This window comes from Hyperolius riggenbachi, chromosome 3 (genome assembly GCF_040937935.1).
Source record: "Hyperolius riggenbachi isolate aHypRig1 chromosome 3, aHypRig1.pri, whole genome shotgun sequence".
Taxonomy (NCBI): domain Eukaryota; kingdom Metazoa; phylum Chordata; class Amphibia; order Anura; family Hyperoliidae; genus Hyperolius; species Hyperolius riggenbachi.
Genome location: NC_090648.1, coordinates 262,101,396 through 262,245,574, shown reverse-complemented (window position 1 = coordinate 262,245,574; position 144,179 = coordinate 262,101,396). Strand labels below are relative to the sequence as shown.

Below are 144,179 nucleotides of genomic sequence, written 5' to 3'. Positions count from 1 at the left end.
TGGACTTTGGACCCCTTAGCGCAGTTAGGCTGCAAAAAAGTGCCACACATGTGGTATTGCCGTACTCAGGAGAAGTAGTATAATGTGTTTTGGGGTGTATTTTTACACATACCCATGCTGGGTGGGAGAAATATCTCTGTAAATGACAATTTGTTAATTTTTTTTACACACAATTGTCCATTTACAGAGATCTTTCTCCCACTCAGCATGGGTATGTGTAAAAATACACCCCAAAACACATTATACTACTTCTCCTGAGTACGGCGATACCACATGTGTGGCACTTTTTTGCACCCTAACTGCGCTAAAGGGCCCAAAGTCCAATGAGTACCTTTAGGATTTCACAGGTCATTTTGAGTAATTTCGTTTCAAGACTACTCCTCACGGTTTAGGGCCCCTAAAATGCCAGGGCACTATAGGAACCCCACAAATGACCCCATTTTAGAAAGAAGACACTCCAAGGTATTCCGTTAGGAGTATGGTGAGTTCATAGAAGATTTTATTTTTTGTCAAAAGTTAGCGGAACTTGGCACTTTGTGAAAAAACACAATTAAAATCAATTTCCGCTAACTTGTGACAAAAAATAAAATCTTCTATGAACTCGCCATACTCCTAACGGAATACCTTGGGGTGTCTTCTTTCTAAAATGGGGTCATTTGTGGGGTTCCTATACTGCCCTGGCATTTTAGGGGCCCTAAACCGTGAGGAGTAGTCTTGAAACGAAATTTCTCAAAATGACCTGTGAAATCCTAAAGGTACTCATTGGACTTTGGGCCCTTTAGCGCAGTTAGGGTGCAAAAAAAGTGCCACACATGTGGTATCGCCATACTCGGGAGAAGTAGTACAACGTGTTTTGGGGTGTATTTTTACACATACCCATGCTGGGTGGGAGAAATACCTCTGTAAATGACAATCTTTTGATTTTTTTACACACAATTGTCCATTTACAGCGGTATTTCTCCCACCCAGCATGGGTATGTGTAAAAATACACCCCAAAACAAATTGTACTACTTCTTCCGAGTACGGCGATACCACATGTGTGGCACTTTTTTGCACCCTAACTGCGCTAAGGGGCCCAAAGTCCAATGAGTACCTTTAGGATTTCACAGGTCATTTTTGTTTCAAGACTACTCCTCACGGTTTAGGGCCCCTAAAATGCCAGGGCAGTATAGGAACCCCACTAATGACCCCATTTTAGAAAGAAGACACCCCAAGGTATTCCGTTGGGAGTATGGTGAGTTCATAGAAGTTTTTATTTTTTTGTCACAAGTTAGCGGAAATTGATATTAATTGTTTTTTTTCACAAAGTGTCATTTTCCGCTAACTTGGGACAAAAAATAAAATCTTCTATGAACTCACCATACTCCTAACGGAATACCTTTGGGTGTCTTCTTTCTAGAATAGAGTCATTTGTGGGGTTCCTATACTGCCCTGGCATTTTAGGGGCCCTAAACCGTGAGGAGTAGTCTTGAAACCAAATGTTGCAAAATGACCTGTGAAATCCTAAAGGTACTCATTGGACTTTGGGCCCCTTAGCGTACTTAGGGTGTAAAAAAGTGCCACACATGTGGTACCGCCGTACTCAGGAGAAGTAGTATAATGTGTTTTGGGGTGTATTTTTACACATACCCATGCTAAGTGGGAGAAATATCTCTGTAAATGACAATTGTTTGATGTTTTTTACACACAATTGTCCATTTACATAGAAATTTCTCCCACCCAGCATGGGTATGTGTAAAAATACACCCCAAAACACATTATACTACTTTTCCTGAGTACGGCGGTACCACATGTGTGACACTTTTTTGCAGCCTAGGTGCGCTAAGGGGCCCAACGTCCTATTGTTAGGTCATTTTGAGGCATTTGTTTTCTAGACTACTCCTCGCGGTTTAGGGCCCCTAAAATGCCAGGGCAGTATAGGAACCCCACAAGTGACCCCATTTTAGAAAGAAGACACCCCAAGGTATTCCGTTAGGTGTATGGCGAGTTCATAGAAGATTTTATTTTTTTTCACAAGTTAGTGAAAAATGACACTTTGTGAAAAAAAAACAATAAAAATCAAGTTCCGCTAACTTTTGACAAAAAATAAAATCTTCTATGAACTCGTCATACACCTAACAGAATACCTTGGGGTGTCTTTTTTTCTAAAATGGGGTCGCTTGTGGGGTTCCTATACCGCCCTGGCATTTTACGGGCCCAAAACCGTGAGTAGTCTGGAAACCAAATGTCTCAAAATGACTGTTCAGGGGTATAAGCATCTGCAAATTTTGATGACAGGTGGTCTATGAGGGGGCGAATTTTGTGGAACCGGTCATAAGCAGGGTGGCCTTTTAGATGACAGGTTGTATTGGGCCTGATCTGATGGATAGGAGTGCTAGGGGGGTGACAGGAGGTGATTGATGGGTGTCTCAGGGGGTGGTTAGAGGGGAATCAATGCACTGGGGAGGTGATCGGAAGGGGGTCTGAGGGGGATCTAAAGGGTTTGGCCGAGTGATCAGGAGCCCACACGGGGCAAATTAGGGCCTGATCTGATGGGTAGGTGTGTTAGGGGGTGACAGGAGGTGATTGATGGGTGTCTCAAGGTGTGATTAGAGGGTGGAATAGATGCAAGCAATGCACTGGCGAGGTGATCAGGGCTGGGGTCTGAGAGCATTCTGAGGGTGTGGGCGGGTGATTGAGTGCCCTAGGGGCAGATAGGGGGTCTAATCTGATAGGTAGCAGTGACAGGGGGTGATTGATGGGTAATTAGTGGGTGTTTAGGGTAGAGAACAGATGTAAACACTGCACTTGGGAGGTGATCGGACGTCGGATCTGCGGGCGATCTATTGGTGTGGGTGGGTGATCAGATTGCCCGCAAGGGGCAGGTTAGGGGCTGATTGATGGGTGGCAGTGACAGCGGGTGATTGATGGGTGGCAGTGACGGGGTGATTGATGGGTGGCAGTGACAGGGGGTGATTGATGGGTGGCAGTGACAGGGGGTGATTAATAGGTGATTGACAGGTAATCAGTGGGTTATTACAGGGGAGAACAGATGTAAATATTGCACTGGCGAATTGATAAGGGGGGGTCTGAGGGCAATCTGAGCGTGTAGGTGGGTGATTGGGTGCTCGCAAGGGGCAGATTAGGGTCTGATCTGATGGGTAACAGTGACAGGTGGTGATAGGGGGTGATTGATGGGTGATTGATGGGTAATTAGTGGGTGTTTAGAGGAGAGAATAGATGTAAACGCTGCGCTTGGGTGGTGATCTGATGTCGGATCTGCGGGCAAACTATTGGTGTGGGTGGGTGATCAGATTGCCCGCAAGGGGCAGGTTAGGGGCTGATTGATGAGTGGCAGTGACAGGGGGTGATTGATGGGTGGCAGTGACAGGGGGTGATTGACAGGTGATCAGTGGGTTATTACAGGGAAGGACAGATGTAAATAATGCCCTGGCGAATTGATAAGGGGGGGTCTGAGGGCAATCTGAGCGTGTAGGCGGGTGATTGGGTGCCCGCAAGGGGCAGATTAGGGTCTGATCTGATGGGTAACAGTGACAGGTGGTGATAGGGGGTGATTGATGGGTAATTAGTGGGTGTTTAGAGGAGAGAATAGATGTAAACGCTGCGCTTGGGTGGTGATCTGATGTCGGATCTGCGGGCGATCTATTGGTGTGGGTGGGTGATCAGATTGCCCGCAAGGGGCAGGTTAGGGGCTGATTGATGGGTGGCAGTGACAGGGGGTGATTGATGGGTGATTGACAGGTGATTGACAGGTGATCAGGGGAATAGATGCATACAGTACATGGGGTGGGGGGGGGGTCTGGGGAGAATCTGAGGGGTGGGGGGGTGATCAGGAGGGAGCAGGGGGCAGGGGGGGGATAAAAAAAAATAGCGTTGACAGATAGTGACAGGGAGTGATTGATGGGTGATTAGGGGGGTGATTGGGTGCAAACAGGGGTCTGGGGGGTGGGCAGGGGGGGGGGTCTGAGGGGTGCTGTGGGCGATCTAGGGCAGGGGGGGGAGAAATCAGTGTGCTTGGGTGCAGACTAGGGTGGCTGCAGCCTGCCCTGGTGGTCCCTCGGACACTGGGACCACCAGGGCAGGAGGCAGCCTGTATAATACACTTTGTAAACATTACAAAGTGTATTATACACTTTGTATGCGGCGATCGTCGGGTTAACATCCCGCCGGCGCTTCCGTATGGCCGGCGGGATGTTGCGGCGGGTGAGCGGCGCCAGGCGGAGGCGGAGGATCGCGTCACTGATGACGCGATCGCTCCGCCCATGCCCCTACAAGGACCGCCGCCAATTGTCAATACGGCGGTCCTTGCAGGGTCCACTTCCCGGCCGCCAATTGTATATACGGCGGTTGGGAAGTGGTTAACCGGCCAGGCACTTGTTAGCGTCCGGTGGTGCGCTGTACAGGCAGCCCCCCCACAGAGTGCGATCTGAGTGTTACCGCAATCAGACTTTACATGCTGTGTTCCTCCACCCCTCAGTAATGCCACAGCGTGTCAACGCTTGACTCACATGGTGTTACAACCGTTGCAATTTGGCTGAATTTAAATTGCACAGGCGGGCGGCAAAAATGCAGTTCAGCCACCTGTCTGAAAGGGGCAGTTCAGCCACCTGTCAGACAAGTGCAATGTTCTTTTTTTTTTTTCACAATTGAATTTTTTATTTGCCAAATGTAGATAAAGAACATACAATACAGTTTTGTAGGTCAAGCAAAAGAACACTGATCAGTCTTGGAAGATACATGACTAGATTAAGACCTTTTAACAGCAGAAAAATTGTATCAAAACAGATCATGAACAGCAGAAACATATCTATATTGAAGCGTATAGGTTTTTAACATTGCGAGGCTGCTTTGTTAATCCAGAACCTTCAAACAATGTTAAAAGTGATATAAATTGCAATCTAGGGCCCTCCCACAAGGCCACCTGAGGGGGAGGGAAAGAGAAGAATAAAAGAAGACAGGAAGAGAAAAGAGTTTGGTTCTTTGGGCTTCAGGTCTGCATAATGTCTTTATATGTCTGAGAACATTGGAATTCATTCCATAGGGACCAAGTAATGGTATACTGCTCACTACGATCTTGTGCCAACAGTATAATATGTTCCATAGTCTCAATTGCCTCGACCCGCCTGACCCAGGCTTTGATTGTAGGAGCAGTTGCTGCTTTCCAATTCAATGGGACAAGGGCCCTTGCCGCATTGATTAGATGGATTTTCAGGGATTTTTTATATGATTTGACTGGGTCAGACGTGTCATGAAGCAAAAAGAGGCCCGGAGAGAAAACAACGCTCTCACCCAGAATATGTTCCATCAGCCTATGTATATCCAACCAGTATGATTCAATTAAGGAACAAGAATAAAAGATGTGAAAAAGAGTGCCCACATCTGTATTACATCTCCAACAGTCAGCAGAGGTAGATGGAAACACCCTCTGAATAGTGTAAGGGGTTTTATACCAGCGTGTTAGAATTTTGTATCCCAGTTCTTGTGTATTGGTATTGAGGGACCCCTTGTGGTTTAACAAACAGATTTTTGACCATTGGTCATTGGCAATCTCCCTACCCAAATCAGTTTCCCATTGAGTCTGGAACTTAAGTTTGAATTCCTCAGTGCCAGTTGTTAACATCTTATAAATCATAGAGATCAGGTGATTCGGTTTAATAGCATTAGAGATAAGGTTCTCAAGGTCCGTAGGCGTTTTAGTCCAGTCTGTGGATCTGCGTCTAACATTGAGGAAATGCCTGATCTGAAAGTATTGCCATTGTGTTAGCTTGACGTCCTCTCTTAAAGCTGTCATCTGTGGAAATGATAGTATTGCACCTCTACTGAGAAAGTCTTGGACTCTAGGGCAGCAAGCACCTGGCCAGTTCCTCAGGAAAGGGATGTCTGAGGCCACAGAAAAGTCTGGGTTATCTGTAAGAGATTCCAGTCTACTAGGACATGAGACTTGTTTTAACGATGGGAGGATTTTCCTTAAGGTTTTAATGGTTGCCGTCATGAGGGGGTTACCCCATTGGGATTGGATCTTGGCTGGGCAGGTAGACCAACCCAGGGTTTGAATCTTGCATTCGGCCGAGGCCTGTTCTATTTTAACCCAGTTTTTAGGTGATATATTATTGGCCCATTCGACCACTCGACAGGCTTGGGCCGCTATGTGGTATTTGTATAGATCTGGAAGAGCCATGCCACCCTCTTCTTTTTGCAGGAATAAAGTGGATCTTTTTAAACGTGGGGGTTTGTGTCCCCAGATGAATTTAGAAATTTGGCTTTGAAGGTCTTTGATGAATTTAGGTGGTAAGGAGATAGGGATGCATTGACTAATATATAGGAAGCGTGGTAATAAGTTCATTTTAACTGAAGCCATGCGGCCAAACCATGAAAGGCTTTTTTGTTGGCCCCATCTCAGTAAGTCATCTCTCAAGGCAATCCCCAAAGTAGTATAGTTCAAGGAGTAAAGGTCACTTAGGTTTGTTGGAATATTAATCCCTAAATATCTGAGGGAGTCTCTGGCCCACTTGAAAGCAAAGGATCGCTTACAGTGTTGGATAAGGGGATTTTCCAGGGAGATGTTCAGAGCTTGGGATTTATGAAAGTTTATTTTAAGATTTGAAATGACGCCAAACTCCCTGAATTTATTGATTAGGACAGGCAGAGACACCAGCGGGTCCTGGAGATAAAACAAAAGGTCATCCGCAAATCCCGAGACCACATGTATGGTGTCATCCGCTAGTATCCCCCTAATGTCTCTGTCTGCCCTCACAGCGTTAAGGAATGGTTCCAGAGTGAGAATATATATGAGGGGGGACAGGGGACACCCTTGCCTTGTTCCATTTGAAATGAGCACTGGCTCAGACAAAACACCATTAGCCTTCACCCTGGCCGAGGGGTTGGTGTATAGAAGCCCAATCCATTGTAACATGGGGGTGCCCAGGCCCAGGCTCGACAGGGTGGCATGCATATAATCCCACGCCACCCTGTCGAAAGCTTTTTCGGCATCAGTGGAAAGGAGGAACGCGCTGATCTTGTGAGCCTTTGCGTAAGCCATTACACCTATCGTACGCATTACATTGTCTTTAGCTTCTCTGCCTGGGACAAAACCTGACTGATCTAGTTCAATGTGGTTCGGTATAAAGGGTAGTATCCTGTTTGCCAGGATTTTAGCAAGTAACTTTGCGTCTAGGTTCAGTAGTGAAATTGGTCTATAATTAGAGCAACATTGGGTATCTTTTTCTGGCTTAGGGATAACTGAGATATGCGCCTCAAGAAATTGCCTAGAGGGGACCGTGGAGGACGAGATCCCGTTGAAAGCCTCCACAAAAAGTGGGCCTAGGATCTGTTTAAATGATTTGTAGTATTGAGCTGTCAGTCCATCCGGACCCGGTGTTTTGCCTGGTTTAAGGGCTTTTACTGCAATTAGGAATTCATCCACTGCCAGCGGAGCCTCCAGGTCCTCCCTGTCCCCCTCAGACAGCCCAAGAGGTTTAGCAAACTGTTTAAGAAATTCCTTGATTTTGGCCTTTCTTAGTTCTGGGTTCATGTTAGGTGAATCTGAGCTCAAGTTATAGAGGGAGTTGTAATACACTCTAAATTCTTCCGCTATCTCATCAGATTTTACCATTTTCTTTTGTGTTTTGGGATTTATCAGGCAGGGAATGTTAGATTGGAGAGACTGTTTTCGTAAGGCCCTGGCCAGGTACCTGCCACTCTTATTGCCAGTTTCATAGAAAATACGTTTCCCCATTAGAATCTTTCTTTTGGCATCTGAGAACAGTAGTTTATTTAGTTTGTCACGACATTCAGTCAATTCTGTAAGGGTACTAACTGCCAAGGATTGTTTGTGTATTTTTTCTAGTCTGGCAATATTGATCAATAGAGTTTGAATGCCCTCATTGCGTTCTTTTTTCAATTTAGAGCCTAGTTGGATAAATCTGCCTCTGATCACCGTCTTATGTGCCTCCCACACTGTCAGCTTAGAAACGTCAGGAGTGTCGTTCTGTTCAATGTAAGAAGATAGTGCAAGAGAGAGCTCTTGTATTCTAGATTTGTCTGCTAGGATATTTGGATTGAGTCTCCAACACCATGATTTAGATATGTTCTGTACAGATTTCATGGTAAGGAAGATTGGAGCATGGTCTGAGATAGATTTGCTTCCGATCTTAGAATCCAACACTAGGGACAAGTCTCTTTGAGCAATAAAGAAATAGTCTATCCTAGAGTATTTATTATGTAGCGGGGAAAAAAAAGTAAAGTCTCTTTCCGTTGGATGAGAGATGCGCCATTGGTCCATTAAGGTTAGTTGTTGTAGTTTTTGCCTAATGAATTTAATTGCTCTGTACGATAGGACAGATGAGCCATTTGAACAATCTAGCAGGGGCTGCAAGGGTACATTAAAATCCCCACCTAAGATCAGAACGCCTTGAGTGAAGTTTGCAAGTTTTGACAGCGTGGAGGCAACAAAAGAGGGCTGGTTTCTATTAGGAGCATAAAGTGTAGCAAAGGTCATTACCTGGGAACTGATAGTCCCTTTGACAAACAATGCACGTCCCTCTGGGTCTGATTCCACCTCATCCACCACAAAAGGAAAATCCCTATGCATGAAGATGGACACTCCTTTGGTCCTGGATGTAGGGGAGGCAGGGTGGAAAGATAGTGGAAATCTGTTATCACACTTAGCTGGAACATGGTTCATTCGAAAATGTGTCTCCTGCAAAAAGGCAACCTGAACCTTTTCTTTCTGTAAGAAATTAAAAACAGTCGATCGTTTCTCTGGGATATTGAGACCGTTAACATTCAAGCTAACAAGTTTCCATGAGGATAGGTGTCTATTCTCACTATTCACCCTGTTTGAGAGCACGGTAGTACATGATCTGGGCGGCCTTCCAGACCCAGAAGGAGAATGAGTAGACATTATGACAAGACAGTAGTATTGAGGTACTAAAGCAAAAAAAAAAGAAAAAAAAAGGGAGAGACTAAACAAGAAAAAGAAAAGTAAGTAGAGTGAATGGTGACCCGTGGGAGGGGGGCTCATATAACAGCTTTTATGCACCTTTAGTAAGGAGCAGGAATTAACCCACGCGGGCGCACCAGGGGAGGGTGCGTCCACAACTAATGTGGGATGAGAAACCAGTGTATCTGAGACACTGTTTTGGGGTAAGTGTATGACGTGCGGATGGCTCTTACCTCTGGAGGCAATAGTAAGAATTAGTACACGTATAAGCCTGTCTAAGCAACAGTGCGCATACGTATTAAACTAGGGAAGTAGTTGTAAATACACCAGGTGTAAAATCCATCCACGCCGTCCTTGTATTGATTTATTATGTGTACATCCCCTCAGCTATCCACTTATGACTGCCCTAGACAGCTAGACAATACAGCTTTTAACAGCAAAGTGAAAATGAAATATAAAAGATAAGAACAGGAAGGCAATTCTTGGGTATATAAACCTGTAAAACGACATATATAACTCACATATTACTTTAATTATAAGCTAACTATCCCAGTACCCCCAGAAAGATGTACAGCTTATTTCTCCATGCAGGTTTACCTCGGATCATGGGCCTATGCCTGCCATCTCTTCAGCTTTCTAATCTGGCACCCCCAACCTCCCTCCCCTTGACTCCCATCGAGTCCCCACTTTAGAGGGCCACACCAAACCAGCTATACATAAGCATAATCCCCCGGGGAAGGCGCTCCCCGCCCCGCCCTCCCGGGAAGGGCCCCCCCAAAACGGAGGGCCCGACCAGGGAGGGCACGACAGCCGAGTCCACCCCCGTCCAAACAACCATAATTTGCTCAGATTCTCCCAAGTCTCATGCATGGTGCCATCAGAAGTTTCAGCAGAGTCCCAGCGTTCCAGGCCAAAAGGCAACGTGCCCACTCCACCAAGCCAAGTCAATCATTGCTTGCCATCACATCAGATATGTCTATGAAATGGCCCCCATAAAGGCACACCCCGCATCAGCCCGCACTGACATGGGAGACTCAAGTGATTCAGCAGATGTGCACCCCGGCCAAGATAGGCCCAGCATAAACTTCGCTACATACGATGGGTCTTGAGAAGAGAGGTAGGTATAACATCACCAGTTCAAAAAGAGTAGGTCGGAGAAATTAGGCAGTTCCCAGCTAAATAACCTAGCATGCAAGCATTGTGAGGGTAATTAAAGAGATAAACAACTCATCTGGATCCTTTAGTCTCCATCCGAAAGCGTGTGGTCAGGGCTGCAGTGTTGCGCGCCCTCTTGGATTTCTTGTTCCTCTGTGGTGTCTTGTTCCACCTCCTCTGAGGCCTCTTGATCACGATCAATCTTGGAGCGTTTGTTGGTGGAGGTTTCTAAAGTAGCCGGATCGGTGTCCCAGTCAGGAATGGAAATGTGCTGGAGACCAAGATCTTTACAGAAGCTTGTAATTTCTGAAGTATGTCTAATGATGAAAAATTTACTTCCCTGCTGGACTGCAAGTGCAAAGGGGAAGCGCCATTTATAACTTAGACCCTTGTTTTTTAATGCAGTTAGCAAGGGTTTGAGAGCTCTCCTTTTCGCAAGCGTAAGAGGTGAAAGGTCCTGATATAGTTGGATCGGGCTACCATTAAAGAGTATCTCCTCCTGTTCTCTCGCTGCTCGCATGATCTCTTCCTTCAATGGGAAAGATTCCATACAGCAAATTATATCACGCGGCTTATCACCCTCAAGGGCTCTCGGTTTCAGCGCGCGGTGTGCTCTGACAAAGCCTATCTGGGTATCTGCAGGTCTCTCCAGTAAATCATTAAAGATGGCTGACAGGGCCTTAGTAATGTCTGAAGAGGCCACGTTTTCCTGTACCCCTCGCACCCGTATGTTCGCTCTGCGTCCTCTATTATCGAGGTCTTCCAGCCTTCTAGCGTGATCCGTAAGTCTCTCATTGTGTGAGACAGAGGTTTTCTGAAGGGAGGCTATCTGAGAGTCCCTTTTGGCGCCTGCGGCCTCTATTGTACATATACGTACTCCGATTGCAGCCACATCCTGGCGTACTTCCGCAATCGCTGAATGAAAGGAGGCTTTTATGTCATCCGCAAAGGCTTTCATATCTGCCAGCGTGGGTGCTTTTTTCAGCTTATCACCCACCTTATTAGATGTGGAGGCTGGCGGAGAGGAATCCGGCGAGGTTGTTGGAGCCACCGTCTCCTTTACTGGCGCCATCTTGGGGGTCTGGGATCTGAGGCTGTGTGAGCGGAATAGATCGGGAACCGTTCTGCCGATTGGAGCCGGAGTGGATTTTTCCTGTGGTGCGGTGGATTGCTGTCTTCGGGCGCTCCTCATAGCCACGTAAGGACAGCTGAGTGGATTGTGGGGTGAAGCTTTAGGCGGACAGCGTGCCGGAGCTCTGAGTTAAGCGGCCATCTTGAGACAGCGTCAAGCCACGCCCCCCAAGTGCAATGTTCTTGTGCTTACCTCACCTGCTGGAATCCACTCTCCTCCTTTTAATAGTACACACCGTTCAGCTATAGCTTAGCAATGTGTCAGTGAAGAAGTTGTTCCCTGCAGTGTCTCCCAAATGATCGTAATTACAATCTACATACCTGCCTCCATGCAAGCATTAATAAGACTTTAAATAAGTTATTAATTAAAGCAGAATCGTGTGTGGTGACGTAAAAACTGCCATAGCAGCTGTAGTAACTGTTATACGGCCCAGCAGAGGAGGGTATCAGCCAGTGGCACTTCTAAAGAGTGTGACGTTGCCCATGCTTACCCTTCCTCACTCCTACGTACGTTATGTTTCCAACTCCTGGTCCAAAAGTCCATCTATCTCTTCCCTCTCCTGAAGCTCACCTCTCCTCCCTCATCAAGCATTGGTCACCATTGTTGTTGCTGTATAGTGTGCTACCGTGCAACTTCTGACTGGTTGTCGGTAAGGAAGGCTGTGCTGTATACTACAACCTGTAGTCAGAGCCAGGTAAAGTAGAATGTGGCTATGCTACTATTGCTTAAAGAGAAATCGTATCTATGAATTGAACTTCATCCCAATCAGTAGCTGATTTCCCCTTTCCCATGAGCCTTTTCTCAAATAGGTCATCAGGGGGCTCTGTATAGCTGGTATTGTGGTGAAACCCCTCCCACAGTGTGATGTCAGGACCATGGTTCTGACATCATACTGTAGGAGCCTTGTTGCATTGTGGGAAATAGCAGCTCCTTACAGCTGTTTCCAACTGCTAAAAGAGCAAGCAGCATCTCCTTCAACTGACATCACCTGCCAGCAGTAAAAATGTCAGAATGTAAATCAGGGAAAGGAAAGATTTTACAATGGGCAAACACTGACTAAATCATTTATACATAATTATTTTAAAAATGAAGGACTTTTTTTAATTGCATTATTTTCACTGGAGTTCCTCTTTAACAATAGCCAGAGGTCAGAGAACAAAGGGGAGCTGTCACTACCACCTATTTAGAAGGAGATTGTTCATACTAATGGTACCCATAAGTGGTACCATTTTTTTCTATCCAACCTTACCATTTCTATGTAGTATACGGGTAAATTTAAGTGACTATACTGAAAGGATAATTTAGGCAGTTCCCTTATATTACATGGAAATGGTAAGATTGGATGAAAAAAATCGTACCGTGTATGGGCACCATAAGAGTGGCTAGGTTATGGATTATCTTACCACAGGAAGTAGTACTTGCATCTAAAGGGGTATGGATGCTCACTTTGACTGACACCCACAGCTATGACTGTATGGCTGCTAAGTGTGAGAAGAGAATGTCTTATTTCAGTCTTCTCATTTGAGGTGCACTGAGAACAATGGTAACTATGCAAGTATGCACTTGGGGCCGTCTGAGATATAGAGAGATGACAGACAAGAAGCCAAGAACAAAGTATGGGGAGGTTAAAGGTCAACCAAGGGCCCCAGACAGCTTCACATCCCCTAGAAGTAGCTCTGGCAAATGATGCACACACACACCCTGGGGAATAATGGGGATACATTGTGTGAGTGGGATCTGGCTGCAGGAGTAGAAAGGTGTGTAGTGTGAGTAGTAGGTGCACTGAGGATATGTATTACAGTATGCAAATGGGTTCTGGATTGGTGAGAAGTAGGAGAGATGTAAAATTGAAGAGGGGGAGGGGGGGGGGGGGTAAGGAATGTGTAGGTAGGGTTCTGGGGGCAAGTAAGGGATGTCAAGAGGGAGTTCAGGATTATTTTACTGAAAGGGTTAATATCATATCAGAGTTATAAATGTGTGAAGGTTAAAGTAACCATCAGGGTTATCTTAAAGGGAATCTGAAGTGAAAATAAACTTATGATATAATGAATTGTATGTATAGTACAGCTAAGAAATAGTACATTAGTGGCAAAGATATGAGTCTCATATTGTTTCCAGTACAGGAAGGGTTAAGAAACTTCACTTATCTATGCAAAAGAACTCTCCAACCAAACATTGGTCAGCTCCAGTGCTGTTTTCTGAAGCACTTATACATCAAAGAAACAGTGAAAGACAACTTCAGATAAGATTTTACTGCAGGCAAGTTCAAAGAGTCATTCGCTCTGCTCTGTTTCATTGTTTTAAATGTTTTTTTCTGCTTCAGTGTCACTTTAAGCTAAGGTGTTTTAAGGGTAGAGGATAAAATCGGGGTCCCACCTACAAGAGAAAAATGCAGCATGAATGGGGGAAGGTTGGGGGTAGTATCAAATAGTGTTGTGCTGTGCTATTAGATCCTGCGATCAGTGGTTACATCCATGACGATGCCTACTTCACATGTATCTAGCTCAATTATGGGGAGGCAGGATGATATTGTTCTGCTGATCTAACAATACAACCATCTTTGCAAAACAGAAAAACTGAGATGTAAACCAGGATTATCCTGCTCGGATCAGCAAAAATAGGCGTCTGCTGCATTTGGAAATTTGGGCCCCACCTCAGACCACAATGTTAAATATGGCTATAGTAGCGCCCATTGGACAATTTGGGTGACAGAATAGCCAAAGCATTGGAAATAGCGGCGAGGGTACAAATAGTTGCAAAAAGGAAGGAAGCGGAGGGACAGATAGCGGCGGTGGTGGTAAGTGATAGGGGCATGGGCTTTGGCTATCATATAGCTGAACTATACATCATTACTAAAGTGTTAGCCGTAGATGGGGGAGGGGTAGTGTTAGGCGTAAATAGGTTTAGGTAGGATAGCATTAATATGTTGAATTATTCAGATTCCTTTTAACTCTATGTGAGTATAAGATTATTTGAAATTTACTTGCCGGTATTTTCTTAGTAATTTAATTATTGAGCAATTTACTTATATCTTTCTCACTAGTCTATGGCAAGAATCAACATAAAGTTTACTGAACAAAACACAATGGAGAACTGATCTGGAAAAATAACACTGGCTTGCTTCGGTCTGTATGACCTGTCATTATTATTTAGCAATTTTCAGTTCCAGACCATTTAGAGATAAGTATTCATGCCTAATTACAAAGCACAGAATGTGAGCAGTGTTCAAGCATGTCCACTCATGTAAGTGGCTGATCTGCACGTGGCTTAGCAGCAGGAAGTCATTTTTGCGCAATACAATAGTCTAAGATAAAGTGTAAGTCATAAATCAAAAAGGTGTCTATTTCTTTTCCATGGAGTACAGGACTGTACTGCTTTTAACCCAGCAAACAAAGGTTGGTCAGTTACGTCATGCTGTGAATGGTAACATGGTTACTATCAAAGCATCATGTCAGCAAGGCAACCAAACTGGTGTGTGGAGAACAGATTACACGTGAAGGCAAATTCTTAGGCAATGTTTTATTTTAACATTATTATGGCCACTCTGATTCAATATTGTACTTTTGTATAAATACTTGTGTACAGTTGTTGCTGGACCTCCTAAAGGCGTACATTCGATAAAAGCGCCCATTGAAAAGGGCGCAGAAAATAGCCAGTAGTAGTATATCGGTAAATTTACCAATATTCTACTATTTCATTAATATAGTAAATACCGGAAGGCTGCAAAAGATTGGAAAGCTATGTAACAGGAGCCTTAAAGTGGAAAAATACAAGATTTCAGAAATAAAATCTATTTTCTAAATTATGATAATAAATAGCAGCCTTTTTTCAGCTGCATAGTGACAAATATAAAATATTTTACATTTATTGGAGTAACCCCTCCCTTCCTTTCAAATTGCCTGGAAAAAAATCAGGCAAACTGGTGGAGTAAATGGTGTCCGGCAATGGAGGAATTGCTAATGGCTGCCCCCAGTATAACCCTCGTTATGAAAAGTGAAGGGTGAAAAGCATGCACTGAAATGATCATAGGCTTGAAGCAGTGTTTATTTATTTGTATGTGTCAGAGTGGTGCAACTAAATACTTTTAATAAAAAAAATGTTTGGTTTGGGTCCGCTTTAACCCTTTGACTGCCAGCTATATGCCAGTGGCAGTTATGTTTGTAGTGTGTTTATTAAATTTCTTGCCCAAATCTGCATGTACCAAAGTCCATATAAGTCAGTAGAGATTGTCATTGATGTACAAATGAATTTGAAATGATTGAGAATTATGCTAATTGTTATGATACAGAGTTATGCAAAATTATTATGGAAATATATTGTGTAATGGACTTATCGACAGTGATGATCATAATCTGCTAATTACAATTCCGCAAAATTTAACATAAATGCTCTTAATAACAGCCATACATAATTACGATTTGGGAATTCAACTGATTTTGTGCTATCCATTCATACTTTCATGTAATTACTTTATATGCCGACTTTAGTGCTTAATAGTAAAGCCATCATCTATGCTATCCTCACCAAAATTGCTACGTATGTTAAGGGGAATGGTGGGAACAAGGCAAAAAAAGTCCTTGTAGTTTATGAAAAAATTGATGTTAAAAATGCAAAGGAAAAATGTTTTTTAAATTTGAAAAATTAATAGTTTAAAAACTTTTCCTTGCATTTTTAAATCGATTTCTTCACAAAAACTATAAGGTTTTTTTGAAAAATTATTTTTTGCCTTGTTCCCACTATTCCCCTTAACCACTTGACAACCACAGTAGTAACCTCCCTAACGACCAAGCTGTTTATTGCTAAGCTGGGCTGTGCAGGCTTTTCAGCCTCCTGCACAGCCCAGCTATGGAGCCCAGCGATCGGACTCACCTCCTTTTTTTGTCCCTAAGGGGACATGTCGCCAGAGGTGTCCGATCGCTGTGGCAGTGTTTTGTTTTTTGATTTCCCTCCCTCCCTCCCCTTTTCTTCTCCCCTTGGTGCTCAGAATTGGAACAGGACGGCGATCCGTCCTGTTCTGCCTCTCAAAGGCATCAGCCAATCAGAGGCCAGGGATCGCCGACCCCGTACAGCGCTGCAGCTGTACAGATGTAAACAAAGGGGATTTATTTCCCCTTTCGTTTACAAACAGCCTGCTAGCCGCGAGTGGCAAGGAACGATCGCGCATGTGTGCGGCCGTTCCCTGGGAAACTGCAGCCCCAGGACTTTGACGCTAATCGGCGTTAGGCGGTCCTGGGCCTGCCACCGTGGCCACGCCCATCGGCGCTAGGCGGTCCCCAGGTAGTTAAAGTGAACCAGAGACTAAGCACCCTCATGTATTTTACCATATATATCAGTGGGAACATTAGAGAAAACACCTACCCTGCTCTTTGTTTCATCCTTTACTGCTCAGTCTGCTTGTTATCAACCCTGATTAAATCCCTGACTGAGCATTCAGTCTGGCTTTGCTCAGGAATCATTATAGCTGAGTCTGTCTTCTCTGATGTCTTTTCAAGCCCAAGCCTGCCCCCTTCTGGCTCTGCTATAATGACTCGGCTATAATGATTCCTGAGCAAAGCCAGACTGAATGCTCAGTCAGGGATTTTATCAGAGCTGTAAACAAGCCGGCTGAGCAGTGAAGGATGAAACGGAGCTGGGTAGGTTTTTTCTCTAATGTTCCCACTGATATTTATGGTAAAATACATGAGGGTGCTTCGTCTCTGGTTCACTTTAACATACGTTGCAATTTTGGTGATGATAGCATGTGCGGGGGTTTTGTTATTCCCTGATAAAGTTGGCACAAACATTACATGAAATTGCAAAAATTGTGGTTCCTGATTACATGCGAATTACAATTACAATGTAAAATTATGTTTATGTGACATATGTGAAATTTGCACTCATCACTACTAATCAAATATTGAAGTGACAGCATTTGATTGGTCCATTTTCAAGCGTCATAGATTTACAGTAACATTTCCATAGTTCTGCATCAACTTAGAATGATTTGCATATTTCAAGTTAAGTAAGAAGTTGGCTCTAAGCCGAAGTTTTGCAAAAAATGCCTTTTAGATGTTCATGACAAAGGAATTTAGGGAAACAAAAAACACCTAGAGATGTCTGGCAGTATATTGTACTAAAATACCTACAGTATACATGTGGCGTATGGATGCAAAAACATAGAACACCTACAGATGTCTGCAGCAGTCTAAGGGTTAAATGCATATTTTAGTAAAATAAAATACTTAAAGGGAACCAGAGACGAACGATCTCTGAAAAATGAAAAAAGATGTTATACATACCTGGGGCTTCCTCCAGCCACATAAGCCTGGATCGCTTCCAAGCCGCCATCCTCCGCTGCCTCTATCGCCGGTACCGGGTCCCATCACTTCCGCCGGACGCGACCAGTTGTACGTATGCACAGGGGTGCCCTCCGGCTTTGTACGCATGCGCCTGCGCAGTACGGAGGGAGCGCACTGCACTTGCGTCGACTGGCTAGACTGGCCCGAAAAGACGTGACCCGGTACCGGCCGACAGAGGCAGCGAAGGACGGCGACGTGGGAGCGATCCAGGCTGATGGGGCTGGAGGAAGCCCCAGGTATGTATAAAACTGGTAAGTAGTTCATCTCTGGGTCTCTTTAAGTAATGGCTAAGAGATTGCATGAGACTGTCCCATTAGTACTCTGTAGGTTGTGCAAATGCAGCATTCTGTACAGTAAGTACAAGTGCCACCCTCATAATTTAACGTAGCCTCAAGTGAACCTTAGGTGAAAATAAACTGATGAGATAAATAATTGTATTTGTCCACCAACTCCTTTTTTTTTTTTTTTTTTTTTTTGATATCCAATAGTTTGTTTGTTTTTGTTTTTTTATATATTTAAACATTCACAAAGTAGATTGAATGTTTTATAGTCTGTGCTCAATAGCAGCCTATTAGGAGTCCCAGAGTTAAAATACATGAACTATTGACCTTTATCTCTCTCTTCCCCTCTCTCAGAAGTTGTATTCTCCAGGAAAACTTGTATGGCTGTAATTTGCTTATCAGTGATGTTTACTATATTCCCAACAAGGTACCGACAAGACAGAAGATGTTGCTTGCATGCTTGAAAAAATTAACTCTTTCAGACAGCAAAATAAAACAAGTTAAACGGGCTAGTTATTATTAACAGGTGGCTGGATTGTGTCAGTACCTATTCAGTATGGAGTTCAAGGCAAGACTCCCTAACACTTCAGGGTGGCCTCTTGAGCGTGTCCCAGTGGCTGCAGCTCTTGATCGCTTTGAGTCCAACAGAAGAAAACCGGTATACAAAAGTTTGGATTATTACTTTTAATAAGTTTTTCACAATACATACACGTTTATCGCATGCCACATGTCGCCTTCGGGTACACTTTCAGGTTACCGCTGTTTCTCCTCTAAATAGCACAATGTACAATAGAGGGCGGGTAATCCCTGCCCCATAATTGGTTCCTTAAAGTGTAACTTTCGGGGATGAAATCAAAAATTAATTCTTTATTTTTATCTGGTAAACAAGTAGTAAGGATGCTAACCAGGCAATCCAAAAGTTAGAAATCACTATTACTTTTCTTGTTGATAAATGATTATTCCCCAATGTACCTGACTCTTATTTGGTACATTGCTGCACAAAGGAAGTGGCAGGGCATGCTGGGTTTTCTTTTTTTTGCTTCTTTACTTTCCCCTCAGACTTAACTAATGCAGCCTGATTGGCTGAAGCCTCTTTCGCTCCTGTTTTCGCCTCCTACACCTCTGTTCCTCTCTGATTGGCCAATATTTCTCAGACAATGCACTTTCTATTGCAGAGCTGGGTGTGAGTGCATGAAGACTGGGAAGAGGGCGGGCAATGCTTACGCAATCAGGCAGAGGAGAGGAAGGGAGGAAATAACAACAGGATTGGCTTCAAGATAGATACAGTTAGGGCCCATTCACACTAGAGATCAAACGCTAGCGCTTTTAATAAAACCCTATGTGCCCGTTCTTGGGTGATCTGCGCTAATCGCTGCAAATCGCCCAAAATCGCAAAACAATTTTGGTGCAGGCGATTTCCCGGCGATCGCGTTTCAGTGCTATAGAAGTGCTAAACCCGATAGCGGAAAAATCGCCGCAGTGTTCAGTGATTTTTCTGTGTGAAATCTCGGAAAAATCACTCCTGTAAAACGCCGGCAAAAATTGCCAGCGTTTTGCAAACGCAAGTGTAAATGGGCCCTTAAAATAGAGAATCCTAAGAAGGATTTTCACTATAGAAAAATCACTAAAACCAAAATGTGGACAGTGCAAAACATATGTAAGTAGAGAAAGTATTTATCTACTTATATATGTGTTTTTTTTCTGAAATAGTATGTGTTATAAACTGTTCTAAATCATCTTTTCCTCCGGCACCAGCAAACTCATCAGCGAGAGTTGCACACACGGCCGGCCTTTGACCTGAGCGACCGGAGCGGTCGCTCAGGGCGCCTGCTTTCAGGGGGGCGCACGCTTCCCTCCCTAAGATAAAAGTATCTTCCCCGCCGGCCGCCGCACAGCTTCCCTCTTTCCCTATGCACCCGCTCTGAGCACCTCTTATTTCCCTTCCTTCCCTCCCTCCTAGAGAACGGTGCAGGCAGTGGCTCTGACTCACCGTCTATCTCGCAAACAAACAGCAGCTTTGCTCAGCTGAGCTCCCGGGACATTCTTCTGCATTGTGGCTTTAAGGGTCCTCGCTTGATGAGGTCATCAAGCAAAGCCCTTATGTCCCGGGAGCTGAGCAGAGCTGCTGTCTGCGAGATGGATGGTGAGAGACACTGCCTGCACCATTCTCTATGAGGGAGGGAGGGAGGGAAGGAAGGGTAATGACAGGTGCTCAGAGCGGGGTGCATTAATCAAAGGGAAGGAGGGAAGCTGTGTGCCGGGGAAAGATACTTTTATTGGAGGGAGGGAAGCTGAGTGCCAGGGGGCCTCTTATTTGACTCCATGGGGACGGTGTGTGTGTGTGTGTGTGTGTGTGCGCGTGCGTGCGTGCGTGCGTGCGCACGTGTGTGATCTGCGTGTGTGATCTGCATATGTGATCTGCGTATGTGCGATCTGCTTGTATGTGATCTGCGTGTGTGTGTGTGTGTGTGTGCTGCTTGTATGTGATCTGCGTATGTGCGATCTGCTTGTATGTGATCTGCATGTATTAGTGTGTATATGTGTATGTGTGAGATCTGCTTGTATGTGATCAGCATGTGTGAGTGTGTGTGTGTGTGTATATATATATAATATATATATATATATATGTGTGTGTGTGTGTGTGTGTATATATATATATATATATATATATATATATATATATATATATATATATATATATATATATGTGAGTGTGTATATATATGTGTGTGTGTGTGTGTGTGTGTGTGTGTGTGTGTGTGTGTGTGTGTGTGTGTGTGTGTGTGTGTGTGTGTGTGTGTGTGTGTGTGAGATCTGCATGTGTGTGTGTGATCTGCTTGTATGTGATCAGTGTGTGTGTGTGTGTGTGTGTGTGTGTGTGTGTGTGTGTGTGTGTGTGTGTGTGTGTGTGTGTGTGTGTGTGTGTGTGTGTGTGTATGTGATCTGCTTGTATGTGATCTGTGTGTGTGTGTGTGTGTGTGTGTGCACGCGCACGCGAGAGAGCGAGATCTGCGTGTGTGTGTGTGATCTGCTTGTATGAGATCTGCATTTGTGAGTGTGTGTGTATGTGTGTGTGCGAGATCTGCATGTGTCTGTGTGATCTGCATGTGTGCAATCTGTGTCTGCGTGCGTGAAGAGGATGAATGGGGGGGCACCAAAATCTGGTTCGCTCAGGGCGCTGTGAAACCTAAGGCTGGCCCTGGTTGCCCACACGACTCATCACAGCAAGCAGGAGATAGACTTTCTCAGGCTTCTTCAAAGTTTGATGGAGTTTATTAAGTACACAGCTATATAGATATAGTTCATAATATCCTAGCCAAGCAAATCCTCATGTTGCGTTACATGTTGCGTTACAGCAGCGTGATTATCTTCCTGCTGAAGATAATCAGGTCCTCTTATGTCTATTCTAAGTTACATCTTCTAGACTACCTATGTACAGCATATATTATATCAGATTACATAAAGAAGGAAATTATTAGGTGTTCCAGTCAGCAGATAGAAGAGCATGAAAGTAGGAATCAGAGTGAGCTCCGTCAGCCCCTCCGGCCCTTTAATACTGACTAGGAAAGAGTTAAATGTGACCTCATCTTAGCCATCCCCCAGACCCATTTATTGGCTTAGACCCCTCGTGGTTTCCTAATACACACCTACTCGATTAATATTTAATGACCACTTTTCTCTTACTTACAAGAATGTGGTATTTTGTAAATATGGCCTATGTTGATTGTTCTCGTAGTCCATTTGTCTGGGGCAGTGTAGGCCTGTGGCCTTCCTTCAGGAACATGTTCTCAGTATCTGCTTGTTTTTCATCTGCTTCAAGCAGACACTGAGATGCTTCTGCCTGCATCACAAGAAACTCTATTTATTTTAAAGGTATACTCTGCGGACAAGCCTTTTACCTAAACTCAGTGCAAATAACTGAGGCCTACTTAAATTATAACAATCCCCCCTCAAATGGCTTGATCCACAGGGCCGGATTTCTGGCAAGGCCAGCCTAGGCCAGGGACTAGGGCGACAGAAATTATGCCTTTTGGGGGGCGGCTGAGGGTCAGTAAAGTGTTTGCAAACTGAAGAGCAGAGAGTAAATGTCTAGCGTCTGTATAATCTTGCCGCCCGCGGCAGTTTGCATTCACCCCTGAGTCCTCGCTGCTCTCCTCCTTCACACTCCGGCCGCCCTGCATTCAGCATGAATTGGCTAGCACTAGTAGCAGGCGGCCGTGCGCAGGCCGGACGGGCAGAGGGGCTCTCTCGCACTTGGCTGAAAAAAAAACTGCTGCTCCGCTCTCCCCTTGGCTGCGATACGCACAGCAGCAAAGCTGGTGACACAGCTTGATTGTGTGCGCCCTGGCTGTCAGCAGCCAATCGCAGCCCTTACATCCTCCAGGAGTCCAATAGGGCGGCTTGGGGGAGTGGCTTTGCCTGTACTGCTATACACTGGCTGGTGCTGGGTGGGCGTCATGTGACATGACTCATGTGGCTGTGGCAGCAATGGGGAACCTTTCGAAGACGGATGGCCAGGCTTTGATGACTGAGAGGCAGCGAGAAGCAACAACGGACACAGCCAGCCAGGCAACGCACATAATTTTGCCTGGCTGCAGCTCCCAGTCCCGGGGGGCCATAGATCACTTGTTCTGTGCTAAGGAGCCAGGCTGCCAGCGGTACAAGATCAAAAGCTCCAAAGGGGTAATTACAATATAGATAAGATCTTTAACACTGACTTGTACCGCCGTTAGATTAGGTAGCTTTAGTATACGGAAGATAAGATGATTGCCAGTTACTGCTGAATGTTTCTCAGCCTATGTCCAGCTGCCTGATTTATTGCCCATTCTGACACAAGTCCACATGTAACGGATCCTTCCCTTCTCATCACGTTCTCTCACTTGCTCTCTTATTGCTGTCCTTTTTAGTTAAAGTGAACCTAAAGTCACTTAAAAAAAACGAGATTAACTCACCTGGGGCTTCCCTCAGCCCCCTGCAGACGATCGGTGCCCTCGCAGCTCCGCTCCGATGTCCCAGGACCCGCCGGCGAGCACTTCCGGTTTGGCCGTCACCGGCCGACAGGGATGGGAACGCGAGTAATTGTTCGCGTTCCCAGCCTGTATATCGCCCCCTATGCTGCTATTGCGACCTCCTGGCCGCAATAGCAGCATAGGGGGCGATATACAGGCTGGGAACGCGAACAATCACTCGCGTTCCCATCCCTGTCGGCCGGTGACGGCCAAACCGGAAGTGCTCGCCGGCGGGTCCTGGGACATCGGAGCGGAGCTGCGAGGGCACCGATCGTCTGCAGGGGGCTGAGGGAAGCCCCAGGTGAGTTAATCTCGTTTTTTTTAAGTGACTTTAGGTTCACTTTAATCTCTTCCTCATTTTGTTCCCTCTGTTTTAATCTCCCATCTTGTGCTCTCTCTCTTGTCCTTCCTTCCTCTCTCCCCTTTCCTCTTTCTCTCTTGCATTTGACTGTCCTCAGAGGAGCTCACAATCTAATCCTACCATAGCCATAGTCTAATGTCCTACCATATTATTATTATGTATTTATATAGCACTGACATCTTCTGCAGCACATTACAGACTACATAGTCATGTCACTGACTGTCCTCAGAAGAGCTCACAATCTAATCCTACCATAGTCATAGTCTAATGTCCTACCATATTAGTATTATGTATTTATCTAGCACTGACATCTTCTGCACCACTTTACAGAGTGCATAGTCATGTCACTGACTGTCCTCAGAGGAGCTCACAATCTAATCCTACCATAGTCATAGTCTAATGTCCTACCATATTATTATTATTATGTATTTATCTAGCACTGACATCTCTGCAGCACATTACAGAGTACATAGTCATGTCACTGACTGTCCTCAGAGGAGCTCACAATCTAATCCTACCATAGTCATAGTCTAATGTCCTACCATATTATTATTATGTATTTATCTAGCACTGACATCTTCTGCACCACTTTACAGAGTGCATAGTCATGTCACTGACTGTCCTCAGAGGAGCTCACAATCTAATCCTACCATAGTCATAGTCTAATGTCCTACCATATTATTATTATGTATTTATCTAGCACTGACATCTTCTGCACCACTTTACAGAGTGCATAGTCATGTCACTGACTGTCCTCAGAGGAGCTCACAATCTAATCCTACCATAGTCATAGTCTAATGTCCTACCATATTATTATTATGTATTTATCTAGCACTGACATCTTCTGCAGCACATTACAGAGTACATAGTCATGTCACTGACTGTCCACAGAGGAGCTCACAATCTAATCCTACCATAGTCATAGTGTAATGTCCTACCATATTATTATGTATTTATATAGCACGGTTATCTTCTGAGACACATAACAGACATGTCACTGACTGTCCTCAGTGCAGCTCACAATTGGTGATATGATATTGTGTGCTTGAAGGAAGGGGGGGGGGGGGGAGCTTTGCTGATTGCTGGCCTAGGGCGATAAAAAGTACAAATCCGGCCCTTTTGATCCGCAGATCACAGCTTCTGAACTCAACAGTACCTGGTTTCTTTTCTTTATGTTTCACTTTTCGATGTTCATGCTCACACAACTTCTCTGCTCTAGGCGGTTATCCCTGGGAGAGAGGGTAAGACCTCTTGGTCTTCCTGTAACCAGGCTCTCTGGGGAGGCCCTACTTCTAAGTCCCTCTATACCACACTCTCAGCATTTGCGTCACTTGCGTATCACTCACAAACTTGCATGATCACAGAAAAGTGAAACTCGTTTGTCTGTTACACAACGGAGCAGTGCCAGGTGCCTTCTAAAAGAGCGCCTTTATACAATCAGCTCCATCACCAGTACTACTAAACCTATACCCATAACCCTGTATATCCCTTAATTTGGAAATATTGGTTCATGAGATTGTTTATGAGGCACCAATCTCTTGACCAGGCTAATTTGTTTTGCGTACTTTAACACACAACCTCACCTGGATAATGATGCCCAAAGTTGTCATCCCCATCCGGACGACCAGTGGGTGTAGGAAGAACTTTTGAACTGCAGTGGCCCAGTCCGAGTGTCCCTGGAACATCGCCGGAAACCTTTTCCACCAGGCCAGTCTGGAACTCACCTGCTTATTTTTGTGTTCTACCTCGTTAAGATCACCTGGATCATGGTGAAAGCCCGACACTAGAGGAAGCCACACGGAGAAGCCGGATGTCTTCAATCGCCCCGGGCAAGATGGAGGAGGTAAGCTGCTGCCGCTGTTTGCGCTGGGGGGGCCACAGAGAAACAAGGGGGTGGGAGGAGATGTGGCGGGGACACGAGCCAGGCACAGCGAGGACACGAGCCAGGCACAGCGTGGACACGGGGGCTTACAGGACACAGGGGCAAACAGGAGGACACAGGGGGCTGACAGGAGGTCACAGGGGGCGGGCAGGAGGTCACAGGGGGCAGGCAGGAGGTCACAGGGGCGGACAGGAGGCCACAGGGGGTGGACAGGAGGTCACAGGGGGCTGACAGGAGGTCACAGGGGGCTGACAGGAGGACACAGGGGGCTGACAGGAGGTCACAGGGGGCTGACAGGAGGTCACAGGGGGCTGACAGGAGGTCAAAGGGGGCTGACAGGAGGTCACGGGGCAGAAAAGAAGACACAGGGGGCAGACAAGAAGACACAGGGGGCTGACAGGAGGTCACAGGGGGCTGACAGGAGGACACAGGGGGGAGTCCAGGACATGGGAGGACACAGGGGGGAGTCCAGGACATGGGAGGACACAGGGGGGAATCCAGGACATGGAAGGACAAGGGGGTCACACCAGAGGACACAGGGAGGAGACATGGGGCATACAGGAGGAACATAGGGGGGACACCATTTGGGGGAGAACATGTACAAGACGCTCCTGATATATAGACGCTCCAGACCAGGTTTCGATTATTTTTTTCCCTGATTTTTGCCCTCTAAACCTGGGTGCGTCTTATATGCCGAAGCGTCTTATACGGCAAAAAATACGGTATGTTAAAAAAACAAACCTTTCCTTCAGCCACCGGAACTATCGGTTTGGCTTCAGGGCGGATCTCTTGAATGGTAGCCTCGCATTCTGTGTTAATAAGCCAGCAGGCTTCTTCACTAAATTTGACTTGCCCCGGCAAACACAGGTACCTCTGTGAGAATTGCCCGCATGAGGACAACTCTACTTGTTTAACCTCCCCGTCTAACACCAAAAAAGGTTGACCTCTCAGGTCATGGTGTAAGACATGTGTTGAGGTGGGAACTGAGGAAGTGGCGGTGCCTGAAGAAATGTTGCACCCTTTCCATTTGTTCACCCAAACCTCTCGAAGCTTCCATGCAAAAGATCCTTCTCCAGAAAAATCGATATACCTCCCTTTGTCCAATCTCAGTTGTACAGGATCTTTTAGCATCTACCTGACAAAATATGTCCCCAAACTGTCCTGATTGGACCTCTTCCCCCCTTATGTCCTGAGGCACAATATGTACCTGAGGTTGGGAAGACTGTACTCTCTGCTATCTTTCAATTAAGAGTACCTCTTCACTTACCCAACTAGCACGAGGATAAGTGGCTGCATATGGACTGTGTAATATTGTCCCCTGTTGTGACCCGTGTAGTGAGAATGGGGTTACCTGTGTTGGCTTTCCCTCCCCCGGGATCGCTCTCCCCACCCTATTTGTCACCTGGAAATGTGGCTTGATCTCGATTTTTACTTGTTGTTTCGAGAACCACCAACCCTCGGCTTTCCAGCCTTTACGTGTGTATAGTTGTTTCAGAGACACCCTCTGTTGGTAACCCCAGAGTGTGATGTTGTCCCCTGCATCTCTCCTGCAGGAGAATTGACGCCTCCTGCTCGTTCCTCTCCAATCTGGAGCCATCTTACTCTGGATAACCAAGACAAGGTACCCCTGAATCACACACTCCACCTTTTGCATGTACCCATTGTACTGCACTGTACCTTTTAACAAAACTTTTGATCGGTGCATCGATTGTGGGAGTGTGACATTCAAGAGCAGATTTACACTGCTGTTAAATTCAAACTTCCAGCACCCCTGACCCCTCAGACCTTTCACCCACATTGTGCCATGAAATTTGTTTCCACCTGGCACAAGTGCTCTTTTCCTCCATCCCTGCTTGGTCCAACTGTGCCAATCAGAGGGAGATGTGAAAGGATCAGTACCTTTGTCACCAAACATTAACATGCTTGGGCCTTGTGTTCTCATTAACCCCTTATTATACATGAGAATGTCCTCTCTTCGTTCTCCTAGGACAAAATGGCAGCCTAGGATCACCATCAGCACGGTACTCTTCATTATAAAAGCACCTCCTTGGCAAAGAAAAACATTAGCACTTTGCATTATGCTTTGCTCAGTCAGTTTTTTTTTAGTCTCTTTCCGATCTCAGGAATCTCGCTGTTCTCCAAACTCGGATTGGCATCTGGAACCTCTCGCTTATCCGACTGACAGCTCCATCTTTGCTGCCAGCACTGCAGCTGTCTCGATTCCATATTGCCAAACTCCTTCCGGACTTCTATTGGCTTGCATTCGATCAGCCGTAGCAACTTCTCCACGAAACTGATTGGACACACCTGGAGCTCCTGAGGAGGCCCCTTCCCCCCCCCCCTCAGTGGATTGGTTTCACCGGCAGCAGTTGCTAGCTGGCCTTGGAGCGCTCCAAGCCACCTGCTTTTAACTGCATGTGCACCTGCAGCTTAATTTTAACATCCAAGAGTTTCGCCGCTGATTTCCTCGAGCTGCAGCCCGTGTGCTGGCTCACGCACACCACTTATCAGCTTGATAAGCTTTCCAGTCCGTGTCTACTCCGCTTGTTTCGCTGTGGAATGTCTTGAAAACTTCGGCCCCTGGCCCCTGTCTGCCTGTTTTGCTAGACAGTGAAGGGTTTAACGGCACCACTGTTATAAACTGTTCTAAATCACCTTTTCCTCCGGCACCAGCAAACTCATCAGCGAGAGTTGCACACACGACTCATCACAGCAAGCAGGAGGTAGACTTTCTCAGGCTTCTTCAAAGTTTGATGGAGTTTATTAAGTACACAGCTATACAGATATAGTTCATCCAGGGGCGCCTCTAGTCATTTTGTCACTCCAGGCAAGAAAACCTGTGGTGCCCCCCCATGAAAATAATCGTAATACAGCAGTGCTTCCTTAAAAAATAATCATAATGCGCCAGCGTTTCACCAGAAAATACACATATTGCGGAAGCGCTTCATCAGAAAATAATCGTATTGCAGCAGCTTTTCACCAGAAAATAATCTTCACCAGTAATTACGCTTATTGTGGCAGCATTTCACCAGAAAATACACAATGCGGCAGCGTTTCACCAAAAAGAACAAAGGGGGCAGGAGGAGGCACTGGGAGACAGTAGGAGGCACAAAGGGGAACAGAAGGATGTACAAAGGGGGACAGAAGGTGCCACAACAGGGTGACAGAAGAAGGCTGAGGGGGGTGTAAGGAGGCACAGGGAGACAGAAGGAGCCAGAGGGGGACAGACAGAGCCATAGGCAGACAGAAGAAGGCACAAAGGGGCACAGGGGGACAGAGGAAAGTGCAGGGGACAGAGGTAGCACATGGGGGCTGAAAAGGCACATGGAAACAGAAGGAGGCAGAGTGAGACAGAAGGAGGAACAGGGGGAAGAAATAGCACAGGGGGACAAAGAAAGGCACAATGGGACATAAGGAGGCACAGGGGGACAGAAAGAGGCAGAGGTGGCACAGGGGTACTGAAGGAGGCACATGAAGACAGAAAGAGACACAAAGGGAGACAGGAGGCATAAAGGGAGACAGATGGCCAAACAGGGGGGCAGACATGGCTGAAGGAGGCACAAGGAGACAGAAGGAGGCACAAAAAGGGTTAGAAAGAGGCACAAGGGGGGGGGGGATGTACACGGCACAGAGGGACACAGTGGCAGCTGCCTGCAACTTACGCTAAGCAGATGCATTAGAAGCAAGTAAAAGAACACCTGTGGGGGTGGGGTTTAGTCAGGGGGTGTGGCTTTATCCAGGGGGCATGGCTTAATCCAGCAACATGGCGCCCCCCAGGACCAATGGCACTCCAGGCAATGGCCTGTACTGCCTATGCCTAGAGGCTCCCCTGAGTTCATCATATCCTAGCCAAGCAAATCCTCATGTTGCGTTACATGTTGCGTTACAGCAGCGTGATTATCTTCCTGCTGAAGATAATCAGGTCCTCTTATGTCTATTCTAAGTTACATCTTCTAGACCAGCGTTTCTCAACATTTTATTGGTTTGTACCCCTTATAAAGCCCAGTACTCACCAAGTACCCCCTAGCATAGTAACCATTATCACAAGTACCCATAAACAAATACAGTGGAGGAAATAATTATTTGACCCCTCACTGATTTTGTAAGTTTGTCCAATGACAAAGAAATTAAAAGTCTCAGAACAGTATCATTTCAATGGTAGGTTTATTTTAACAGTGGCAGATAGCACATCAAAAGGAAAATCGAAAAAATAACCTTAAATAAAAGATAGCAACTGATTTGCATTTCATTGAGTGAAATACGTTTTTGAACCCTCTAACAATAAAAGACTTAATACTTAGTGGAAAAACCCTTGTTTGCAAGCACAGAGGTCAAACGTTTCTTGTAATTGATGACCAAGTTTGCACACATTTTAGGAGGAATGTTTGTCCACTCCTCTTTGCAGATCATCTCTAAATCCCTAAGGTTTCGAGGCTGTCTCTGTGCAACTCTGAGCTTGAGCTCCCTCCATAGGTTTTCTATTGGATTAAGGTCCGGAGACTGACTAGGCCACTCCATGACCTTAATGTGCTTCTTCTTGAGCCACTCCTTTGTTGCCTTTGCTGTATGTTTTGGGTCATTGTCATGCTGGAACACCCATCCACGACCCATTTTCAGTTTCCTGGCAGAGGGAAGGAGGTTGTCGTTCAGGATTTCACGATACATGGCTCCGTCCATTTTCCCGTTAATGCGATTAAGTTGTCCTGTGCCCTTAGCAGAAAAACACCCCCAAAGCAAAATGTTTCCACCCCCATGCTTGACGGTGGGGACGGTGTTTTGGGGGTCAAAGGCAGCATTTTTCTTCCTCCAAACACAGCGAGTTGAGTTAATGCCAAAGAGCTCTATTTTGGTCTCATCAGACCACAGCACCTTCTCCCAGTCACTCACAGAATCATTCAGGTGTTCCTTGGCAGACGGGCCTGCACATGTGCCTTCTTGAGCAGGGGGACCTTGCGAACCCTGCAGGATTTTAATCCATTGCGGTGTAATGTGTTTCCAATGGTTTTCTTGGTGACTGTGGTCCCTGCTAATTTGAGGTTATTCACTAATTCCTCCCGTGTAGTTCTAGGATGCTTTTTCACCTTTCTCAGAACCATTGACACCCCACAGTGTCAAGGCAGTATAGGAACCCCACAATGACCCCATTTTAGAAAGAAGACACCCCAAGGTATTCCGTTAGGAGTATGGTGAGTTCATAGAAGATTTTATTTTTTGTCACAAGTTAGTGGAAAATGACACTTTGTGAAAAAACACAATTAAAATCAATTTCCGCTAACTTGTGACAAAAAATAAAATCTTCTATGAACTCGCCATACTACTAACGGAATACCTTGGGGTGTCTTCTTTCTAAAATGGGGTCATTTGTGGGGTTCCTATACTGCCCTGGCATTTTAGGGGCCCTAAACCGTGAGGAGTAGTCTTGAAACGAAATTTCTCAAAATGACCTGTGAAATCCTAAAGGTACTCATTGGACTTTGGGCCCTTTAGTGCAGTTAGGGTGCAAAAAAGTGCCACACATGTGGTATCGCCGTACTCGGGAGAAGTAGTACAATGTGTTTTGGGGTGTATTTTTACACATACCCATGCTGGGTGGGAGAAATACCTCTGTAAATGACAATCTTTTGATTTTTTTACACACAATTGTCCATTTACAGCGGTATTTCTCCCACCCAGCATGGGTATGTGTAAAAATACACCCCAAAACACATTGTACTACTTCTCCCGAGTACGGCGATACCACATGTGTGGCACTTTTTTGCACCCTAACTGCACTAAGGGGCCCAAAGTCCAATGAGTACCTTTAGGATTTCACAGGTCATTTTTGTTTCAAGACTACTCCTCACGGTTTAGGGCCCCTAAAATGCCAGGGCAGTATAGGAACCCCACTAATGACCCCATTTTAGAAAGAAGACACCCCAAGGTATTCCGTTAGGAGTATGGTGAGTTCATAGAAGTTTTTATTTTTTTGTCACAAGTTAGCGGAAATTGATATTAATCGTTTTTTTTCACAAAGTGTCATTTTCCGCTAACTTGTGACAAAAAATAAAATCTTCTATGAACTCACCATCCTCTTAACGGAATACCTTTGGGTGTCTTCTTTCTAGAATGGGGTCATTTGTGGGGTTCCTATACTGCCCTGGCATTTTAGGGGCCCTAAACCGTGAGGAGTAGTCTTGAAACCAAATGTTGCAAAATGACCTGTGAAATCCTAAAGGTACTCATTGTACTTTGGGCCCCTTAGCGTACTTAGGGGGTAAAAAAGTGCCACACATGTGGTACCGCCGTACTCAAGAGAAGTAGTATAATGTGTTTTGGGGTGTATTTTTACACATACCTATGCTAAGTGGGAGAAATATCTCTGTAAAAGACAATTGTTGGATGTTTTTTACACACAATTGTCCATTTACATAGAAATTTCTCCCACCCAGCATGGGTATGTGTAAAAATACACCCCAAAACACATTATACTACTTTTCCTGAGTACGGTGGTACCACATGTGTGACACTTTTTTGCAGCCTAGGTGCGCTAAGGGGCCCAACGTCCTATTCACAGGTCATTTTGAGGCATTTGTTTTCTAGACTACTCCTCGTGGTTTAGGGCCCCTAAAATGCCAGGGCAGTATAGGAACCCCACAAGTGACCCCATTTTAGAAAGAAGACACCCCAAGGTATTCCGTTAGGTGTATGGCGAGTTCATAGAAGATTTTATTTTTTGTCACAAGTTAGTGAAAAATGACACTTTGTGAAAAAAAAACAATAAAAATCAATTTCCGCTAACTTTTGACAAAAAATAAAATCTTCTATGAACTCGTCATACACCTAACAGAATACCTTGGGGTGTCTTTTTTTCTAAAATGGGGTCACTTGTGGGGTTCCTATACTGCCCTGGCATTTTAGGGGCCCTAAACCGTGAGGAGTAGTCTTGAAACGAAATGTCTCAAAATGACTGTTCAGGGGTATAAGCATCTGCAAATTTTGATGACAGGTGGTCTATGAGGGGGCGAATTTTGTGGAACCGGTCATAAGCAGGGTGGCCTTTTAGATGACAGGTTGTATTGGGCCTGATCTGATGGATAGGAGTGCTAGGGGGGTGACAGGAGGTGATTGATGGGTGTCTCAGGGGGTGGTTAGAGGGGAAAATAGATGCAATCAATGGACATGGGGAGGTGATCGGAAGGGGGTCTGAGGGGGATCTGAGGGTTTGGCCGAGTGATCAGGAGCCCACACGGGGCAAATTAGGGCCTGATCTGATGGGTAGGTGTGTTAGGGGGTGACAGGAGGTGATTGATGGGTGTCTCAAGGTGTGATTAGAGGGGGGAATAGAGGCAAGCAATGCACTGGCGAGGTGATCAGGGCTGGGGTCTGAGAGCATTCTGAGGGTGTGGGCGGGTGATTGAGTGCCCTAGGGGCAGATAGGGGTCTAATCTAATAGGTAGCAGTGACAGGGGGTGATTGATGGGTAATTAGTGGGTGTTTAGGGTAGAGAACAGATGTAAACACTGCCCTGGGAGGTGATCGGACTTCGGATCTGCGGGCGATCTATTGGTGTGGGTGGGTGATCAGATTGCCCGCAAGGGGCAGGTTAGGGGCTGATTGATGGGTGGCAGTGACAGCGGGTGATTTATGGGTGGCAGTGACAGGGGGTGATTGATGGGTGGCAGTGACAGGGGGTGATTGATGGGTGGCAGTGACAGGGGGTGATTGATGGGTGATTGATAGGTGATTGACAGGTGATTGACAGGTAATCAGTGGGTTATTACAGGGGAGAACAGATGTAAATATTGCACTGGTGAATTGATAAGGGGGGGTCTGAGGGCAATCTGAGCGTGTAGGCGGGTGATTGGGTGCCCGCAAGGGGCAGATTAGGGTCTGATCTGATGGGTAACAGTGACAGGTGGTGATAGGGGGTGATTGATGGGTGATTGATGGGTAATTAGTGGGTGTTTAGAGGAGAGAATAGATGTAAACACTGCGCTTGGGTGGTGATCTGATGTCGGATCTGTGGGCGATCTATTGGTGTGGGTGGGTGATCAGATTGCCCGCAAGGGGCAGGTTAGGGGCTGATTGATGGGTGGCAGTGACAGGGGGTGATTGATGGGTGGCAGTGACAGGGGGTGATTGATGGGTGATTGACAGGTGATTGACAGGTGATCAGTGGGTTATTACAGGGAAGGACAGATGTAAATAATGCCCTGGCGAATTGATAAGGGGGGGTCTGAGGGCAATCTGAGCGTGTAGGCGGGTGATTGGGTGCCCGCAAGGGGCAGATTAGGGTCTGATCTGATGGGTAACAGTGACAGGTGGTGATAGGGGGTGATTGATGGGTGATTGATGGGTAATTAGTGGGTGTTTAGAGGAGAGAATAGATGTAAACGCTGCGCTTGGGTGGTGATCTGATGTCGGATCTGCGGGCGATCTATTGGTGTGGGTGGGTGATCAGATTGCCCGCAAGGGGCAGGTTAGGGGCTGATTGATGGGTGGCAGTGACAGGGGGTGATTGATGGGTGATTGACAGGTGATTGACAGGTGATCAGGGGGGATAGATGCATACAGTACATGGGGTGGGGGGGTCTGGGGGGGGGAGTCTGGGGAGAATCTGAGGGGTGGGGGGTGATCAGGAGGGAGCAGGGGGCAGGGGGGGGGGGGGATAAAAAAAATAGCGTTGACAGATAATGGCAGGGAGTGATTGATGGGTGATTAGGGGGGTGATTGGGTGCAAACAGGGGTCTGGGGGGTGGGCAGGGGGGGTCTGATGGGTGCTGTGGGCGATCTGGGGCAGGGGGGGGGGAGAAATCAGTGTGCTTGGTGCAGACTAGGGTGGCTGCAGCCTGCCCTGCTGGTCCCTTGGACACTGGGACCACCAGGGCAGGAGGCAGCCTGTATAATACACTTTGTAAACATTACAAAGTGTATTATACACTTTGTATGCGGCGATCGTCGGGTTAACATCCCGCCGGCGCTTCCGTATGGCCGGCGGGATGTTGCGGCGGGTGAGCGGCGCCAGGCGGAGGCGGAGGATCGCGTCCCTACAAGGACCGCCGCCATTTGTCTATACGGCGGTCCTTACGGGGTCCACTTCCCGGCCGCCATTTTTCTATACGCCGGTCGGGAAGTGGTTAACACAACCTCACCTGGATAATGATGCCCTAAGTTGTCATCCCCATCCGGACGACCAGTGGGTGTAGGAAGAACTTTTGAACTGCAGTGGCCCAGTCCGAGTGTCCCTGGAACATCGCCGGAAACCTTTTCCACCAGGCCAGACTGGAACTCACCTGCTTATTTTTGTGTTCTACCTCGCTAAGATCACCTGGATCATGGTGAAAGCCCGACACTAGAGGAAGCCACACGGACAAGCTGGATGTCTTCAATCGCCGCGGGCAAGATGGAGGAGGTAAGCTGCTGCCGCTGTTTGCGCTGGGGGGGGCACCAGAGAAACATTGTGCACAAGGCCTTACTGCACAAGTGCAACCATAAACCCCAACAGGTCCTTAGGTGCAGCCGTTAACTCCCATCTGGTACCTAAGTGCAGCCATTAACTTTCTGGGTTGACTAATAGTGAACAAAAAATTCCACTTTAACCACTTGAGGACCTAGGGCTTTCTACCCCTTAAGGACCGGCCACTTTTTTTCCATTCAGACCACTGCAGCACCAGAGAAACAAGTGGGAGGGAGGAGATGCGGCGGGGACACGAGCCAGGCACAGCGAGGACACGAGCCAGGCACAGCGTGGACACGGGGCCTTACAGGACACAGGGGCTAACAGGAGGACACAGGGGGCTGACAGGAGGTCACAGGGGGCGGGCAGGAGGTCACAGGGGCGGGCAGGAGGTCACAGGGGCGGACAGGAGGTCACAGGGGGCTGACAGGAGGACACAGGGGGCTGACAGGAGGACACAGGGGGCTGACAGGAGGACACGGGGCTGACAGGAGGTCACAGGGGGCTGACAGGAGGTCACAGGGGGCTGACAGGAGGTCACAGGGGGCTGACAGGAGGTCACGAGCAGAAAAGAAGACACAGGGGGCAGACAAGAAGACACAGGGGGCTGACAGGAGGTCACAGGGGGCTGACAGGAGGACCCAGGGGGGAGTCCAGGACATGGGAGGACACAGGGGGGAGTCCAGGACATGGGAGGACACAGGGGGGAATCCAGGACATGGAAGGACAAGGGGGTCACACCAGAGGACACAGGGAGGAGACATGGGGCATACAGGAGGAACATAGGGAGGACACCATTTGGGGGAGAACATGTACAAGACGCTCCTGATATATAGACGCTCCAGACCAGGTTTCGATTATTTTTTTTCCCTGATTTTTGCCCTCTAAACCTGGGTGCGTCTTATATGCCGGAGCGTCTTATACGGCAAAAAATACGGTATGTTAAAAAAACAAACCTTTCCTTCAGCCACCGGAACTATCGGTTTGGCTTCAGGGCGGATCTTTTGAATGGTAGCCTCGCATTCTGTGTTAATAAGCCAGCAGGCTTCTTCACTAAATTTGACTTGCCCCGGCAAACACAGGTACCTCTGTGAGAATTACCCGCATGAGGACAACTCTACTTGTTTCACCTCCCCGTCTAGCACCAAAAAAGGTTGACCTCTCAGGTCATGGTGTAAGACATGTGTTGAGGTAGGAACTGAGGAAGTGGCGGTGCCTAGAGAAATGTTGCACCCTTTCCATTTGTTCACCCAAACCTCTCGAAGCTTCCATGCAAAAGATCCTTCTTCAGAAAAATCGATATACCTCCCTTTGTCCAATCTCAGTTGTACAGGATCTTTTAGCATCTCCCTGACAAAATATGTCCCCAAACTGTCCTGATTGGACATCTTCCCCCCTTATGTCCTGAGGCACAATATGTACCTGAGGTTGGGAAGACTGTACTCTCTGCTATCTTTCAATTAAGAGTACCTCTTCACTTACCCAACTAGCACGAGGATAAGTGGCTGCATATGGACTGTGTAATATTGTCCCCTGTTGTGACCCGTGTAGTGAGAATGGGGTTACCTGTGTTGGCTTTCCCTCCCCTGGGATCGCTCTCCCCACCCTATTTGTCACCTGGAAATGTGGCTTGATCTCGATTTTTACTTGTTGTTTTTTTCGAGAACCACCAACCCTCGGCTTTACAGCCTTTACGTGTGTATAGTTGTTTCAGAGACACCCTCTGTTGGTAACCCTAGAGTGTGATGTTGTCCCCTGCATCTCTCCTGCAGGAGAATTGACGCCTCCTGCTCGTTCCTCTCCAATCTGGAACCATCTTACTCTGGATAACCAAGACAAGGTACCCCTGAATCACACACTCCACCTTTTGCATGTACCCATTGTACTGCACTGTACATTTTAACAAAACTTTTGATCGGTGCATCGATTGTGGGAGTGTGACATTCAAGAGCAGATTTACACTGCCGTTAAATTCAAACTTCCAGCACCCCTGACCCCTCAGACCTTTCACCCACATTGTGCCATTAAATTTGTTTCCACCTGGCACAAGTGCTCTTTTCCTCCATTCCTGCTTGGTCCATCTGTGCCAATCAGAGGGAGGTGTGAAAGGATCAGTACCTTTGTCACCAAACATTAACATGCTTGGGCCTTGTGTTCTCATTAACCCCTTATTATACATGAGAATGTCCTCTCTTCGTTCTCCTAGGACGAAATGGCAGCCTAGGATCACCATCAGCACGGTACTCTTCATTATAAAAGCACCTCCTTGGCAAAGAAAAACATTAGCACTTTGCATTATGCTTTGCTCAGTCAGTTTTTTTTTAGTCTCTTTCCGATCTCAGGAATCTCGCTGTTCTCCAAACTCGGATTGGCATCTGGAACCTCTCGCTTATCCAACTGACATCTCCATCTTTGCTGCCAGCACTGCAGCTGTCTCGATTCCATATTGCCAAACTCCTTCCGGACTTCTATTGGCTTGCATTCGATCAGCCGTAGCAACTTTTCCACGAAACTGATTGGACACACCTGGAGCTCCTGAGGAGGCCCCTTCCCCCCCCCCCCCCCCTCAGTGGATTGGTTTCACTGGCAGCAGTTGCTAGCTGGCCTTGGAGCGCTCCAAGCCACCTGCTTTTAACTGCATGTGCACCTGCAGCTTAATTTTAACGTCCAAGAGTTTCGCCGCTGATTTCCTCGAACTGCAGCCCGTGTGCTGGCTCACGAACACCACTTATCAGCTTGATAAGCTTTCCAGTCCGTGTCTACTCCGCTTGTTTCGCTGTGGAATGTCTTGAAAACTTCGGCCCCTGGCCCCTGTCTGCCTGTTTTGCTAGACAGTGAAGGGTTTAACGGCACCACTGTTATAAACTGTTCTAAATCACCTTTTCCTCTGGCACCAGCAAACTCATCAGCGAGAGTTGCACACACGACTCATCACAGCAAGCAGGAGATAGACTTTCTCAGGCTTCTTCAAAGTTTGATGGAGTTTATTAAGTACACAGCTATACAGATATAGTTCATCATATCCTAGCCAAGCAAATCCTCATGTTGCGTTACATGTTGCGTTACAGCAGCGTGATTATCTTCCTGCTGAAGATAATCAGGTCCTCTTATGTCTATTCTAAGTTACATCTTCTAGACTACCTATGTACAGCATACATTATATCAGATTACATAAAGAAGGAAATTATTAGGTGTTCCAGTCAGCAGATAGAAGAGCATGAAAGTAGGAATCAGAGTGAGCTCCGTCAGCCCCTCCGGCCCTTTAATACTGACTAGGAAAGAGTTAAATGTGACCTCATCTTAGCCATCCCCCAGACCCGACTATTGGCTTAGACCACTCGTGGTGTCCTAATACACACCTACTCGATTAATATTTAATGACCACTTTTCTCTTACTTACAAGAATGTGGTATTTTGTAAATATGGCTATGTTGATTGTTCTCGTAGTCCATTTGTCTGGGGCAGTGTAGGCCTGTGGCCTTCCTTTAGGAACATGTTCTCAGTATCTGCTTGTTATTCATCTGCTTCAAGCAGACACTGAGATGCTTCTGCCTGCATCACAAGAAACTCTATTTATTTTAAAGGTATACTCTGCGGACAAGCCTTTTACCTAAACTCAGTCCAAATAACTGAGGCCTACTTAAATTATATATATATATATAAATTATATAATATATAAATTATATGATATGGCTGACAGCTCCTCGCTTCACTGACCATTGAAAAGCTGTGATTCCACCAGGCCTCTTATGTATGTGCTGATTGAAGAAGAAAGTGAGGTCGAGCATATCAATTAGAGCGCAGGAGATTTGGGCACAGCCAACGCCACCATAGACCGTAATAGGAATTACGGCTATAGCGGCGCACAGTGAGTAATTTTTCGGCTCCGTCAGAAGACGGAGCTGAAGTAATGTTTAAAACACTGTAATTTGGCCGCCAGCAATAGCTGGAAGCCAAATTACATAATTCCCCACCATCCACGTGGACCTGGAGGGGGAATAGTTATTAAAGTGAACCTCCGGACTAAAAATCTACTCAGCAGAACTGAAAAGGCTTGGTGTTTCTTTAACCATTTCAGCCCGCTGGGATTTTTCACCTTACGCATCAGAGCAATTTTCACCTCCTATTCATTCGCTAATAACTTTATCACTACTTATCACAATTTATTGATCTATATCTTGTTTTTTCCACCACTTATTAGGCTTTCTTTGGGTGGTACATTTTGCTAAGAATAATTTTTTTTATAAATGCATTTTAACAGGATTAATAAGAAACAAATGGAAAAAATTCATTATTTCTCAGTTTTTGGCCATTATAGCTTTAAAATATTCCAGCTACCATAATTAAAACCTATGTATTTTATTTTCCCCTTTGTCTCGGTTATTATACCATTTAAATGTTGTCCCTATCACAATGTATGGCGCCAATATTTTATTTGGAAATAAAGGTGCATTGTTTCCGTTTTGCGTCCATCACTATTTACAAACTTATAATTTGAAAAATGTCCGTAGTATACCCCCTTTATTTGGGTAATATTTTGGTGTGGGAAATAAACAGTTAATTTTTAATGTTATTATATGTGTAAATTGTAATGTAAAAAATATGTAGATGTAGTTTTACTATTTGGCCACAAGATGGCCACCTTGAGTTTTTCCCCCCTCCTTCTGCTTCTCGCTAAGCAGAAGTACAAGGGGGATGCAGAAATTTTGACGTGCAGAAAAACAGAAGCCTCTTGTAAGAGCGCTTCGGTTTTTCTGCTGGGGGCATGGATCGGTGATCAGGAACCATGTTCCTGTTCACTGATCCCAGGACTACCGGGGGACACCACGGGGGCGCACCGAAGCGCGGCACCGCAGCAGAGCAGCCGCCCGGACATGAGCTTCATATCCGGGCGGCAGAAATGGTTAACAGTTTCACAGCATCAGAACTTTGTTTTTCTTACCAAAGCATCATTTTTAGCTGCATTTTTAGCTAAGCTCCACCCATCAAAGAAAACTGCCCGGGCTTTTTTACCCTGATGCTGTGCAAAGCATGATGGGATTTCCTATGTTGTTATTCACATTGCCTAGCAACTGGGAGGGGTGATCAGCACACAGGACGGTTCAGAGGATCTCAATAGTTGCGGAGACAGACGTTGCCGGCGATTGAACTTTTCAATCGCACGGCAACTGCTGTCTCCGGCGACAGTTCGGGATGCGCACCTCAAACACAGGGCAACTGTCGCCCAGACATGCGCGTGCCACGTGTTTGTGGCGACAGTTGTGCCCCGTGTGTATGAGCCTTTACAGTGGTATGTTTTGTATTACTTCTTTCCTATAGCTTATTTGTGTTTCTGTTTTCTTTGCCTGCATGGGAGCTGTCATATTGATGTGGATATCAGCAGTATGCACAGAACAGGTACACTATTTGATTTTCACCATGACCGAATCTGCCAGAGATCTATGCCTTAACATAGCTGCACAATCGTAATTTTTATTTGAAGAACCTGAATCAGTTCCTGTCAGCTAAGCTATAAAGGACAATGGACAACTGATGAGAAGGAATTTTCTATGTTTCCCTATGGGTCAGTTTATATCTATGTTATAACACATAGTTGTAATTGAACCCATAGGGAAACATGGAAGATTCCTTTTCAGTTGTCAATTGCATCATAGCTGACAGCAACTGATTCAGTGCAAATTCTGCCTAAGGTAAAGCTACCCAGATGCTTTGTTAAAAGTCCTTCCTTTTGAGCCCTGATGTGTACAATATATTTCTGTAGAAGTACTGAGTCTGAAATATGGTCATGTGTTCATCTTAAAGTACCAGACATGCTTGGTATGTTTCCACTATTACTTCATTCTCATAGGGTGATTTTGCTGACTGAACATGTAAATGAGCTTCAAATGATCATTTTGGGTGACCCAAGATGAATATGTACAGTATCTACAAGGAAAAAAGAAAAATGGGGCCTAGTGAGTAGAAAGTGTAAATTTAGCCCTGCATTTAGTGATTGCAACATGCTTGCTTACGTAAAGTATTTTTTGTACTATAAGACGCTCCTGACCATAAGACGCACCCAGGTTTAGAGGACAAAACCAGGGGAAAAAATATATACTGAACCTGGTGCATCCATGGTGGAGGGGAATCTTGTGGATTATGCCCCCTTTGTACCTCATGCCCCCTTGTACCTCTTGTGTCTCCCCATGTCCTCCTCTGTCTCCCTTGTGTCTTCCTGTGTCCCCCATGTGTCCGCCTCTGATATCCTTGTGTATGCGTTTACAAGTCAGGTACTTCCTGCATTTGGACTATAAGAAACAGTGACTTTTTTCGCCCATTTTTGGGGGAGAAAAAGTGAGTTTTATAGTCTAAAAATACAGTAGTTCATTCTGCTTATTTGGCATTGGCTGACGGCTGACATTGACAAAAATCCTGCTGCAGGTATTTTGGCATCGCCAATTGGTTATCCGCAGGAATCAATGGAACAAGAGAGCACCTGCTAAAAGCACCCATAAGCACTGAGTAACCTCTGAAAAGTACCAGCCATTGCTATCACGTTTTCAGCTTTTCTAGTGTGAACGTGTCCTAATAGTTTTACCCATTGAAAAGAAAATGAACTACTGTAGATAGTTTCTTCTGAAAATAGTCTGCAGTGTCTACTTCATGCTTTAATGTAAGCATACATAAGGTTAACATCCTGTGTTTACAAATTAGCTGCTCTGCCGAGGACTGCCGAGATTCCTGAGCTGACACAGCTGAGAGATCAAATTACACTTGTGATTAGTCACAGATGAGGGTTAATTAGACAGACTTTGGGCTTGCTCACACGGACGCTTGGCTACGTTTACCGCCAAGCGTTCGGGACTCGTCGGCTAAACGCTTCCATTCAAGTGAACGGTTACTAGTGATTACCGCAAAAGTGGCGTTTTAATCCCGATTTTCCCCATCGTTTCAGGCGACCCTAGAAGCTGCATGCGGCATTCAGGTTTGCCTGGCCGCCACGGCTTCAAGTCCCCTTGCAGGGACGAAAAACGCAAATCGTGACGGGAAGCCGACGATTGCTGTACCGCCGGCCCTTTACATACGTCACAGGACGACGTGGCTTCCGAACGCCGCCTGTCGTCCGTGTGAACCAGCCCTAAACTCTCTAAATACATACAATGTTTATTTCGCTGTTTTCCTTCTGTCCTGAGCAAGAGTTCAGGTCCACTTTAAAACTTAGCCTAATAGCTTACTATAACTGCACACAAACCCTAGCTTTCAGAGCTGTGGTACGATAACTCCATATTGAGTTGTATAGTTTCAAAGTCTGGTCTTCATAAAAGTATTTGAATCTACTTTAGGGATGGGTCTATCAAGTGCATGGCTTGCCCTCTGCGTTGATGTGGATGTGGTGAAGGGATGATGTGCGTGAGGGGTGCACGTACGTCAGATTAGGGCAGAGGTCCCCAAACTTTTTCGGTCAAGGGCCGAGTTAACATACTTCAGACTGCCGGGGAACGGGAACATACATAAAATGATGTTGAAAAACATTACATTGAATCTAGGTATTTCCCCCAATCTTGCCCGTAGGAGAACTCCCAGCAGCAGCCATTCAGTCACGTGGCGCCCGAAGAACGTCTTTGTGTACCAGACAGTGAAGCATACTAAGGTGACAACCTGCTGTCCAGTTGGACAGCAATGTCACCTGATGCAGAATTAGATTGGAAGCCAGCAAATTATTTCTTGCTGGCTTCTACAGTATGTGGATGGGTGGTGCCAGCACTACTATTCTATATGCAAGAAGCCGATATTTACAGGTACAGTGGGCCGCATCTATAAGTTATATTATTTGGGAGGCCAGTGAAAAAGCCTTGGCGAGCCGCATTCGGCCCGCGGGCCTTAGTTTGAGGACCACCGCATTAGGGAGTGCATAGGGGAACCCACACTTACATAACTGGTTAACCCAAACTGATTAACAAAGATATATTATACAGCCTTGCTTTTTGTTTCATTTTCTTTAAAGCCCACATCAGGATCACATTAGATCCAATTTACATGAAATAAAGCCTCCAGGGTGTTTTTATACGTGTTATAGACAGAGAAGACAAAGCATAATGTACCTGTCCATAAGTGTGTACATTAGTCTGGCAGTTGCTCACAAAAAGGCATCCAGTGTTTGGTAACCTGAAACCATTATTGCTATTTGCTACTTATAGAGAGAAGCCATCACTCCACCACTGATTGCAATGTTTTGTTCACTACTGGCATGCAAGCTACTCCAGATTAGGAGAAATCAAAGGTTAGTAAACAAATACTCTTATTTACTGGAGACGCACAAGTAGTTTTAAAAAGCTTGTCTATATCCAGGTTATTTAATCATTATGGTGACATGGCTTTAAAGTGAACTAGCAAATAAATACTTTGGCAAAAAAAACAATTCATAGCCTTGTACCTTTATTCATATGGCAACAAAGAAGAGATTTGATGTGGATTTATACAGATTAACATGAAGTGCATCCAATGATCAATCTTTTCAGCTGATATTCCTCCATAGCCAATTCTTTAAACATTGACCAAAGTTCTGAAAAGTGGTTTTTAACAGAACATAGAGAAAAATACCAGCACAGCTAGAAAACAATACGATTGATTTTTATTTGTTTAAAGGGACTCCGAGCTCAGACTAAAAATAAAATTTGAACTTACCCGGGGCTTTCTCCATCTCAGTCCTGGTCGGGACGTCCCACGCCGGCCTCCTGGCTCTTCTCCCGGCGGCTGTCCGCATAGCGCGTACAGGCCGGTCCCCCGGGCGACACTGGCGAGTGTCGGGCCTTCTCCTTCCTTATACGTCACAAATGACGTCACACGCCGGCCGCCGCGCGTCATGACGGCGGCCGGCTGACAGCACGGCGCATGTGCGATTAAACCGCGCATGCACCGTGGAAAGCCACACCTACTTGCATAGACGATATCTAGAGCTGCCGTTAAACGGCAACTACACAATAGATCCTACAATACGTGGAGCCATTCTCTCACGTCAAGGCTGGTTAGCCTGAATTATGTTCAATAGCCGAAAGTGGCAAATAGCTCAAGACAAAGATAAAAAAAGGGGAGGAGGATAGATGCAGTGTACCAAAGGGTGAAAAAAGAGTGAAAGGGAAGGAAGCAGATAGAAAGTGTAGTGAAAGAAAGAAGAGGAGAAAAGAGAAAGAAAAAAGTGAAGTGGAGGTACACCAAGAGGAGAAAGGTGAGTGAGATAGTGGGAGGTATAAGAGGGCCACCAAAAGAAAGGCAAAGGGTGGTTCGTAAGTTGGCAGAACCGCTAGTCCCAAAAGGGAAGTAAAAAATATATATAAAAAGATATGGAAAATCATTCCTTAATTGAACTTTAGTTATTATTAAATATCCATTAATTTTAAAATTGTACATTTTAAAAAGCAAACGGTTCCAAAAACTGCCATGGTAGGAACCACAAGGGCAACGAAGGGTGGCAGGAAGGAAGGTACATATCTAGGGTCCAGGAAACACGCAAGATCCACATAGTCATTGAGACCCAGAGCACCCATTGCATTGGTACGCAAAATCCAATGCGCTTCTTGTCTGAGCAAAAGTTTTTTCCTATCCCCTCCTCTCCGAGGAGTATTACAGATGTCAATGATTGCAAAGGAAAGAAGAGCGGGGTTCTTTTGGTGAACTGCTGTCATATGCTCGACTATCCTCGGGCACCCTTTGCCTTTGGGTAGTAAGCGTATGTGTTCGAGAATACGTTCTTTGGCCATTCTTGTAGTTTTGCCAATGTAGAAGCGTTGGCATGGGCACCAGATGGCATAGACAACAAATTTGGTTCTGCATGTTGCAAAAAAAAAAGTGGTATTATGCATGATTGGGCCAAATTAGAATGAACTGCCAGTTTTCATAAAATGGCAGGCTTTACAGAAGCCACAACGGTGGTTTCCTGTAGAAACAAACTCGCTCAGCCAAGTGCGCTGTGAATTTGCGCGAAAGTCACTATGGACTAGAACATCACCGATAGTTGGTGCTCTTTTAAAGGCCACCAAGGGTTGAGGTGGTAGGCTGTCTTTCAAAACCGGGTCCTCAAGCAAGAGTGACCAGTTTTTGCCGAAGGACCACTTTATTTGTTGAGCCATTGGGGAGAATTCAAAGGAAAAAACTCCAGACCCTTTAGTAGATTTAATTGGGGCCCTTCTTTTAACTAGCTCTGACCTGTCCCTCATGGTGGCTTTCCTGATGGCTTGGTTCAGGTTCTTTTCTTTATAGCCCCGAGTTAGAAGTCGTTGTTTCAAGTCTCCTGCCTGTTCCACAAAGTCTTGTAACTCTGTGTTATTTCTGCGCAAACGCAGGAATTGGCCATAAGGGAGGGACTCTGTTACATGTTTGGGGTGGTAACTATTAGAATGTAGGATGGTGTTGGAGGCTGTCGGTTTACGATAGCCTCTAGTTGAAATCCCTTCATTCGTAATTACCAGTTCAAGGTCGAGAAAGTAAATGTTTTCTCTCGACCATTCCATGGTAAAATGCATATTTACTTCATTGTGATTGAGATACTCCAGGAAAGACTTGAGGAGAAGGACATCTCCTGACCAAAAGGCCAGGACGTCGTCCACATATCTGGACCACATCCTCAGAGCCGAACGGAAAGGATTATTCGTGGAATGGACGAAAATTTCCTCCCATGCACCCAGAAAAAGATTAGCATAGGTACAAGCGACCGGGGTCCCCATCGCGGTGCCCGAGATCTGCTGGTACCATGTGTCACCAAAGAGAAAAGCGTTGTGTGTGAGGACAAACTCCAGGCACTCACACACAAAGTCATTAAAGACGGCGTCTTTTTTGTCTCTTTCGAGGTACATCCTCACAGCACAAAGGCCATCGGAGTGTGGAATCCTACTGTAGAGACTGGTGACATCAATGGTCACCAACAGATTCCCTTTGCACCACGATGAGGGCCCAAGGCCCCCGAGGACATCAATGGTGTCACTGAGGTGTGACGGGATATGTGTCAAAAGTGCCTGGAGGATGTGGTCCAGATATTTAGAGAGTCTCTCCGTGACCGATCCTATACCCGACACAATGGGTCGGCCCGGGGGGTCGGCCACGGATTTGTGGACCTTAGGCAGGCAATACCACACTGGTTTCACTGGAAAGGAAGGTAACAAATTAGTAGCTAAGGCAGGTGTTAAGCAACCATTTTCTACCCCTCTGCGCAGGAGTGACCTCAGAGCAGTATGGTAACTCGCTGTGGGGTCTCCTTTGAGGGGTTTGTAGGTAGTTATGTCCGACAGTTGTCGTAAGGCCTCTGATTTGTAACTATCTGTGGAGAGAACAACAACAGATCCTCCTTTATCCGCCTTACGGATCGTAAGGTCAGGTCGGTTCTTGAGCCAGCCGAGGGCCCTATTTTCAGAGGGGGTCAGATTTGATAACTCAGTAGGATAGACAAGGGCTCTGATGTCACTATCCACTTGTTTTTCAAAAAGGTCAATACAAGAACCTGCTGTTGTGGGAAAGGGCAGGGTGGATCTACATGGTTTGAACTTAATGGTATCAAGCGATGGTACTTCAACCAAGGCTGAGTCTGTTAATAGCTCATTAAGGGCAGAGATTTCCCCAAGCTCTCTATCGTTCTAAGATCCCAATGGGCTAAAGCCAAGTGGGCCAACAATAGATTGTTCAGTTCTTTGGGGTCCCAGCAAGGAGAGAGTTTCTTCACTCCTCATTTTCCCAAAGTGGTGCTGGATGTTGAGCTTCCTAACTCCTTTGTATAAGTCCACTTTGAATTGTGCATAGTTGAACTGTTGGGTTAAGGAAAAGTTAAATCCCTTGTTCAGTAGACTCTCCACTTCCTCTGGTAGTTCCACTGTGGTTAAGTTGATCAGGTTTGTTTTAGCATTAGACGGCATTTCGGTTAGTAAGTCACCTTCCTCTTTTTGCCTTTTCCTCTCGATTTGTCCACCCAGGTCACCTTTTTGTCTTTTGCTTCTTCCTCTCCCCCGCCTGATGCGCCGCCTAAAGGGGCGTCAGTGGGGTTTGGGGATAGCTTTTTAGGATTTCGTTTAGCAACATGCAGAACCAAATTTGTTGTCTATGCCATCTGGTGCCCATGCCAACGCTTCTACATTGGCAAAACTACAAGAATGGCCAAAGAACGTATTCTCGAACACATACGCTTACTACCCAAAGGCAAAGGGTGCCCGAGGATAGTCGAGCATATGACAGCAGTTCACCAAAAGAACCCCGCTCTTCTTTCCTTTGCAATCATTGACATCTGTAATACTCCTCGGAGAGGAGGGGATAGGAAAAAACTTTTGCTCAGACAAGAAGCGCATTGGATTTTGTGTACCAATGCAATGGGTGCTCGGGTCTCAATGACTATGTGGATCTTGCATGTTTCCTGGACCCCTAGATATGTACCTTCCTTCCTGCCACCCTTCGTTGCCCTTGTGGTTCCTACCATGGCAGTTTTTGGAACTGTTTGCTTTTTAAAATTTACAATTTTAAAATTAATGGATATTTAATAATAAATAAAGTTCAATTAAGGAACGATTTTCCATATTTTTTTATATATATTTTTTACTTCCCTTTTGGGACTAGCGGTTCTGCCAACTTACGAACCACCCTTTGCCTTTCTTTTGGTGGCCCTCTTATACCTCCCACTCACCTTTCTCCTCTTGGTGTACCTCCACTTCACTTTTTTCTTTCTCTTTTCTCCTCTTCTTTCTTTCACTACACTTTCTATCTGCTTCCTTCCCTTTCACTCTTTTTTCACCCTTTGGTACACTGCATCTATCCTCCTCCCCTGTTTTATCTTTGTCTTGGTCTATTTGCCACTTTCGGCTATTAAACATAATTCAGGCTAACCAGCCTTGACGTGAGAGAATGGCTCCACGTATTGTAGGATCTATTGTGTAGTTGCCGTTTAACGGCAGCTCTAGATCTCGCCTATGCAAGTAGGTGTGGCTTTCCACGGCCTCTCGGGTTTCCCCTCCCTGTAGTGTTTGTATGGGGTGGGGCTTCCCGAGTTGCCATGGTTGCCATACAATGTCGCCGCTTTGACGGCTTCCATTTAGTTCACAGCCGAACAGAGCTGGTAGGCGTGACTATTGGTCACCTGGCTATGGCGTCACCAATGACGCATATCCGTGACCTTTCTCCTAAGCCACGCCTGCCCACGCTCTTTCCTAGGACACATACGCTCCAACCAATGATAGCAGAGGGGGCGGACCTATCGAGTGGACCGGAAGTGCGCGTCTGGACGCGTACTTAGTCACGCTTTCGTTCTAGCCACATTGTGCACATCACCTCAGAAGAAGCCAGGCACTTTGCCCTGCGAAACGGTCGTTAGGCCGTGCACCCTTTGGCGCCTACACCTGCCACCTCCCTACACCCAGGTATAGCCTTCCAGCACTTGCTATTTTTACTTGCTATACTACTACTTTGTATGCCAGTTCACTGCAAGATATTTATGCACATCGCTGCTTGCTGCATTGTTTTCATTTATGAAATAAACACTATAGTGCCAGACTCTTCATGTTCTCTCCAGCTATAACGCGCATTAGCCATGGCAGTGAAGCATCCTTTGTATGTACTATATGCTTCATTGTATGTAAAGCAACACACACATAATGGGCTTGATACACTAAATCATGCTAACTCATAGCACAGCTGTACTAGCATTTTTGTGCACAATCGTGAAATTCCGTGCGCAATTGCGAATATTTGTGCGTTCAAATTTGCGATTGCATGCAAAAACGCTAGCGCGGCCATGCTGTGGGTTAGCACGGTTTCGTGAATCAAGCCCAATTTGCGACTTTCCCCCTCTGTTGTGTTACTGTGTTTCCAGAGAACACAACAGTGAGAAAGTCGTCTTAGTTAATTATAATTACTTTGAAGCTTTGTGATAAAGCAATATGGAAGAAGTCATTTCTAATTGACTGGTTGTTTATTTGACTCCGCTGCCTGCATTTTTGTGTCTAGGTTAGAATACCAGAATTAAAGATAACAGAGTCCATGTCCCTTTCAATTATGATTTACTTTAACCATTTCAAAAGGCTGCTGCTGCGAGCTCCCGCGGCCGATTGTGCGTGCGCCCGCATGCTCCCATGCCACCGTCCATTAGCCCAGAGATCAATGAATAAGAACATAGTTCCCATTCATTGATCTAAGTCCCCGTTAGGCATACATATGAAATCAGTGCCAGTAGACTTGGGCGCAGGATACAGCCTGTATATGGCTGATCCTGCTTCTGCACAAATCCAGGCTGTGTTAATTACTATTCCCCATCCAGGCCGCCATGGATAGTGGGGGAATGATATAATTCGGCTTCCAGCGATTGCTGGAGGCCGAATTAATGTGTTTTTTAAGCAACTTTGGCTCCGTCTTCTGAAGGCACTGACGTTACTCACTGAGCACGCTATAGAAGTAATTCCCTTATCTTACTGCGCTGAAAAGGACTGATCCGCCCGTTAGAAAGCCCGACAGCTTCTATGAGAAGCCGCGATCTTTCTGAACAACAACAAAAAAATTCACGTCCTTCCTACACTTCCTGTAAGCGAGAACACTTGCTTAGGCCTCATTCACATTGGCCTCAATTCACTAAGCTTTATCAAACACTTTACCAAACGTTTGATAATTTACCTCATGGGTAAAATTTAATTTTGAATTCACTAAGGTGTTACAGATGTATTGAATGTTTTATCGATAAAACATTCGATAAATATATAACACCTTAGTGAATTCAAAATTAGATTTTACCCATGAGGTCAATTATCAAACGTTCGGTAAAGTGTTTGATAAAGCTTAGTGAATTGAGGCCATTGTGTTCTGTTCGCGTGTTCGTCCGCATTGGCCTTTTTTTGATGCGATTTTATTTTTCCTTTCCCGGCACGTGGGTGGGTGATGCGTTTTTGTTAAAAGCGCTTTTCTAAGTGCTTTTCCTGAGCGTTTTTTAATTCACTCCAAGGCAAGGCAGGAAGTGAACTCTTGTATTTATGTATTTATTCTTCAAAACGTGAAAGCAATTGCTACACAAACGATCTTGTGAGCATTTTCCGTTTCTCCTATACTTTCCATTGAGGCAGAATCGCCCCAAAACTGGCCCACGCACTGCTTTGTCGACCGCACAGCGCACTACCCGCGCTAATATGAACCTTTTCATAGACAAATTAATTGCACAAGCGTTTGGTGGGCGATTTTAAAAATCGCCTGCGTCTAAAAAAAAACAAAACACCATCAGTGTGAACAAGCCCAGGATGGAAAAAAAATGACTGAGACCATCTTGTGGCCAAATAGTAAAACTACATCTAAATACATTTTTTTTCTGTTTACCTCCCACACTCCAAAAAATACCCAAATAATGTTTTAATTAAAAAAAAAATTACAATTAAAAAAAACAACAAACAAACATAAATAGTTACCTAAGGGTCTGAAGTTTTGTTATATGCATGTCAAGAGGGTATATTACCAATATTTTTTTAATTATAAGCTTGTAAATAGTGATGGACGCAAAACTGAAAAAATGCAACTTTATTTCCAAATAAAATATTGGTGCCATACATAATTTAAATGGTGTAATAAACGGGACAAATGGACAAATAAAATACATAGGTTTTAATTATGGTAGCATGTATTATTTTATAGCTATAATGGCTGAAAACTGAAAAATAATGAATTTTTTCAATTTTTTTCTTAAAATTCCTGTTTAAAATGCATTTAGAAAAAAAAATTCTTAGCAAAATGTACCACCCAAAGAAAGCCTAATTGGTGGCGGAAAAAACAAGATATAGATTAATTCATTGTGATAAGTAGTGATAAAGTTATTGGCGAATGAATGGGAGGTGAAAATTGCTTGGATGTATAAGGTGAAAAATGACTGAAGGTTGAAGTGGTTAAAAAGAAGTTTCATTTTTGATGAAAAATTGTCTCATTCACTCTATCTTAGTTCTGTACATTTCAAGGAAATTAGTAAATATTATTTCAAATTGTTTTCAGAAAACGCCTGCGCAGTTCGCCGCGGCCCACATGGTCATGATTGACAGACCTGCGGTCGGCCTGAATACCGGGCCCAGAGACAGGGGGAACTGCAGGGAGCAAAGAGATCAGCGTGGGACAGTCGGCTGCAAGGGGCTGGAGAGAGCCACAGGTGAGTAAATCTCATTTTCATTAATTTGCCTGATATAACTCCTTTAAGGTATGTACACACATCCAATTTTAATTGGCCAATTTCATTTTAAACAAACTGTCTTCTTTTAAATAACCTGGTTGGTGCTTTATGTGCAACAAATGTATTTTTGGTGCTCATAGCTAAATAACATTCTTTTACTAATGCACAGTTACTTTACCCTGTTAGTCAGACAATAAAGGGTTATCCCTGCCTCTACAATTTTCCCCAGAATTTTGTTTATTCTGGAAGTCAGAATAGGGGCAAACTGCAAGGCAGTGCTGTCAACAACACCCTAGACTGTAGAAAATACAGCAAAAAGAATTTCTCCCGCAAAGGTACTTCTCTTGTGCAAATAAACGTATGTTTGGACACATATTTGTGGAGGGAAATTAGTTATAGCTTTCGTTCGCAAAAGTGTTCCTAAGTGATCCTTACAGGTACACTGTGCAACCCATATGGTTTGTATAGCTGTAGGTATTCAAAATGCAGAAATTTACTTTCTCTTCTTATCCCAGTGACATTAGGCACCAAAACAATAAATATGCTGCATTTTTAAGGCCCTGTTCCCAGTGGTGCGTTGCAGTGCAGTTTAATGGGTCCTTTGTAATGTGGCTTACCGCATTGCAATGCACCACCTATGCAACGTTCACAGCGCAACAGGTGCGCTGCAGTACAAGATGAAGTATGGTAATGCAATGCAATAGGAGCGAAGCATACTTTTCATTGACTATATGCTTCACTACACTCGATGCAACATGAGCATAACGTGCGGCGACATTGTCCCGATCCATTGGATTGGGTTCCCTGCTGTCACAAGGAATGCAACACAACGCCCACCGTGAACGTGGCCTATAGGTATAATTATACTATGTGTGTTGCAATGGATTATAACATACATCATATTACAGCAACTCAATGCAATGTACCCACAATGGGCGCATTCACGTATGTGCACTGCCTACGTCGTGTATTGGACTTCATCATAAAAACTGAACAAAGGGGATAAAAAAAACATGGTTGGTGTTCTTGTTAAAGACTAATTATATGCTAACTCAGTGTTAATAAGATTATACGTACAACACTTAGAAAAAAAAGTGATTTTATTATTACAATTATCATTTATTCAGTCATAAATATAATTTAAATAAGAAAATATGGTTCAATTGTTGCATGAAGTGCACACAAGTATTAGCATTCAAATGCAGGTGCATTAAAGGCACCCAGCAGTGAGGTAAAAGTAAACACAGACCCCCCTGTTATCACTCCCTACCCACCTTCCAACTGAGCAGCATGAACAGATGTCACACTGTGGGCAGGGAGGGGTGGAGCTGGACAATGCATGTAGTTCTGTGTGACTAGGCTGGTCAGATTTACATGGAACCTGCATTGAAGGATGCTATGTTAAACAAACAGAAATCAGGTTAGAGCAGCATACATGTATCCCACCTCAGCCACCCGCCCCCCCTCCTCCACTTACACACGCACACACATGCACACTCCCACTTTTAGCCTAAAAAAATAGGCCAAAAGGTATGACCTGCTGATTAGCCAATCCTTCAGTATGCCAATATGCAGGGCCGAATTTACCATAAGGCACTGTAGGCCGGTGCCTACGGGCGTCTGATGATGGAAAGGTGGCTCACTCCCCTCGCCTTTTGCCTCCCTCCTAACTTACCTTTGCAGAGTCCAGAGCGGAGTGTAAATAAGCAGTTACTCTGCATTCCGCTGACTAGATCTCTGAGTTGGGGACACCCTGTAGCTACTTAATACTGAGGATAGCTCTTGCTACCTAATATTAAGGGGTTCCTGTAGCTACCTGGCAAGGGAACTAAGGGAGAAGTGACAGCTAGGACAGTCAGCACACATGTGGTGCGGATTGGCGGGTATTTGTAGGTTCATGAAGGGCGAAGTCTAGGGAGCCAGGACATCTGTGCCTAGAGGCTCCTGTGATATAAACCCGGGTCTGCCAATATGCCTCTGTAGCCCCCTAAAATAATGTGTAGAGAGCACATTGGAGCGTGCTGCAACATGAATATCTAACTGTCCTTGCTCCGGCTCCAGTCCCAGCGACACCCCAGAAACTTCTGAACTGGCCACTAGAGCTCCAAGCTCACTGTCATGTGACTATAGTGAGTTTGGAGCTCTAGTGGCCAGTTCAGAAGTTGCCGGGTCTGCGTGTATGCAAGCCACAGCCAGGAGAGGTAGGTATACATTCTACATTTTACCACCACACACCCAAAATTTTGGTGTCAAAAATTCAGCTTATCCGTGATGATATTTGGTAACTGGCACTGACTGTTAGTACAGTTAATGTCCTTAAAGGGGCACCATGCCTAATTTCCTTCTGTTAAAGGGAAGGTTCAGGGACACCTTGCAAAAAATAAAAATCGATATCCACTTACCTGGGGCTTCCTCCAGCCCGTGGCAGGGAGGAGGTGCCCTCGCCGCGGCTCCAGAGGCTTCCGGTCGTCTTCGGTGGCCGACCCGACCTGGCCAGGCCGGCTGCCAGGTCGGGCTCTTCTGCGCTCCAAGGACGGGCTCTTCTGCGTCCCACGCGGGCGCTCTGACGTCATCGGACGTCCGCCGGGCTGTACTGCGCAGGCGCAGAACTACTGCGCCTGCGCAGTACAGCCCGGCGGACGTCCGTGACGTCAGCGCGCCGGCGTGGGACGCAGAAGTGCCGGGCCTTGGAGCGCAGAAGAGCCCGACCTGGCAGCCGGCCTGGCCAGGTCGGGTCGGCCACCGAAGACGACCGGAAGCCTCTGGAGCGGCGGCGAAGGCACCTCCTGCCTGCCACGGGCTGGAGGAAGCCCCAGGTAAGTGGATATCGATTTTTATTTTTTGCAAGGTGTCCCTGAACCTTCCCTTTAAGCGCCTTTAACATAAATATTTGTAAGTGGAGCAATGTTATTGACACCTATTTTGGCAGATCAAAATGAATGTTTACACTAATACCCATGTATAGCCAGGGAGCCACGGCGGAAGTTTTACCTCTCTGTCGACAAATTAGATTAATCCATTATGTAGGAGGAGACATCCCCCCCCGGTCAGCTCGGCTAGGATCTTCCAAACTGTAACTGCACAATCGTGCAGTTACAGAGCTCTGTGTAGTCTGCAGCCGCTGTACAGTGCAGGACAGCGCTGTATGGCTCTATAGTTTTGGGCACCTTTATACTGTATACAGAAAAACAAAAGCTGCATCCCATGACAGCCACAGTGTTGGATGTAAACCTAAAAATGTCCACAAACTACTAACCCACTGTACCCGTACCCTGCTACCCCCTTCCTTGTCCCCCATTTCCCCCTTTGGCAATGCTTGTATGAATCTTGGTCATGCCAATACAGTTATCTTTGATTTGAGGGGAACAATTTGTTAATGATTACCATTATTTAAAGCACAAACAGAGGTGATCAGTACTACATCACCAATGAAGCACCAATACAATGGTTGAATGAGGCTAGGCCTAGGTCCACACTAGGTCCGTGAAAGATCCAGTTTGGTTTTCTTTTTTGCTTTTTTTTCCCCTCCGTTTTTACTTTTTGTGCAATTTTGGTGCATACGTTTCCAGTCCGTGGAAACGTATGCGCAGGAGGAGGCCGCCATACTGGAGGGTGATAGTAGCCAGGACGGGGGTGACAGCGGTCAGCGGGGACAGCCCCCCTCCCTCACCTGGGTCCCCCGTCCCTGCTACCCCTCCAGCTACTTTGCGCAAAGTAATTAAAATGTTGCTATGTGGCGAGCGGGAGCTTACCTTCACTTCCTCCCCTCGGCGCGTCACCACCTACAATGCCGCTCTCTATACTTCGGAGAGCGACATTGTAAGAAGTGACGCGGCAAGCGGAGGAAGTAAAGAAGGTAAGCTCTTCGCTCGCCACATAGCAACCTTTTAATTACTTTGCGCAAAGTAGCTGGATGGGTATCAGCGACAGGGGACCCAGGTGAGGGAAGGGGGGTTCCCTCCTCCCCGCCAACCGCTTTCACCCCCAGTCCTGGCAGCTATCACTCTCCGGTATGCCCCCCCGGCTGTGACACAGAAACGGATCAGCTTCTATGTCAAAATTTGCCTGTGTAGAGGGAAATCCGTTTTCCCATTGCCTGCCACTACCACTGCGTGTATCAGGGTCCAGATCCGTTGCGTGAAAATGCAGCAGATCTGGACCTTCCGACCCTGCAAACGCAGACGGATCCGTTTTTTTTCTTGGGTGAAAATGGCTGCTATTTTTAACATTAGTATCCGTGGCTCCGTTTTTAATCAGGGCTGAAAAACGGAGCCACGGATACGTTTCCAAACCTAGTGTTGACTAGGCCTATCCCAGGTAAGCTAAGCACGCTGATCCCCAGTGCAGTCATACCCTCTCCATCTACGGTTGCTGTGCCAATGGTAAAGCTGTCCTTACTACTTATGATCTAATATGCAGTACAACTTCAAGAGAAAAGCTATTTCTATATGCAGTTTTTCAACCAGGTGTTTAGCTTTGCGGCAGATTTTGGAGAAAAGAATGTTATACAGCATGCAGATTCATACATTTACTTGATGCCTGAGTTGGTGCTGAGCTTTTCAGTACCAGCTTCAACATTGCTTTATGTAGAACCGACTCTTTGCTTGAGAAGGAAATGTGACGGTAGATTTATGAATGGCTCTTTTGCACCGTTCTTTTAAGTCAGGATGCTTTGTTTAATTTCAGTAGCTAATAGCTGTCAGAAGGAAGGTGAGTACTGCTGCAGTCATGCATATCATAAGACCCTTCACACATGTAAACACATGTGCATATGTTGCAATCAGTCTGGTGTAGTAAAAGGCTGAGCCAGAGCACCTGTCACTTCCATGCATGACATCAATTGTGTTTAGAAACTGCCAATGCTGTACAACAAACACAAGAACTAAAGTGCCAAATATTTCCATTGTCTACGTTTGTTACATTTGTAAGGACCGTGTACATGAATGCACTGAGGTATTGGGCTTGATCAGGCTTTGGAATGCATTACTGTGTAGGTATTTTAGGAGACACTTTTGGAGAGAGCTTGGGGGGACATAGGAACTCTACTGGGAGGAGCCATATTTTCAGCATAAGGTGATGCTTGGATAGGTGATTGAGGCTTTTTGGGAGTTGCAGGTTTTTCAGTGTTTCTTCCGTCTTCTCCCTTGTTAGCAGTAATGGGTGTTTTCTCCCTGTTGCTGGGGTTGCCAGTTGCTGTTAGCGGAGGGGCTCTCTGCTCTGTGGGACTGACCGTTGCAGCTGCTGGTTGTGCTGCTGGGGCTGTGCTCATAGGCTGCTTTGTGTCTTTCCATCTCCTGGCACCAGACTTAGAATTATATTCATAGACATTTCCTGTAACTAGAAAATCAAGAGAGCACACTTTAGTTTTAGCACGTACAAGATAAAAACAGCAGTACAGGCTGCACATGATAGGTAGCATTACTGGGAGGGAAACAGGGTGACAAGCACAAAACTGCCAACTTCTGTAATTGTATTTGGTTAAGCAGGCTGATGTCTGAATCTGATGGAACGCACTGAGCTTGCACCATTGTATGGGGGATTTCCTGCATAATCCCACATCTAATATTTGTATTTCTAGCTAGTGGATACTTGCCTTTTGGCATTGATCCATTTAAGTATCACTTCTCTCTTCACCAACATAGCCTACAGCGTTTCACACCCTTATCTATCATGTGCCAAGGCCTGTAATAGCTTTAACATGGATGTCCAGCCCAATCTTCCTAGTGAGTCTGGACAGAGTAGGGAGGAGACTTAAAAACAACTTGTGACTCAACTAGCATTGTTTGTAAGAGAAAGAAGATTGCAGCCTTCATGTTCCTCTCACTTCAGGTTCCCTTTAAACATCCCATATGTGCACTCTTATGTATCCTTGTAAAGTATGGTAAATTAAATTAATCTATTCAGGAACAGCAATACTAAACTTGAAACAATTTTCACTTTGATTAACCAAGGTGAAGGTGGACCAAATAACATTGGAACTTTACATATACCTGGATGTTTGACATAAACACATGGTCTCACCATATAGCCCTTCACATCTCTTGGTAGCTAATGGTGGGAGACTAATAATAGTACATTTAAAGTGGAGATGTTACTTTTTGGCATACAATGTAAACTTACATTTGTGAAATACAATTTGTATTTAACATAGCAACACTTCCAATGTAAAAGCATTCTGCTGTTGACTAGATACAGGACCATACTGATAAACAGCGACAGAACTGGTATAAACTCCGTATAGCTATATATCCATCTGAAAACTTTGCTTTTAACTTACAGGATGTGATACAGTAAAGTCAGAAAAAGGGTTTGCTCAATTGAATATTGTTGTGGAGAGCTTCATCCTGCTTCACTCCTTTTTTTAGATAAATCATGACACAATGCTTTGACAAGTGAAGTGCTACTATGGTCAACATAAATCATGTTTTTAAAAAATACTTGTTTAATCAACTGATATTACTGTATATCTATATACTGTACAATCTATATAAAATCTTACTTGGATCAACTGCTTCTCCGTCAAAAACTGTGTTAATTTTAGTCATTTCCTGTGGAATAAAAAAATCAGATATTACTCTATAAAGTTGTGACAAGCCATGGAATTCAGAGTCGCACAGCATACAAGTCAGAATGAGGTTGGTTCATGAAATAGCAGTAATATTACCATGTCAGAAATAGCAGTAATATTACCGTGTCAGAAATAGCAGTAATATTACCGTGCACGCACAGCGTGGGGTCAGCTGGATTTATAAGTATAATTTATTGGATATCATTTAAGAATTATTTATAGGGATTAATAAGAACTATCTGATATTTGGTGACATTTACAACTCTCACCTAGTTCAAAACAAGCATTAGGACCCATTTGCATTGCAAAAAGTCCCATTGGTATTGAAAACAATGCAATTTCAATAGAATCGTTTCCATTGAATGTGTTTTTTGTAGTCCATTCCAATCCAAATTGCTTGCTGCAGATTTATACCTTACCCATCCTCAAAAATTCTCATAAAAATTTGCATAAAATAACATTAAAAACTCAGCACTGCGTAATATGTTGGCGCTTTAAATAAAATAAATAATAATAGTTAATAATAAAGTTCCTCTTTAAATAAACCAAGGCCACTTCTGCAGGATCAATTCGCTAGATTTCCCTAACTTGAAGAGTCTTAATAAATCAGGCCCAATGTATCATGTACATGAATTAGCTAATTATGTCAGTTCACTGAATAAGTAAAACTTACCCAGACAACATCTTTTTTAACCTTTGGCTTTTCTGTGAAGGGAAGTAGAAAATATCAAACATATGCAAAATCAGTTTAGATGTAAACATGTTTGCATCATTATAGTGAACTTGTGTTCAAATGTATAGTATATGGAGTGCAATTTCAGTCTGGGTTTTAAATTGTACCCGCCCTTTAGTCCCTAAGCTGCTCCCACTAGCAAACTGTAAAAATCTTTGAGCTGGCCATACACTAGGCCGATTCCTGCCGATCGACAGCAGATTCGATCACTGGGATCGAATCTGCTGTCAAATCGTTAACATTAACGCTAAATTTTGATCAATTTCGTCCCGAAATAGATCGGTCCCGTCGATCACTCCGTGCGGGAAATTACCGTGGACCGCTTCGCTAGCGGCGTTCAAGTGCCCGACGACCGACGCAATACAGCTGCAATACATTACCTGCTCCGCCGGCGTGACTCCCCAGGTCTCCGCTGTCTTCTTCTCCGCGCTGGTCTCCGGGTCCGGCAGGCTTCACTTCTTCCTGTCCCGGCAGGAAGTTTAAACAGTAGAGGGCGGTCTACTGTTTAAACTTCCCCCAGACAGGAAGCAGTGAAGCCTGCCGGACCCGGAGACCAGCGCGGAGAAGAAGACAGCGGAGACCTGGGGAGTCGCGCCGGCCGGAGCAGGTAATGTATAGGGGGGGGGGGGGGGGTGGAGCGGCGGCAGCACCACCACCACCACAGATTGTGAACGGTTTCAGGCTGAAATCGATTCACAATCTGTTTGCAGTGAAGGCAGCCATACGATCCCTCTCTGATCAGATTCGATCTGATGGCAAATCGACCAGTGTATGGCTACCTTAAGTCACATGATATTAGTAGGCAGCAGTCTTTAGTAGGCCTAGTACAGCAGTAACCCAGGGCCTGATGTGTGGACATGCTTTGCATTCATAGCCACTAGCTTCATTTGCAATCAGGGCAATCAACAGTCATTCTCGCATAAAGTGAAAGAGGAAAAAGCAAATTACAGACTTCTTGTACTCTCGATTTAACCACTTGAGGACTGCGGTGTTAACCCCCCTAGTGACCAGGCCATTTTCACTAAATTGGACCACTGTAGCTTTAAGGAAAAGCTGCAGGGCCGCACAGCACAGCATACAAGTGATTCCCCCCTTCCTTTTCTCCCCACCAACAGAGCTCTCTGTTGGTGGGGTCTGATTGCCCCACATTGTTTATTTATTTTTTTATAAATATTTATGTCTTTTATTTTTAAATAAATTTTACTATTTTTTTTTTTTTTTTTACTTTACCCTCCCTCCCTCTCCCCTGCCAGCCAATCACGCGATCGGCTGTCATAGGCTTCTGCCTATGAGAGCCAATCGCTCTCTTGTCCCCCAGGGGGGACAGCCGTGAACCACAGCTGTCCCCAGTACAGCGCTGCTGCAGATCGCAGCGCTGTACAAAGTAATTAGACAGCGAAAGCTCCCGAGCGGCCATTCCCACTCGGAGACTGAAGGCGGGGTGGAGCTCCGCCCCCAAGCAGGAGATGCGCGTGCATCCTGCGCGCGATCTCCTGCTAGCCCCATAGAAGACCGTTCACGCCAATGGGCGTGGAGCGGTCCTGGGGCTGCTGCACTGCTCACGTCAATTGGCGTGGAGCTGTCGGCAAGTAGTTAAAACATGAAACAGAGGCCACAAAAAAAAAAAACACAGGTTTGCTTCAATGCTAGGTACACACGATACAATGATCTGACAGATTTACTGTTAGATCAACTATTTCCAACAGGTCCGATATGATTTCTGATTGATTTTCCGATTGCTTTTCCATTCATTTCTATGGAAAATTAAGTCTATGGACCGGTTGAAAATAGTCCATCTGACAGTAAACCTGTTAGACAATTATATCGTGTGTACCTCACACAAGACTGTAGATTTAAGTAGAAAAGAAGCATAGAAAATATATACCGTACATTTTTGTTGTTGATGCTGTATACATTCAGATAGCTTCCATTTTAGACTAATGTCCCCATTCCCTTTATGTGTCCACAATCCACACTACCAAGCCCACAGTCCACCTGACTGTCTACCGACTAGTATGTAGGGTGCTACCTCCAGGCACAACAGTTCTGAAGGATACTCCCAGAAGGCAGGATGCACTCACCCTCCTAGCCATATGCCATCAGTCTGTGAATCAGCACCTGTGAATGTGTCTGCAGATGGTGCCAAATTTTGGAAATGATTTCCTCAATTAACCTATTTGCTCATCAGTAGTAACTTTATTTGCAGACTGAATTTAGCCATTCAAATTACTGCAGATTAAAGACCTGCTAATATTACTTGCAAATAAATTTACAAAGATGTGTAAAGGGTTACATAGATTGTTTGAAACCACTGACATTGTTTTCACATTCATAATAAGTGAGCTTTGAATGCTAATTATTGTCCACTGCTGCCTTTGCAGTTGTTTGCTGTATTCTATAAACTGTGCAAAAGCAAGCCTCTTCTCAGCATAACTGGTAACTATGCCAGTAATGCAGGTGAGAGCGCTGATTGGCTACTAGCTTTCCACAGGCCACAGTAAAAATCTGATATACTGTATTAACTAACACCTCTGTCCAAAACAGAAACAGGCTCCACACTAATGTATTCCCACTTCCCCCTTATCACGCTAAGCAGTACATTACAGTATTTACAGTACAATACAGTATTTGCAGTAGTATGCATAATCAGTTATGTACATACCGACGGGTTTTATTCTGAAAAAGAAAAGAGAAATACCTTCATATTAGACAACATTTGCCTTAGACATTGAAATTGTGCATATTGAAATACAACAACCTGTACAACTATTATATTAAATAATAATCCTGTAATCCGACACCTGAAATTGTATGCACCCAACAGCATGATATCCAGGCCTGGATTTACATCACAGGAGTCTATAGGCACAGATGTTCTAGCACCCTAGACTTCGCCTAGCACTCTAGACTTCGCCCTCCAAGAACCTACAAACACCCTACTGCACTGCAAGTATCCTGGCTAGCCCAGCTGTCATTTCTCCCTTACTTCCCTTGGCCATCATAGGTAGCTACAGGCGCCCCTTAGTATTAGGTAGCCAGAGCTATCCTCAGTATTAAAGGGACACTTAAGGCTAGCTAAAAAAATTAGTTTTACTCACCTGGGGCTTCCACCAGCCCCCTGCAGCTGTCCAGTGCCCACGCAAGCTCCGATCCTCCTGTCCCTGCCGGCGGCTACTTCCGTTTTGGCGACAGGCGCCGACAGGCTGGGAACGTGAGTTATTCTTCGCGTTCCTGACCGCAATAGCAGTATAGAGGGCGCTATTGCAGCCAGGAATGCAAAGAATCACTCGCGTTCCCAGCCTGTCAGCGCTTATCAGTGCCTGTCCCCGAAACCGGAGGTAGCCGCCGGTGGGGACAGGAGGATCGGAGCCAGACTGCGTGGGCACCAGACAGCTGCAGGGGGCTGGTGGAAGCCCCAGGTGAGTAAAACTCATTTTTTTTTAGCTAGCCTTAAAGAGACTCTGTAACACAATTTTCAGCCTTAGTTCTTCTATCCTATAAGTTCCTTTGCCTGTTCTAATGTGCTCTGGCTTACTGCAGCCTTTCCTAATTGCACAGTGGCTGTGTTATCTCTGTTATATGATCTAATCTGTTTCTTCTGTTGGCTCTGTCGGGCTAGGCTGGAATAGGTCAAATGTGCAGGGCTGCTTGTGATTGGATAGAAGCAATACACACCCTCTGCAGGCCCCCTGCAGGCTCTGTATGACTCACACACTCTGCTTATGTGAGCCTATCACAAGCTGGTTAGTTTGTTTGTAAACACTGCCTAAAACTGTTAATTACAAGCCAGGATTGCAGCAGAGAGTGGCAAAAACAGCACAGAGGGGCCCAGGAGAACATAATGAATAGAATGGTATGCTTTTTGCTGTAAAAATGTTAGAGTACAGATTCTCTTTAAGTGTCCCTTTAAGTAGCTAGAGGTGCTCCCGAATGAAGGGAGATCTGGTCAGTGGAATGCAGAGACCCAGGTGAGTAACCTCTTGTTTACAATCTGCTTGGGGCTCTGCATAGGCAAGGTAGGATGGAGGCACCTGGGAAGGGGAGTAAGCTGCCTTTCCATCATTAGGTGCCTGTAGGTAGGTGCCTACAGTGCCTTATGGTAAATCCAGCCCTGATGATATCCTTATACTGTGGTTATTACAGTGTAGTCCTGTAAGGCTGGTTGCACACTATGGCGGTGCAATCATACCACAATGGCCTCAGAAAGTTGCACGGTGTGTTATAGCTGCGGTGCGACTGTTAACCTCCTTAGCGGTAACCGCGTGCTGGACACGGGGTAAGCCGCCGCGGAGGATTCCTCAGGCCCTGCTGGGCCGATTTGCATCATTTTTTTTCAAACACGCAGCTAGAACTTTGCTAGCTGCGTGTTTGGTCTGATCGCCGCCGCCCGCCGCCGATGCGCCGCTACCCGCCACGATACAGGGCCCCCCCGCATACCCCTTGCGCAGCCTGGCCAATCGCCGCCAGGCTGCGCTATGGGGTGGATCGGGACTCCCTGTGACGTCACGACGTCCAGGACGTCACTCCGTTCGTCGCCATGGCGATGGGGGAAGCCCTCAAGGAAATCCCGTTCAGAACGGGATTTCCTTATGGGCAAGCGGCGCCAGCGGCGATCGGACAATACGAGGGGACGCCGCAGGGAGGAGGGAAGCATGTAGCTAGTGCTAGGCTAGCTGCATGCTAAAAAACAAAACAAAAAAAAGGTGAAAAAAAAACTCCCGCGGCCGCGCATCCACGGGTATCATACCACCAGGTAGGTTAAAAATCATACCCTGTGAGCCTGGAGTACTTCCATCGCATCATGGGTACTGTGGCTCATAGAGACTAATGGCCACTGCGATGAGCTGCGTCGGGGGAGAGTACCATGACGCCACATGTGTGAAAGGGGCCTCAGACTAATGTAATGCACAGCACATAGTGCGGAACAGACCCATTTTTTATTCTGGATCCCAGGCAAGTATTCTAAACCACCTAAATAAGGAATAGTGTTAGCTGGCAATAAAGTCTGATACATGACCATATACTCTAACCACTGTTATACCGAGCAGACAGCATCAGCCCATAGTTCATACACATGGAATAAGTTTTGATGGAAGTTGTGACAATCCAGCCCCGCGATCCCGTCAAGATCTGCTCCCGTTAGCGTACGCAGGAAGTATGGGCGCAGACGGACAACGAGACCGGTTGCTGGATCGTCAGAGGTTGAAGAAAGAAAAGAAAAAGCGACAGAGCGTGCCAATCCCGTCTAATCTGCTCCCGTTAGCATACGCAGGAAGTACGGTGAACAGACTGACAAAGATTGGTCGCGCAGCTGCCGACAATATGTAATGGGATAAACATCCACCAATCCCGTATTACTAGGCCACTGTTGCCATGCAGGTCTCATGCACTAGAGACTGCTGGAGGCAAATTCACTGTGTGCGTAGTAAATGGTTAAGATCGGTTGGAGGTGCACATACATACAATTCTGATTGTATATACAATCGGTAAACTAAAAATATCGATTTCGCGCTGGAAATCGGGTAAATACACTGCCACCACTGCCTGATTGGATGAATAGAGCAGACAGTCTCCAACTAGGGCAAAGAGACCCCAACGCTATCATAATACGGTAGCCAGCCCAATCACGTTCAACACGCTCCAGTCACCGTTCGGGGAATAGTCACTTCCGACGGCTTAAAGACTGTGAGCAATGTGACGTTAAAGAAAGGTTACTGGGTCCCTATATGATGCAATCTCGAATTGTATTTACAATCGAGAAACGAAAGTTATCGATTTCACACAGGAAATCTGGTAATAGCTAATCCTAAAAGGAAGAAACGGTTATTTACAACCTAGCTAGCAATCAACAAGTTATAAGCAAGTAATAAAACAATGTGGTAGTATGAGAAATCTGCAATTTATGAGCTTCTGTCAACTGATATCTACCCTTCACCTGATGGATGAGCTTATAAACTCTCTAGGGGGCCACATAAGGCCAGGAAACACCCGGTCCCATATAGGTGAAAGATTTTGTAATTAGAAGCTACCAAAGAGCCAGGGTTTGTTAGCAGCCAGAGAATAAGAGAAAAAAGGAAAGGGGATTTTAAACCAACAAATGTCAGTTTGGTTGGTTTGCGAAGAAACTGGCGTTCGTAACTCCATGACGCATTCGATATGTCATATCGACGGAGTCACAGAAGTATACATATTTTAGTCTTTAGGTTTTATTTTAATATATAGTAGCAATATAAAAACACCTAATAGCAAGAATAAAACAAAGGGTAAATGCCTCCCTTTTACCTTACTGTACCTGCCTTCTATCACCCCTTGAAATAATTGTGATGTGTTTCTGTACTCCTCCTGATAAAGCTCCCCAGTTATTAATTAAAAAATCAATCGAACGGAAAATCGACCGAAAAAACGCATCGTGTGTACCTAGAATTAGAGTATTGCTAAGCAAGGTGTTGACGTTTGTGTGAGGAAGTGTTAAATCTGTCGATCTGCCATCAGATTGACCATCAGATAGATCCCTCTCTGATCAGAGATGGGATCTATTGATTGCTCATATACTGCAGACAGATTCCCAATAGATTTTATGCTGAAACTTAGCGCTGCCACCTGCCGACTGCCCTCAGTTGACTTAAGCGAGGGACATAAATCTTAGAAATCATAACATACTTTGGCAATATAGTAAAAAGTCATAACCACAAACTGGAGGTTTCCCATATATAAACTTCAGTTATTATCACACATTATAAAACAATTCAATTGTAAAGTTTGCATGATCACACAATATATTGCCACAGGGCTGTTGGCTTTTATATTAGAAAACATGAAATAGGCGCTAAATTGGGACTGTTACAATGAAAAGAGTGTTTACCCACACCTTATAACCACACCCATTTTAAAGACCTCACCCACTGCGAAATAAATATAATCAATTAACCCACAATTAACTTCTTCCTATTTTTTTTATCACAATTTTTATTATTATTATTATTATTATTATTAATACATTGGTAGGAGAAAAAAAAAGTAAACATAGCAGTAAAATATACTTTTATTTTAAAATGTCACCAATATACTTTGTACCAGCAACATCATTTAGGGGTTTTGATAAAGGGGATAAATAGCTGAATACAATTTTCATTTTTATGTACAGTATTACTGTTTTTTTTAAATCTGTTATGTTTTTTTTTTTCTTTTTAAAATGCAAAAAGTCCAATTCATCTAAAAAACAAAACAACGAATACATTACTTAAGTCTCTTAATGATAAAATATAAGTTGATCAATAGGGATATAGCTGAAATTTCAGAACTGCACTGGTCCATAAGGCCATGGACCTATGATGAGAAGTAGAATAAATAAACCCAATGGGCACTGATTTTGTTACACTTTATTTCCTTCTGTTGTTATTTACTGATGTTATGGGGATATTAAAACGTGTATGGATCATTTTGCATTGACAAGTATACTGTGTTATATACTATGCTTAACCGTCAATCAAATCTTGTAGACAGACCAAAACCTTCTTAAATAAAAAAGCATACATTTTGCTCCAAATACTCACAGCATTTCTGTATCTGGCTTTGGACTGCTCCGGCATGGGCAGTATTTCGCTATTAGGTATCCCAAGAGCCCAAGAAGGCCAAGTAGAAGCATAGCACCCAGCGTAATCACAAATGGTATATACCACGCAGTCGCTGAATACACATTTGTAGTATTCACGACATAGATAACACTAGGCTGTAAAAATACAAACATAAGTCAGAATCTTAAATTTAACAAAGAGGATAATACCATTATTATATATGATAAATAATATGATGCCACCTACTTTTTAATAAATATATTAAAAATAAACATGATGATGGGCATTTTCGACCAAGAGGCAAATTTCTCTCGAATCGAATCTGATTATAGAGAGATCTGTCAGCTGCCCATACACAGCAGACTGATTCCTGATTCCCTGCAAGATGTCGGGCCCTGCTCTATCAGGTGTGCAGCGGTAACTATGAGTGATATGGGGATGAAGCACTTGATAAAGGGCAATGAACCCGAAACGTTGTGCTGGTTTTTGCTATACTGTATGACCGTTGTTTGTAATGAAGTAAAATATATGCATTGGATAAGCATCCGCTAAGGGTCGAGTTCTGAATGGAATGTACATGATATGGGGGTGAGCAATGAACCCCCCGCCGCTGTGCCTAATGTATGAATGTGCTGTAAGTGTGCATTCATACATTAACTTCTCCGTGTCGCGGTACCCGTCCCATCTACCACTGCTCTTCCTTTAGCCGCATACACGCTGCCAGCATGGCGTGTCTTTAACGTCACGTACCGGCGTGTTATGCGCCGTAAGCGTGTATGCGGCAAATAGAAGAGCAGATAAAAGAGATAACTGATGGGCACCGCGAGACAGGAGAGGTAATGGATAAACGCACACTTACAGCACATTTATACATTATGGGATCAGTTCATTGTTCTTCCCGATATCGCTCACCGTTACTGCCATGCACACGATCAAGAAAGCCGGCCCAACATCTTGCAGTATGTCCAACCGATATATGCAACCAACTTCGGCCACCAAGTTGCCTGATGTATGTCCACCTTAACACTGTTTTCAGCAACAAATTAATTAATTTTGTTTCTGCCTACAATAGCCATGGCCTTTAAAGCAAGAGAGGCGCAGTAATTAGTGACCCGTTTGAAACAGTCATATGCCTCCTTTACACCTGTAAGTGTGTGAGCTCATTGCAGCATGAGAAGTAAAAAGTCTGGAGAGAACACTGCCGGGTATTGCAGAGAGACGGGAGTCACAGAGGGAGCGGCAGTTAGTTGCTGTAAGACCAAATTATGTGGAACCTGTTCAACAAAACTTTTGTAATTTTCAGCCGACTTAGAAAATTAGATTATAAGGTGTGAAAAATCCTTTAAGAATAGATAAATGTCACCATGAATGCTTCTAAATACTTCCTATGCAGCCTTGGCGTATCTTTGAAGCCTAGTATGTTATTCATCAGATGCAACCAGAAATCAATATTGTCTATATGCCTGCCGTAAAACCAGTAAATCTAAACTATATGCAATTCACTTTTTCACCTGATTTCTCTCCTAGGTGAAATGTTCCCAACTTGTAAATAAAATGCTTTTTTAACCACCAGCAAGCCAACTAATGCGCAAAGTAATTTTGGTAGTACTTTATACCTATTTTTTTGTACTTTTTTCATTGCGAAGGGCTAAAAAGTTATTTTAAATTGAAGATGAACGAATATCGCCTAGGAGAAAACTTAGGAGAAAGGTGAATTGCATATAGCCCAGGATATCAGATTCTAAAGGTGGCTAGAAATGCAAATCTACCACCAGAAACAACTAAATGACCTAAAGCTAAGGTGCAAAATCTCACCAGGGATATCTGTTCTCTATGGATATCAGCAATGCACCAGATGACTCCATTCAAAAACAACTATTTTCTACTCTGGTATAAACAAGCCACAAACATTCACTTTAATAAAATGAATACAGCCAGTAAAAACCTGTTGGAAAAGTTAGAAGGATTATAATTGTGTCCACCTTTTTCCTCCTTCACTAAGCTGCTCCCATTGGTCACTGTCAATTTCCACTAATCTTGTCACAAATATCACATGACTAGAGGTGTGGACAGTTGGCCCGTGGGAGCAGCTTGGTGAGGGAAGAAGGGTTGGACACAATTTATGACTTTGACCTGAGTCTCAGTTTATAAACAAATACATTGACAATGGTGGAGAAAAGTGCATAGCAAAGGTAGATCAACCAGTTTTCCTTTTCTGCAGTGCCACTCTCCATAGTCTTCTTACTGACTCTCACATGTCCTTATTCTGTCCTTAGTTTGCACATGGGATTGTATTTAGTAGATAAAAGGAGAAAACCTCTCCTGTCTGTGAGAAAACTCAGGAGAAAAGTAAACTGAATCAGTACCAGAGATAAAGGGGCCAAAAGCAGGGGCATACCTACAGGGGAGCAGCCCCTGCAACCACAGGGGAGAGACCCCAGAGTTACAAGTGGGTCCGCAACTACTACTTTATACCCTCTAATGAAGGGGTCCATCCTTCAGATCTGGACTTTGTGGAATGTAAGTGGCTAGAATGCAGTGTAGACATAATGGAGAGGCTGCTTCAATGCACCTTTACTGTCAGAAGAATTGAATTTGGAGGCCTAGATCCACTTAACAGACAGATAAAAGACGAGAAGGGAAATTTAATTCTGTTCTGTCCTGTACATAGAGGAATGGCAGCCCGCTTCTAAAGGTGCCTATTAACAGAACAATATCTTCCCCTGATGCGATCATTCATCAGATGATAAAATTGTACAGAAAAACATGCAGTATGTGGAGAAAATCATCCTGAAATGATTGTATGGTTGATTGTAATACTTAATGTGGTTTGCCTTCTTAAAACAGAAGGTATTTCCGATATTTCTGATTTAAAACTTCTTAGATTTAAGTGTGTAACTGTGGTTACCCATGATGCACCACTGTGGAATATGCAAATTATCTCTTTATGCAGATTGTAATACAGAATTATGTCGATCGGAATGTTGGATTTTATGACTGTATCTGAAGAGAGGAGTGCCCTAATCTATTTGATTATGGGGGCAATGGATAATTACCTTCTGATTACTTTAGAGCCTGCAAATCTGATTGAATAATCACATCTGGGGAAAATGTTATACTGGGCACCTTTAGGGTGAAAGCTTAAAGGGAACCTGAAGTGAGTAAAATTATTTAAAATAAACACGTTGTAGCTGCAAATGATTATTACATACTTACCTCACTGTCAGTTCCTCTCAGAAGGAACCATTTTCTGCTTACAGTGATCCCTTCCAGTTCTGACAATATTTTGTCAGAACTGAAATATACCAGTTGCTGTCAGTTGTATATCGGCAGCTGTCAGTTACAACTGAATGTGCAAGGTAATGTCCATGTTTCCCTATGCCTCAAGTGGGTGATATTACAGTTTAACAGTGTGCTGACCAGGAAGCTGTTATGGGGTAATGGCCATTTTTAAAATGGAGATCGGAGAATTCCATTGATCACAGTGGACAAATGGGACACAGGAGAGGAGAAAGAGATTGAGAAGTAGACTACACAGGAAGTAAGTATGACCTGTGTATGGTTATTTTGACTTTTTATTTTCAGTTCAGGTTCTCTTTAAGGTCACAGGACTGGGAACTGTGTACCTTCTGCTCCCATTTTAGTTTTGCGCTGCTAGTACATAGGAACTCTGTCATCCTTGTTACCTAGAGAGCTCAGTAACAAGTGCTGAGTATCAGGTTTCAGTAAATGCCGGAAGATACACATTGTAAAATCCTAATGCAACCAAACACAATATGTGATTGTGTGATGCTGTAAATGTGAGCCTTCAGTTGTTAAAGGAAACGGATTTGTTTTAATGGCGGAGGTAAATGTAAGCGGTTCGAAGGCTGCCATTAAAAACACCAGAGGTAACAGAGTGGAAAAATTCCTTTAGAATATTTAAGTCAATTATTTACACTGACTAAGCAAACAGAAAGGGCTGGTGCTTGGCTGTACTTTTTATATAAACACTTTTGTTATAAGTATTACAGGACTCATTGCTTCCTAAGCCCTGTAGAAGTAATGGTGCTCATATCTTACACTGATGAGGACTGGGAAGCCTGAAACAGACCTATCCTATTAAATTACAATATATTTTGGTTTTTTTTTGTTGGCTAAAAAGCAGCTCTTCTGACCAGTCATGAAAGAATATGGGTGCTGACATATTTTAGAAGCTGCTCTGGCTGGCATGCTTGTCCTATGGTACATGATTGTTTTGGGGGCACATGATTGGTTTGGAATTTTTAAATATATCTTGTAGTATTTCCCTTAAAAATGACATTTGACTGAAAATATGATTGCTTACAAGACATTTTCCTGTACCCTTCAGTTTTTTTTTCTGTGAGTGTTATTTATTACACCCAAAACCCTTGAATACAACTGTACCATCTCACATTAAAAATGTTTAAAGGACAGATGCGAGGAGAAATAAAAAAAAAAAAAGAAAAAAAGATCTACTTACCCGGGGCTTCCTCCAGCCCCTGGCAGCCGATATGTCCCTCGCCGCAGCTCCGCTTCCAGCCGGTGGCCTGGGTTCCGCTCCATTGCAGATGTTGACCGGCACCTACTGCACCTGTGCAGGCGCACGGCCGCACCACTCGTGGTCGCACTCACCTGGCTCCAGACCATGTAAGTGCAATCACAAGTGGCCTGGCGAGGTCGGCATCTGCAGCTGAGGGGACCCCGGACCACCGGCTGGAAGCAGAGTTGCGGCAAGCGGCATATTGTCTGCCAGGGGCTGGAGGAAGCCCTGGGTAAGTAGATTTTTTTTTTTTATATTGCTCGAACCTTCCCTTTAAGAGGATTAAACAAGCCCACAAACCATTCAATCACAGCTGTATGAATACTGAACTCTGATTTATTTTAAATTATTGTCATTATTCTGATCAGCACATGTTTAATAGTGCCGATATGTTAAAATGCCAAAATGAATCTCCACATTCACAAAGAGGCAAACAAGCCTGTTTACCACATAAAAAAGGTCCATGCAGGGGCGTAGCAATAGGGGGTGCAGAGGTAGCCACTGCATCGGGGCCCTTTGGGCTAGAGGGGCCCACCCCCAACCGCAGTATTAGCTCTTTATTGGTCCTATGCTGATAATATTCACTTCTATAGATGATTAGAATAGCAGTGATCATTAATACACTGTTTCCCATCCCTTTCTTGCACCTCTGACACTGTGGTTTTCCTTGATTGGTTTTGGTGTGGCGTATCAATTGTTATGTATAGAGAGCTTGGGGGGCCCCAATGCAAAACTTGCACTTGGGCCCACAGCTTCTTAGCTACGCCACGGGGTCCATGGCATTCTGTATTTTGGAAGAGGCAAAAAACACATGATACAAAGAAGAATAGTGCTGTTTGTTTCAAACTGCCTATTTCCCCCATTTTGCTTTTTAGCTTACAATTTCCCATTATCGGTAATTTTTAAATAATTGTTCTCAAGAAAGAAGTGGCTGGTGGTGTAGTATATAGCTCTCTTGCCTTGCAACTGGGGCCCCTGGTTCAAATCTGGTTCTGGACACTATCTCCATGGAGATTGTATGTTCTACTCCAGTCTCTGGCTTTATTATTGCCTTGTGTCCCCGGATGTGAGCATTCCCACTTCTTCCTGTCCAGACAGGAAATGGAGGAAATTCTCCAGGAATGACAGCAACAGAGTAAAATGTTATTTATTTATTTAAATTGTGAAGAGTTAGCATTCTTGACTAGCTTTTATATGTTGTCCCTTATTTCCTGTGCACAGGACTACCAGCTGTGATATTACAGCTACAAAGCTACATGACAGGAAGTTGGCAAATCTCCCCAGCGGAGACACAGAGAGCAATTAAAACCTGCAACGGTTTCTAAACCTTTTCAGACTATTCAGAACAATTTTTATGAAAAAAAATGCTTTCTACTTATCTTTAGAGCAGCTGTTCCTACCGTCTTGGAACTCTCTTTCTGAATGGTGCTCGTCCTTACCTCTTTGATGTATACTCTTAATTTATATAATGGCCACAACTCGCTATGTCCGTATTGTTCAGGCCACTTTGATGATGTACAATTGTGTTTGTTATTTCATGTTGATGTAGTGCTGGATAAATGACCCTACGACATGTTTTCCCTTTTCCCTCCCCTCTTCCCTCCCTCCTCTCTTACCTCCCCTCCCCCCCCCCCCATTCTCCTTCACCTTCCCATTCCCTTTTTCCTGTTTTTCTTCAAAAGTTGCTATGTTTGGATTGTGCTACATTTGCTCTTTGAATGTTACTTTTCGTCAATCCATTTACTGTTTGTTCTTATTTCATTGCCATTGATCTCAATAAACATTGATTTACGGGAAAAAAATGTTTCTATTAATACTATTTATTTGTGAGTACTGACAGCTGCTTCAGATAATGTTTGTTTAACATGCAGATATTATTGTCACATTTATTGGAAGTGTACATTGAGTACAGGTGATAGATTACTTACTGTAGTAGTTGTTACAGTGGTAGTCAGCCCAGGAATATAGACATTAATATATAAAGACACAGTGCCAGTCTGGACAACACCAAGTGATTTAGCTGAAGCAGACAGTAAGTTGCCATCAGTAATATAAACCCTTAGGTTGTAATTCCATGTCTTATCAGCACCACCACCGCTGTAATCAAATGGATTGGCAAGCACTAGTCTGGAGACATTGGAACCAGCAGAGGGTGAGAACGCAAAATGATTGTTCACATTTCCTGCAGAGAACAGAAACAGATGTATGTTACAGCCACTTGTGGGATTTGTATAAATATATACAGCTGGGAGATTATATTCTTATCCTAAATATAAATAGCAAAGGTAGACAGTCTCCAGTGTAAAACAGTGAGTGTTAGATGCACTCAATATTTCTAGGAATATACTGCTGATTCACTACTGAAAGAATCCCACTCTGAATCTACCCAGATGTTCAGTGGATCCTTCTATTTCCTTAAAATTATGGTTTGGTAACATTTACTGCATGGATAAAATGGTCAATGCTACTTCTGTGTAAAAATACTGGAGACAGAGCCTTTACTTATCAGGCCAACAGCAGTAATGCCTGTGGAGTGAACAGAATAAAATGAGTACGCATTGTTATGAGTTATGCTCTGGGTGGTGCCGTTAGTAGTAGAGTATTGGTAATTTATGTTACCAAAATGTTACTATGCAGCACCCAGGACCCATTCTCATTTGAACCTCTCTCTGTAAAAGCCTAACCCCCTCCCCTCCTACACACGCACACCTAATGCCTAACCCTAACCCCCCAGTAAGTGCCTAAAAAGAACCCCCACCCAATACCTAACGCTAACCCCCCAGTAATTGCCTAAAAAGAAACCTCCGCCTAATGCTAAACCCTACCCCCCAGTAAGTGCCTAAAAATAATTCCCACCTAATACCTAACCCCCCAGTAAGTGCCTAAAAAGAACCCTCCGCCTAATGCCTTACCCTAACCCCCTAATAAGTGCCTAACCTTAACCCCCCACCTAATTCCTAAAGACGGCATTACGAGTGTTTAAAACTAACCTCGTAACGGCGGCTCCCAAATGACCGACAGTAGTAGCTGATCATCTACAGTCAGCTGCAACCATTAATTAGTGTGCAGAAGCCAATCAGCTACTAAAATGCCAAATCACCACTTGGGCGCCCAATTGCTGATAATTAACACAGACATCTATTAGACGCCTGCCAATCAGGGTGCCCATTTAACCTGATCAGGGATAAAACAGGCATGACCTCAGAAAAGGAGCTGTACTGAGAACAGACACCACAAGGTATTTGGTGTATATGTTATGGCCAAAACCAGAAATCGGCCAAAGTGGGAAGTGGCCGGCCATTTCTAGAACTGGCAAATTTGGCTTCGGCCAAAGTACAAAATGCTGGTAATTTCTGACATTGGCCGGCCAGTTTGCGAAATGGCCAAAGTCAGTTGGCCAAAGTCCAAAATGCACAAATCTCAGAACATTCACACAGCTTTTCCACCTGTTTTCCTTTGTTTTCACCTTATCTATGGTATGTTTTAAAGCTTCTAAAGAGTAAAAATATAATATTATTAAGGCAAGAAAAGTAATATTGAAATGAAGTTAATCAGGAACAACTTACTTTGAGTGATTTTTTTTTTGCTTGTAAATGTGCTGAAAGTTTTTTTTTTTTTTTTGTTTTTTTTTAATCAATTAGGTGATCAGTAAATTAATGAGAAGTTTTGTGAATAGAGCCCCATGTGTCACCTGTAGCCCTGGGTCCTGTGTGTCACCTCTTTCACATGCAGCCCTGGAGGAGAAAGCAGTTGGTAGCATTTAGGGTCCTGTGTGTCACCTCTCTCATGCAGCCCCAGAGGAGAAAGCAGTCGGCAGCATTTAGGCAGCCCAGGGTCCTTGCTTAAGAGCGGTAGAATGAAAGGCAGCCTCGGGTCCTTTCAAGCCTCTCTTGTGATCATGGGACCTGGCATCTGGCAGAGTGGGGACAGCTCGACTTGCAACAGTGGGAACCGCTCAACTTGCAGCAGCAGGGACAACTTGACTTGCAGCAGCGGGGACAGCTTGACTTGCAGCAGCGGGGACAGCTTGACTTGCAGCAGTGGGGACAGCTCGACTTGCAGCAGCGGGGACAGCTCGACTTGCAGCAGCGAGGACAGCTCGACTTGCAGCAGCGGGGACAGCTCGACTTGCAGCAGTGGGGACAGCTTGACTTGCAGCAGTGGGGACAGCTTGACTTGCAGCAGTGGGGACAGCTCGACTTGCAGCAGCGGGGACACTCGACTTGCAGCAGCGGGGACACTCGACTTGCAGCAGCGGGGACAGCTCGACTTGCAGCAGTGGGGACAACTCAACTTGCAGCAGTGGGAACAGCTCGACTTGCAGCAGTAGGAACAGCTCGACTTGCAGCAGTGGGAAACAGCTCGACTTGCAGAGAGAGCTCAGCGGGGACAGCTGGATTTGCGGCAGTGTGGAGAGCGGCAGCTGGGGGTGACTGGGACTTTGGGACTTGGCTGGCCACATTTAGCCACAATGCATTCTGGCCGGCCAAAGTCCAAAATAAAAGTATGTTTTGCACATTGGCCGGATTAGCCGGCCACTTCTAGTTTTGACTGGCCAGAACCAGAAGTGGCCAGACCTTAGGTTCTGGCTGTAACATATATAAACAGTGTATATATACAGGATCTTCTCAAAAAATTAGCATATTGTGATAAAGTTCATTATTTTCTGTAATGTACTGATAAACATTAGACTTTCATATATTTTAGATTCAAATACACACAACTGAAGTAGTTCAAGCCTTTTATTGTTTTAATATTGATGATTTTGGCATACAGCTCATGAAAACCCAAATTTCCTATCTCAAAAAATTAGCATATTTTATCCGACCAATAAAAGAAAAGTGTTTTTAAAACAAAAAAAGTCAACCTTCAAATAATTATGTTCAGTTATGCACTCAAGACTTGGTTGGGAATCCTTTTGCAGAAATGACTGCTTCAATGCGGCGTGGCATGGAGGCAATCAGCCTGTGGCACTGCTCAGGTGTTTGGAGGCCCAGGATGCTTCGATAGCGGCCTTAAGCTCATCCAGAGTGTTGGGTCTTGCCTCTCTCAACTTTCTCTTCACAATATCCCACAGATTCTCTATGGGGTTCAGGTCAGGAGAGTTGGCAGACCAATTGAGCACAGTAATACCATGGTCAGTAAACCATTTACCAGTGGTTTTGGCACTGTGAGCAGGTGCCAGGCCGTGCTGAAAAATGAAATCTTCATCTCCATAAAGCTTTTCAGCAGATGGAAGCATGAACCCACTTTTGAACCAGAAACAGAGGCAGAAGTGCCTGACCTGGGCTACAGAGAAGCAGCACTGGACTGTTGCTCAGTGGTCCAAAGTACTTTTTTCGGATGAAAGCAACTCTTACATGTCATTCGGAAATCAAGGTGCCAGTGACTGGAGGAAGACTGGGGAGAGGGAAATGCCAAAATGCCTGAAGTCCAGTGTCAAGTACCCACAGTCAGTGATGGTCTGGGGTGCCATGTCAGCTGCTGGTTTTGGTCCACTGTGTTTTATCAAGGGCAGGGTCTATGCAGCTAGCAATCAGGAAATTTTGGAACACTTCACGTTTCCATCTGCTGAAAAGCTTTGTGGAGATGAAGATTTCATTTTCCAGCACGACCTGGCACCTGCTCACAGTGCCAAAACCACTGGTAAATGGTTTACTGACCATGGTATTACTGTGCTCAATTGGCCTGCCAACTCTCCTGACCTGAACCCCATAGAGAATCTGTGGGATATTGTGAAGAGAAAGTTGAGAGACGCAAGACCCAACACTCTGGATGAGCTTAAGGCCACTATCGAAGCATCCTGGGCCTCCATTACACCTGAGCAGTGCCACAGGCTGATTGCCTCCATGCCACGCCGCATTAAAGCAGTCATTTATGCAAAAGCATTCCCAACCAAGTATTGAGTGCATAACTGAACATAATTATTTGAAGGTTGACTTTTTTTGTTTTAAAAACACTTTTCCTTTATTGGTTGGATGAAATATGCTAATTTTTTGAGATAGGAAATTTGGGTTTTCATAAGCTGTATGCCAAAATCATCAATATTAAAACAATAAAAAGCTTGAACTACTTCAGTTGTGTGTAATGAATTTAAAATATATGAAAGTCTAATGTTTATCAGTACATTACAGAAAAGAATCAACTTTATCACAATATGCTAATTTTTTTAGAAGATCCTGTATATATCCCTCTAGGCTGGATGACCCTTTAAATCTTACTTTTTGTACCTGAATTAATAGAATAAATAAATGAGGTGGGTCCAGAGTCACGGTCTGTACATTGCAGCTTAAAATTCTGAATGACTGATCCTGTTGCTTGATCCACAGGTACAGACAGTGTGTATGAATTTGGTACACATATGGGTTTTTCATCATTAGCTTCCAAAACATTCACTGTCACCTAAAAATTTAAATAAAAAAATAAATTAGATTTTTTTTTAAACTGCAAGCAATATAATTTTACATCACCCTGACCATTTATTGACAAAGCTTGTACTATAATGTTGTAGTTCACTGTCATTGGCTGTTATGTGACTATCTTTGACTTCAGTAAATATTGATTTAAAAAAAAATGCTGCATTGTCACATGATTCTTCAAAATCTGTTAAAAGTCAGTAAAAATATTTAAAGAAGGTTTCAGAACTTTACATTTTTCGAATATATGCCTCAACAATGTGCATCCCACATTTCAGAAAACATGCCACGTGCCTTACTTTTTTTGTAAGGGCCCGTTTCCACTAGCGCGGAAACCGGGCTGAATTCGCAGAGTTTCCCCGCATGCAAATCACACTCTGCCATAGGAAATAATGGTGCCGCCGACCGAATCACTTGCACTAGCAATTCGTCCAACATTTCCATCCGTTTCCGTGCGGGAGTCAGCGAATCCTATAGCCATGCATGGCACGGCTTCTGGGATTCATCTGAAGTGCTGCCGCACGTCCCACAACTTTTATTGAAAAGTTTTTTGTTTGTTTTTATTTGTATATACACGTATACCAAAAAACAACACCATCCAAAAAGATACCGTAATACAAGATACAATACTGAACATACGTTATACATACGTAAGTATTCAATCACAAGCTTATATCTTAGCAATTCCATTGTATATCTTGTAACCTGCTGTAAGCCCCATGAGTCTAGGGAAGAAGCTAAAATTATGATCATCAATGCAGCATTGATAGCTAATACAGATTGATCACCTAGTAACAGTAAGATGACCTACATCAGCAAACAATATAAAACTCTCTCACCGGCTAACTCTTCATTTAAAGAAGAAACTATACACAACATCATCACAAAATCCTCAATTTTATCTTCCAAGACCCAAAGGAGTCTCATAGTTAACATACCAGAAGTCGCACACTTTGGCAAAGCACTCTGGCCTCTCATGAGCCGCAGAGGTTAGATGTTCTAACAAATCTGATTTTCTGAACCAGAAAATCGAGCCCCCCAGCACCTTCTTAACCACTAAAGGTCCACAGGCTTAAACCCTTGTTTACAAACTACGCCACTGCAGCTTCAAGGGCTTGCTGCAGGGCCGTACAACTCTGCACACAAGTGATTCCCCCCTCCCCTTTTCTGCCCTCAAACAGAGCTTTCTGTTGGTGGGCTCTGATCACTACTGCCCTGTTTGTTTGTTTTTTGTTTTTTATTTATTTATTTGTATTTTTTTCTATAATAAATTTTGCTATTTTTTTTTTTTTATCCCTAGCCCTCCCTCCTCCCCCCGCCAGCCAATCACTGCGATCGGCTGTCATAGGCATCAGCCTATGACAGCCGAATGCTCCAGTGCCTACCAGGGGACAGCTGTGTCACGCAGCGCTGTACCATGTAAGTAGATGGCAGTTTCGCAGTTTAACAGTTTCCTACCGACGATCGCCACTGGGAGACTGACGACGGAGCAGAGCTCTGTCATTCAAGCAGGGATGCACGCAATCTCCTGCAATCTCCGCCCCCAGGACTTCACGCCAATTGGCGTTGAGTGGTCCTGGTGCTGCTGCCGCGTTCATGCCAATTGGTATTGAGCGGTCAGCAAGAAGATAACCTCTTGAGGACCGCGGTCTTAAACCCCCCTAGTGACAGGCCATTTTTTACAAAATAAGACCAACGGAGCTTTCTGTTGGTGGAGTCTGATCCCTCCTGCCTTTTTTCAACAAAACATTTTTTTTCTTTATAAATTTTCCTATTTTTTTTCTTTAATCCTCCCCCCCCCCCCCCCGCCAGCCAATCAGCTGCCTCCCAGGGGGACAGCCGTGTCACACGGCTGTCCCCAGTACAGCATTGCCTTAGATCGCAGCGCTGTACAGTGTTATTAGACGGTGCTTTCGCCGGCTAACAGTCCCTAGCGGCGATCAGGGATAGCAGTCATTCCTGGATGATTGATTTTTGTGAATACATTTGTATGAATGTGTGCATGTGAGTGTGCAAAGGGTTAATTATCTTCGCAGTAGAGCAGACCTGATCAGGCTCCGGCTGTTTCCGCTGAGTGGGCCTGTGTGCAGCGCACCTCTTATTGCTATTGGTTATTTGGGGCTTCCAGTGATGGATTGGGGCTGGCTGTAGAGGATGGGGAAGCATCATTAGGATCCAGAGGCTTCCCCCTCCCGAGGTAAGTATCATGTTTTTTTTGTTTTATTTCCGTATGTAGCAGATTCCCTTTAAGCCTATATTTGGTTTACCTAAGAGATGAAGGAAGTACTTAAATTTTGTTATTAGAATATATAGATTCTTACGGAGACTGTCGATGTCTTAAGATAAGAATTTACAACTGTCGATGTCTTAATAAGATAAGAATCCGTAGCTTGCACCGTAAGCAGGTATTGTCGTGTAGTTTCATAGTCTAGCATATTAGCAAGCTGAATTTGCCCTGTATATTGATCCATCCAGAAAACGTTTGAAGCATCCAGAGTACCGCCTCCAGATACAATTTTGTATGAGATGCCAATGTAGGGGTAGTCTTTGTCTGTAGCATAAACTTGACCAATTGCGGACCTAGCTGTAATGAAAACATAATTTTAGCCAACATTACTCAAATAATTTTATATTGAATGAATTCCGTCACAATATTTTAAAAATGTACAGTATATACTGTTTTGCCAATAATATTTATCCTAAAATATGTTTTGATATGACCAGAATTTTAGAAACTATGTTTAGGACATTACTCTATATCTATTCTGTCTGTAAGTTGTGGAATTTTTCCAAATATTTTTAAGTATTAAAAAGGAACTTCAGTGAAAATACCATAATGAAAAAAGTGCCTAATTTTCACAATAATTATTTATAAATGATTTAGTCAGTGTTTGCCCATTGTAAAATCTTTCCTCTCCCTGATTTACATTCTGAAATGTATCACATGGTAACATTTTGACTGCTGGCAGGTGATGTCTTTGGAAGGAGATGCTGCTTTTTTGGTAGTTGGAAACAGCTGTTCTTTCCATAATGCAACAATAGGGATGGCCCTGGTTAGGAGAACTCATGGAGAAGCATGTGATCAGTTTGATCAACATGATCAGGACCAGCAAATCAGAACCTTGCAAATCTATCAGCTGATCAAAATGATCACATGCTTCTCCATGAGTTCTCATAAGCAGGGCCATCCCTATGCAATAAGGCTACCACTATGTGATGTCAGTACCTACTAGGTGCTGACATCACTCTGTGGGAGGGGTTTCACCACAATATCAGCCATAGAGAGCCCCCGATGGACTGTTTGAGAAAAGGTAACAATTTTTTACTGATAGGGATGAAGTTCAATCCTTGGTTGCAGTTCCTCTTTAAATATATCTGATTAACATTCAACTTAAATAAGCTTTGTCTAGTCTTGGTCAGGGTCAGGATAAGTTAGAACTGTGGTTAGCTTGTTGCCGCTGTCTGTGTCCCTACTGGTGAGATATCACTTAATTCCAGTCCTTTATGGCACATATGGCCATTGAGATGTGGATCATTCCAGCTTATTTGCAAATTGGAACTGGGATAATCAGACTTTTCAGGAAGTGCATTTGATTGGCAAAACTCCAAGCTGCATACAATTTGCATCAAATGTGCTTGCAGGTCAGATTTATTAACATCTAATTGACCATCTGCTGTGGAAAAGACAGGAAGCCAGTAAGAGCAATCTATAGCCAGCAGAGTTCCTAATTCTTCCTTACTACAAAATAAGATTTCTTTATTGCTGCCTTTGACATCCCTAAAGAATAGTTTATCTTTACTGTCGGTCTTTTAGGACATGAGGAAAAATGTAGCTCTTCCTGTATAAAAAAAAAAAAAATGAAAAAAAAAAAAACAGTTGGATATTGGCTTTAAAAATGAATCCAAGGACTGTTAAAGCTCAACAGAAAAAAAAAAAAAAAATTGAACACAGCAATTTTTGAAGGGAATCAGGTAGATTGTCATACATCATAAGCATTCCTTTTGGAGATTGCAAAACATTAAGCACTAAGTGGCCAAGGCTCAAGCAATTCTTAAGGCCAGTATGTAAGGCTTGGTGGTGTATTCTCCACAGTCAGCATGCAACGCATGCAACGCATGAGCTGGCGTGGAGGAGGTACACACACTAGCACAAGGAAACAGGCTATCCCTAGTATAGTGGAGGGGAGGACTGACTCCAATAGGAGATTGTGGCGCACAGAGCCGGTGCAGATCTGACAGCCACAAACAATGCTTTCGTTCGTTATAACGTCTCAGCGCAAAGTAGCGCTGAGCGCATAAACCAGAACTGAGGAGATCAGGACAGGTAGACAGAATGAACGCTTGCTAGCTAGCGGCTACTTAGCGACAGCAAGCGTCCAAAACCAGACAGACTGGAATGAGGCAGCCAATGCGATGCGGCGATGGCGTGCCTCACAAAGACAGGACAGGATAGTCAGAAAACAGCAGGATTAAGATAGATGAACGTAACACAGATAAATATACAATAAGTAGGTTTTCCTAGCGTATTACAATTACAGCTATCAATGAAACTATTTGTAACGTCTGACTAACATATGTATATATCGGCAATGAACCGATATATGACATAAGCAGGAACACTGACTAACACTGGAGCAAAACAGGGAACAGGGCTCAGAAGGATTCGCTATCTCTTCGCAGAGATGAACGCAATCCACAAACGGTAACAGAACAGGATTCAGAAGGATTCGTTATCTCTTCGCAGAGATGAACGCAATCCACAAACAGTAACAGGAACAGGATTCAGAAGGATTCGTTATCTCTTCGCAGAGATGAACGCAATCCACAAACAGAACCAGGAGCAGGGTAACTACCTCAGCACGGGTGGTCACGGTACGCGCAACCTACCAAAACGTGCTGGAAAGCTGACTAACTGCACACAGGATATAAACAGTTTGTGTACGTATACATCAGCGACACTGATGTATTAACGTAACACAAATACAAGGAAAATAATAAACGTGCTGGTATGCATATATATTGGCAATGAACCAATATATGATGCAAAGACCAGCAAAGTATCTTTATAACAAGAAACACGATCGGGGGCTAAAGCGACAGCAAGACAGGCTTAAGCTGAAGCTATGAAAACCCAAGGAAACCCTGCAGGAAGCAGATCTTTATACTGAGGTCATCCAATGGGAGCAGACATGCAGATTCCCACACAGGTGAATGATAATCAGTCACAAGCTGACAGCAGGGAAAAACAGACAAAGCTATACAGCTTGCATGGAAATAGATCAGAACTGCCTGAGCTGCAGCACTACTTCCAGCAATAGCTGCTGCAGCAGCGATCATTACAGTACCCCCGCCTTTAAAAGTGGATTCCAGACGCTTTTTAAAACTGAAATTTCCAACAAAACAGTCTGACTGATAATTCATGATGACCGGGACAGCCCGGCAAGACCGAATTCCAGAATCAGTCCCCACAAGACTGGACCCATCAGAACCAGAACCTACAGAACCATGCCCATCAGTACTACAAGCCCCAGTGTGACACCCATCAGAACCATGATTTCCAGAAGAAAGCCCTCCGAAACTCCCTGAGCGATACCCACCGCCTTCCAGGAACCGTTCAGAAACGCCAAAGCCTTTGCAATGCCCACCGGTACTGTCTTTACCAACACAAAACCCACTGTTGAACCAGTCCAAGGCACCAGGACAAGTTTTCTCAGAGACCTCCCAGAACACCTTGAAGCTCCAAAGAGATCCCCATAGGTCAGAATGCCCCTTAGGCTCACATGGAGAACCATCAAGAACCCCCATGGAACCTAGGGCAATTCCCGAGTCAGGGCCACAAGGACAAACATCAATATCAGGGCTTTCAGGGACCAGAACCATCTCTGGGCATGCAGGCAGACTGGCAATATCAGAACGTGTTCCCACCAAGGAAGCATCAGAGCACGCTAACACCTTAGACACACTTGGGCATTCTGGCACACTAAGAACATCTGGGCACACTGGCACAAGAGAAACCTCTGGGCATGTCAAGGAACTGTGAGCCTCAGGGTCAGCCAAGACGGGACCAAAACCAGGACTGGCCAAAAAAAAATCATCATGACTAAACTTCGCAACTACTGGACTTTTACACGAGAATGCTGGATCAGACTTAGATGTCGCTGATTCCAGCAAAGTCAGTAACAAATCAGATTCAGGGGCACTAACAAGACAGGACAAATCTTCTGATGTATGCACTGAACCAGACAGGGACTCCACAACTACCTCTGGACTGGACAGAGACTCATTTAATACACTGGATTGGAGCTCATGAGGCGCTGCAGAACAAGTCAGTATTGCAGCAGCCCCCACTGGACTAGGCAAAACTGAGGAATTCCCTGGACAGGAAGGGAACTCTGGAACCTCTGCCACAGCGGCCAGAGAACCAGAATCTTTCAGGATACAGGGCTGGGTTTCAGGAACACTCATCAGACCGGACTGAAATTCTGAGATTTCTATTATTTTGACCAGAGAATCAGAATTATCCATGTTACAGGGCAAGACTTCTGAAACATTCAGAGGACAGGGCTGGAGTTCCTCGGCTGTTACAACACTGGAGAGGGACTCAACAACATTGGTTAAGTCAGACTGTGTACAGGACAAGGTATCTGACACACTTGCTGACGAGGACAATATTTCAATGGCTTCTGCTTTGCTGGGCAGAAATTCATCAAGTTTTATTAGAGCAGACTGTAATTCCAAAACAGCTGCTAGACAAGTGAATATTACTGCAACACCAACTGAGGTAAGCAGTGCTTCAGCCTCCTCTGCTAGAGGGTTTAAAGTATCCAAAGTACTGGGTGAAGCATAAGACTCTGCGACCACAGCTTCACTGGACAGGATCACTGAACAGTCCATATTGCAGGGCAAAACCATGGAAGCACCTGCTGGACAGCATAATGATTCTGTGACCTGAGTTTCATTGGAGAGATCTACTGCACAATTCATGGTACAGGGCAAATTTATTGGAAAATTTTCTGAACAAGGTAATAATTCTGCGATTTCAGGTTCACATAGCAGATGCTCTGAGCTATTCACGAAACTAGAGCGAGGTGTAGAAACAGGAAGATCAAGACACAATGTTTGCGCATCTGAATCACCATTCATTTGTAAAATTGGAAAATTCAGATGCTGGGGTTCTGAGTTTACTAGACAGGATTGCTGGGACTCGGAAACTGATGTAGTGCATCTATTGGCATCTGCTGGATCAGACAGGAGTTGAACTTTATTAACACAGGTAATTTCTGCAGAAGTGTTTGCAGAGACAGGCAAGATTTTTCTGGTGTCTGTTTCACTAAACAAAGAGTCATGAGTACTGGCTAGGCTGGACTCGGAAGTCAGCAGGACCTCTGGCTTCTCTGCTGAGAAATTTGCGCAGGGCAAGGTTAAGAATGTATCAGTGGCTTCTGTTTTACTGGGAAGTAACACTGAGTTATCCATGGTACAGGGTGGAATTGCAGGAACTTCAATTTCACACAAAAAGAGCTCCGAATCACCTGCTGAATCAGCCAAAGGTGCTGAAGCAGGCGGGTCAGAACGCCAAATTTGCGAATTCGGAGTCACATAAAAATCATCCAAAATCAGTTCCCACACATCAATCAAGGGAGCCACACAGTCATACCTACACACACCAGCCTCTATTAGGTTATAGGCTGACTTAATGCATGCGTTCAATACCATTTCACTTTTTGCACTGTAAAATTGACAAAATGAACTTGAATCATTCTTCCATTCACAGACCAGGGCTTCCATCTCTCCCCTCTCGAATGGAGGATCCCATGCATACTTAACAGCGAAACATTTAGGCTGATCACAGTCTGCAGATATGATTGTGGCAGGCACATGTATAGGGTTAATTAGCAGGTGATTGGCAGATTCCTTATTCCTAAGAAGCTCCAATACCTGTAGCAAGTGTTTAACTGTAGTGTATGCAAACTTTCCTTGCTTTACAAATAAGTTGATTTGTTCAATACTCTGTAATATCTCCTCATAATCATACTCAGATAATTCTTTTAAACACAAATCTTTATTTTCCCTAGCCAGGGAGGAAAGTTCATTAGTAGTTTCATAAGTCCATTTAACTCCCCTGAAAGACAATTGCATTTCATTATCTGTTAATGGCAGAATCTCATTATAGGTCTCAGTCGCTAAGGATAACGATTCTGCAGATTGGACACGTTTCTTAGAACGTTTGCGTTTTGCCTTTGACCTTGCGGTTTTTGGTGATTTATTCAAAGCTGCAGGAAAATTATCAGTAACACTTTCTGCTTGCTGCTCATTCTTGCAAGCAATTGAAGGAGCAGCTGATTGGCCTGCTGCCAGGAGTTCATTAAGAGGAAAAGGCAATGGATCTATGCGCAACCAGTTATGGATCACAAACGCTAGAAATTCCAGCGGTCTATCTTTCAAATCGGAATGATTGAGAACATCAAATGCCCACTGGAATAATTCCCCTTTAAACAAAATATAACTTAGTTGGAGTGCCCAGGTTGAAACAGGAGTCGCTTGGAGATCAGGATTGGTCAGGAACCTGGCACATTCAGAGAAAAACTCATTTTCTGTTTCAGAGCTAAGTTCTTCAAATTTCTTAAAGGAACAGGAACCATAATTAACAGTGTCATACTTTCTGGGAATCCCCCCCACAATGGGGATTGGTAATGGGGTTTTCATAATGTAAGGCTTGGTGGTGTATTCTCCACAGTCAGCATGCAACGCATGCAACGCATGAGCTGGCGTGGAGGAGGTACACACACTAGCACAAGGAAACAGGCTATCCCTAGTATAGTGGAGGGGAGGACTGACTCCAATAGGAGATTGTGGCGCACAGAGCCGGTGCAGATCTGACAGCCACAAACAATGCTTTCGTTCGTTATAACGTCTCAGCGCAAAGTAGCGCTGAGCGCATAAACCAGAACTGAGGAGATCAGGACAGGTAGACAGAATGAACGCTTGCTAGCTAGCGGCTACTTAGCGACAGCAAGCGTCCAAAACCAGACAGACTGGAATGAGGCAGCCAATGCGATGCGGCGATGGCGTGCCTCACAAAGACAGGACAGGATAGTCAGAAAACAGCAGGATTAAGATAGATGAACGTAACACAGATAAATATACAATAAGTAGGTTTTCCTAGCGTATTACAATTACAGCTATCAATGAAACTATTTGTAACGTCTGACTAACATATGTATATATCGGCAATGAACCGATATATGACATAAGCAGGAACACTGACTAACACTGGAGCAAAACAGGGAACAGGGCTCAGAAGGATTCGCTATCTCTTCGCAGAGATGAACGCAATCCACAAACGGTAACAGAACAGGATTCAGAAGGATTCGTTATCTCTTCGCAGAGATGAACGCAATCCACAAACAGTAACAGGAACAGGATTCAGAAGGATTCGTTATCTCTTCGCAGAGATGAACGCAATCCACAAACAGAACCAGGAGCAGGGTAACTACCTCAGCACGGGTGGTCACGGTACGCGCAACCTACCAAAACGTGCTGGAAAGCTGACTAACTGCACACAGGATATAAACAGTTTGTGTACGTATACATCAGCGACACTGATGTATTAACGTAACACAAATACAAGGAAAATAATAAACGTGCTGGTATGCATATATATTGGCAATGAACCAATATATGATGCAAAGACCAGCAAAGTATCTTTATAACAAGAAACACGATCGGGGGCTAAAGCGACAGCAAGACAGGCTTAAGCTGAAGCTATGAAAACCCAAGGAAACCCTGCAGGAAGCAGATCTTTATACTGAGGTCATCCAATGGGAGCAGACATGCAGATTCCCACACAGGTGAATGATAATCAGTCACAAGCTGACAGCAGGGAAAAACAGACAAAGCTATACAGCTTGCATGGAAATAGATCAGAACTGCCTGAGCTGCAGCACTACTTCCAGCAATAGCTGCTGCAGCAGCGATCATTACACAGTACCCACTAGAAAATTTTACTATGATTTTTCAGACGACTGGTGATTTTTTTGAGCTGCAAACGATAGTTTCTGCGATCTTGCAACGTCAGTACAAGCGTGCAATTACATGAACGACGTTTGCTAACATGCAGTGACAACGACCATTACGTCGGATCTTTGAGATCCCTGACGACTCCCGTGCAAAGTACAGCGATCACTTGACTTCCCGTTCATGCCTGTCGTATGCTGTCACTTGACGTTGCATGTTCTCGCGAGTAGGAGGATCGGGGAACCTCGTTCGTGGGGCGGTGTCGTTGTGAGATTCCCTGATCTATTAGTATTGAGCTTTGAGGTAAATTGAGCATCCTCAAACCAGCAGAAGATACAAGCTTTTTCACAGATTAGGTTTCAAGTGTGGCTGCACTTATTTTCAAACTCTTGTTTGTCATTCTAGAAAAATAGGCATCAACTGTCACCTAGAAACAGACTTATATGCACTTGTTGCCTTGTTTTTAAGCACGCCTAATAAGATAAAGCATTAGAAGTCTCTTCAGTACAAAATTATCCCCCTTGTATTTGAGAAGGAACAGAATGGGCCGTTTTGAAAAGACCAAAAAACCTAAAGAAATGGTATTGTTTTAGAACTTTGAATTTACTTCACTTTGTGTGGAAGTGAAAGGGTGAATTGAAAAAGAGCAGACAAGTATAAATGTCTGCCAATGTCTAATGACTACCTCAACAAACCTGTTCATAACTATACTGCATAACTATACTAAGCATGAACCTGGACTCAAGGGAAATCTGAGCCAAGTGAAGGTGGAGGTATCAAACACAGAAGACAGAACAGAACAGACTAGCAGACTAGAAAAGTGCTCATAGCAACCATCTGGCAGTAGTCTAACACCAAGAGTATGGACTCTTTCACACGGGCAGCTGACAACCAGTGAAGTCACTGCCAGTAGGTAGAGAAAACCTCCCCACCAGCCTAGTACCTCTCTCAACATTGTACTGGATGTAATGTATGCCGTTTTTATTATTTTTCTACAATAAAAGTGAAGTTTTACAAGGGATGTGCATAGCCCCTTTTCTCTACCTACTGGATCTGCTACCTGTATTTTGGCAATTTGCACTCCTGCAGTGATCTTTTTCAGCCCATCCTGTGCATGTTTTTCTTTGTTTTCTTATATCATCAGTGAAGTCACTGCCTGTCAGCTTCTCTCCTGCACCAGTGCCTGGTACTGGCGAGTGGCGCTGTACAGGCGGCCCCCCAATGGAGTGAGATCTGAACGCTGCCTCAGCCGTGCTGAGGCTCGACATGTTGCGTTGCTCCGCCCAGTAATGCCACCGCATGTCAACGCTTGACAAGTGTGGTGTTACAACCGCTGCAATTCGGCTACATTTAAATTGCACTTAAATTGCATTGGTGGGCAGCAGACGAGAGGCTGCACTACTCGGTAAACACGCAGTCCAGCCGCCTGTTTGAAAGGGGCCTAAGACCAAGCTACAGCAGTATGACAGTAAGCTCACCACTGTTTGCCAGACTTGAAGCAGATGGTTTAGGCACACTGCACTGAAACTAGGCGCTCCATAGCAATAATGTTGTACTGCGTGGTGTGCGTAAGGGTAATTTGGGTCTCTGGTGATCACCAGACCACATATTAAATCTCCCTCTGAGTTTTACGCCACCGGGGATTTGAGCTCAACCTGCGCCCAGCTCACTGGCGGGGTACCCATACATATGCGCCAGGCTCTCCTGACAATGTCACTCCTTCTTTGCCAACCCATCGGAAACTGCCACTGTCTTCTTTTGCCTACGAAGTCAGTTTTTGTACTGAATGTATAGTCAATCAAAGGTGTATATTATGTAGATACAGCATTCAGCCATTCATATAAGGATCTGTAATTCAGCTGATTTCTACATATGTGAATAGATATAATGAATTTTCCTTTCCCTTCCTTGTATCCATTCCTGGCCGTACACTGATTATCACCATGATTGATATTTTTTTTTTTAAAAAATTTCACTTGTTCCTTTCTAACAGAATTGTTCTTCTCCATTAGATCATTGTGCTGTGGTCATTAATGCAGTTTCGACCAATGCCATTGCATACCTGGTTCGAGCTCCGAAACATTGAACACATAAGAAGAGCTGTTAAATACTGGGGGGAATTCATCCACTGGTTCTGTTTTCACGTAAACATTAATAATTTCTGAAATTGAAGAAGAATATCATTTCCTTTACTGCAAACACACAGTTTTTACAAAATACACTTGAAACTAATCTTACAAAACAAGAGTTTTACATACGGCTTTGATATGGGAAAGCGATGTCTTGCACTTTAACCTGCAAATTGTATTCATTGCCAACAGCAAGATTAGCTGGATCTTCAAAGTCCAAGTTACCTGTCAACTGGAGCAACAAAATGCATTATGTTTTTTTAAAGAAAAAAGATTTTCCACTGTGATAACGTTCCCTTATCAAGACTCAAACTTGATAAGTCAAATTGGTCAAACTGGGATAGCTGAATTGTATGAACTGCATTTGTATACTATTTGAAGCATTGCTAAATACGGATACAAAGCAATCAAAATCGAATTATTGGCACAGCACCAATAACTGCTCAGTCACTAGACATTTTTGTTTCATCCAGGTTTGTAAAGGACTTTGTTTCACTTTGAACTACAAAAAAATACTGTTTGAAACACGACCTGCCAGTTGGGCACCACAATCTATACTGGAGGTTGCTCTCTGGCTATCTATACTGAGGAGATTCTCTGGTTACCTATACTGGGGAGCTCTCTAATTACCTATACTATGGAGGCTCTTTGGCTTCCTGGGAGCACCATCTCCACTTGTCTTACTGGATACTAAAGCAGCACCCTCTCTTGCCACCTAATACTGGGGATGTCCTCTCTGGTTACCAGTACTGGGGGTGCTCTAACTAACTACCTAATACTTGGTGGCTCCTCCTGCTACCTATGCTGGGGAGGTACATCTGAGTACATGTATAAGGGGCTAACTAACACTGAGAACCATGGAAGCATCTCTGGCTAACAGTGTGCTTGAGTCTGCAGGAGGAAGAACATTTACAAGGCCCCGATGTGGTCGCAACCTCTGCAACCCCTATTGCTACACCCCTGTCAGTAGCCTTACACCCCCTTCCCCACCCTCCTCGACTATTAAGCTCCTCTCTTTCCCCATCCACCCTACAACCATCAGTAGCCTCATTCTTTACCCCCTGACCATTAGTAAGCCCCTCTCTCTTTTTCCCAGCCACCTCCAGCATCCTTGGTAGCATCACTCTCTCCTTTTCAAACCTTCAGTAAGCCCCTTTCTCCTCCCATCCACCCCCTTGCATCCTCAGTAGCCTCACTGTCTCCCCCACCCAAGTCTTTCAGAAACCCCTTATCTCTCTTCTCACTCATTCCACAGCATCCTCAAACCAGCCCTTACTTTTTCCTCTCAGACACTCAATAACCATGCATCAATTGTTAGGGCAACAGTTTGGGGTACGAGCAGTGGCGTTTTGGGCCAAAAGCAGCCCAGGCCTTCACTTGGAGCACATTGGCTCAAAGGGCGCCACTACAGTGCCTCCCGATGATGAACAGTGTGATCACCAGCGGAAGCAGCAGCTCTCTACATCCCCTCCACATACTGCACCCCCCTTTCTTCCCTGGCTGGCCGCAGGTACAATAGAAAATATGTCCAGGCAGCTCCGCACCTCCTCTACCTTCCGCCCACCCTGCACACATACACGCATGCACGCACACACACAGTGCAGGATCATCAACCAGGCAATCTAGACAGGTGTTTGGGGCCTAGTGGGTGTCAAGGGGCCCACCTGCTACCTTCTTTGACCTCTCTTTACATTAGTTTTCCAAAAGGACCACAATGGGGCCCCAAATGTAATACCTTGCCTAGGGCCTCATTACATCTTAATCCATCTCTACGCATGCACGCACGCACGCACGCACGCACGCACGCACGCACACACACACACACACACACACACACACACACACACACACACACACAGCTCTCTCCAGCTCTTCCTGAGCAGGCAGTGTATGCGTGTGCAGAGGTGTATCTAGAGGGGTGCAGGCATGGCTTGTGCCATGGTCGCCAAAGTACTATGGGCGCCATGCCTGCCCCTGTGCCTCCCTGTCACTCTGACCTCAGATCAGATTAATGCTGTTAATTTGGGAACATGGCTACTTAACCTCCTTAGCGGTAACCCCGTGCTACACACGGGGTAGCCGCCACGGAGGATCACATGGCCCCAGGACTTTTTTTTTTTTAAATGGTGGCATACGCTTTAGCTAGCAGTTCGCTAGCTAAGCGTATGCTCAAAGTTGCTCCGGTCCCCGCCGATCGCCCGCAATAGCTTCTGCCATATGTACCCCCCAGCGTTCCCACGCCGGCGCAGCCACCCAATCGGCTCCAGGCTTCGCGATGACGGCGATCAGGATTGCGGCTGACGTCATGACGTTGATGACGTCATCTTCGATCGTCGCCATAGCAATGCCGGAAGCCGATCAGGAAACTGTGGTTTTGCGTGAGATCATGGCGAGGTATGTATAGCCGGAGGCGATCGGCGGGCATGGGGGGGACCGGAGCAACTTTGGGCATATGCTTAGCTAGCGAAATGCTAGCTAAAGCATTTAAGAAAAATTTGGGGGGAAAAAAAACCTCCTGGCGGACGTAGCCTCAGAAACTGCGTAACGCCAAAGGGGTTAACTTATGTATGAAGGGCGCACTTGGCTTAGTGTTAGAATAGAGTACAGACAGTGAATAAAAGCCATTTCCAAAATTGTAATTTCAGCAATATTCCGAGCCAAAAACACAAGCAACCATAACACACGTACGGCGCCAGAAAACTTTTTTGGGGGGAGGGGGCTCTGACTTGGGGCGCAATTTCAGTGTTTGCCATAAGTGCTATAATACTCAGATACGCCCCTGTGTGTGTGTGCTGCTCTACCCCGCCCCCCCTCTACTGCATGAGTGCACTGACCAGAGTGTGTGTAAGTTTAGCAGCCAGATGAAAATGCTGCCTGTTGCTCTAGGAGTCTGTGCGCAGTACAACATGCACTATGCAACTGGCATAAGTGAAATTCCATTTAGTTAATATGCCCCAATGTGCTTGTTTATCACTCATTTATCACTGCGCTGTTTAACCTCTTGAGGACCACAGTGCTAAATCCCCCTAAAGACCAGGCCATATTTAGTAAAATTGGCCACTGCAGCTTTAAGGCCAAGCTGCAGGGCCACACGACACAGCACACAAGTGATTCCCCCCTTTTCTCCCCACCAACAGAGCTCTCTGTTGGTGGGGTCTGATCGCCGCCCAGTTGTTGTTTTTTTTACAAATATTTATTGCTATTTATTTTTATTTAATAAATGTATTTTTTTTCCCTCTCCCTCCCACCCACCCCCCGCCAGCCAATCACGGCGATCGGCTGTCATAAGCTTCTGCCTATGAGAGCCGTTCGCTCTCTGGTGCCCCAGGGGGACAGCCGTGTCACACGGCTGTCCCCAGTACAGCGCTGCCATGGATTGCAGCGCTGTACTTAGTAGAAAGACGTGGTTTCGCTGTCTAACAGTCTCCCGAGCGGCAGTCGCTTCTCGGAGACTGAAGGCGGGGTGGAGCTCCGCCCCCAAAGCAGGAGATGCGCGCAGCCTGCGTGCGATCTCCTGCAGTAGCCGGCCAGTACTTGACGCCAACTGGCATTAGGCGGTCCTGGGGCTGCCGCTGCGGTCACGCCCGTGGTCGTTAGGTAGTTAATAACCCAATGTGTGGGTCAAAGTCCTTGGGGGAGGGACAAAAATGTCAAGTTTTGCCCAGGGCATTGTGAATCCTAAAGCCAGCCCTGGGCATACTGTATGTGTGATGGAATTGTGGGATGTTAAAACAGGGCTCACAATTTGAAAACCTAAGTTCATGTGCAAGTTATGCCAACTATTTCAAAGTCATTCTCACTTCACATGCTGCACACCTCTTTCCTTTTTAGTGTATATAGCTGCTCTGAATCTTCCTAAGAACACTTCTGCCGCACAGTACCAGCTTTCAATCCCCTCAACCCAACTTCCTTCTCTTAGTGAATTTTTTTGTAGTAAAATCCTTCTCTGCCTGATCAACCGCCCAAGATGTAATTCCCTCTCTGCCTAAACAGCCCCCTCTGCCCTTACCCCCACTTCATACGTACACAGACTAATTATTGGCCTACTGGAACAGCAGCTTCATGGAGCTTCTGTAGCTTCTGTCCTTGTGGAGACCCTGGCTAATGGTAGCAAGGAGTGCTTCCAAAAGGTAAACTTGTACTTGCCAGCAGTTTGATTTAGTGGCCAAATAAAGGATCAATTTAAATTAGAAAGACTCAGCTCCATCTCCTGCTGTGCATTTGCTTCCTGACCTAGAATCATTTCAAGAAACACTAAATCCAAACGTTTGGTCACAAAATCTGTGCAATGCGTGTTTTACAGCTTGAAGTGGACCTGAACTCTTGCACAAGACAGAAGGAAAACAGAGAGAAATGCACCCTGTATGTATTTAGAGAGTTTAGCCTGTCTAATTCCCCCCTCATCAGTGACTAGTCATCATTATAATTTGATCTCTCAGTTGTGTCAGCTCAGGAATCTCCTCTGCTATGGCAGAGCAGCTAATTTGTAAACACAGGATGTCAACAATATGACTGCTTCCATTAGGGCAGGAAGTAGACACACTGCAAAATGTATTGCAGGATTTGTATCAACTACAAAGAAATGTTTTTCTTTAAAGGTTATTATGTTGTTGCATATCTTTTAGAACGGAGAGAAAGTTCAGGTCCGCTTTAACAGGGAAAAAAAGAAAAGGCAACACTATAGTTACCAAATATAACACTATAACAGCTAGAACACTAGATACAGAAAACATAAAAAAACACACCACTATTTTTCCAGATGCTGATGGGATAAGTTGAAATCGTTGATTGCTTCCAAGTCCTGACAGTCCAGTAAAGTTAAATGTATTGTACTGCGTTTCCACATCAATGTCTGAGCAATAACCAGCGAGATTAACTATTTCTGTGCCATTTGCAGCAGTCTCCAACAATGCATAACTGATAAAATAAATGCATAAGTATTATTAACCACATCTAAAGAAAATTCACCGATTTACAAAGTTTGAGTTACTACTATGAATGCAGTTAGCCAGCAATTGTTAGTTTAAAGGATTGCTCAATTACCTGAATGCATATGGGGAACAGGTAGGTGGATTGTCATTTATATCTAGAATAGTAATAGTTAAAGTAATCGAGCTGGAGAGGCCTGACGTTGGAAGGTCAGTAACAATGACGTTCAGTGTTATCACTGGATTAAGTCTGAATGTAGCAGCTTCCATATCTATCGTCTTGGCAATCTGAAGTGTACCAGTCACTAAAATGTAAAATATGGATACTGAAGTCACTTGAAATGCAGCAGACACAACACTCACATATTTATAACTGTCTATAACTACAGTTAGCATTGCAGTGACGGTAACATCTATTTCTCTTGTGCTCTACACAAATAAACATCAATAAAGAAACTGCATAAAAAAATCACTATAGTGTAGATCAGTGATTCTCATCCTGGGGTCCGCAGACCTCTGGGGATATATTGGCACCGGTCAGGGGAAACGGACAAAATGCCAGATCTCACCCCAAATATGTAGATGAACTGGCGCAGCTGTGGGAGTCTTGGCAGCAGAGTCCGGCAGAAGGGCTATGGGAAACTGGCTTCCGAAGCGCAAAATTGGAGTCTATTTGTGTCTCCAGTGCTGAGCTCCGGTCCCAAGTTTCCTGTAGCCTATAAAAAAAGAACATGGTGGGCAGCAGGGGCAGGCCACCAGAAACAGAGGGGAGGGGAGGAGAAGAGATAGGTGGAGGGGCTCTCTATTTATCTTCAGCGCTATTTGCAGATCACTGCTGGGCAGCCGCAGACCACGGCAGTAATGGCTGGATGGTGTAGTGGTTAAGGGCTCTGCCTCTGACATGGGAGACCAGGGTTCGAATCTCGGCTCTGCCTGTTCAGTAAGCCAGCACCTATTCAGTAGGAGACCTTAGGCAAGTTTCCCTAACACTGCTACTGCCTATAGAGCGCGTCCTAGTGGCTGAAGCTCTGACGCTTTGAGTCCGCCAGGAGAAAAGCGCAATATAAATGTTATTTGTCTTGCCTAGTTGTGGTGTGGCTACTGCAAAGCAAACACATTTTCGCTATTTCTCCAAATTTGAGGTGAAAATTGCACATTTAAATTGTGCAATTTTTTTCAACAGCGCAAAATAGGCTTTTGGCTTATGAAAATAATATAGGGGGTACATTGGCTTGGGGATGGGCCACAACGGCTAAAAAGGCTGAGAACCACTGGTAATGTTTAGTTTTCAATAAATTATGTGTTTCGATTACTGTAAATAATATGTCCTGATTTCATAGTTGTAAATACAATACTGTTTAGATTTCATGCCAGCTTAGCAGCTCATAGCTGGTACCAAACTTAAATGGGAAAATACTGTTTAAACCTATATTGAAAGAAAAGAAGCATAACTGGATACTTTCCTAAGCAGAAGGAAGTCTCAGGAGCATCCAGAGGCTTCCTGGCCAGGACCCCTATCTTGTTCATATCCGCACTCCCCTCTGTAACTGAATGTTACTTGTTTTGTAATGAATAGTGTTTAGAACGCTGATCTTACATTGATTAATTGAGAAGTACTGGGATGGACTAATGCTGTAATAGAGAGTGCTAACAAAGCCAACTGCATCTGGATCCACAGCAGTTATATTGGCTACAATGGTTCCTGGATACTGTTCCTCAGGAATGGAAAATGAAGTGTTTGTTCTGAAATAAATGAAAACAACACAATGAAATGAAATTTTGCAGCATTATGATAAACAGTACCGTTATTAGTGAGCCTCCAGCTTGCATTCCTATCAATGAAGGGTTTTCAGGCAGATTTCTGTGTTTGTAGGTAATGCATATTACGAGAATATTATACATCACATATTTACAGTGTTTGCATTACATAGTACATATTTTATAGTTCACAATTGTCCCATTTTTAGACAGACAGTCCCTCTTTTGGAAGGAAATCCTCAGATACTGCTTTCTTCTTCTAACCCCCTCTTTTTAGTCTGATGTACAAATCCATATGAACAACTATATACTGTATACCAATAAAGATTCTAACATTGTGCTAATATCATACCCAATCTCTAAATTGAGGTGCACCTAAACTGAGAGTGATGTGGAGGCTGCCATATTTATTTCCTTTTAAACAATACTATTTTCCTGGTTATTCTGGTGATCATCTGCCTCTAATAGAACCTGAATAAGCATGCAGATTAGGCGTTTGACTGGATTAGCCACATGCTTGTTTCAGATGTGTGATTCAGTCACTACTGCAGCCAAAGAGATCAGCAGGACTGCCCCGGCAACTGGTATTGTTTAAAAGGAAATAATTATGGCAGACTCTATTTCACTCTCAGTTCAAGTATCTTTTAATGCCTTCATTATTCCAAAATGCTAATATAATAGAAGATTAGTGATGGAAGAAAGGTTCCATTTGAATTTAAAATGTAATTGTCTTTTGCTTATAAATCTTTTACGGTGTTTCTGACTGGAGTTGCGGTGGGCATAACTGTAGTGATGAAGTGATGGTGGGTGTGTCTTCAGCACAAAGATATTTGAGTTGAAAAGTTTCCATCCTTTACATCCCAGAAAGCTGAGAGTTGAACATATTATTAGGGCCGGTTCAGACAGATGTCTTCCGGCATTTCGTTCTGCAGCATCTCGTTCAGAGGCTTGCACATGCTTTCAGTGGCGATCGGCGGCATCCCATCGCGATCAGCGGTTTTTGCACTTAGTAGAAAGACGGTGGGGGACATGAAGATGCGATAATTAATTGACCCTGGAAGCCCCATAGGGCGGGTTCACAAGGACGCTTGGTGGTGATTACCATTTGCATCTGATCCAACGCTCCCATTCAAGTGAACGGGAGCATTTATATCGACCGTTTATTGTTGTGTACGCGGCGTTCCGATCCCTACTCTATTTTCCCCTTCGTTCTAGGCGACCCTGCGAGGATGAAAAACGCTGATTGCGATGGGACGTCATTGATCACCGCTGAAAGCCCGCGCAAGCCCCTGAACAAGATGCCGCAGAACAGGATGCCAGAAGACGTCAGTCTGAGCCGGCCCTTAAAGTGAACCTCCAGACTAAAAATCTACTCAGCAGCACTGAAAAGGCTTGGTGTTTCTTTAACAGTTTCACAGCATCAGAACTTTGATTTTCTTACCAAAACATCATTTTTAGCTGCATTTTTAACAAAGCTCCACCCATCTTCCCTGATGCTGTGCAGAGCATGATGGGATTTCCTATGTTATTATTCATGTTGCCTAGCAACTGGGAGAGGTGCTCAGGACACAGGACATTTGAAACTGTGTCTCATGCTCCCTGTCACCTCCTTTCAACCAAAAAGATGGCTGCCATCATGAAATCAAACATTTGCCTGTTCTTTTAAAACAGTGTGGGTAAGAGATTATATTACCTATCTATTTTAATTAACATAACTAATGTAAACTTAATGACAGTATGTTTGCTTAGGCTGAAGTTCCTCTTTAATAGCAAATCATGCTTATAAGTGGGAAAACGATTGTTTTTTTTTATATCTTAACAATATTTCTATAATTTGAGATTAGTTTGATTTGTATCTAAGATGCTTTGCCATAAGGCCTATTCACATATTAAACCAAACTGCCTGATTGTCCTTTGATTTTTGGTCTGTTGGATGACAAACGACTAGAAAAGCTACTGATAACAAGGAGTTAGACCAATGCCTCTGGCGGATTAACCCACGTGAGTTGGGCTGATATTGTGCAGTTGGCTACGCGTGTTCAACTTTGAAGAACTTGCTTATTTTTTTGAATGTGGCTATATCGTGCAGTCCTTGTTTTGGTTGTGTGCGCATGAAAATGAGTTGGCCATTCAGTCGGTTGGGGGAAAGAGTGAGAGCTGGTTTGAGGGCGCTGTAGAATGAGTGAGAGCCAGATGTCCCTCCCCCAGTATAGGTAGCCAGAGAGTGCCCCCCCCCCCCACCCAGTAATAGGTAGTCAGAGAGGGCACCCCCAGTGCTTTATGTTCATAAAACGTGTCGAGATCTGGGTTCACCTTGGCTGAACTACATCAAAATCTGTATGATATATATGATAATACATGGGCACTGAAAGCTCCACTGCAGATCAGCCCAAAGGATCTAGGCTGTTCTTGCTATAATGAAGAACTATCCCGTTGCTGTGTTGCTATTATATAGGCAACATTATTATATTATTATATATCATATAGATCTACTGTATATGTGTATGCTACTTTACTATAGATATTCTGTGATGGTTGTACATGCTGTTATTTATTCTTCTGTATATACAATATTAAAGTTTTGTATTATTAATTGTTAATAAAATTTGTTTTAATTTTCATCAAATGACCTGACTCACAAACTATTACTTCTCTGGCATCCTGCTTCATTATAGAGTACTCCAATCAAAAATCCCTCCAATCAAAATTTAGATATATCCCCACATCCCAAGGAAGATACTAGTCATGCAACAACAAGACTAGCATCTTCCTTGGGATGTGGGGATATAGCTAAAATTTATTAAAAAACATAGACCGGTTTGGTCCTTTTAATTAACTTGGCATTGTGACTCCAGTATAGGTAGTCAGAGATGCCCCCCTCCTCCAGTATAGGTAGCCACAGACTCCCCCCTCCCCCCCCCTCCCCCAGTATAAGTACTTAAAGAGGCATACATCAAAAAAAAGGCACCTGGAAAAACTGCGCGTGGTAGCCTAAATGTAATGATATTGTCTATAATCATATTTTATTGTTTCTACTTGTATTAATAATCTGAAAATATCGTCTATAACACTGAAAACGATAATATATTTAGAATCATAATAATTGTATATTGTCTATAACTTTCTTTTATCGTTTCTTCTAGTAATAAATAAGTCTGAAAATATTGTTTGTAACACTGAAAATGATAATACATTATATGTATAATCATAATTGTATAAAATTGTCTATAACCTTATTTTATCATTTCTTCATGTAATAAAATCTGAAAATATTGTTTATAACAATGAAAAAATATATAACTACATTCATAATAACTATAGTAAAAAATCAGTGAATATTACCGACATTTTACTACAACTAAACCTAACCCTACTCTCAAACAGAACCCTCCCTGTACCTATCCCTAACCCTTGGACCTCCCCTGGTGTTGCCTAACCCTAAAACCCCCCTGGTGGTGCCTAACCCTAACACCCACCTGTTGGTGCCTAACCCTAATACCCCCTTGGTGGTGCCTAACCCTAAGACCCCCCTTGTGGTGCCTAACCCTAAGACCTCCCTGGTGGTGCCTAACCCTAAGACCCCCCTTGGTGTTGCCTAACCTTAAGACCCCCTGGTGGTGCCTAACCCTAAGATATCCCTGGTGGTGACTGACTCTGAGTCCCCCCTGTTGGTGCCTAACCCTAAGACCCTGTGGTGGTGCCTAACCCTAAAAATCCACTTACTTCGCTGCAAATAACATGAATATAAAAAGCTACATATTAAACTAACCCTAAGACCTCCCTGGTGGTGCCTAACCCTGAGATTCCCCTGGTAGTGCCTAACCATGAGACCCCCCTGGTGGTGCCCAACCCTTAGACCCCCCCCCCCTGGTGGTGCCTAACCTTAAGATCCCCCTGGTGGTGCCTAACCCTAAGACATTCCTGGTGGTGCCTAACCCTGAGACCCCCCTGGTGGTGCCTAACCCTAAAAATCCACTTACTTTGCTGCAAATAACAAGAATATAAAAAGCTATATATTTCTAATAGTATAAAGCCTTACAATAACGTACGTATTAAAAGTCTTAAACTAACGGTAATATAAAGAAAAAAAGCTATATATCAAAAAGCTACATATTTGTAATAGAATAAATAACCTAACAATAATGAACACATTAAAAAAAAATCTTAAAATAACGTTAATATAAAAACAATAGATTAGAAATGTGAAAACTATAATTTACGCATTGTAATTCCGAAAACAAGGTAAATTCAAAAAGCAATGTATTTGTAAGCTGATAAGCTTCAAAACGATAATTTACACATTGTACTCCTAAAAACGAATTTTAAAATGCTAAAATAAGTTACACCGATAGTCAAAACGAATTTCTAAACGATATTTGTTACAAAACTTATTTTGTAAACGAAAACATTTTGATTACAGTAATTTAACGGGCACCCTAATTTCTTCTTTGATGAATTCAGAAGGTCCGCACACTCAAATGTAGACCGAGTCTGCTGTTTTATTCAAAAAACGTAACTCAATTCCATTCCATAACCAATGATTCGCTTTAGGGCCCCGAGGGGTCCCCCCTACCAAGGTAAAAACACAGAATGGTAACTTTACCATTCTGTGTGTTTACCTTGGCGAGGGGGACCCCTCGGGGCCCCGAAGTAAATAGTTGGTTATGGAAAAGAATTGAGGCACGTTTTTTGAATAAAACAGCAGACTTGGTCTACATCTGAGTGTGCGGACCTTCTGAATTCATCACTGACTGTTACTCAGGTCCAGCACCTCCATAGTGGTATGAGGTTCCTCCTCGGATTCCTAACTAATGTCTTCTTTGGCACCCAATAGCCAATCTTTTGCATTGGAGCCTATGGTGCGCCCTTTTAGTCAATTAGCCATATGTGTCCTTTTTTCCTGTTCCCCCCAGAGAGCCCTACAGTATAGGCAGTCAGATAACCCCCCCCCCCCCCCCCCAGTATATGTAGCCACAGAGCCCACCCAGTTTATAAGGTAAGAGAGAGGGAGCCCCCCTCCCCCACATGAAGTGTGCAGGAGAGGGGTAATATAACTCACCTCTCCAGCATCCACAGAGGAGTTTTTCATGGCAATTTGGGGGTGGGGCTTCAAGGTGGCTCCTGGCGCCCCTTCTCAGTGGAATAATGAGGCACCCTGAGCAACCGTTCAGGGCAAGGGCCAGCCCTGGGTACATCCCTTTGTTGTTTTGTCCATTACCACAGAGAGTAACTTTTTAACCTGAGTGGGGCTGAGTTTGTTTTCCTCACCTACTGTTGTGCCACTACTGTGACACACATTTGTGTGAGTATAATTATTCAAGTCGTCTTATTACCTGTGTCATTATTATTATTTAACTTACTACACCATATTGGCTCTTAGTTTTTTCCTATATTCCCTTTTCCTCTGTTATTATAACAGGGAGGTGGTCATTATTTATTGGCTTCATGATTGTTTCATTATTGGAGCAGTCAGACAGCAACATAACCTCAACCCATCGCGCCTCCTCTTCACTAATTACTGTATATACTCAAATACAAGTCGACCTCGTGTATAAGTCAACTCCAATATTCAACCCTCTTAATTTTGTTCTGACTCAAGTATAAGTCTACCCAGCAAAGTTAATGGCTGCACTTGGGGCTCAGGAGGCGTTAATGACTGCACTGCATACAGTATTGCAGCCATTAACCCCTCCTGTCCCTTAAGTGCATCCAATACCTTCCACAGGCACCCAAGTGTTGCAATTATTCACTCCCTTTTATGCAGCCCAGTATTTCCCCCTGCGCCTTTCCTTGATAATTGTTGTGGCCAGGACTTTCTGACCTGTGTTTTATTTGCATTTCCTTTCCTCAAAGTATCACTTACCACTGGGAAAATTGCTGCAAATGGGAATGTCACTATTAGTACACTCATTACTCAGTGTGTGACCCCTATACTTTAATGAAGTGAATCAGACCTAAATTTCTAGACTAAAAGTTAATTGCATATGGGCCTGTGTGTCTTCCTACTCATCACCACTCCTTTGTATAAGGGCCCTTTTCCATTGATTTAGAGATGCGAATGCGGTTACCCCGCCGCATCGCATCACTTCCACTGGCGTTTGCGTGACTTCCGCATCTCCTGATGCATGAAGTGTATGGAGCAATTCAAGGTCGGCTGGCACACCAGTTCAAAGTTCCAAGCAGTTTTATTGTATGCACAACATGACAATTGTTTCGGGGCCACGGAGGGTCCCCTTCATCAGATAAAGTGCAGATGGCGGAGGGGACGGCGGGCTGCTGTGTGCTGATGCGTGCGGATGCGGCTGTGTGAGAATCTGCAGATTCTCGGATCGCAATCTGCATGCAATGTACGGAATGGAAACTGTTCCATTGCCGTGCATTGGGATCAGGACACCCGCAGTGCAATGCAACTATGTAGCCCCATCGTACCGCATCTAATGGAAATGGGCCCTAAGGGTCCTGCACACAAAAAAACAAGCAACTCTTAGCTAAGCAATGCTTATAGTACATGACAAGAGTATTGTTTGGATGTGCAGTGTCATTTAACCGCTTTGTACAGTTTTTAACTCATTTACACATAAGAAACTTTCTGCTAATAGTTGAAACAGAAAATTAGATGAATTTTTAACCATTTGCACATGTGCCTCAATATATGTACAAAATTAACACAAAACATTCATAATCCCTGTTTAATACAAATTAATTATGACATAAACTCACTAAACATCTAAAAGTATGAGATAGCATGGATATTAAACAAAAAAAGGTTTAGTTATCAGTAGTGAAAAATATTTTTCAGCATGTAGGATGCTATATGCAGGCATCTAATAATTTTTAATCTACCAGCTACTTCCACCTCTTCTTGAAGATATGTTCTGTATGTTCCCAGCCATTGGCAGTTGTGTTCAGCTAGTGTTCAGACAAGTGCAATTTTCAGTGTCTGTCTTCTGACTATCCCACAAACAAATGTCCTCTTTTGAAATATGCATACGGTACATTCATTTGTATTTGATACATACGTAGTAAAGTATGGTGCGTTATCATTGATGTTGGTTATTATGACTATGAGGTTTCCATTTATAGATAATCCACCATTGTCTGTCACTGTCACATTCAATATGTAACTGTTGAGAAGAAATAATATATTTACTATGATTTTTTTTCTGGGATTCTAATGGTGGCCACACATGTTTCAATTTTTCTGTGCAATTTGACCCCAATTTGATTATAATAATTGATTGTGTGATAAAAATTGAGATTTTTTTCCGTTCGTTACATTTGATCGAAATTGTAGTTTTTCTCAATTAACTACCTAACGACCGTGTCACACCGAAAGGTGTGAACGCAGCGGCTCCCCCAGGACTGCGTAACGCCAATTAGCGTTAAGTCCTGGGGGCGTGGGTTGCAGGGGTTCGTACACGGCGCTTGAATGATACAGCTCCGCTCTGTCATCAGTCTACCAGTGCTGATCGCTGCTAGGAAACTGTTAGACGACGACGCCGTCTATTTACATTGTACAATGCTGCGATCTACGACAGCGCTGTACTGGGGACAGCTGTTTCACTTGGCTGTCCCCTGGGGAGGCACAAGAGCGATCGGCTCTCATAGGTTAGTTCCTATGACAGTCGATCGCTGTCATTGGCTGGCAGGGGGAAGGAGGGAGGGTGTAAAAATTTTTTTTTAAAAAGATACATTTATTGGGAAAAAAATATACAAATAAATAAACAAACATTGCAGGAGTGATCACAGCCCACCAACAGAAAGCTCTATTGGTGGGCAGAAAAGGGGGGGGGGGGATCACTTGTGTGCTGAGTTGTACGGCTCTGCAGTGAGCCTTTAAAGCTGCAGTGGCCTGAATTTTAAAAAAATAGCCTTGTCACTGAGGAGGGGGTGTAAGCCTATGGTCTTCAAGTGGTTAAAATCGATTGGAAAGTTTGGAAGAATCAGATACACTTTGTCAGAAATTAAATGGTGTGTGTTGGGTTGAAAGTAATTTGACCTAACACATAAGCTTGCATTCAAGAATAAGGAAACTTTATTTTTCAGAGTGACACATTAGATACAATGTATTTATTCAATGTAATAAATGTAGTGTTGTTAATTAAAATAAATGAGCAATATGTAAGGCACATTTTCTAAGGTTATCTGTGTCGTGTGCTTTCATACATAGTAGTGATGGCACAGAGAACCACACACACATTTATAAATGAAAATGTATATTACATCTAATTTATATATTTTATTCAATTGTATTTGCTGTGATTGTGTCAAAATCGAACATATGTGTGTGATACATTGGTTACAAGAGTCTAATTTTTCATTCAAGAGAAAAAAACAATAAAAAAAATGTAGTGTGTGTGGCCACCATTAGTCTTATTTTTGAAAGCAAAAGAGATTTGGATCATTACCTGTGTGGGTCAGTCTCATAATCAAATTTTTTTGAAGAAAAAACGCTTCCCGTCGAGCTGATAGTAAATGGAGTAGCTGGGCTCAGTGTGTACTGTAAAATATTTGTTTATTATTAGCCATGTTCATCAGGTTCAATTAAGCATGCATAATCAGTTATTGTCATCGCACATTTTGTAAGACAAAAAACGCTACCATGCATATGAAATGAGGCGCATCCCTAATGCCGCATTCCACTGTCTGGTTGCAATAGCTTTGGTATCTTTAAGGTGGTGACCACTATGCATATTTATGTGGCTGCAGTCACTAGCCAGCTGATCCCCATTTAGCCTCTAATCACAGCTATTATATATATGAGGAAACAGGATATTCATTAGTCAATCGGTTGCTATGTTGATCATCGTACACTACCTTACCAAAAATGAATATGTTGACCAGATGTTCTTACTCCTCTGATTCCATACTCCTTAAAGAGTACCAGAGAAGAAGATTAGTGAAAGTTTTTTACATACCTGGTGCTTCCTCCAGCCCCATCCGCACGGATCGCTCCCACGCCGCCATCCTCAGCCTTCTCCAGCTCAGGTACCGGGTCCCGTGAGTCTAAGCATGCACAGTGCACTCTCTTTGTCTCTCTCCGGCAGAGAATAGTACTGCGCAGACGCAGTACTATTCTCCGCTGTAGAGAGATGGAGAGAGAGCATGCGTCAAACTGGCTATGAATGCCGAAGTTATGGGACCCGGGACCGGAGCTGGAGAAGGCTGAGGACAGCGGCATGGGAGCGATCGGTGCGGATGGAGCTGGAGGAAGCACCAGGTATGTATAAAACTTTTGCTAGTCTTCGTCTCTGGTTTCCTTTAAGGTGCTTGTTGTGCCTGCTCACTCACTTCGCAGGGAGAAGCATGATGGCTGACATCACTGCCAAGTGTTTAAAGAGGGCTGGATGGGTGGACTGAATGTGCAGTGTGCAGTAGAGCAGTATTCTGTTTGGCTGTCTCTCAACCAATCCATTCAGAAGGCTGCTGTCCTAAACACCATCCATCTAACTCTCTATGCTCCATCTGCATTGGTGGGGATTTCAGCTCGGTCCCTGAGCAAGGTGAGTGAATGGCAGGGCCGGCGCTACCATTAAGGCAGAGGAGGCAGCTGCCCCAGGCCCCAGAGCTTGTAGGGGCCCCCAGTGGCTACAAGAGGAAAAACATTTTTTTCAAATCGGCCTTATAGTTCCTGAGAAAATCGATTTTAAAGTTTCAAAGGAAAAAAAAACACATTTAAAAACCTGCCGACTTTAATGGTTAATAACAAATCCACCTTAAATGCTAGAAACCCTAAATTTGCAGGATATGTTAAGGAGATCATTAGGAATAAGAGGAAAAAACAATTTTTCAAAAAGACCTTATAGTTTTTGAGAAAATCGATTTTAAAGTTTAGAAGGAAAAAAGTATAGTTTTAAATGCGGTAAATGTCACTTTTAGTAGCAAACCTAACGGTAGTGTAATTTTACATGTATAAAAAGAAAGAGCAATACATTTCCTGACAGGGTTTCCAGGGGGTCCATACGCAGCCGCAATGCTTTGGCCAGGGATCGCTATACAGCCGCAATATGGCTGTATGAAGATCCCTGGCATTTTTTCCTATTTTCCCAATTTTTTTTTATGTTTAGAGTGTGGGAATTTTTTTTTTTTTTTAATTATGTGGGGTCCCCCCTCCTGAAACTTTTTAACCCCTTGTCCCCCTTGCAGGCAGGGATAGCCAGAATGTGGAGCTCTGACCGATTGGGACTTCACACCCTGACTATACCAGCTGCAAAAAAGGTCCCCTAATGCCGATTTTTGTTCCGGGGTATATGTTGTGGGGGCCCCCCAGGTTTATTTTGCCCTGGGGCCCCATTGTTGCTTAAACCGGCCCTGGTAAATGGACAAAGAGAAGGGGCACAGAAGCGTTGTTTGGGGCCTGAAACTAGATTAGAGGAATGTTTCGCACTAAGGGTTGGCAAGGGACTAGCAATGTTACTATCAGCAACTGGAGACACGCAGGTTTATACAAACTACAAATCCTCATGTGGACGAGTTCACAAACACGTTTACCACAGCAATCTAACACTAGTAAGGAGTTTACATATTTTACTCCCTAGTATATTCTACAAACCAATTGATTGTGCCTGTTTGTGTTTTTGCCTCTGCTATATCCTCCCATTGCTACTCTATGTACCATGTAATGTCTACTGTACAGCACCATGGAAGTTATTGGTGCTATATAATACACATATATATGTACTTTCACTTTCTCAAGCGAGGAGAAATTTTTTGTGCTTACTCATCAATTTCCATTTCCCAAGTTCCATTTAGGGCTTTTTCACACTGCAGGTGTTTTCGGCTTTTTTTCGCCCGCCTGCAGTTTTTCAAAAGGCCCCTCCGACCGCGTAGCCAATGAATGTCTATGAGAAGGTTCATATCAGCGTGGGTCATGCGCGCTGCGACTAGGAAAGCGTGCGTGTTCCATTTTCGGGGTGATTCTGCCTCAATGGAAGGTATAGGAAAATCTGCGAACGCGTACAAAAATGCGCATTAAGGCGATTGCGTTCGCATTGTTAAGAATAAATACATTGTATTTATTCTTTGCCGGGTCAAAGAGTTCACTTCCTAACTTGCGTCCCGGAGTGAATTACAAAAGCGCTCGGGAAAAAACGCTTAGAAAACTGCTAGGCACAAAAACGAATCGCCCACCCAGTGCCGAGAATTGGAAAAAAAAAAGACGCCTCAAAAAAACCCCAACGGGATGGACACACGAATGGAACGCAATGTGAACAAGGCCTTAAAGTGGACCTGAACGCAGAAATTGCTCTCTGCTCTAAAAGATACACAATAGCATAATAACCTTTAAACAGAAAACATTTTTTTTTGTTACAGCTGATAAAAATCCTAAAATAAATCTGCACTGTTTCTACTTCCTGTTTCATGGGAGCAGACATATTGTTAACAGCCTGTGCTTTCAAATGAGCTTATCTGCCATATCTGCCATTGGCACAGTCATGTGACATGGGGAGATCAAATTACAACTTGTGATTAGACACAAATGAGGGTGAATTAAACCGACTAAACTCTCTAAAAATATACAGGGTGAATTTCTCTATGTTTTCCTTCTGTCCTGTGCAAGAGTTCAGGTCCATTTAAAAAAAAAAAAACATTTGAAGTGAAAATGACACTTGCCATTAGATTGCTTGTTGTATTGTCAGGATCAGTTGCCAGAACTTGATAAATCACTCCTGGACCAGTTTCTTCTATAATGTACACTGTTACAGCTGAAGTAAAAGAATGAATTCATGACAATTACTCAGAGGATATGCAATGGATAGAAGAGACCAAGGTCCAAATGCAATTCTCTTTTTCACCTGAGTTTTCTCCTAGGTGATAATTTTTCATCTTCAATTTTAAATAATTTTCCAGCACTTTTCAACTTAAAAAGTACCAAAACTGAGGTGAAAAGGTTCTAACAAAATTATTTTGAGCATTGTCTTGCTTTCTGGTGGCTTAAAAGGCATTTTATTGACAAGTTTAAAAATATCACCTAGGAGAAAACTCAGGAGAAAAAGTGAATTGCATATGGGCCCAAGAGTCAATCATAGTGTAGTATATTTAGTGAGACACTCACAAGCAGGGCCGTGCCGACACAGAGGCCAGGGAGGCTGGAGCCTCAGGGCGCAGGTCATTAGCACTCTGGGGGGCGGAAGTTTGCAGTCTGTGACTCTCTGTTTGTGTTACCTCTGCTGGCCGCCTCCCCCCCGCTGTATTCGTGCTACCTGCTGTGCCGCCCAGCGCCCGCCGCCGCTATTCGCAAAATGCTGGCTGTATCTTTCTAAAGCGGGAGCGGAGTGTATACATACTCCGCTCTCCACTACCTTGTTGTCATGGTCACCGTCCCGGTGACTCCAAAGTGCGCCGCCGCCCGCCCCTCTCTCACACACACACAGAGCAGCCAACCAGCGTGCGCCTCTGTGTGACGTCGACTTTGCAGCCTGTGGGTCCCGCCCCCTCTAACGTCGCGCTGTCTCCTTGCCTGTGACTCAGCACCTAGGGAGGAGTCAGGCAGGAGACAGTGTGGCTGTGTTGACGGGGGACTCGCCTGCCCTGTGTGGCCCGCGGCTGGCTGTCTGTCCCTGTGTGTCCCAACAAGTAAAAAGTAAGTGTGAGTCTGACAGTGACAGGCAGCATCATTATGGTCGGACTTGTCTTGGATTGGATAATATTATAGAAGCCCCCAATGCCTCCCATCCATCAAACATTTATATTTTAGATATTAATAATGTGACAAGCACAGGCTGACTCTGAGCTCCTGGCTGTCTGTTCTGCATTATTGATAATATATTACATATATTATAATGTGACAGCACTGGCTGTGGCTGCACATGACATCTATATCAGCTGCTGCTGATAATATGGTATCCATTTATGGTGCATTAATTTATTTGATGGATAATATTAGTGTGTCTCTGCACTGTCAATGACAGTGCACAGACACACTAATATTATCCATCATATAATGCACCATAAATGGATACTGTATTATCAGCAGCTGATATAGATGTCATGTGCAGCCACAGCCAGTGCTGTCACATTATAATATATGTAATATATTATCAATAATGCAGGACAGAGGTCTGTCATCAATCGTGTCACTCAGGTGACTGCCTGCTATCCATGGGATTGAACAATGCACCTTATTTTGGTGTTAAAGGAATCATTAGGTAAAAAATTAGCTTTACTCACCTGGGGCTTTCTCCACTCCGCTCTCCGCCGCTGTCCTGGGTTCGCCGCACGGTGCAGAGGACGACCTCGAGGTTGTCCTTACTGCGCCTGCGTGAAGTGCCGCTGTCAATCATGGCCACAGTGTCCGCTGCGCAGGCACAGTAGTTCTGCGCAGTGCACAGCGGACATTGTGGCCATGATTGACAGCGGCTGTTCTCCTGTGGAAAAATACTGCCTTATTTTTGGATATCTTAATTGGGGGGGGGCGCAATGGGGGGGGGGGGGGGGCGCACTTGGGCAGCTCAGCCTCTGTTGCTGGTGGACCTTGTCCCGGCCCTGCTCACAAGGTAAAATCACCAAGTACAGGAGACCAGTTGTAATGCAGACGGGCAGAATAAACCCAAAGCTGCTTCGGTTAAAAATCGCTCTCTGAGATACGAACGGAACACAACCTTACTCCCAGGGATTCTGCTTTAAACCTTCCACCCCTAATGTCTCTGCCCTGTAGAGACATTTATCTCCACAAATGTAACAGGAGGTGAGGAAAATTCTCAAATGGGACACAGACAACAGAAATCTGAAAGTGGTCCTAACGCGAAATGCTGTACAATATATACAAATAGATAGATAGAATATATATATATATATATATATATATATATATATATATATATATATATATATATATATATATATTCTATTTATTTTTTTATTTTTTTTCTTGAGTTAGACTTTGAATATGCATGGAAGACAGAAAGTGTGAAAGTTTGTGGTTAAGAATGGTGTGTCCCAGATAGATCTTCAGAGATGTAATTTGTGAAAGTACTTTGTTGAAGGCACCGTAAATGTCTAATAACAAATGTGTATATTAGGGGTTTATACATTTTTACCTCCTTAAGGACAAACCACAAAGGTAAATTAAGGTTTTATGCATGCAAGTAAGACAACGCGTTTCACGGGTGCTGGTCTGCTTCCTCGGGTCAATACAAAAGTGCATTGACAGCAGTGTAATATGGACATGAGTGCCTATCTAATCAAACCCTCCCTAACCCTAATAATTTGTGAAACTGTTTTACAAATTAATAATTTTGTATATGTTTAATGTCATATAGCCTGTACTAATAGGTACAGATTCTGCTCTTTCCTTGTGGTCTGAAATTTTAGTTTATGGCAGCCTGCAGTCACCAAGTGATTGCGCGTCCATGCACACTGGACCCCATTTGCATATAAACGCCTGTAAGGTATTGCACAACCTGCTTGGTAAAGTGCACCTTAAAGGAATATTTAAGTGAAAAAAATAAAATGATTTTTACTCACCCGGGGCATCCCTCAGCCCCCTGAAGCTGTATGGTGCCCTCGCAGCCCCGCTCCGATCGTCCTGTCCCCGCCGGCGGCTACTTCTGGGTTCGGCGACAGCCGCCGACAGGCTGGGAACGCAAGTGATTCTCCGCGTTCCCAGCCACTATATCACCCTCTATGCTGCTATATATATACACGCTATAGCAGCATAGAGGGTAATATAGCGGCTGGGAACGCAGAGAATCACTCGCGTTCCCAGCCTGTCGGCGGCTGTCGCCGAACCCTGAAGTAGCCGCCGGCGGGGACAGGACGATCGGAGCGGGGCTGCGAGGGCACCATACAGCTTCAGGGGGCTGAGGGATGCCCCAGGTGAGTAAAAATCGTTTTTTTCCCTTAAGTATTCCTTTAAGTCATAACATTTTTTTCTGGTTCTTTAACCCCTTCCCGACCGCCTAACGCCAATAGGCGTCGGGAAGGTGGCAACCCGAGGACCGCTTAATGCCGAAAGGCGTCAAGAGAGGTCAGGGCTGGAGCTACCATAGGAAAAAATGAGCAATTGCCCCAGGGCCCCAGAGCCTGTAGGGGCCCCCAAGTTGTCCCTCCCCCATCTTAACTGTTGCTCCCCAGGGACTCTGTAGAGTCTGTTAAGTTGTGAGGTGATTGGGGGAGGGTCAGCAGCCAGCTCAGGGGATCAGGAGGGAAATTTGGCTGCAACAAAGGACCTCTAATGACGCTTTTTGGTCGGGGTGGTGTCTGTTGGGGGGCCCCCAGGCTATTTTTGCCCTAGGGCCCAATTGTTACTTGAACCGGCCCTGAGAGAGGTGGGCCGGAGATTAGCAGGGATCGCACGCTGATGCGCGCGCATCCCCGCTTGAATGACGGAGTCTACTAGCGGCGATCGCTGCTAGCAGACTGTTAGACGGCAAAACCACAATCTATTCACATTGTACATCGCTGCAATCTACTGCAGAGCCCCTGGAGAGGCCCGATCGCGATCACATCTCATAGGCTGATGCCTATGAGAGAGGATCGCCCTGATTGGCTGATTGGGGGAGGGAGAGAAGGTAAAAATTAAATAAATAAAAAATAGAACATTTTATAAAAAATACAAATAAATTAATAAAACAGAAAACAAAACATGGCACCAGCAATCAGAGCCCACCAACAGAGCCCACCAACAGAAAGCTCTGTTGGTGGGCAGAAAAGGGGGGTAGTTTCACTTGTGTGCTAAGTTACTAAGTTTACTAAATTGTAAAAAATAGCATGGTCACTAGGGGGGTGTAAGCGTATGGTCCTCAAGCCGTTAAGAGAAAGTCCGTTCTCCTCTCCAAGGCTATCTCTTAAAGAGGCAGAACATTTTTTATGACTTAAGGTGCACTTTAGCAAGCGGACTGTGCAATACCTTAAGCCCCATACTCACCGACCGACAGGTTCTGCAACTTCCTCTTGATGACGGCCGTCAAGCGGCGCTTCTGCCTGCCGACGGGTATGCATGACATCACGCAACACTACACATCGGAGCGAATGAAACTTCAAGTGATCGCGGTACTTTGCGTGGGAGTTGTCGGGGATCCTTGCGGTCCAATCCGCCATGAGGGTTGTTATTGCGGCGCAACCCTAAGCATCGTTCGTGTGGTCGTGCACCTGTACCCACGTCGCGATATCCTGGAAACGACGGCTCTGCGCTTAAAAAATCATCTTTTATTGGAAAAATCGTGATGTGGGTACATAGCTTAACAGGTGTTTATATGCAAATGGGGTCCCATGTGCATGGACCCTCAATCACTTGATGACTGCAGGCTGCACAAATTGGGTCATGTAAAGATACAGAGCCGAGGATTGCAAGCTTCTGAATATTCCCACTGTGGATTGGGAACCTCTGGCTGCTTGTTTTTGGTCCGTACAGCGCTCATATTCTACCATTTCTACTAGTACTGTGTGTGATTTGCTAGTTGCATGGTAAATCACCCTTGTGCTTTTTTTTTTTTTTTACACAAAAATATTAATCAGTTAATCAACTGTATACGATGATTTAATTTAGCGGAAAACATTTTGATCACAGAATATGAGTAGGCAGAAAGAGACAACCTTAGTCTACAACCAATACTTTCCTTGATTAGCTAGGTTATCCAAGAACACTGGCGGCTCATTGACATCAGTAAGCTGTATAGTTAAAGTTTCTAAATCAGTATTAGAGGTTTGGTCTATCATATATATCTGTAAGTCAAAACTGTTGGGCATTGTCTCATAATCCAGCGTGGGATCACCAGTTGCAACAACCTGCAAATACAGGGATAATTAGTTAAAACACACATATGTACATAGCAAGGACATGCACATGTATCATTTTTCAGACCTGTGTCCAACACAATCTCCTTACCCACTACATGCACTAATCCTGCCGCCCTATTTGCTGGCAAGCCCCACCTCTACACCCATCCCAAGAAATGTTGAACCTGGAACCTAACCTAAAACCCCCTTTTCAGGTTATATGAAAATATTGTGGATTTCCCTTGTTCTGTATACAGTGCAGACATCATCAGACAGGTCCTACATAAGGAAATATACAGCTGGCAGAAGTTGTTATAGAACAGAAATAACATTGGAATCATGCTGTGGTACGCAACTCAGTTACTTCAATATGCAGATGATAATGCATTTGAGTGTGCATTGTGTTGAGGTTTGCTTAAACTGCTACACTGTATCTTCCTCTGTAAATACAGCTATCAGATGTTATGCTACAAATTTCCTGAAAATATTATGTGGTTACTGTGAGTATACCCACAGCTGCAAACCCTCCACCTACATCTGAAACCCATTAGTATAGAACATTGCCCACCCAAATCCAACCTGTATTTTAGGAAATTTGGAGTATCCAAACCAAGGCACTCTTAAGGTTCGTATACATGTCCGATAAAGATCGTCCATTACGAGCGATTCGTGACGTTTACACGATATTCAAATTAGACCAAAAAGATCGTTCGTAATGAACGATTGTGTACACACATGAACGATATAAGTATAAAGTACTGAACGACGAACGATAAAAAAATGCGTGCGCAAACGGAAGTGACGTTATGACAGGCAATAAGAACATGCGTACTACTCCACAGATAATCATTATCGGACGATCTTTGTACACACTGCAACGATTGAACGATTATCTTTCGAAAAAATCCGCCGGGTTGGATTGCCCGGATTGAACGATAACGGTCGTTATCGTCCAAAAAAACGATCGTTGGAAAATTTGGAGCGCACGATTATCGGTCCGATTGTCGTTATCGTTCGTTTTCGAACGATCGTTATCATACCTGTGTACTCAGCTTTAGGGCCCTTTTACACTTAATCAGTTGCTCTCAGTTATAACTAAAAGAAAACTGATTTTCAAAGTAATGCCCATGTTTCCCTATGGCACCTTTCACACTTAACGCGTTTTAACTAAAATCTTCTTCCCAATGCACTGCTATGGAAAAAAACGCGTACTAACGCACACTAACGCGTACTAACGCATACTAACGCACACTAACGTACACCAACTGATTAAGTGTAAAAGGTCCCTTAGGCCCCCTGCACACTGCAAATCCGATTTACGATCCCGATTTGTGTTTCCGATTTGCAATTCTGATTTTCCCTGGATGCTATCAAAACAAAAGAAAAACGCAGAAAAAACACAGCATGCAGTACCATTTAAAAATCGGAATCGCATGTAATATTGTGTCAAAATTGTGAATCAGAATCGCATGTAGTGTGCAAGAGGCCTTAGACAAACCAAGGTACTCTCAATAGAAAGCTATTACAGGTGCCAGCTAATATTAATCTTGCTTGCGTCCATTTATGATGACAAAGTACGGAATTATACAGTAGACCAGATGAACGAAGTGCTAAAAAAAAGTAATCCCCAAGTAATACAATGCTAAATTAATCTTTTAGCACTGTTAAGAATCTGCCTTAAACTATTGCCAAAACAGCATTTCAGCTTTTGAAAAAACTGTTTATCAAGAAGTGAGTGCAATGATGCTCAAGAGGTAAAGTCAGCATAAAGGGTAAAACATCAAATTACAATAGAAGTGTTCAGTACCCGGAGTATGTGTAGTTTAAGTCCTTATTTTGATGCACCAACATGTAAGCACATGAGCACGTCCGCAGGTAATGCAGTCAAAAGTGCCATTGCCAGAAATTGCACTGCTCAGCTGCCGAACATTTATTTGATAAATATGTGGGCGGGTCGCAGTTTAGCTAATGCAATGATGTATAAGGAAACATACACATATGTACTTTAAAGGGAACCTTAACTGTAAAAAAAAAAAAAAAAAAAAAAAAAAGAGTTTTACTTACCTGGGGCATCTATCAGCCCCCTGCAGCCATCCTGTGCCCTAGCAGTCACTCATGGCTCCTCTGGTCCCCCGCTGCCAGCTAGTTTCGTTTTTGCCGACTGGGAGTCGGCCGGGAGCCATTCGTACGTTTTTACGTATCTCTGCTCGTGCAGGAAGCTATTGCAGACATCAACAAGTACAATTTTACGTGTTACGGGTGTAATGTGTAACATTTTACGCATTACAACCGTAACGCGTAAAAATGTACTTGTTGATGTCTGCAATAGCTTCCTGCACCAGCAGAGATACGTAAAAACGTACACATGGCTGCCGGCCGACTCCTAGTTGGCAAAAATGAAACTAGCTGGCAGAGGGGGACCAGAGGAGCCATGAGTGACTGCGAGGGCACAGGATGGCTGCAGGGGGCTGGTAGATGCCCCAGGTAAGTAAAACTCATTTTTTTTTTACAGTTAAGGTTCCCTTCCATTATAATTACATCCTGGGAAAGGTCACTTGAAGCCCCAGGGCTATAAATAGTAGTCTTCTGCTGTGGGCAGCTGCTGCTCGCGATTAAGAAATAATATGCGAGGACATCTTGTGGCCAAAAAATAAAATTACACCTAAGTACAATTATTTTAATAAAAATACCCACACTTACATTTAAAATTAACTCCTTCCCTCCCACACTCTTCCATAGTACCCCCCAAAAACTGTTTGCATTAAAAAATAAATTCACAACTAAAAAAAAAAGTATAAAAAGGACTGAACTTTTTTAATATGTATGTCAAGAGGGTATATTACTGTTATTTTTTAAATTATGGGCTTGTAATTAGTGATGGATGCAAAACTGAATAATGCACCTTTATTTCCAAATAAAATATTGGCGCCATACATTGTACTAGGGAAATATTTTTAACTTTGCAATAACCGGCACAAATTTGCAAATAAAATGTGTGTTTTTTTTTTTTATTTATTAGAAAGCAAACTTTATTGAGACATGTAATCATACATGGACATTAATGTGCAGAGCAGAAAAAGAACAGAAAAGATACATGTTCCATCAGCATATCAACAAAACTGCTATACAAAAGCATCAGTAAGAACAAAAATAGTACAAAAAGGGCATAAAGAGGACCATAAATGTATCTGAATAATCTGAATAAACAAACTAACCCCTCCCCCCCCCCCCCCCCCCCAAAAAAAAGGGTCTGAACAGAAAACATTTCGGTAATCCAGCATAATAGGCCACGTAAAAGAAGGCAGATAAACACACCGAACAAGAGAATATCATAACAAGTTCAACCCCATAACCACCAATATCCAAGGGCCCACATCTTCGGTCTGGAGAATCTTGGGTGAAAAAGAGTACAGGCGTCAAGATTAAGGGCCCATATCCACTGTACTCGGTGGAATGCGGCTACATAGCTGCATCGTACCGCGACCGAATTGTAACCAATGCAGTTTCCATTGCATGCTGGTTATGCGGAGCGATCCAAGAATCTGCAGACTCTCGCACGGCTGCATCCGTCCCGTCTCCTCCAGTCACTTTCACATCGGGAGATGCGGAAGTGACGCGACTGCAAGTGGAAGTGATGCGATGCGGCTGGGTAGCTAAGAGGATTTAATATCCCTATAGGACTTCCACACCTCCCATATTTTGTTAAACCATTTGAGGTTCTCCATACTAAGATAAAACACTCTGTCTATAGGCATCAATGAGTCTAACCATTGTTTAACCAAAGAGATATCTAGATCTGGCGCCCTCCATTTAAATGCTATACTCCACTGAGCAGCGAGGAGCATGTGCCTATACAGGATCTGGTATGTCCCAGGGACATAATTATTAGGAGAGTACAGGAGAGCGTGGGAGGCAGACAGAGAGACAGGAAGCTCGAATATGTCTTAAGCCATAGCCTTCCAATCCACCCAGAATTGAATGACTATAGGGCAGTCCCAGAAGGTATGTAAAATGGAGCACCACAAGTCCGAAAGAAACCGGGAGACACAGAGGGGTAGAATTTGTGGAGTTTAGCAGGGGCATAGTACCATTGAAAGAGTCATTTTGTTGCTGTATCCTTATATACATTGGATTTAACCAGAGATGGATGAAGATGTAAGGGGCCCTAGGCAAGGTAGTAGATATGGGGCCCCATTGTGGTCCTTTTTGTAAGCTGATGTGAAGAGAGGTCAGAGAAGGTGGCAGGTGGGCCCCTTTCCACCCACTAGGCCCCAGGCACCTGCCTAGGTTTCCTGGTGGATGATCCTGCACTGGATTTTATCACCTTGGCGATAGTTTCCCAACACGAAGACCAATCAGAACGGGACAGTTCCTGACCCAAGTCACACTCCCAGGCCCTCATGTAGGACAGTTTATCATCAGAGCATTTACCAAGCAGAAGTGCAAGTAGAAAAAATCCAACTCTGTCTAGATAAAATGTGTGGCTTTTATCCACAGTACAATGTTTTATTTTAAAACTATAATGGCTGAAACCTGAAACCTTTTTTCTTATTATTCCCATTAAAATGCATTTAATATAAAATAATTCTTAGCATAATGTACCACGCAAAAAAAGCCTAATTGGTGGGGAAAAAAACAATATATACATCATTTTGTTGTGATTAGTAGCGATTAAGTTATTGGTGAATGAAAGGGAGGAGCGCTGCAAGGTGAAAATTTCTCTGGTCCTGAAGGGGAAAAACCCTCAGTGGTGACGTGGGTAAAGAAAAACGTGAAGATCACAAAGGTGTACTAGACTGCAGAAGGTATTCTGATTTGTGCTGATCTGTGTAGAAAGGATTTCTCTGTGTCTAAAGGGTACCTAAACTGAGAGGGATATGGATGTTTCCTTTTAAACAATACCAGTTGCCTGGCAATCCAACTGATCTCTTTGACTGTAGTAGTGGCTGGATCACACACCTGAAACAATCATGCAGCTAATCCAGTCTGACTTCAGTCAGAGCACCCGATCTCCATGCTTGTTCAGGGGCTGTGGCTGAAAGTATTAGAGACACAGCATCAGCAAGAGAGTCAGGCAACCGGTATTATTTTAAAAGGAAAAATCAACATCCTTCTCAGTTTAGGTTCCCTTTAAGCTTAGTTAGTAGTTAAGTTAGTTAGTTACCTCATTTATTGGCATTTTTTTAATGTTGTTTATTGCTCTCTGTACAGCACAAAAAACACTGTTGGTGAATCTTAAAAATTGTCTCCAGACTTATTTGAACAGCCCATTTCTCAGAAGGCAAAATCACCCTACATGTACCAAAATGAGTTAGGTAGAAGGTGCTTTTACATTCTGGGACAGGAACAATGCAGACATCATCTGGAGACAGTCTTTGTGTTTCACCAAAACCAGTGCTTTATTTATACTGTACAGAAATATTTACAGAAACCGTGTGCCTAAACACAAACTAAAATATTGACACTAAATGGGCAACTAACTGTGTGCTTCCTTTCCTTAGTGAGTCTTCATAATTTTTTATTTTTTAAGAATTCTATACATTCCATGGCTTAAAGTATATAAGGACATGTTAAGAATGATTAAATCTTTTTTTCTTGTACAACAATGTCACTGTAACATACTCACCTAGCCAGCCAGTGATTCATCTGATTGTTCCAGGAGAAAACTTTCTCCTCACACCTGCATGGTTTGTCTAGTGGCTGTGCATGTGTGTGTGCTCAAACTTACATCCTCATAGACGGACGCGCATGCCCATCTTGTTCCATCCAGCAGCGCCGCTGGCGGCCGAGGGAAAATGACTGAGTATTATTATATGGCCAACTGGCCAATCTGTTACGTTGGCAGCCAATAGTCTACTAGCGCTTGTAGCCTCACCAAATGGGTCCATGCCACAAAAAACCTTGCCCAGGTCCAGAGAACCTTTCCCGTGAAAGCATTTAGCTTACCTAAGCTATACTCTGCTAGGGTGATTACTTTGGAAAATTTTATATTGTATTATACTTTTTATTCACTCCAGGTACACTTTAATATTTAAGCAAAGAAGCAGAGGCAGGCACCATTAGTGATGTATTGCAGCTTTAATAGAAACAGACTTTAGTGTGCACAACAGCATATCCAGCCGTGACATCATATGCAGTACAACCGTGACATCATATGCAGTGTAATGCTGTGTGTAGTGGTCGGCTGACATGGCAGAGGAATTGGGTGCTAGGGCACAGATGTGACTAAATGACGGCAGTTTCGCGTCCTCTCGGGACGCTTGGTCACGTTTAAGTCCATTGACCTTCGGACTTGTACATGACCAAGTGCCCAAGAGGATGCGGAATTAAACTGCTCCACTGCACTACTCTGCAAAAGAGGGAGGAGCAGGCCCCCCATAGTTGCTATAGTTACTCCACTTAGTTTGAGACTATTCAATAAATGTTAAATCTTATTTGGCCAGTGACTATGTTTTAAATGTTGCCCCCTTACATGATTGAGTTTTACACCCCTGGTCTAAAGGCTTCAATGTATGAAGGGTAATCTTTTTATTGCCTTAAACTTTTATCTATTCCTACATCACAAAATAAGTTTACATTTTTCTATTTCTTGGCAGCAGTTGTTATAGCACACCACATTTTCATTCTATAAATACAGAGATCACTTGCAGATATTACATAACCCTTTTCACACTCACACAGTAAAACAACTGCCTACCTTACTTAATAAGGTGTGATAGTATAAAGCAGAAAAAAACAGTTTTCTGAGAAAACAATAGCTCTGTTTAACAGTGTATACCAGTTTTCAGAGGATTGTAAGCTAAGCACTCAAAGTAAGTCATAACTTAACTTTGATATGAAAGAGAACTTCATGAGATATGCTTTGTGGGTAAGGTCTAAAACTTTGTATACATGCTACAGGAAACTTGGCTGAAATTCTCGTTCTTTGTGGTCTTGGCCAATAATCTAGTGTGTGTACAGCTGGTCCACAACATCATTCAGTGATCTGCTTAGTAAAAACAAGCACATCGTCTTCTTTTGCTCCCAGCACTGCAGGACTCCGCTCTCTTATCTGACATCCATCGTTTCTCCTCCTTTCTCTTCCCTTCTCCACAGGCCCGGATTTACCTCACAGGAGCCTATAGGCACAGATGTCCTGGAACCCTTGCCTTTGCTCTCCATAAACCTACAAATCCCCACAAAACTGCACCGCAAGAGTGCTGGCTGGCCCTGCTGTCACTTCTCCCTTACTTCCCCTGCCTGCCATAGGTATCTATAGGCAAAGCCGGGACAAGGTCCTCCAGCACCCAAGGCTGAGACACCAAAGTGCGCCCCTCCATCCCTGCCACCCCAGCCATCACACACTGATTGCTATTAGACTAAGAGGCGCCACAGGGCCCACAACCTCCCCAACACCTTAATATCTAGTTATCTGGCTTGCAGTCACTGCCATGTATCCCCTTTTCTTATTTCTTTCTGCTTCAAACACAATTAGGAATGACAGCTGAATGAATTCTGCGCCCCCTCCTACACTGCGCCCTGAGGCTGGAGCCTCTCCAGCCTATGCCTCGGCCCAGCCCTGTCTACAGGTGTCCCTTAGTGTAAGGTAGCCAGAAGTACCCTCAATATTAAAGGAGTCATCAGGTAAGAAAGGGGAAAATAAGTGGTACTTACCGGGGGCTTCCTCCAGCTCCAAGCTCCTAGGACGTCCCTCGCCGCAGCTCTGCCCGCAGCTATGCGCCGCAGGTCCTTCCCGGTCCCCGGCGATGACGTCAGAGCGACCGCCAGGTCGCTCTGTACTGCGCCTGCGCAAGCGGCACTGTCAATCACCGCCACATGGGCCGGAGCAGACTGCGCAGGCGCTTGTAGGCACATAGCAAAAAGAACACAGGGCAGACACCGGTATGACTTTCACCATGCAAACTTTAATTGCAGCAGATGTGTACACAGAGGAGGCCCCCGTTGGTAAGCGCACCCCCTACCTGACAGCTTTTTCACGAAAGTTTTCAACATGTTTGATCACACTTTTGAGCTATAAGCTGCCCAAAATCAATGAAAAGTTGATCCATTGGATATACAGTGAGATGCGAAAGTTTGGGCAACCTTGTTAATCGTTAATTGTTTTCCTGTATAAATCGTTGGTTGTTACGATAAAAAATGTCAGTTAAATATATCATATAGGAGACACACACAATGATATTTGAGAAGTGAAATTAAGTTTATTGGATTTACAGAAAGTGTGCAATAATTGTTTAAACAAAATTAGGCAGGTGCATACATTTGGGCACCACAAAAAAGAAATGAAATCAATATTTAGTAGATCCTCCTTTTGCAAAAATTACAGCCTCTAAATGCTCTAAATGTAGGTTCCAATGAATGTCTAGATTCTGGTTGAAGGTATTCTGGACCATTCCTCTTTACAAAACATCTCTAGTTCATTCAGGTTTAATGGCTTCCGAGCATGGACCGCTCTCTCTAACTCACACTACAGAAATTTCAATTATATTCAGGTCTGGAGACTGAGATGGCCATTCCAGAACGTTGTACTTGTTCCTCTGCATGAATGCCTTAGTGGATTTTGAGCAGTGTTCAGGGTTGTTATCTTGTTGAAAGATCCAGCCCCGGCGCAGCTTCAGCTTTGTTACTGATTCCAGGACATTGGTCTCCAGAATATGCTGATACTGAGGGGAATCCATGCGTCCCTCGACTTTGACAAGATTTCCAGTCCCTGCACTGGCCACACAGCCCCACAGCATGATGGAACCACCACCATATTTTACTGTAGGTAGCAGGTGTTTTTCTTGGAATGCGGTGTCGTTTTTCCTCCATGCATAACACCCCTTGTTATGCCCAAATAACTAAATTTTAGTTTCCTCAGTCCACAGCACCTTATTCCAAAATTAAGCTGGCTTGTCTAAATGTGCTTAAAGGACTTACGAGCCCAAATAGTAAAAAAAAGTTAAGTACCTTAATCATTTTTAAATGCACGTAGGACGCCGTCCGCGCCCTCCGTGCTGTTCCGCCGGGTCCCCGCAGTCTGATCGCCCCCCGTGCCGCTCCCGACCCCACGGACGGGGTCAAGCTCCCCTTCCTCTCCCAAGATGGCCGCCGGAGCCGGCCGCGGCTGCGCAGTCCGCATACGCGTTAATGCGGCTGCGCAGCTCTAGGGCCTCCCCCCTCGATCCACGCTACTGTGCGTGGATCGGGGGGGAGGCCCTAGAGCTGCGCAGCCGCACTAACGCGGATGCGGACTGCGCAGCTGCGGCCGGCTCCGGCGGCCATCTTGGCAGAGGAATTGGAGCCCGACCCCGTCCGTGGGGTCGGGAGCGGCACGGGGGGCGATCAGACTGCGGGGACACGGCGGAACAGCACGGAGGGCGCGGACGGCGTCCTCCGTGCATTTAAAAATGATTAAGGTACTTAACTTTTTTTTACTATTTGGGCTCGTAAGTCCTTTAAGCATACCTCAAGTGGTGCTGTTTGTGCTGTGGGCGGAGAAAAGGCTTCCTCTGCATCACTCTCACATACAGCATCTCCTTGTGTAAAGTGCGTCGCATGGTTGAACGATGCACAGTGACTCCATCTGCAGCAAGATGATGTTGTAGGTCTTTCGTGCTGGTCTGTGGATTGACTGACTGTTCTCACCATTCGTCGCTTCTGTTTATCCGAGATTTTTCTTGGTATGCCACTTTGAGCCTCAACTTGAACTGAGCCTGTGGTCTTCCATTTCCTCAATATGTTCCTAACTGTGGAAATAGACAGCTAAAATCTCTGAGACAGCTTTCTGTATCCTTCCCCGAAACCATGATGGTGAACAATCTTTGTTTTCAGGTCATTTGAGAATTGTTTTGAGACCCCCATGTTGCTACTCTTCAGAGAAAATTAAAAGAGGAGGGAAACTTACAATTGACCCCCTTAAATACTCTTTCTCATAACTGGATTCACCTGTGTATGTAGGTCAGGGGTCACTGAGCTTACCAAGCCAATTTGAGTTCCAATAATTAGTTCTAAAGATTTTGGAATCAATACATTGACAACAGAGCCCAAATGTACGCACCTGCCTAATTTTATTTAAACAATTATTGCGGAACTTTCTGTAAATCCAATAAACTTCATTTCACTTCTCAAATATCACTTTGTGTGTCTCCTATACGATATATTTAACTGACATTTTTTATCGTAACAACCAACGATTTATACAGGAAAATCATGACAATTAACAAGGTTGCTCAAACTTTTGCATCCCACTGTAGCAAAATGTGTATGCCTAACTTACTAATTCCACTAATTCCAAGGCTACCCAGGTGTAGAGAACACCTAAATGGGCAATGTGTCCACCCCAAACATAATGAGACCGTGTTCCCCTAAAAAAGTGGTGTTCAATGGTGCCTAAATAAAAAGAAAAAGAAAAAAGAGATGCAACACACTACCTTTCCAGCTCAGGTAATGCTGTAGCACATACAACTCCACAGAACTAATTATATCGTTACAAACAAATCAATATTAGGGCAATACGTATAAGAAATGTACATGTGGGAATTAGAGATGGCCTGAACGGTTCGCATTTGATCGCGAACACGAGAACTTCGGGGGTTCGCGTTCGCGGTGAACCTCAAACTATATGCGAGTTTGACCCGCCCCCTATACTACATCATCAAGTTCAACTTTGACCCTCTACATCACAGTCAGCAGACACATGGTAGCCAATTAGGCTACACTCCCTCCTGAACCCCCCCCCCTCCCCCCCTTTATAAAAGTCAGGCAGCGTCAGCCATTTCACTCACTCGTGTGGCTGCAGTAATTAGAGAAGGGAGAGGAACCTGCTGTAGACATAGGTAAAGCTTAGTTAGGCTCTTATTAGGCTTGTTAGCTTGCTCCTTGCTGAAACTTATTGCTAAAAAGCACCCTTCAACAGCTCTTTTGAGAGCTAATGTTTTTCTTGTGATCTATTTTTTTTTTGCATGTCCCACTGACACTTACATATACAGCCCTGTCAGTCAGTCGCAGCTGGCCCTTGGCCCCCTACTGTGCCACTGCCAGGCCCAGCACATTCAGTGACTACTTGTTCACGGTACCTGTGTGTGTGACAGCTGCACATTTGTAATACCAATCGCTGCATACCTGTTCAGTGCACCTACCTACGTGACTGCAAGCAGTGGTATATTATATACCAGTCACTGCACCTGTTCACGGTACCTGTGTGTGTGACAGCTGCACATTTGTAATACCAATCACTGCATACCTGTTCAGTGCACCTACCTACATGACCGCAAGCAGTGTTATATTATATACCAGTCACTGCTTACCTGTTCACAGTACCTGTGTGTGTGACAGCTGCACATTTGTAATACTAGTCACTGCATACCTGCTCAGGGTACCTGTGTGTGTGACAGCTGCACATTTGCAATACCAGTCACTAGATACCTGTTCACTGCACCTGTGTGACCGCACACTGTTTTATATACTAGTCCGTGCATACCTGTTCACTGCACCTGTGTAACCGAACATTGTTGTACCAGCAGTCACTGCAACCTGTTCACTACACCTGTGTAACCGCACATTGTTGTACCAGCAGTCACTGCAACCTTTTCACTGCACCTGTGTAACTGCACATTTTATTAGTCAAGTCAGTGCATACCTTTCACTTCATCCCCCCAATATGGAAAAAACAAGAGGCAGAGCCAGAGGCAGGCCACCTGGCAGGTCTGTTTGAGGTCACGCTGTCGTGATTTCGTGTGGCCCTTAACCAAAGTACAGTGTTCAGAAGAAGGCACGTGCCATCAACCCCCAATATTGTCAGGAAGTAGTTGACTACTTAATACAGAACACCTTATCTTCCTCAGCTTCCGCACGGAAGCGGGACATATCTTCCTCCTCCTGCTCTGATTCTGGCACCCCACTTAACACTCCGTTGGCAGCCATTACCAAAGTGCTATCATCCCAGGGCTCAGGGGTGTGGACATTTTTTTGTGTGTCTGCCTCAGATGAGAGCAATGCGATCTGTACTCTCTGCCACCAAACATTGAGCCGCGAAAAGACCAAGACCCACGTAGGGACAACTACCTTACGAAGGCACATGATTACACAGCACAAAATGCAATGGGATGACCACCTTAAGGAAAAGCAGCACACAAAAGCAAAGCCACACACCGCAATGGAAGATACCAGGCTGCAATTATTTCTCAAAAAAGGCGATGTCCAAACTGTACCGTGATGTTGAATGGCAAGTGGTGATGACATCTCTGGCACACAGCGTTGGGTCAAGGGTCCATCTGACCATGGATGCCTGGTCTGCAAAGCACGGTCAGGCCTGCACAAAGACTAAGTCAGTCCCCACACACAGCATCTCTGCCTGCATGCCGTGTGACTGCCTGCCCCAAGACTAAGTCGGTCCCCACACAGCATCTCTGCCTGCAGGCCACTTGACTGCCTTCTTCGCCACCACCAACAGGATCCAGGACTCCAGGTGGATTCCTGAATTTTTAAGGCCGCTGCTAGCAGCGGCCGCGATAATATTTTTTCTGGTGCATGTACATGCCTGCCTAATTTTTCTGGCTGCACTGCAGCTGCAACAACAAAACAAAAGGCATGTACATGTGTCAAATCCCCTTTGTGATCGTTACCTTGCCACGGTGAAGGGGCTTGCATATCACAATGAAGCAATGACCGTCTAAATGAGTGTGTTGGGGTTGGGAGGCACACATGACCCAAGAAGATAGATAATAAGGTCGTTGCTTCATTGTGGACAGATCAAATTCGATCAGCAGGACACTCAGTCACTGTTGTTCTGTCATTCAGCTACCTCAGCCCGGCGACCATATGGGCTTGAAAACCGCCATCTCCTGCACTCTCGCCATGGTGCGCACCAGTCCAGCACGGCCGTCACTATACAAACAGCTGTTTGCGGTGCGTTACACAGTGAGTTTAGTCTGTCAGTGTGAAGCAGTACACTAATTACACTACCTGATTGATGTATACACATGTAAGATGTTTTAAAGCACTTTAGGCCTCCAATTTAGCATGCAATGTGATTTCTGCCCTTAAAACGCTGCTGTGCGTCAAATCCTGATTTTTCCCCGGGACTTTTGGCATGTATCCCACTCTGCCATGCCCCCCTACAGGTGTTAGACCCCTTGAAACATCTTTTCCATCACTTTTGTGGCTAGCATAAATGTTTCTAGTTTTCAAAGTTCGCATCCCCATTGAAGTCTATTGCGGTTCACGGAAGTTCACGCAAACCCGAACTTTTGCGGAAGTTTGCGTTCGATCGGAGGTTCGAGCCATCTGTAGTGGGAATTAATGATTAGCAAAACTACAGTACATTAAAAACTAAAATATACAGTAACTGCTTTATTAAATCGTATAACAAAGATTAAAAAATGTGGGTTGGCCACCCCATTTGCAAATCAATATATGTATGGCCGGCCTTCTGAGAGACAATCCCCAATAAGAAAAGAATACTAGCAGACCCAGTAAATCAGTTCCCTCTGAAGTTGCCAGTCAACAGAAAAGTGGTATATGTAAGAACCACAAACAAAAGATCATTTGCTCTGACCACACAAATCAAATGTTCCTCCACTCCCAAAACATACCATGGTCATTGCTTAAGTTTAACAGACCTAAAATCAGAGTGAAAAATATACGGTAACTTATACAGTTATAAAGTAGTACTTACATAATATGTAGGCGCAAATAATTCAATTCTGAAGGCTTTGGTGAGAGGGTTACTGTTTACTATTTCGGGGCCCACGGATAGAAGTGATGTGGAATTCACTGTGAAAGAATAGACCTTGGTTGCAGCCGGAGTGTTTTCTGGAACATTGACTGTATTAGGAAGTCCAACAAATAACAACATACCTCCGCCTTTAAAGAAGAAAAGCATGGCATTAAAACATTAAGAATATTACATTGTATTATACATGATCCTAGCTAAGCAATATTTACAGAAGCTTAAAACCAGCCTTTTATATTTATGAGGATTTTTGCATATATATTTGTATAACTAAATGGCACTGTAAACTGATTTCCCTATATTTAGTGTGATAATGTCAACACATTTTTACTCACTACACACCATAATTTCCTACATCCTAACACTGGCAGAAAATTCCATGCTTAGTATGAATGGATGGCAGAGATCACAGCGATATTGGGGAGGTTCTAGGAAAAATCTTTCTGATTTCAATTATCGAAGCTCAAATTAGAAAAAAAATGGACAGGCCGATAGGATACACCACGTCACCGCCGCTAGTTTCCCTCAACGTCCCACACTCGGCGTTACCGACCTCAGCACTTCAGGCCTGATGAGTCACGCGGAGTGACGAAATGCGTCGGGTGGAGCCTATCAGGCGGTCAGGAAGTGCTGAGGTCGGTAACGCCGAATGTGGGACGTTGAGGGAAACTAGCGGCGGTGACGTGGTGTATCCTGTCGGCCTGTCCAGGAGGCACGGGGGAGAGCCCGTTCACAAACTCTGTACGCTGCTTACCCAAAAAACGCTTGTGTTGTGCATTTTAGAATTAAATAGTCCTTAAGTTTTATGGAGCTGTACTATGTGAGTTTTTATCTCATGAGGTGCACATAACGAGGAGGGGACAACAAGAACCTAAGTGGAGGAGAGGAACGAGCAACTACAGCACAGGCGGTGCAGGATATCACACAAGCGATTGATGACCAGTCTAGCAGTGGTCAACTGATGGGGTGAGTGTGATACCATCAGTGCCGTAGCTAAGGAGGTGTGGGCCCCAATGCAAGTTTTACAATGGGGCCCCCCAAGCACTCTATACATAACAATGTATACGGCGCACCAAAACCTGCCAATGGCAACTACAGTGTCAGAGGAGCAAGAAGGGGATGGGAAACAGTTTGTTAATGATTACCACTATTCAATGTATCTATAGAAGTGATTATTATGAGCACAGGACCAATATAGAGATAATACTGTAGTTGAATGAGGGCCCTTCGGGGCCCCTCTGGCCCAAGGGCCCTGATGCGGTCGCTACCGCTGCAACCCCTATTGCTACGCCCCTGGATACCATATGAAACGTACTGCTGAGTGATCTTACTCTTGATTATCTGTTGTGACCTGGAGCGCTATCCACTATACTGGAACTTTGTGACTAAGGTGGAACTGACGCCTTTTTGGAAGCGCATACAGACTGTTATCACAAACTAATTTAAACCAAGAACTGTGACATTCTATTATTATTATCACTTTATTATTATCAACTTTTTATGTTGGGGGGTATATAGACTTTACTCATCATACTGTGCGCTATCATTAGAATTTCTAATTGTCCCAGTCTCCACTGCCTCTGCACTCAGACCTCAGATCAACGGCGACCAGACAGAGGCGCACGTTACCCATGGACACGGAGAATGCAAGCCCAGCATAACCGTCAGAGTACAGCACACAGGCAGACGCGTAGCTAGGGGTGGGCGGGGTAGGACATGTGCCCCCGGGCGCTGACTCCCTAAGGGCGCCCAGCCGCCTTTTGTTGGTTTGTTTTTTTTTTTCCTCTGCCCGAGTCTGCAGACTATGCAGAGTAGCTGCGGTGCCAGCGCACGTCATTATGTGCTGTGCACGCAGCTTCCACGTGCAGGATGCTGTCACTGGAGCCCCGGGAAGTTTGAGTCAGTGGTGGAGGCCTGGCTGGATCCGATCGCGCAGGGACTTATCAGTGTGGAGTGTCACTGGAGTGCTGATCAGACTTTGTGCGGCATCCACATGGAGCAGAGTGAGTCGTGCATGCTGACCAGATGGAGCTGAGTATGCTGTTTGGTCGAATGCATTGGAGGGAGCCCCGGGAGCTGTCAGAGGGAGCCGCGTGCGGAGACACAGGTGAAGAGGGAGAGGAGCTGCGCTTTTGCATGTGAGCTGGGGAGTGCTGTACACATGCTGGATGCTGCAGCTGGAGACCTGGGGAGTGTAATGGCCCCGCATCTCTTATGATTGCCTGATACAAGCACCGCAAACTGTAGAGCAAGACCGGGACAGCCTGGGATATTCTTACTGACTTCAGCCGCCTCCCAGAGTAAGCTGTCCACTCGCTGCCTACCTGTCACTTGCTTGCTTTCCCTTTCAGCCATGGAAGGATGGCTCTCCTTACTCTCCCTGCTTCTATAGCATTCCTGATGTTAACTCCTTCACTTCTCTTCTCGGCTATGGTATGCCAGGCCTGCTTCTTCTATAGGCTTAGTTCAGCGTCCCTAATTCTTTGGCACTAACCCTTTCACTACTGGTCCTCTTGTTACTTACTAGTTTGCACTAGCACTTTTTTAGTGTGTATTTTACTGTTTTATTGCAATTGCACAATGTCTAGCACATATTTATGCCCTGTAGACTCATGCACAGTACTTGTATCCCTCTGGGGATTCATATCATTCAATCTCAATAGCACAAAGTACCTTACTATTCCCTTAACCCCACTGCTACTAGGAGACTTTGGTTCAAATAAATCTTTGCTCCCCCTGTTCAGTAAGCCTGCACCTATTCAGTAGGAGACCTATAGAACGCGCCCCAGGGGTCGCAGCTCTGGTGCTGTGAGTCCGACAGGAGAAAATCGCTATATAAATGTTCTCTGTCATGTCTCTGTATCTATAGCACTGACATCTTCTGCAGCGCATTACAGAGTACATAGTCATGTCACCGACTGTCCTCAGAGGAGCTCACAATCTAATCCTACCATAGTCATAGTCTAACGTCCTCCCATATTATTATTATTATGTATTTATATAGCACTGACCTCTTCTACAGCACATTACAGAGTACATAGTCATGTCACTGACTGTCCTCAGAGAAGCTCACAATCTAATCCTATCATAGTCTAACGTCCTCCTATATTATTATTATGTATGTATATAACACTGACATCTTCTGCAGCACTTTACAGAGTACATAGTCATGTCACTGACTGTCCTCAGAGCTCACAACCTAATCCTACCATAGTCATAGTCTAACGTCCTCCCATATTATTATTATTATTATGTATGTATATAACACTGACATCTTCTGCAGCACTTTACAGAGTATATAGTCATGTCACTGACTGTCCTCAGAGCTCACAATCTAATCCTACCATAGTCATTGTCTAACGTCCTCCCATATTATTATTATCATGTATTTATATAGCACTGACATCTTCTGCAGCACTTTATAGAGTACATAATCATGTCACTGACTGTCCTCAGAGCTCACAATCTAATCCTATCATAGTCATAGTCTAACGTCCTCCCATATTATTATTATGTATTTATACAGCACTGACCTCTTCTGCAGCACGTTACAGAGTACATAGTCATGTCACTGAGCATCCTCAGAGGAGCTCACAATCTAATCCTACCATTGTCATAGTCTAATATTATTATTATGTATTTATATAGCGCTGACATCTTCTGCAGAATTTTACAGAGTACACAGTCATGTCACTGGCTGTTCTCAGAGGAGCTCACAATCTAATCCTACCATAGTCATAGTCTAATGTCCTCCCATATTATTATGTATTTGTATAGCAGCACCGATGATCACGCTCATATTCTGATGCGGGGCCGCGCCGCTATTTTGCACTTTGCCACCATGGGGGGGCACATAACCTGTCTTTGTCCCCGGGCGCTGAAAGCCCTAGCTACGCCTCTGCACACAGGCCAGCCAGCTCAAGACAAGACAGAAGACAGGTGAGGGGCTTATTTATGTGAAATACTGCCTATTTAATATAACATTAGGCCCCACCTATGACCACGGCCACTTTCCCATGACATGCCCACACCCATTTTTTGCCGTGGTGTACATTCACCCACTCTTGGTGCCCAGGGGTGCCCCGGATCTCCAAGGAACCTAGCAACGCCCCTGGTTGTGCACACTACTGCTATTTTTTTGCCACTTTGAGTTGCAGGCACAGAGTACCACTCCAGTGCATTATATTTCACTGTATTCTTATAGTACTATTGCATTTCTGTGCATGTGAGACACTCCACAGCCCACTGACACCCAGAACTGTGCACACTACTGCTATTGTGGCCACATGAAGTTGCAGGGATGGAATATCACTCCAGTGCATTATTTGTAGGAATGTACTGTGATTTCTGCCCTTTGGCGATTAAAACACGACTGCGTCAACTCCATAATTTTTGGTGGGACTTTTGGCATGGATATCCCTCTGGCATGCCACAGTCCAGGTGTTAGACCCCTTGAAACAACTTCTCCATCACTTTTGTGGCCAGAAACCGTCTTTGAAGGTTTTAAAAATCACCTGCCCATTGAAGTCTATGGCAGTTCACCAGATTCGCCTGTTCGCAAACATTTGTGGAAGTTCGTGTTTGCTGTTCGCAAACCCAAAATTTGATGTTCGCGACATCTCTACGCAAAGCAATATTACCCTTCTTTCCAGCAGCAAGTACCACAAGTTACGCTATTAGCGTGGCCTGCGGTACTCGAATAGCACGGCCACGCAAGGAGCATTACCCTTAGTTCCCACTGCTCAAATACCTCAGGTTGCGCTAATATCATAACTTATGGCACTTACTGCCGTTAGTAAGGTAACATTGCCGTGCGCTGTCTGTGCATGGCAGATTTTGTGCATGGCAGATTTTGTGCATCAGACCTATAGACTCTACGCTGGTACAAACACAATGTCACAGGGATGATTGATTCCAACAAACAAACATGCACAGCAATTGAAAGTAAAGGACAACAGGTAGTTGACTGGTGTCTAACGTCACAAATGTCACATATGAACAGATTTAGCACACTTGAAAGCTAGTAAATGATTGGGATTACTTGTGTATTTAAAGGGAAATGGCTCGTGACCAGTGGCGTAGCTAAGGAGCTGTGGGCCCCGATGCAAGTTTTACATTGGGGCCCCCCAAGCACTCTATACATAACAATTGATACGGCGCACCAAAACCTGCCAATGGCAACTACAGTGTCAGAGGTGCAAGAAGGGGACGGGGAACAGCTTGTTAATGATTAACACTATTCAAAGTATCTATAGAAGTGATTATTATGAGCACAGGCCCAATAGAGAGCTAATACTGTAGTTGAGGGAGGGCCCTTCGGGGCCCCTCTGGCCCAAGGGCCCCGATGCGGTCGCTACCTCTGCACCCCTATTGCTACGCCCCTGCTCGTGACATATTTTAAATATGACATTGAATTGAAATGTTGCTTATGCATTTTCTATTAGGCTGGGTTCAGCACTAACTCTGAACATGTTGTGAATGAAAGCTATGATGTGTAAAATGTTTATATACCTTTCCATGGAATAGAAATATATCAAATAGATACAACAAACATAACTGTGTAGTTTGCTATGCAGGGTAAACTAAATAAGACACAAGAACCCTTCTGAGTCATTGTATGGTGAGATGAAGCTACTGTTACCATGCTACAATACATTTATGTCACACCATGAATGACATTGGTTCACGAGGATGAGTTGTCATTCTTTCCATACCTTTTGTTCTCATAACTCAACTTTTCATAACTTAACATCACAAGCCACTTAAGACAAACTGATTGTTTTCATTTTTGCTCAGGTAAACATCATAGCGGTAGATTATTGTAACCATGTTACCCATTAGTTAAAGTAGGAAGTTTTGATAGCATTTATTGGCTAACTTAAAATAAAAAAAGAAAGCAGGGATCAACACTTATCCCCTTCCTGCAAAGTGGACGTTTTAAAACGTTTTATTTTTGCATTTGTTATTATCTATTCACGACTATTTTGCTGTAATGCAAATCCACTTATGTGCTCGAGTGCCTATGAACGTGCGTTAAGTGGTACAAAAACTCATACTTAATTAAGAAGAGGGAAGTCTCTGAATCCATTAGAGACTTCCCACGCTGTCCCCTGTTGCTGATGCAGACCCCACCAAAAATTACACAAAGTGCACAAGCGGCTCCGTGCTACTGCGCAGGCAAGAAGAATGGTCCCAATGATAAGGGAGCGGCGACATAGAGGAGGCAGGGGAGCGGCGAGAGTGACAATGTACATGTAAGCAGCCTGCTGGCAACACGCTGTGTGTCACTAGCATGGCGGTTTACTTTGGGGGGGACAGCAGAGGACAGGGGGGGCCTGGGGGGATATAATATCCTCCTCCTGGCTGCTGACTACAAACCTGGCATTCATTTTACTACAGATCCAATGTAATATCACTGTATTCTGCACTCTATTGCACTGCTGCACTACTGTCTAATACATTTGTATGCTGCTCTATTCAGATATGCACTTTAGTAGGTTTAGGTTGTATGTTTAACGATTATATGTATTTGGTTATTTATTGGGGCAGCACGGTGGCGCAGTGGTTAGCGCTCTCGCCTTGCAGCGCTGGGGCCCCGGTTCGAATCCCAGCCAGCTCAACATCTGCAAGGAGTTAGTATGTTCTCCCCGTGTCTGCGTGGGTTTCCTTCTGGGACTCCGGTTTCCTCCCACATCCCAAAAACATACAGATAAGTTAATTGGCTTCCTCCTAAAATTGGCCCTAGACTATGATACATACAGTACACAATACATACATAGACATATGACTATGGTAGGGATTAGATTGTGAGCCCCTCTGTGGGACAGTTAGTGACAAGACAATATACTCTGTACAGCGCTGCGTAATATGTTTAATAAATAAATTTCCCTTTTGTACAAAATGGTTTTTTTTACTGTTTGCACTAAGCTCTAATGGTTTCATTACCTTTTGATTTATGCACTTTGGTCAATGCACATGATGGGTGGATAGCGCGGCACACGATCTTTTGCTCAACTACTTATTTAGGATACAGTCATTTTTGTCAAATCTGCTTAGAATCTACCACTCTCATTGAAATAGTAAGAAGGTAGTGGACAGGATTAAAATATTTTTTAAACTGGTGTGTTAACATGAAAATATTACAGAAAACTATTTTTTAACAGTTTTTTTTACCCTAAAATCAGTACATATGCTTTACATACAGTACATTAAGCCTTGTGCACATCTTAAATTTTGATTAGACAATTGTAATTGTAAAATTAGACTGTGATTAGCCAATCATTTGAAGGTTTACCAGTATATACATTAGATTTGTTTCCCAGGCATTTGAACCAAAAAGCAACATTTTAGGCAGCCATTTACTGGCCAATAGTGAGCTGACTTAGCAATCACCTATTTACCAATCAAAAATCTATCAGAAAGTCATGATTGTATTACGACCCTGCATCACTCAATCTTGGCCAGATTGAACTAGAATTCTTATCAAGAATTAAAGAAATGTCTGTCTTGTGCCAACTGCTGCCAGGAAAAGCTAAACTGCCAACAATCTTACACTTCTGTATGCTCACCCCCCCCCCCCCCCCCTTTTCAATTAATTAAAATTACGACTACTGTTGTGTCTGTTTTCATAATCATAATTTCAATCAATCGGAAAGTCATGATTATATTATACCCTTGCATCACTATATCCTGGTCAGATGGAAGCAGAATTGTGATCAAGAATTAAAGAAATATCTGCCTTGTGCCAACTGCTGCCAGGAAAAGCTAAACAAAAAGATTATGACTACTGTTGTGTCTGATTTCATAATCATAATTTCAATCAATACACTGTTTGAAATTAATTGAATGTTTATTGTTTTGTCTCACCTGAAGAAACAGTCTGTCTCATTGTCTCAGAGTGCTCAAGTATATGAACTATTGACCTTTTTATATCTATCCTCTCCTGGCAGAGAACTGGGCTTTATGGCTGTAATTCCTTATCAGTAGTCCAACTGAGTCCCGACTGGAGAAAAACTGTTAGTTGCATAGTTGAATATTAATTCTTTCAAGCAGCGAAAGAAGAAAAGCATCAAAACATAGTTATTTGTGTGCTTGACACTGTACATTCACATGTCTGTCTCATTATGCCACATGTCACTTAAGGTTTCCTTTAAAGGGGAACTGAAGAGAGAGGTATATGGAGGCTGTCATGTTTATTTCCTTTTAGACAATACCAGTTGCCTGGCAGCCCTGCTGATCCTCTGCCTCTAATACTATTAGCCATAGCCCCTGAACAAGCATGCAGCAGATCAGGTGTTTCAGTGGTTCAGACTTATAAGTCTGATCTGACAAGACTAGCTGCATGCTTGTTTCTGGTTTTAATCAGATACTACTGCAGAGAAATAGACCAGCAGGGCTGCCAGGCAACTGGTATTGATTAAAAGGAAATAAACATGACAGCCTCCATATACCTCTCTCTTCAGACCCCATTTAAGTTTACATGTATGGTTTAAGTCAATAATAATACATGATTCACCTGCTTAGCAGCTGAAGATCAATCACCATTAAGTTGTTTATGCAAGCAAATTGGTTTCGGGGAAATGGTTGGTTGGTGGTAATCAACTTCACAGTTACAGCAGACTTGGAAACTCATATCATGTTATTTGAGGGATGCCCAACCTGTCACATAGCAGTTAATTGAGAATGATGCTTTCCAAGTGCAATCCCACTGCCACGTGATGTACATCTACCCTCCTCCAAACTAGGCTGTCAAACCAATGTGATGGGCAACCGAGGAACCCACCACTGGCAGCTTGCTATGTGAACTTAGACTAAACAAGAAAAAAACTTCTGTATTCAACATCATGTTATTGTACCAATAAATAAAAACATCAAATAATTTTGGTTGTATTCAACTGAATATTAACAAATGCAGCTGAGATGATCACAAATCTTTGCCAGTTTTTATAGTTGCACAAACATTACTCCTGGCATCAATGTTATGTGCCCAGAAACACTTTCATCTTGAATCAAAGTACAAAGAGTGAACTTACCAGGGCCTATTACACCCAGCAGGAAAAATAGTAGCCGTACTTTCTCCATGGTCTGCTGAGAGCAGCGTGTGTTGTGTGTGTGCAGTATCACAGGACTGGCTAGTGGAATGTCTTTCTCTACCTGCCTAGCTATTAGGTAATCTCCTCCTCTGCATGGACAGGCTGTCAGGTTACACAGCAAACAGATAAAAATGTATCCAGGGAAGTACCTAAACACACTTATCAGCCACAACGTTCAAAGCACTGGCAGTTGAAGTTAATAACATGGATTATCTTGGTACCTGTCAAGTAGTGCGATACATTAGGCAGCAAGAGAACACTCAGTACTTGATGCTTTTGTGTTCCTACCTGATCAGAATAGATTCAGAAAGGAATCAATTTCTGCCAAACACAGCATATCCATTTTCAATAGATTCCAGCAAGAAATCCACTGGAAATCTCTAGAAATGCAGCTTCGCACTATTCAATGCAGTGTAACGTAATGGGCTGCCAATCGACCACTGCTCCTGCCCTGCCACTAACTGACCTACATTTTCTGTCAAATCTGATGGATACATCTGATAAATTCTAAGCAAAATGTAATTGAAAATTGATCACTTGGACATTTTAGGGTAAGAGATTCCCTGCGGATTCGATCAGAGTGATTAAATCTGCCAGGAACTAGAGATGTTTTGCCAACAGGGTGTGTGCTCAAACAACAAGTGAATCCTTATATGCCTGGCTTTGCAGATAAGGTCTAATTAGCTTACTCATGAGACACTTCTCAAGCAAATCTGCATTTGCTTTCGCATGCTAGGATATGAAGAGTTATGCCAAATAACTCACCGCAACATTTTTGCCCTGCGGGGGATTCGCGCAGAATTTAGCACTTTTCCAGGTTTGCACGTGGAGCCCCCCCCCCCCCAGTATCCCAGGAAAAGGGGGGCCAACAGAGCTCCAAGCAGGGTTGGACTGGGACACCAAGGGCCCACCAAGGAAGTTTCAGCCTGGGGCCCGCCCCCTCTCCTCCCCCCCCCCCCCCCCACACACATTTTGGGCTCACATACACATGTACTCTAGAAATTTTGCATGACTTTATGGTAGGGAATAAATTTTGAGCAATTCTGAGGACAGTCTCCATGGATATGTCTAAATGCGGCGCAGCGAAACTAAATGGGTGTCACCACGCACTGGAACATCGGCGTGGTCATGATGAGTCATGGACAGACTTAAAAAAAAATAAATACAAAACACAAAATAAGTAGCGGTGTTATTCACAGAGATTAGGTCTGACCAGATACATTTTAGATAAAATATTCAAGTAGTTACATGCCTCATGATAATTCATAAAGTAGTCAAATGGCAGCAGATACCCCCACAAAATGCAATCAGGTTGCCGACAGATGCCCCCACAAAATCCAATCAGGTTGACGGCAGATGCCCCCACAAAATCCAATCAGGTTGAGGGCAGGTGCCCCCACAAAATGCAATCAGGTTGCCGACAGATGCCCCCACAAAATGCAATCAGGTTGACGGCAGATGCCCCCACAAAATGCAATCAGGTTGATGGCAGATGCCCCCACAAAATGCAATCAGGTTGGCTGCAGATACCCCCACAAAATGCAATCAGGTTGGCTGCAGATACCCCCACAAAATGCAAACAGGTTGGCTGCAGATACCCCCACAAAATGCAAACAGGTTGGCTGCAGATACCCCCACACAATGCAATCAGGTTGGCTGCAGATGCCCCCACAAAATGCAATCAGGTTGGATGCAGATACCCCCACAAAATGCAAACAGGTTGGCTGCAGATACCCCCACACAATGCAATCAGGTTGACGGCAGATGCCCCCACAAAATGCAATCAGGTTGACGACAGATGCCCCCACAAAATGCAATCAGGTTGACGGCAGATGCCCCCACAAAATGCAATCAGGTTGACGGCAGATGCCCCCACAAAATGCAATCAGGTTGGCTGCAGATACCCCCACAAAATGCAATCAGGTTGGCTGCAGATACCCCCACAAAATGCAAACAGGTTGGCTGCAGATTCCCCCACAAAATGCAAACAGGTTGGCTGCAGATACCCCCACACAATGCAATCAGGTTGGCTGCAGATGCCCCCACAAAATGCAATCAGGTTGGCTGCAGATACCCCCACAAAATGCAAACAGGTTGGCTGCAGATACCCCCACACAATGCAATCAGGTTGACGGCAGATGCCCCCACAAAATGCAATCAGGTTGACGACAGATGCCCTTACAAAATGCAATCAGGTTGACGGCAGATGCCCCCACAAAATGCAATCAGGTTGACGGCAGATGCCCCCACAAAATGCAATCAGGTTGGCTGCAGATACCCCCACAAAATGCAATCAGGTTGGCTGCAGATACCCCCACAAAATGCAAACAGGTTGGCTGCAGATACCCCCACAAAATGCAAACAGGTTGGCTGCAGATACCCCCACACAATGCAATCAGGTTGGCTGCAGATACCCCCACACAATGCAATCAGGTTGGCTGCAGATACCTCCACACAATGCAATCAGGTTGGCTGCAGATACCCCCACACAATGCAATCAGGTTGGCTGCAGATACCCCCACACAATGCAACCAGGTTGGCTGCAGATACCCCCACACAATGCAATCAGGTTGGCTGCAGATACCCCCATACAATGCGATTCAGGTTGGCTGCAGATACCCCCACACAATGCAATCAGGTTGGCTGCAGATACCCCCACACAATGCAATCAGGTTGGCTGCAGATACCCCCACACAATGCAATTCAGGTTGGCTGCAGATACCCCTACAAAACGCAAGTCCCCCCCAGCTTGGAAGGGGGGCAGCGGGCACAGATCAGCGGGGAAGCCTCCCCCCCTCCCTCACCTAGGGGCCCCCCTCCTCCAGAAGTGCAGCCAGCAGCGAGCGGAAAATAGCTTACCGAGCTTCAGATGATGATGCTAGCTCCGCGCATGCCGCTGCTGCTGCCTGCTGGTCTCAGTCTAATGTAGTGACGCTGTCCAATCACGCTCTCGCAGGAAGTACTGCGAGAGCGTGATTGGACAGCGTCACTACAGGAGACGGAGACCAGCAGGGCAGCAGCGGCATGCGGAGCGGAGCTAGCATCATCTGAAGCTCTGTAGCTATTCTCCGCTCGCTGCTGGCTGCACTTCTGGAGGAGGGAGGTGTGCGGAAGGGGGGCCCCTAGGTGAGGGGGGGGAGGCTTCCCCCCTTCCCCGCCGCTCTGTGCCCAATTTCCCCCCTTCCAAGCTGTGCCCCCCTCCCTTTTAGCTCTGGGGCCCCCAGGAAGCGGGGCAGTCGGGGCCCACCAATGGGACCATCGGTGGTTCGGTGGCTCAGTCCGAGCCTGGCTCCAAGCACTCTCACTGCTCAGAAACTCTGTAGCCGCCCCCCTGGGGGGGGTTAAGAAGTACGGGCAGCCCCCCCAAAGCGCTGCCACCGCCAGAGAGAGCCGCCCACACCCACCTCCCAAAGGATAGGGCCTAGCTTATTTTGTGCTGTGTCCAAGTGCATTATTATGCCAGGCCAAATGTGCGCGACTTGGGAGCACCACGAAAGGGGGGGGGAGTGAAGCGTGGGTCACCCCAAGCCTGTTAAAGCTCAGGGGTGACTCCGCAGCTCCACACCCCAATGGGGAAACATGCTGCAGACAGCCCGTGTAGGGAGGACCATCTACATCCTACTTCCAAAAGGAAGAAAAATGAAAAAAAATTTGCCAACAGGGTGTGTGCTCAAACAGCAAGTGAACCCTTATATACCTGGCTTTGCAGATAAGGCCTAATTAGCTTATTCATGAGACACTGCTCAAGCAAATCTGCATTTGCTTTCGCATGCCAGGATACGCAGGGTTATGCCAACTAACTCACCGCAAAATGTTTGCCCTGCGGGAGATTACTTCACGCAACATTTAGCACTTATCCAGGATCGCCACGTGGAGGCCCCCCCAGGATCCCTAGGAAAAGGGGGGCCAACAGAGCTCCAAGCACACTCACTGCTCAGAGACTCTGCAGCCGCCTCCCTGGGTAGGTCCTATCCTTTGGGAGGTGGATGTGGGTGGCTCTCTCTGGCGGTAGCAGCGCTTTGGGGGGGGCCGCCCGCACTTCTCAACCTCCCTCCCAGGGGGGCGGCTACAGAGTTTCTGAGCAGTGAGAGTGCTTGGAGCTCTGCTGGCCTCCCTTTTCCTATGATTCTGGGGGAGGGCTCCACGTGGCGATCCTGGATAAATGTTATATGCTGCACGAACAGGAACAGCAGGAACAGCTGTGGGAGCAATTTTCATCAGAATCAGATGTTTCCTCAACACCTGCGGCAGCACAGAGGAAGGGGAGGAGGAAGAGTCATGTGGGGAAGAGGCGTCAGACTCGGATGATGAGGAAGGTGTTTCTTTGGAGAAGGAGGAGGCGGCGGCAGAAGAACAACCGCAGCAGGCGTCGCAGGGTGCTTGTGCTGCTCGACGTTCCCATGGTATTGTTCGTGGCTGGGGGGAGGAGGAGGACCTACCTGACGTCACTGAGAAAGAGCAAGAGGAGATGGAGAGTACATCTGGATCCAACTTTGTGCAGATGGCGTCTTTCATGCTGTCCAGCCTGTTGAGGGACCCCCGTATAAAAAAAACTCAAGGGGAATGAGCTGTACTGGGTGGCCACACTACTAGACCCTCGGTATAGGCACAAAGTGGCGGACATGTTACCAACTCACCAGAAGGCAGAAAGGATGCAGCACATGCAGAACAAGCTGGCAACTATGCTTTACAATGCGTTGAAGGGTGATGTCACAACACAACGCAATAAAGGTACCACTGCCAGTAATCCTCCTCCCATGTCCATGCAGGCAAGGACAGGACGCTCCAGCGATCTCATGGTGATGTCGGACATGCAGACAATCTTTAGTCCAACGCCTTGCCTTAGCTCTTCTAGATCCACCCTCCACCAACGTCTGGACCGGCAGGTAGCCGACTACCTGGCCTTAAGTGTGGATGTAGACACTGTGAGAAGCGATGAACCCTTGGACTACTGGGTGCGCAGGCTTGACCTGTGGCCAGAGCTGTCCCAATTTGCCATCCAACTTCTGTCTTGCCTTGCCTCAAGCGTCCTGTCAGAAAGGACCTTCAGCGCAGCTGGGGGCATTGTCAATGAGAAGAGAAGTCGCCTAAGTCTCAAAAGTGTTCAGTACCTCACCTTTATCAAAATGAATGAGGCATGGATCCCGGAGGGCTACTGCCCGCCCGAAGACTAAGTCAGTCCCCACACACAGCATCTCTGCCTGCACGCTGTGTGACTGGCTGCCTGCCCCAAGACTAAGTCGCTTACCACACAGCACCTCTGCCCGCAGGCCGCTTGAGTGCTTTCTCTGCCACCACCAACAAAGTCCAGGACTGCAGGCAGATTTTAGTCCGTGTGATTGTGTGCAAAGTCCACGTTATCACACGCAAATGTCCACGATCGCGCAATCGCGGGACTTTGCGTGCGCAAAAGTCTGTGCACGGCACTTTACGTGCTAACTGATTAGCACGCCTGTGCTAAACAGTTTGCACGGCTTTGTGAATCAAGGCCTATGGCTTCAATTCATCAAGCATTACCGCATTCGGTAATGCTGAAAACAGCTGACTTAACGAAGCACTTTAGAAAATGTTAATTCATCAAAGCTGTTACCGAATGAGAAGCTGAAATGACACAGCAATGAGATAAATTACCGACATGTGCTCAACAAATGTTAATTCATCAAGGTTCCCACATTCGCTAACACATTCGGTGTTTATCTCAAGCTCTCCCCTGTCGTTACAGGCTTCGAAAGCCTTCTGTGTGAATGTTTTCATGATTAGCAGGAGCAGGCAGCCAATAGAAACAGCCCCTGTTCTCCTGCAAGTGCCGGTGATAGGTCACACAGGCTTCTCCACACAAGCTTTCAGACCCCCCAGGCAGAGCCGGGACAAGGTCCTCCAGCACCCAAGGCTGAGACACCAAAGTGCGCCCCTCCATCCCTCCCACCCCAGCTGTCGCACACTGATTGCTATTAGACTAAAGAGGCGCCACAGGGCCCACAACCCCCCAAACACCTTAATATCTAGTTATATGGCTTGCAGTCAATGCCATATATCTCCTTTTCTTATTTCTTTCTGCTTCAAACACAATTAGGAATGACAGCTGAATGAATTCTGCGCCCCCTCCTACACTGCGCCCTGAGGCTGGAGCCTCTCCAGCCTATGCCTCGGCCCGGCCCTGCCCCCAGGCAGTGAGCAGAGAGAACGGGTCAAAATATATCCCCAGATTCCCTTCGGTGGTGTAACCCTTTCAGGCCCTGTTTGATAATGCAAAGATGCTGGTGGTGAAATCACCAAGCATGGCATTTGTAATGTCTCCAGGAAGTTCATCTACGTTGTGGCAAATAAATAAAATGTTAAGAAAGACTGATGGACAGATTCAGAGCAGCAGAGGCAGTATAAATAACAGTAACTATAACACCTTTACATCTAAAGGGATGTCTGGATGCCTTCTATTGTTATCAGCTTGTAACAACACAGGGACATTCCAAGCTGCTCTGCACCACTCTGCTGTTATCAAACAGCCTTTGATGAATTGAAGCCTAGTAGTTCGGTAACTTAACGAACCTCTACCACACATGGGAAAATATTGATGAATTAGCACAGTGAAGTGTAAAATACCGAATGCGGTATTTTAAGGACTGGGGTTTTGTTATCGAACACCCTTTGATGAATTGAAGCCATAGTGTTTATGGGCACCTTAAGGATGAGTGACAGTGACAAGGGTTAAATAGTGATAAGTAGATGACTGGGTGTCAGAGCATCTCCAAAACAGTAGGTGTTGTTAAGTGTTCCTGGTGTGCAGTGTTTTATTCCTACACCAGAAGTAATCTATGGAAGGAGAACTGGTAAAGTTCTTCATGTGGTCATAGGTACCTGGGCTCACTGATGCACATGGAAAATGCAGAGTAGCCATTCTGGTCAAATCCCACAAACATGCTACTGTACACATGCTACTGTACACAAATTTCTAAATTCTGAGAGAAAGGTGACACACAAAAAATACATCTCTGCTTGCTGAATACGGGGCTGCTTAGATATAGACCAATTAGAGTGTCCATTCTGACCTCTGTAAACCGCAAAAAGGTCCTATGGGCATATGTGCGTCAGAACTGGACCGTAAAGTAATGGAAGAATGTAGCCCTGGTCTGATGAACCACATATTATATAGCATGCAATTTCCCCAGATCTCAGATCAGAAAGACTCCATTGACCACTTCCCCTCCTTCACTGGAGCAACACAGTTAGTTGTTAAAACTGCTTTTTTTCATAGTGGCTGGCAAAAATATAATCAAATACATGTAAAAAGGTAGATTTCTAATGCTTGCCCTAAAAACAAAAACAGAAAACAAATGTAAAATGACACTTTTCGTGCGAAATAAGTAACGCTTTCAGTTTAGCTGAGCAATATTACTAGAATAGCAGATGCAATTTTCAACACAAACATTATTATATACAGGGCCGGATTTGTACTTTTTACCGCCCAAGGCCAACTATACCATCTGTATGGTTGTTATCTCTGTGTGCCCCAACGTGAATTCTCCTTACTTTCCATTATTGGATGTCACAGACAATAGCTATTTTAGTAATATGCGTATAGATTATATGTTATAGTATGTTTGCCATCTCGTTAATGATGGACCCATTGTGTCACCATGAGAGTTAGGCTGATGTGTACCTGCAGGATTGAGCTTACAGGTGTTGCAGGGACGACACAAGTACAGGACAGAGAGTTCAAAGGTTAAATCTGTCCTTGTAGATAGGGATGGCTGCATAGAACAGCTTTACTGCCCCTCACTGAGCCGCCCCTAAAATTCTGGTGCCCTAGGCCATGGCCTATGTGGCCTTGCCAGAAATCCGGCCCTGATTATATATGTGATGGTCTCACCACCTCCTTTATAGTGGTTGCCTTTTAGGAGACCAGAGGAGTATACATAACCCACATGTCACATGGATCTTTCAGTTGTTAAAAATATTACAGTATCATTGGATCTGTTTTCCTATTTGTCCTTTTTGAAGGTTGAAGGTTTCCTCCCATTACTGAAAAGATTTTAACTTGCTTACATTTCTTTGCGCAGAGATACACACAGTCTCCCCATAACAGTCCCAACAGGACCTGCCAGATGGGAGTGTCAAAACTACTGTCAGTGCAGTTATTTTTTTTTTGTTTTGTTTTTTAGGAATTTGCTGCCACAATATAGCCGATATAGATAGATTAAGCATGCATAGATTTTAAAATAACTTTTATATTCGGACTAACAATTCACTACCACAAGTACCACTGTCCCAGCCTACCTTCATGGCTGCATTGGACGCCCATTTGAAGAGTACATTTGGTTTCGCCGCCTGGTCACTTTGGTGCAGGGTGAGGTGAATGACACTTCACCCTGCTGCTGCTGCTGAAATTCCAGGGGGGTAATTACTATTCCCCCTTGTAGGAACTTGGAGGGAGCAGTTATTTGGGGTCCGGCAATGGCTGGATACCCAAATTACCCCTGTGCGGACTATAGCATTGCTCAGGCACTATACGGCGTGCTGAGAAGCCCTTCCTCGCCATTTGAAATAGCATCAGCTCTTACAGGAATTTCAGGACTTGGAAAATTGCTAGTCTGTATCTGGGATGTGCACTTACATAATTATGGCCATACACACAGATCTTCAGAGCAGGGACAAGGTCCTCCAGCACCCAAGGCTGAGACACCAAATTGCGCCCCTCCATCCCTCCCACCCCAGCTGTCACACACTGATTGCTATTAGACTAAGAGGTGCCACAGGGCCCACAACCTCCCCCAACACCTTAATATCTAGTTATATGGCTTGCAGTCACTGCTATGTATCCCCTTTTCTTATTTATTTCTGCTTAATACACAATTAGGAGTGACAGCTGAATGAATTGTGCGCCCCCTCCTACACTGCGCCCTGAGGCTGGAGCCTCTCCAGCCTATGCCTCGGCCCGGCCCTGGGTGGCAGTAATAAATCCACCTCCTTGCCGGTTTTCCCGACCTGAGCTCGGGGTAGAAAAAATAAGCTATTAGCGGTGATCCCGAGCTCAGGTCGGGGTAGGCATTGCAGAGCTTTACCTTTAGTTGTGGAGTCCCGCACGCGATCTCGCTGCGCAGCGGGACTCCAGCCTTTCTCCCTGGCAGTGTGGGGTCTTTCCCTGGCCACCGGGATCCCCCATGTCCCCGCTATTCTTCCGGGGACCCGGCAGCCAGTTGGAGCAGCGCAGCCGTGGTGGTGGCAGCAGAGCGGTGGTGGCAGCGTGACGTCATCGGGGGCGGGGCTAATATTGAAAACGAGCTTCTCTATATTAGAGAAATATAGAGAAGTTTGTTTAT

General features: G+C 44.6%; 1 protein-coding gene across 1 annotated transcript; it reads right to left on the bottom strand.

Annotated features, from left to right (window-relative positions):
- Nucleotides 1-54,653: 54,653 nt before the first annotated feature.
- On the bottom strand, nt 54,654-134,886 carry CDHR3 (cadherin related family member 3). The gene is given in 20 exon segments (XM_068276272.1): nt 54,654-55,702; nt 55,704-56,011; nt 57,174-57,222; nt 57,916-57,947; nt 60,638-60,651; nt 65,529-65,704; nt 72,021-72,274; nt 76,323-76,494; nt 78,830-79,092; nt 88,588-88,686; nt 88,784-88,886; nt 93,400-93,571; nt 93,698-93,887; nt 95,180-95,325; nt 102,360-102,464; nt 103,749-103,840; nt 106,954-107,036; nt 111,849-112,068; nt 125,714-125,901; nt 134,803-134,886. Coding segments are annotated over 20 exon segments (2,760 nt in total). The 5' UTR covers nt 134,852-134,886; the 3' UTR covers nt 54,654-55,657.
- Nucleotides 134,887-144,179: the final 9,293 nt, after the last annotated feature.